General features: G+C 41.6%; 1 protein-coding gene across 1 annotated transcript; it reads left to right on the top strand.

Annotated features, from left to right (window-relative positions):
- Positions 1 to 32429: 32429 nt before the first annotated feature.
- RNF144B (ring finger protein 144B) lies at positions 32430 to 86353 on the top strand. Its single transcript, XM_036407004.1, has 8 exons — positions 32430 to 32984; positions 49928 to 50117; positions 63098 to 63202; positions 71401 to 71461; positions 76092 to 76296; positions 77453 to 77597; positions 79316 to 79405; positions 79603 to 86353. Exons 2-8 carry the CDS (start codon positions 49953 to 49955, stop codon positions 79741 to 79743), a joined length of 912 nt encoding a protein of 303 aa, XP_036262897.1. The 5' UTR covers positions 32430 to 32984; positions 49928 to 49952; the 3' UTR covers positions 79744 to 86353.
- The last annotated feature ends 57826 nt before the right edge of the window (positions 86354 to 144179 follow it).

The following is a 144179-nucleotide window of genomic DNA, read 5'->3' as shown; positions in this document are numbered from 1 at the left end:
GTTAAGATGGTGCATAATTTAGAACATTATGTAGAACAAGTATTTCACTTAAATTTTATTAATGATCCAATATCCACAGATAGGTGCATTACAAAGATTTTAAAAGATTTAAGAATTGGTAAAATAGACCTTGGGTTTGTTAATTTTCTGCAAAAGTTTCTGGAGTGTTTCAAATTTTACCCTATAGTTTTTAATATAAATAATTTTACAAGACACTTCAGACTTTTTCTTCTTACAAAACCTTTGCTATTGCAGGTATATTTATTATTTTTTCTGTTTAGAGGAAGGTGATAGATGTTTGAAAATAAATATCTCAGCTTTTCAAAGTAATTACTTTATAAATAAGCTGAAAGTCTTTAATACTGGAAAGATGAAAACCATCAAACTTATCAACATCTTGTGATTCTATTAAATTATCTACTGCTTTTTGGAACAAAACATGCATAGTTATGTGGACAAAAGTAGCTTTGTGGAGTCGGACATATTCATTCTCATCCTTTTTGATCATTCACTCCTGATGCTGAAGATTAATGTACAAAACTCAGACAGCGGTAGACAGCATACGATATAATGCTTTTGCCTTGAATTCAGTTGAGTTTTTGGAAATAAATTATTATGTTATGTTCTTGTTATAATAGGTGGTAGTCTGTAGTACCTGCTAAGTGGAAAGTTACATAAGGATTTTCTCCATCATTTTATGTCTGAATGTTGTCTTTGCGTATTCACAATTTAATGAAATATTCTCCTTTCCCGATGAAAGTTTTATGTTTGGTTTTAGTCCAGAGGTTGACTTTCCTGGAAAGCTTATGGGAAAATACTTTGGCTGGTTTTGATTTAAAAAAAAATTGTATGCTTTTCCCATTTGAAATGTAGCTGGAGAAAGAGACTGGTGTTATATAAACACAACTGTATAATCTGACAGTTTTAGCCTGGCCATTTCTCGTTGAGGGTTTAATTACTTTGGAAATAAAAAATTGAAAAAGTATTTTAAAATTTTGTCATCTGTTTCTAGTTTACTTTTAGCTGCTTTATGCTGTTTTGAAAGACTTGCGTGCTGGTTGCTACGTTTTGGTGAGGCTTATACTGCTGTGCCCTTAAACTGCTGTAAATTAGTACAAATTAATAAATACCTACTACACTTGCTTGCTGCCTTTGGTGGGATGAGGCTTCCTTGGATGTTTAGTTAGGCCTTAAGGGAAATACTTAACACCCACTATGTAAAGCAGCTTGTATTACTCATGAGAATTAGACTTTTTGGTGGTGGATTGCACATTGATTACAAGATCCTTGGTCACATGTGAGCTTTGTAACTTGAACACTCTGATGTGTTGGAAGAAGTCTACTTCTCAGAAACAGGTCCTGAAACCCCAATGCTTTAAATACCTATGAGAGTGGTTTCCTGATTTGCTTACCATATAAAGATGGATTATTCACATACTCAAGATTTCTACAGTTGTGTGCAGGATTGTAGACCTTAAAAATGTAACATAGCTGACATCTCTGTAATAGGTTTCAAAGCTTTATATAAGATAGTACTATCTAATATTATTAGGTCTGGTTGTTCTATAACACTTCCCATTTTGGGCTTTAAAAGTGACCATGTCCGAAACACTAACAATTTGCTTAATTTTCCTTAAAATTTGCTATAAGATCTGTCAGGTCCTAAAGCCTCGTAAAATCTTTCCAATGTTTTAACAAAGTCCTGGATGTAGCAACTGTGAGAAAAGTCTTTTTGTCCATGGTAAATTGCAATCTGATGTATCCTGTTACTGAAGCCAACTGGGAGTGTACCCAGACTGAGTGATTCAATTGCAGAGTTTCTGTGTGTCACTTCTGACTTGTAAATGTCAGTCAATTTGTAAATTTAAGCCGCCATCTAATCTGCAGCAGGCTTTGCTGTGAGGGAATGCAGATGCTGAACAGTGAAGCAGGATCTAGCATTAACTACAGAACTTAAGGCTTATTAAAAACAAATGCCATGGCTCTCATTAGAGAAAGAACTTTGTTATGTTGTAGCTATTTCTTATTTAAAATGTGCATATATATGTCATTTTCTGGGTTTGTTTTTTCTGGTGTGTTTAAGAGGTGACTTGGCAAGGTAGAATTTGGCCTGCAATATGCATCAGAATGGTCAATAATACAGGGATGGTATCATATATGCATTTTCTTAGAAGTCTGAGTGTTGTTAGATTACATCTCTTTTGTGTGTTTCATTGACTAAACAATTATCCTTTAGAAAATGCATTCACCTTTAGTTTTCCAAAAAAGTTTTGCTTGTCTTTTCAGAGTATTTTTTACTTTTAAACTGTATTGAAAAAAACCCCCAAAACCCAGATATGTGACCTTACTTGGCATAGAAGGTCACATATCTTGGCTTACCATCTGGTTAAGTAATTCAGCTGAAAAATGAGCTAGGCAACAGAGCAATTTTTGTCATTTTTGCAAGTGACTTACAAAAATACTTACTTGAAATGCTTTCACTTCGCACTTCTTCATAGCTACCTTCCTGCCCAGTTCTAAACACAGCCCTCTGTCTTTACTGCATTTTCTGTCTCAGAAAAAATGAATACCAGTCTCTCAGCTTGCAAACGTAGGAACATTCAGGAAAAATATTCTAAATCGCTACGTGAACATTCTTTATTTTTAATTTGAGCTAACTTCAAAAGTTTATCAATTAAATCACATTCAAATCCTTCTATTTGGAAGTGACTTTTGTTTTGAATTCTAAAGTAAATTAAGTTAAATTTACTTCTTAAGTAAATTAAACAAGAGCATTTAAACTTTAGTTATGGTTTAACTAATACATTTTAAAAGCTTTTTCAAATTAATCTTCCTGAAAGTTCTGGCTAATAAATCCTTCTAAGTTGTGGTATGGTGCAGAGTTTACTATGTCTAGTTCTCTGTTCTGCTCCTCTCCTCAGTCTGCTGGACAAAGAGCAGCAGAACAACGTGGATACTTGTTGAGCAGCCACAGTGGTTCACAGATGGTGCACCGCACAAACTTACATTCAGAAAAACCAAATTCGGGGGACTGTGAACTGGGGAGGCATGAGGCACAGAGAGATTGCTTATTGAGCTGCAGCAAGAGCCATCTTCTGCAGAAAGTGGGCCAGGCAGCAAAAAGGGGTAACATCTTCAGTGTTCCCTGACATCTTCAGGTTTTGGCAGGACTTGTGTCAGTAGCAAGAACATCCCTGTAAATGATCTGTCTACAAACAGTGAAATAGGAATGTGCTCTCTCCTGGAAATCTCTATTAAGTTAAACTGTACAGTGAGATGGTTTTGGTGATTTGTCCATTTGTTGTTTTGTTTCTGCTTTTTGTTTTAAGTTTGCATTTTACTGATACTGAAAATGCTTCTTCCAAGTGAATTTGCTGGGGAAAAAGGCAGAATGTACAAAGCACACGTTGCTCCACACGGACTCAGTTTTGGGTGTTACTGAATATTCTTGTTCAATATAAATTATACTGAATTATAATGTTCATTATACTGGAGTTTTCAGCTCATTGCACGTGGAAGTAGTTGTTGAGTGTTTAAATTTGTACTATATATTCATACTCTCAATTAATACTGAGTAATTTCTTTGTGTAGATATGCTGTAAGAGTCCTTTTCTTTATTCATGCAATTCTTGAATGTATTCTTGATATCTTTCCACACTTTTCAAGCAGTACAAAAGTCTGCTTCGCATGTGGGCATTCCTGATTCCAAAGGTCCTCACACAGTGAAACTCTGGAATAGAACTGGAGAAAATGTGCAAGAGGAAATTTTGAATGCAGTTAGTGGTGGGATAAGGCAAGCTTCCTTCTCTGGAATTATGATTATATTCTATACAGATAGATTCCACATGTTCATCCAAATCATTCTCATTTATATAGTTCTGGCTAGGAACACTGACTGCTTTTCAGACTTGGTGTGGAGTAACGCATATTGAGCTTCTTTATAGCCTACAAGTAGTTACACATCACTTTCTTCTCCTGTAATCTAGACCAAATAATCTGAAACTTTCCTGGTAGTAACCTGCAAAAAACTCCAAAATATGCCTCCTTGAACATTCCTGAAGCTTCCCAAACCAAATACTCCCTTTTGACTAGTGAAACAGATCATGTTCTTTGGCATGGGCTCTGCTCCTGACCTCAGAGAAACAGTCATGAAAATGAATTGAAATAATTCAGAGCTGTTGGAAGCAACTTCTTTGGAATTATTACTAGGTGTTGGTTTCTGCATTCTTCTGAGGATACCTGGTTTTGTGCTTGGGGTTCTTCTGTAAAGGGATAATAAGTCATCTTCATAGCCTTGCAGCTATTTCTGTTCTGTATTTTGCTCATGTAATTTTAATGTTTCATCCTTACAGCATATTGGGACTTTTAAAACTTGTTTTTTGGAATGCAGATTTTTTGCTTGCTTGCATTTTGTCATCATTGCAGAGCTGAGTACTGGCCCATTTTGCTTCCTGTGTTGCATTTTATTCTGGCAAATATAGTATAATATGGAAATTTGTCTATATTTTTTGTGCCAGTTGATATTTTCAGATACATTTGAAAAAGAACTCAAATGTTGCAGGATATTTTAAAAGCAAATCTGTAGGTAATTGAAAAAATGAATTAATCTATGTTTATAGCTGATGAGGAGAGGCATGAAGGGACGAATGTTGCATGTAGAGTTATTTGTTTGGCAGTAGATTTCCAGATCCTTTTAGTGTACAATGAGATGAAGATGGGAAGAAAAAAAACAAAAAACAACAAAACAGCTTAAGTTAAATGATTTGGTTTATTTATTCTTTAAAATAGTAATGGACTAGGAAGAGAAATCCTATTTATTTATTGCAAAAGTGGTGCTGCTTTAGCAGGATCACTCTGCCATTCATTAAACTGTCAGAGGAAATGCACAATACTGGGAAGTGGAAGGATGTGAAAACTGTAGAACCTACTGAAACACAAGAAAGTTTCTCATGTGCCTGACTATTCATCCATCACAAGGGACTGTGCAAGGATTACAGAGAATGAATGTGCTGGTTGGTGCCTGTTGGCCTCACGAGGTGGAGCTGCTCTCCTTCCTTACCTTACTCTGGGCCCTTGGAGGAATTGCTCTTCTCCTCAACATTGCATAGAAATACCTTCGGTCTGTACTTCTGTCTCTGTCCTCCTCCTGGCCTCTCACCAAGTGCTGCTGCCCTCTTTTGTGCTACTTCTAGCATTTATTAGCCACAAGATTAAGTGGGTAATAGACATGGACCAGTTGGAGAGGGATCAGGTTTTTTGCTATTTAAAGCTCTGACCTTGCAGATCACTAGCCTACACCAGGTGGTACAAATAGAAGTCAGGACCCTCTTTCTTTTTGGGGAGAAGGATAAAATTAGATCAATTTTGGCTTAAAACTATGCCGTGAGCTTGTGGCTGGATATGATGTTGTCTAGTACAACTGCCATTCCCATTGGAAGAAGGGGATTTCTGTTACATTTCGGTGCCAATTCATGTACTTCCTCTGTTGCTGGGGCAAGTCCAGTAAAGCGGTCTGATGAAAATGATTTTTCTTTTTCGAAGGTTGGCAGAAGACTGACTAAATCTTCTGTCAGGTCAATCAGCAGGACTGTCTTTGTGGTTGCACTGTGACCAGGTCTGGTGGAGAGGAAGCTAAGGCAGAGAGAGATGAGGGGGAACAAGGCAAGTAGGAGCTCTTCTTTCAGGGAAGTCCACAGTTGCATCAGATTGGAAGGTGTTGGAGACATATTACCTCTAAATATTTAAAATAACAAAGTACAAATTTGAGTAGAATTTCATTTTTTTTCTGTCCTCACAGTTCTAATGACTTGCTTTTGAATAAAAAAAGTTAGTCTTCTGTCATAAAGGGAAGATTTAATAAGAATTAGAACTACTTTGTTATTAACAAAACAAACCACTGTTTTAATTATTTTGAATGCTTCTGGGATTTTTTAGCTCTTATGAAATATTTCTCTTTTTTGTGTGTGTTAATAAAGTCAGACTTAATCATCAGATTTTGCAGTATCCACAGAGATTAGTTGACTTGGGCCTTAAAACCAAATGTAAAGTAATATGAATAATCATTCATTGAATAACTTTATTTACTGAATAAAACATTAGATTTTTTACATAGTATACATGGACATAAAACAAAATAAATTACAATTCTAATATCTCCTAAAACCTGAAACTTATACTTGCTTGTTTTTAACATTTGAATACATTGATTTTTTGTTACAGATGACTCAAATTCCCACCAGCCTGCTAAGTGTGTTAATTTACAAAAGCTGTAAAAGGCAAGCATTAAAAAAAAGTCACAGAGTGTGCAGAGTGCCCACTGATTACATGCTCATTACCTCTGACTCTTCTTGTGCACTTTGTATCCTGGTTCTTTATTCTCAGGAGACACATGCATGTGCTACTTTGTCCTGAGCTGCTGCCTGGGAATTAAGGGAGCTGTGACGGGCTGTTGTCCATCAGCTCGGGAGATCCAACTAGGGAATGTAAGGGTGCAGGAATGAATTAAAGCACAGGCAGAAGCGCTGGCACAATGTGTAGGGGAATCAAGAGTGTGTCTATGGTGATACCCTTGGGGTGGCAGGAGGGAATTGAAGGCCCCTGAGGACCTCCCTCATCCAGAATATTGGTGTGTGTGGATTTACTGAGCTCCTGCCTCTCTACATCCATCTTCTGGATGAGTGCCACCAAGCACTCATTTGTCATTTGCCTGTTCATTATCCGTTCTCTTCCCCTGGCCCTCTGACAGAAGAGTTTGGGATGCAAAGCTGTTAGTTCAAGTTCAACTCAGATAACCTGATGACATAAACAAGGGAAAGGGGGGAGGTGTTCTGAGAAAACAGTGGGTTGTTAGTTCACTGACATTATTTTAGGTTTAGGACCTACTGCTTGTGCTTGAGTAGTACAAGCAAGACCAACTCAGCAAGTTTGTTGATGACACCAAGCTGTGTGTGGTGAGGTCAGCAGGCTGGAGGGAAGGGATGCCATCCAGAGGGACCTGGACAGGCCTGAGAGGTGGGAGTGTGCAAACCTCATGAAGTTCATCAAGGCCAAGTGTAAGGTCCTGCACCTGGGTTGGGGCAATCCCAAACATGGATACAGGCTTGGCAATGAGTGGATTGAGAACAGCCCTGTGGAGAGGGTCTAGGGGGAATTGCTGGATGCAAAACTGAATATGAAAGCCTGTTGCATTCTGGGCTGCATCAAAAGAAGTGTGATGCATGTTGAGGCAGGGGATTCTGCCCCTCTGCTCTGCTCTGGTAAGACCCCACCTGGAGTGCTGTGTCCAGCTTTGGGGACCCCAGCATAAGAAAGATGTGGATCTGTTGGAGCAAGTCCAGTGGAAGGCCATAAGGATTATCAGAGGCCTGGAGCACCTTCCATATGAGGCCAGGCTGAGAGGGTTGGAGTAGTTCAGCCTGAAAAAGGCCCCAGGAATAACTTAGAGCAGTCTCCCAGTACCTAAAGAGGGCTCAGCTATGCCATGTGACCCACAGATATTAAAGTACACAGCGAAGCTTTGTGGAGCTAGACACCTTTCCAGAACAGTTGGTTTTTCCCCCACTTCTTCTTCATTAAATAGTTAAATGTATATAAAGACTTCTGCAAAGAGCACTTTTAAAAACTCCCAAATCCTGTTGCCTTTCCAATTAGGTTTATTTTAGAAGAGAAAACTTGCTGGTTCTAATGTATGGAGCCAAGTTCTAATACATTCTTTTTTTTTTTTTTATTATGTCAATCTTGGTAAATTTGAGCTTTGAAGGCACCCTAAAATTTTGAGTGTATTTTGAGTGTATTTTAGTCATAATAAATGCTTAAAATCAGGTTTCATAGTGTTATTTAAATATTGGAGATTTATGTGCCAAATATTGCTTCTCATGTGATATGTTACCATGAGGCACAATGCTGTAAATGCAGGGAATCAAAACTATGCATGTTTAAAGTCTGTGCACAGCTGCAGGCAGCCCCTCAGTACTGCAGAGCTGTGCTCAGAACTGCCCTGCTGGACCAGGAGAGCAGCCACTGCTGAGAGGTGAGCACTCCAGTTGCCTCTGGAAGGTCCAAGAGTTTGGCTGCTTTTCTGGTTGTTTACTATTATGATTTGCTCTGAAATGCTGAATTTTAATGTCACACCATTCTTAATTCTGTATAATTCAACCAGTTTGCAATGGGAGGCCTTTGAAGATCTGGTGGCTGCTCTCTTTAAAGCTTTCATAGCTAGAAGTGAGCATTGAGTACAGGGCTACAAACTGATTTTTCTAGGCAGGATGGTGGCTGTAGCATGTCCTGCCCTTGTGCAGCAGCTTCCTGCTTTGTTCTGGGTTCCACAGAATTTGAAGGAGCTTCAGTTTCAACTAGGGGCTCAGTTCACACTTGACTTTACAGTTGTGAAACAGTTGTAAAACTTTTAATGTCTGACTTTTATTTCACTTGAAATGGGTTGAAAGCATCTCAGGCAAACATATAAATCTTCTCATCTTTCACATGTAATGTTACCAGGCATTTGAAGAGATCAATGTAAAGTCTTATGAGATCCATAAACCTTTTTGATTGCAGAAGGAAAATGTGTTCATTTCTGAAACCTCTCTGGGAAGTGGAAAAGAAAAATAGGTCATTAATCCAACATGGAACAGAAAGTGTGAAGCTACAGCTTGCAAATTATTTTTGTTCAATGTACTATTAAAAGATGAAGACAGAAGCACTTGTAACCTTTGTAACTACAGAATTACAGTTCTTTTTACAGCATTTGCAGAAGATGCTATGGTTTTCAGTTTTTTTGCTATGTTTTTCAGTTTTTAGGTGAAGAAAATATGCTTGCTTACTTGAGTTGACCTTTGCAGAGTCATCTCTCAACAGGGATCTGTGGTGCATGCTTTTTTCCTTACCCTGACCTTTTTTGAAGGAGGAGAAGAAAAAATGTTGAATGAATTTGGTATATTATGTCTTTCTTGGGGGATAGATTAGTTGATAGTTTTGGCTATGTCAGGGTGAAAATGAAACTGTGTTCATGACAGTTGACCTGAGAGCAGCCGTCAGACATGTTTTTGAGTCATGAAAGTATTTGAAAATGTTCCTGTCAAATAATGGCATACAAAGTTCTTCCCTGACCTTGGAAATCATTGCTTTTTTTAACAAAACAATCATGTTGCATCTCTAGTTTTTGTGAATTAGGACCAGTAGGGTTCTTCAAAATTAATCTGTATTATCATTAATATTATAAAACAATCCATTCCCCCTGTCAGAGCATCATAATTATTTGCTCTAGTGTCAGTCTGCTTTCTTTCATGCTGCATTTCATTTTCTAATGCAGGTTACAGGAAGAGAGAAATCATAACAGGACACTGAGAACTCTAATTTACGTAGGAAAATATAATAATAGTAAAGTAGCAGTAAATTTCCTTTGGGAAAACAAGGTTTTCTTTGGTATTTTTGTTCTCGGTGAAGTTGTATGTGCTTTGACCTTGTCATCAATGACCTCAATAAAATGATTCCATAGACTTAAACTCACTACAGGATCTAATGTATTTTCCTTTTTCTTATATTCCCTAGATAATTTTACTGATTTCATAGGAAACATAAATTTCATTTACTTTTAGATAACCAGCTTCTGCTAATGCCAGGATGTTATGAACATTTCTAAAGCTTTTTCACAAATGTTCTGTAACTGAGTTAAGTAAATTAACATTTTCATTCCATATTTAAAATAATTTACACTTGTTCTTACAGTGACTGCAACACAGAAGTATCCTTTCAAATCCCTGAAGAAGAATTGTGTAAGTAAACATGTGGGAGTTAAGACTGTGTTAAATATTCTATATTCTTCCTAATGGAAGAGTGAACAAGAAGTCACTATGTGGCTTTTCATATGTCCAGCTTGCCTAACAGAGCTCAGACAAAGGCAGATGTTACACCTCCTAATCCTGTTAATTTAGCAGTGATTTTGATTGCATGTCATATAACATTATACTAAAGGAAATCTAAAGGTGGACTATGAAACGACATCTAGAGGATGAATATCAGTTTAGTCAGAGGGCATGTCTTTGCTACCAAACTTTATTCTTAAAACTTTTGCACAGTCTTTCTAAAAATGAAGAAAGTATAGAAATATAATATTTTTGTAAGAGTATTTAATACATTAGCTTTTATCTCACTGCAGCATTACATTTCTAGCCCTTTTTCAATTTCAGTCATGCAGTGGATATAAAAAACTACTACAAATCATGAAAGAAGCAGGAATAAAATATCATAATACTTTGACATCTATTGCATTATCTCCCTAAAGAAAATGCTTTGGTGTAGATGAAGAATTGCCTCTCTTGCTGACAACAAGGATCCTTCAGGTAGAGAAACTTTTTAAAATTCACTTTCAAGAGCTCTATCTCTATCAAGTCTAGTTAAAGTGCTGTAGAAGTACCAGTGTAACCATTTAGTCTATACAGGTAATAACTTAAAGAACACAGTAGTTTTATTTTTTTGCCATTTCATTTTCCTCTAAACACATATATTCCCTACTCCTGGCTCAGGTAATAGAAGTACTTTGTCCTGGACAATTTTGGGTGCATACTGGAGTCTAGGAGAATTGTGAGAGCTGAAGAAATCTCATAATCTCCTGTGCAAGTTTCATGTCTCTAAGGTGGCAGTCTTATATCCAACACTTTGCTGTTGCTAAGACCAAAGGCTCTGTCTGTTCCTCAGTAAATACAAGATATATAGGTCCTCAGCTAAACTAGAGGGCAGGTTTGGTGCTTTGGGGAGCTTCACAGGTTTTTTGGGTTTTTTTTTTTTTGAAAGCTTCCTGCAGAGTCTGGGTATGGACTTTTGTATGATTTGTATGATACTGGCGTGTGTTTGTAAGTATATGTAAGTGTAAGTAGTTTCTTAAATTCAAAGTGCAGAGAATGTATATTTCTTTCACATCTGGATTCTGACTGCAGTTGACAAAACAGTGTTTCTAAGGTATAAGTGACAGTAAATTTCTGATATTAGGATAAGAAGAGGAAATTAGTTACAATTTTGTATTAACTTCATTCTAATATTACAGCTGCTTGGATTAGAATCAATTTCCCCTTAAAAATGGGAATGGTATTCATTCTAGGATAGCTGGCAACTACCCTTCACTGGTAAATCCATTATGTGATTGTTACTGGTGGGGGTTGGAAGATTCAATAACAAGTACTGTGCTGCTAAATGAAACTTTTTTAGGAACAGGAACTCAGCATATTGGACATTACAGAGTGGATCAAATTAGTCTATCAGTAGACTTCCTCCAGACAAAATGTAAGAAAATTTTGTGCAATTTTATGGATTGCCATATTTCTCTCTTGCAGCTCTTTTCAGTGGAGAAATTGGTTAAAATCCTTTTTCAGATGGTGGATAGGGAACTTGAAGCCATATTCTCTATGTGTTTTTTCTATAGCCTGTTGTAGCACTGAGGAATGTTGTGGTGTGGTTTACAGCTTATCTCCACAGGCAGTTTTGTTGACCCAAATGAGGGAGTGGGGCATGTGAATGAATAAGAAGTCTTAAGCTAATAGCACCTTTTCTCCACAACATGATCTGGAGGTTTTTATTTAAAGTGAATTAATTGTTTAAAGTGGAATGGGGTGGTCCTTCATGAACTTACCTGAATAGAACCTCTGTGGAAAAAAATACCTCTCTGGAGATGATTGCAGCGTGGCTCATTAGTCACTGACTTTCATCAGTGGTGACTGAGAGAGCTGAATCATTTTGAAAACTGAAGGCTCTTTTTCTATATATAAATAAACTTATTAGTTTATTAAAATTATTAGTGGATGACTGAAATGTTGTTTAAACTCATGAGTCCTTTAAAATTATAAGAAAACAATGTTAAACATATTTTCCAAATAACAAACTATGGAATTTAAGTTACTTGCTACATGTATCATCCAGTGCCTCAGATTCATTTTTTTTCCCCTTAGCTGGAGGTGTTTGGTAGAGCTAATAGGCAGAGATTTGCAAGGAAGTTCTTTACTTATTTGAGATAATATGTTATGGTTGCCGTCAGTGAGCACTAGAGGGCTCCTTAGACTAAAGCAAAAGAATACAACGTCATGTTTGTCATCAAGCATATGTCTGAGGCATTTTGGTATCTTGAATTAAACAATCAAAACCACTGTTTTCATTACAATAGTTTAAGGCTTCTCTTTTCAAGAAAAAAATAAATCAATGTATTTGAAAGGAGAGGAGTATAGCCTATTGTTACATAGCAAGTGTTTGAATTTTTGAGAAGCATTGCCTTTATACATAGGCATCCTACTGGCTTAAATTTTTATACATTTTTTGATTAGCAGTAAAGATTTTTTTCATGTTCCCTTTCCGAGTGGTTTATTTTAAGATAGCTTAAGTGCATGGTTTATATTTCTTTCTGCTTATCTGTCCACCTTTAAATGTCTTTCCTTACATGGTGGTTAGTTTATAATTGCCCCTGCATTATGAAGCCCAAGTCTGCCTTGTAATCTAATAAAAGTGATTGCTGTATCCAGAGATGAATGTAAAATGTAGCTATGCTTCTTTGGAAGTGTTTTTCAATCACTTTGAACTTGCTTTTCAAAAAAGGGCTGAACATTATATATTTCATGAATATCAAAAATTATTCTTAGCTGGTCTGAATTTCTAGTGCAGCCCAAAGAGGCTTTACCATCTTACACTGGCTGATATGTGGACTGAGTGTGTTTATTCCAGTGTTAGTTGATGCCTAGTTAGTTGATTTGGGGGAGAGAGGAGGACCTATAAAACCTACTCTATGCTGATGGGAAAAAAAACCATAAAAAAGGACCACTTTATAAGCTGTAGGGGAACAGTGGTCTTGTTGTCTTGGTTTACAGAATCTTTGTAGTCAGATATATTTTTTTCATACATCCTCTTGATTTTTCCTTGTATAATGGTTCTTGTGCAGAATTTTTTGAGTATTTTTCAAGGACACCATGGTGTTGCAGAAGGTAATTGATATTAGAGAAAGTGAGAGACATTAAAAATTGAATTAGTTATTATAGTACCCAATTTACATCACTCTAGGTAGCATAATTTTTTATTGTCAGAGGGAAGCCTGAAATTATGAGCCAAAATTAGTTCAACTGTGCTTTCAATATGTAAAGCTTTTACATAGACACAAATGTACACTTGTTTCAAGTGTAGACTTTGCAGAGAACAATGAGTAGGCTGCTTATTTAGAAAAATGAAGGGCATTTTTTTCCCAATAGCAAGTCAATCATCAAAGCAGCAAATGGGACTTTAAATAAAGGCTGAGAGATAGTTTATTTATGGGACCAACGTCGTAGAAGCCAGTGGAGATTTTTCTGTCTTAAATAATGTTGGCAGCAGCAGCAGGGTAATTTTACTTAAAACACTTTCTTTGTCTGTCATACATTCCCCACTTTCTTGTATTTTCCTGGCCCTGATGTACTGTTTCCAGTCACAGGTATATGCAACTTATTTTTAGCCCTTGGTGGTGGTGTTCTTTACAAAACATTCTGCCTCCAAGTGGAATTTTTGGAAGTAAAGAAATGTAATGATGTAGTGGGCCCAAGAGCAGGAGACCTAGTTGAACTGTTTCAAGATCAGAGTTATCTATTCCCATCTGGTTTCTCTTTCCGGTTCCTGAGACTTGGTGACTCAAAATATCCATTGTTCAAAGGGGGACTATGAATTTACAAGAAGGAATCTTTTCTAGTCAGAGAAGATTCTTACTGATGTTGAGTGAAGTGTTAACTGGCCAGAACAGCTTGCAAAGAGAGCAAGGAAAGAACATTGTGGTCCATTTTATAATTTTCTCTCCCCCACGTCCCATCAGGTTCACTTAATTGTTCTTACATGCTCTTGGGGGGAGTGGGAGAAAGAGAATATTTGGAGAAGGGTATCTAAGAGTGATGTAGGTGGAATTGGGGTGCTTTTCCTGCCAGGGAAAAAGATAGGGAAAGAAGACACAGTGTTGAAAAGCAATAGGCTGAGGCATCTGCTGTACTGAGGTCAGACTGTGAGGAGGAGTGGGGAAGGTTAGGGGGAAAGGAGACAAAGAAAACCTACTACAAGCACAAATTGTCCCTGGCTGCTCCTAAACCTTCTACCCCTCTCAGAACCCTCTAATCCCTTGCTGGTACCCACTCCCTAGGGACATTTGGGAATCCCTCCAGACCTCTTTCGTATCCTCACCCTTTCTCCACTGCAGTCCAACAACTTTCCCACCTACCATAACCCCACTCCTATCACCTCTGCCCTACCTTTATCACTGCTCTGCTGCTGTTTCCAAATATTGCTGGCACAGGAATGAGTACAGAAGTATTAGTTTCTTCTCATCCTCGGGGCAGTAGCATTTAGTTTTATCCATCTTGCTGAGGTGCCTTGAAGTGATTCCATGGAGGATAGCATAGCTCTCTTCTCCCAAACACTGCCAATATTAGACCTAACAATTACCAGAATCAAAGTAATTTCATTTTTCTTTGAGGATGAATGCACTGTCTGTGTAGTTCAGTTTGCTGCACACAAAGTGAATTTGAGCTATGGATGTTAGACTTCATTAAAATGTCTTCTGGACACTCTATGGCCAAAGACGTGTCCAGATGCTATATTTCTATTTTTCATCACTGATGAAGCATGATGCTTGTGGTGACTTAGATTAGAAGATGACAGGCTTGGATCTGTCTCAGCTGCTGCTTCTAACTATCATAGAACCAAAATAGCATAAGCTACAACACAGTTCATAGAGCTTGCAAAACACACTTGCCTAGGGAAAATGCCAGCCAGGTATCAAACACTTTGGCAATGAGAAGGTTCCTTTGATATAATCAGCAGTTTATCCCATGAGTGCAGTCTAGGATTTAAGGGGAGGCTGTGTTGGCACTAGGCTGAACACACTGAATGCTCAGTGAAAGGAACATAATGCATTTAGAAAATATTTCAGTCTTCTGTGTCATGGTTAGCTCTATTTGACTAGGCTTTGTTTGAATAAAAAACAGAATGTGAAATTCTGTGATTCTAGGAAGCCTGAGCTCATTTCCTAGCTCTACTAAGTTTTTTCTAATGTGACTTAATATATACATATATGTAATTCTATGTAATTCCTACTTGAAATAATATTTTTAGCTTTTTCAAGTCTAGGTTTTAGGGCAAGATTCAAATAATTGTCAAGAATTGCAGCACATCAGGAAGAAACTAAATTGTGACAAATAGAGTCAGGAAAGATTAATGTATTTCACATTATTAGAAGATAAAGGCTTATGTTTAAAAGAATCAAGTAATTCTAAAATGCTAGCTTGTCTGAGGACAGGGTTCTTTGAAGAAGAATAATTTTGTTCAGTATTATATAAATTCTGAAGCAAAAACTTGCTGCAGACAACACTTGACTATACTGCTGATAAAAATATTTTAAAAAATTAATGAAATGTATAATTTTGACATTTTGTAAACAAGTAATTATGCCAAGCCTAATCATCAACAAAAAAATCAAGAATTAAAAGCACATTTAGAACTCTGTCTTTCTGATGAAAGAAATTCTGCTGGGAATTTTTACAAATGTAGGGATTGGGAATTTTAATAAATGTGGGGAATCCTCTTTCATATATAGTATTATTTGCCTCAATGCCTCTTTCAGTTTATAGTAAATTATATTAATACTGTTCTTCAAAGGCATGGCTCTTTCTAGAGAAAAAGGTAATGTCTACCTGGATTGTAGAGAGGCAGTGAAAGAAAAGGAAGGGAGGAAAGGGAAATGTTAATGTTAGACCCTGACTTCTGCTGATAGAAAACAGTGGTGATGGGGCCAAACCGATTCCCATTCTTTGTATACCAGTAGGTGTGGGAATGCTGAAGAGGTATATGGTTTTGATGAAGTTTATAAAACCCACAGATATTTAGTAACCCATATAAGCAATATAATTAATGTTAATATCTTCTCATATAAATGCAGCTTATTCTTAATCTCAGAAGGTGGGAGTTGGCGGCTATTATCACAGCTACTTTTCTTTAATAGGTATGCAGATATATTTTTCTCTACCCATTATCTAAAATTGATGTTTCCCAGTTTTCAGCTGAGAAGTTAGCTGGAAGTGGGAAATTTTATGTGGGTGGTGGTAAAAAATAACCCTCTTTCCAATGCAAAACATACAGATACTCTCAGTGTACCCATGACTGTGTCCCTATCTTTCCATTCTTGCTTTTTATTTAGTTTTCATAGGACAGCTTGTCCAAAGATTCACAAAGACAGGCTGGATCCTGCGGACTTTCCCCAACTATCCATGTTCGTTTTGCCAAGAGTTCATACTTTTTCCAATTGCACATTTCCTCCATAAAGCAAATTTTGCTCTAGGCTCCATGACACAGTTTAAAAATACGAACACAAAAACTGCCTGACTGCTATTGAGATCTCTCTTATAACACAGCAGCCAAAACCTTATTAAATCTCTTGCTGATACAGCTCTGATATCTCACAGCTGAGGTGAGAAACTGAACAGCTTGCCACAAGTCCATCTTTTTTGAGGAACTGCATAGTGCATCCTCTTCTGTTATGCCAAGGCCTTTCTGTAGATGGAAGATAGGGCTGAGAACCTCAGTCTGAGGCAGCAGCACTGATCTTCTTAGACAGCTTCTTACTGGCTTTAATAAAGTGCATAAAACTTAATAACACACGTAGTGGCTATTTTCTCTCTTTTGGGTTAGCTGTGCAAATAAACTCCCAGAAGCAGAAGTTGTGCAATGAAAATAATTATCTCAGACAATTTTGAAGGTAAATTTTCTGGTAAGTCTGTCATGCTGATTTGTTTCCTGAAAAGAAGCAAAAAGAAGCATCTCAGCAGCCTTCTCAAGAGATTAGATTTTCTGCTTTCAAAGAAAACACAGTGTGTGCAACCACTCTATGTATCCCTTTGTCGGTCCATCTTCCCTCTCATGGTATTGGACTCACTGCCCAGCTTGTAGTGGTTCCTGCTAGGTTGGAGGAGACAGAGCACAGATCTAGTTCACTATGTTCAGCTGCTGCTGGTCACCCCTCAGTGCAGGTGTAGCACTAGGCTGGCAGGAGTTGGGAGGGATGAAGGACAAGTGCGGAGACTCTGGGAAGGGGAAGGGCATGGAGAGGAGGCAGTGGAGAAATGCTGTGGGAGGACACTGGGGCAGAGCTGTGTGTGTTAGAGCAGTTCAGGTATTGTGCCAGATTGCTGTGAGGGAACATAGGCAATACAACTGTGTTGCACTGGAGGGCTCAGACACTGCATTACACTGTGGGTGCTAAATGTAGGACATGATTCTGAAGGAAACCAGGCTTCATTAGTCCTGCTGTTCCCAGGGTGACTTACAGAACAGTAGGCATGCTTTCACATATGGCTGTATACCAGCAAAACTTTCTGTGAATGGCTGGAAGACTGAGTGCTTTCTTTTGTTCCAAAGACACATTTTCATTTCTACAGAAAATGGAATTATTGAGGGCCTGCTGAGGATAGAAAGCCTGTAATTTATCGGGGAACTGCACTGGTAGGCATATCTAATCTGCTTAATCCATTGCCATTAGCATTGAACAGACAAAATGTTGAAAGCATACCTAAGCCTGCTGGTGATACAAAAGCGCCTAAAGCTAAATAGATTTTTTTGTTTCTTGAGATTTATAGCTCACATATGTTTGCTATGCAAAAAAACCCAAATCCAACTGAATAATATTACTGCAACTTAGTTAAAGCTTTTCTATTGACGGTATAAATCATGAGGACAAAGCTAGATTCCATTTTATATGCCTTTAGAATATTGATATAAAAATAGATCTTTTTCTGTTCATATTTCTTCACAATAGTTTAAAAGAATGCAGAGGCAGTTGCTCTACTGAAATGTATCTTTAAAATTGAGACTGGCATGTAGTTGCATCAAAAGGGAAATTCAAGCTTTTCTGATGAGCCACAGTTTTGGAGGGGATGGAATCATATTTGGTCCTTCTGTGCAACTCCTCTGCTGATTCCCACTGAATTATTTCAAAAGGATACTTTTTTCTAACATTCACAAATGTGATTGTTTAACAACGTTATCCCACACATTGTAATTCAGAGCAAAATAAAAAGACAGAAAGAGGAGTGAATAAAGCAGCTATGGTCAGTGTGGAAAAGCAAACCAAAAAAAAAAAAAAGGTAATGTGTAGTTTGGTACTCTGGATCTCAAAGGCATTTATCCTGCAAGTGAGCCACTGGGAACACCAATAACTTCCTTCTCCAGCAGTGTCTATCTGATTTCAGTTAACAAAGATCCTCATGAACCTGTTTGGTGTAGTCTGATGAGATAATGTGTTAAATCCTGTGATAGCTGGTCCTAATTGCACTTCAGATATTATTAATCTTTTACACAGTAGTGTGTTTTTCTTCAGCCTACTAATGCCAGACACCATCCGGTTATCACAGCTCTTAATTTGCATTCTCTCTTAAATGTTTTCTGTGTTTTTTTACTGCAGTAGCTTTGACTGAGTAGTCTTCTATTTTATTGACTATTCCCTTTTAAGCTAGGGTAAATAATAACTGTGACCTGCATTTTGAAGTGTTCAGTATTTATTTTGTTCTTGAAGATCCACTGAATAACTGGTCAGAGCTGGTTTTCAGGTGACCTTGTAGCATGTTCATTTAGCACTTTGCTCAGCAGCTCTTTGAAGGAGATGGGGTACATAAGCAAAGGGCTTTTATCACCTTTTTTTTGCTTCTTGGAAATCTTATTGGAAATTCACACACAGTGCTAGGATGCATTAGTGATTTTGCCTTTTGCAGAAGTTGAAAAGCTCATTAGATACCATCAGGTTTGTTTTGTGCATGACATTAAGACAAATAATGCAATTGTATGATCAAAATACTTGACTAAAGGTTGTCCAACACTCCAGATGTTGGTAACATGCTGTGTGAACCTTTTGACTTTCACGCCAGACCCCTCTGTCTGTGGTTTTTTGTCTTACTGTAGTTTTACCCAACATGGAGCAGTTGTCCCAAGAGGAAGTCTATAAATGTAGCATGGCCCAGAAGAGGCTGAATAGGTGCAGGAAGCACAAATGGGCCAATACTATTTTTTGTAGTGGGTGTCAGTTTAGGGGGAAGGGACTGAAATATATATATATATATATATATATATAAGAGAGTAGCTTGTTCAATTGGGTCAGGCTGGCAAAAAAGATTAATTGTTCTCACTTGGAAGTGGAGGTGGAAATGGAGGAGGAGCTCTGGAGGCCATGATGTTTCTCAAAGGCCGAAATCTTTCCCAGTGTCTAAAATCATGGCAAAGCAATGCTCAAGAGTTATCTGAGCTTCAGGGTAGCAGAATACTGTTCTGCACACACTTCATGGGTTTCAATTACTCTGCCAGACAGTATTGAGTAGTATTGAATCTGCCACTTGAGTGGAGGCGGGCTTGATAAAGACAGCATTCATGATAATTAAATGGCTCAAATGGACTTTGAAAAGAGAAACGTGTCTAGCTAAGGACTGGGACAGTTGATCCCTTGCTGACTTTGTCAGCAGGGCTTGGGCCTTTGTATCCAAGAAAAGGCAAAGCTTTGTGTGATACTGCAAGGGGACTGAGTCAGGGGATCACTAACCTGTCTGCCTGGCTACTGCCAACCCCAGCGACAGACAGACAGACAGACAGAAGCTTTCTAGAGCCTAGTCTCTGCATTCTTCTATGTCTGTTTTTCAGGAAGCTAAACCACACAGAACTGTTCCTCCAGAGTGATCTGTGGAGCGCTCCTTGATTTCATGGCATTTAAACACTCTGTTTTGTTTCTATCTCCTAACTAAGAGCTAATCCCTCCTAGAATAGTTTCCTTGTATCATTTTTCAGGACAATCAGTTTCTGAAGTTCCAATTACAAATGCCAGGGAAAGTTCCTCTCAGTTGTGCATGTCAGCAAAATGTCTTCCTTTATTAAGGTGACTCCCATTGTGGAGGAAGGCTACATGGCAAAACAGAGACTCTGCCAGAAACACCTCCGCATCTGAGGTGTTGGCAATATTTGTGTCATGATGAAGTAATTGGAGCACCCTACTGATTACTAAAACAGGTTCTCCCCAGACCTGTCTGAAACAGTGAGGATTTTTGAGGTGGTGGGGGGGTGGGGTTGGTGGGTGAACTAGGAAAAGTTGAAAAGGGGGAAAGTCTCCCAGGAATTGTTCATTTAATGCCATGCAGGGACTGTCAGCTTTGTGATAAAATGTTTGACATCAACTGATGCAGGAGTGCTTCATGGGATGGGGCTCTTGAGTCTGGAAAAGTGTTCTAGCCAATGGATAAAATCTGCTTGAAAAAGTTTGTTGTTGTTTTGGGGATTTTTTGGTTTTTTTTTTAAGTGACAAAATTACTGATTCTGGAAACAAGTGAAAGGAAATGTGTGGTTTTGTTGTGAGTGTTTTTCAGGCATTAGGTGTTACCATCAAATATCCTGTGGTGGTGGCTGTGGGTGTTTAGTCCCTACACTGGCCTGTAGCTCATGCTGAGAACCCTCTCTCCCAACCACAACCTTTCAGAAGGGAGGATTGCTGCTTCTCCTCTCTACCTTTCTGATCCTCCACAACTCACTGCTACTCCCTTGTCTTCTGCCACTGATGTCATCCTTGCTTGTGTTGTTATGTTCTATGTGGGCCCATCTATAAAAAAAAGCACCTTGCCTTATTATTCATAAGGGAAACATCTCTTCTTTCAGCTTCTTTGCTTCCTCTATGACTTGTACCAGTGGCTAGCCAACAGTGATGACTAGTTAATGCTGGTGAAGAATTGTAGCTATTTATTTTCTTGATGAGGAGGAAAGGAGGCTCAAGAAGAAATGTCAAATATTCAGACTGGTTTAATTGTGAACAAAGGTATCTTGTATCTTCTTCCTGTCACATTCTTCCTGCCTTGCTTTTTGTGTTATTTCACAACTCTTCCTCTGGTTCCCTCTGACTGCAACTCAGACTGTGAACTCTTTCTGACAGTGTGTTTGGGTGATGCCTTGCAGGGGACTGCAGTCTGAAGCAGGGCACAGAAAATCTGTAACATAAAAAGTATTGATACCAGGCTACTTCATAGTCTTAAAAAGTACAGCCTCTGATCATTACTTTTAAAAGTAGAAATGTTAGCAGTTAGGAATTGTCAAATAGGTGTTACCTGAAGGAGTTGCCTTCTGATAATCCTATGCACACATTAATGACAAGCATTAAAATGTCATGGTCATGCACATTACATTGGCAGTAGCACAGGAACCCAGATGTAAATACTGAAGAAAAAATTGTTTGTTCAACACATTTCACAAGAAGGGCTTTAAGGCAAAAAAAAGATCAAGCACACTGGAGCATGTTATATATTTCTACAGATACAAAAAGTCATGAGCTAGTGCCATATTCACAGTGGGATATTTGGGATTTTGTTTACTGATGGAAGTAACTATTCTGAAGAAAAGGTGAAAAGATTTTATACTTTTAGAGTAGATTCAGACAGGTTTCAGACAGGTAGTGCAGGAAGTTTTATGAACTGTCTGCCAAACATTTTGTGTGGCTGAGATAACAAGATAGAAAGGGCATGAGTCAAAGGGAAGATGGTGGGAAGGTGGGAGGAAGAATACAGGAAGAGATTCAGAAATGAGAGGTATCAGTAGCCCCTTGGTTCCTCTGCAAGCATTTGCATTTTTTTGTATTAGCATCTAATATTTAGGCAGGTAGAATGTATATGGCATTTATCTCTCCTACCTCAGTTTGGCAGGATTGATGGAAACACATGTAGACACTTTGTATTATTTGAATGATCACTTGTATTATCTTCCAAACAAATATACTTCATCAGATCAGTGATGTTCACTAGAAAACTTATTTTTATAGGGACTAACTTTTTATCTTTTAATTCACTCCAGATTTCCCTTTGAAAATTTGTGTTTCACTGCTTTGCCCTTGAATGCAAGACACTTTACAGTCTGTAACAAAGTATACAGGACAGCTGAGGCATGTGTTGTATACTTTGTATACAAGTAAGTAAGTGGTGTTACAGATGATAAAATTACTGTGCTTTTCCAAGGTCAGAGGGTGTTTGTGGCAAAGCATAGAAAAGAAGAAGAAAAAATTCTAAACCTTTTATTTGTGCTCCAGGTGGTTTTTGTTAAAGAGCTGGAAAGCCTATTGCAAAACTCCTGAAGCTGACTTCCAATGGTCAAAACCAGCATGTCAAATGAAAGCGTTTCCTCTTTACTTCCTACTGTGTATAATGAAACTGAAAGGCTGGGTACTCTCCACACGTTTGGAGAGTACCCAGTAAAGACCCCTGACTTCTGCTATGATTTTGTGAAATAATCAGTCTAATCCTTAAAGGTTTGAACTGATTTAAGTCTCCTGCTTAAATGAATTTTTTAGGGTAATAGAGCTCATGTGGATTACACTATTTGTCTACTGATATGCTTGACAGCTTTCTGAGCCATAGATGTAAAAAGGCAGGCAGGACTCCCCTGTTGTACATTTTCTGGTACATCCAGTCAAAAAACCAGCATCACATATAAGGCTCAATAATAAGTGTGCATGTGGGGCAGTGCAGTTTATGACTGCTGCAGGGGCACTTTGGAAGCAATACCAGGGAACTAGGGTTATTGTTTTAGTAGTCTTAAGGCACATAAATCCTTAGAAACCAGGCTTTGTGAGTTTAGCTGCTCAACCATTTTTTCACATACAAGTTTGGAGCATAAAATTTGCCAAATTAATACACCTCCATTCCTGAGGAAAACCATGGTTTGCAATGCCTTCTGAGTGAGGAAAATAATTTACTCACTGGCTGTCTTTCAGCCACATGCTGGAAACACTTGTACAACTGTTCATTATTTTAAATTCATAAGCTTTTGGGAATCTTTTCACAATAGAAAAAATAAAGTTGTTTGGCAATGGATGGTATAGAGAGCAGAGATCTTGAGCAGCAGTTCAGGATACTTAATTGTGAGAGAATCTTAAACCGTCATACAGTGCCAATAACAGAGTTTGTGTGGTCTAGACAGAGTGAGGGATGGGCCTTGTGGCCCATAATAGTACTGAAACTCAAAACATCTTGGTATGTGGAGTGTTGCACATTTGGGTTATCACTAAGAGATAAAAAATTTATTGCACACTTGTTGCCATTTGAAGGAGGCTGAAGCAACTTCTCTGTTTCCTGGAAAGACAATCAAAGAATGAAAGCACATTATTGGAATTTTTCCTTCACCATCACTATCTCCATTCCCGTCATACTCTGCTGTGTTTAGTGGAAATTAACTGCAGCAGAACATCCAGAGAACATCTGATTTCCTGTAAAGCATTAATTTTATTTATTCTTTCTACGTGTTTTTCAGTTCTCTCCTCTCCTTCCTAGTCCTATTGACAACAAAAGAAATCACACAAAAGATCAGCTGTTGGCTTTATGTAAAATATTGCATCAAAATAATGATTCATTAGAAAAAGATTTCACACAGTAAACACACTCACAAATACCCACTCAGGCCACAAAAACAAAAATGTTATAAATAAGGACAAAGGAAGTTGTTATTTTAGTTTTGAACAGTCTTGATTCATGTTTCCTGTCATTTTCCTTGGGGAAAGAGAAAAAATTATCCTTAAATAAACAATTTATCAGAACTGCCAGAAATTCTTCAAATCCTTAAACCAGTATTATCAGGAATAAATCCATAGTTGAAATAAGCTATGTTCTCCTGCTGTCCAAATTTGGTTTCCACATACAAGTTTGAGTGCTACATCTCACATCATTATCTGATACTGTTTTTAACCCAAAGGTGAGAAGCCATTGTTGTAAACCCTGTTCCTGTGGCATAGTGTGATGATCACAATATTTCAAGAGGATCTCAGGTGGAGTTTCTTGGTTCTTACCAAGTTGTGCTGCATAATTACTCTGAGGTTTGCTCAGTAGGAAGCAGCCTGTTTGTTCCAGTTTTGTCAGCTCAGAGAGATGCTTTGTGCTGAAGCCTGTGGCAGCTTGCTCCCTGGGACACCCAGAGACTGGTGGGATGTTTGTGATCACCAGGAGGGGTGCTGGGGATGCTACATGTCTAGATTTTGACACTGAGTTTGTTCTCTGCAAAGCTATTGGGAAGCACTGTTTGTCATCTTTTTGTTTATGTTGTTCAAAAAGCCATGAAGATATACAAAGCTAAAAGGTCTTAATGTTTTTTCATACAATGTTAGAAATATTCTGTAAATGTGTATGATTCTTCTTCCCTTTCACTTGCTTTTTTTTCAGTGTAGCAAATGTACTCTATTCATGAACCAAAACCAGAAAGACTGGAGAGTGTTATGCTCAGTCTCTTCATGCTGCTAATTTCATATTCAGGAGAATCAAATGGTTTCCCTGCCTTTTGGCCTCTGTTAGAATTATGGAGCATTTTGGCTTGAAGGGACCTGTCTAGTACAACTCTCCTGCAATGGGCAGGGACATCTTCAACAGGCTGAGGTCTCTCAGAGCCACATTCAACCTGACCTAGAACATTTGCAGGAATGGGGCATCACCAGCTTACTAGGCAATGTGTTCCAGGGTTTTACCACCCTCAGTTCCTCATTTCTAATTTAAACTGACTCTCAGTTTAAAGCCATTCCCCCTTGACCTGCCACTACCCACCTTTGTAAAAAGTTTCTCCCTAGCTCTCATATAGGTCCCTGGAAAGTGCTATAAGGTCTCCCTGAACCCTTCTCTCAGCTTGTCTTCGTAGGAGGTGTGCTCCAGCCCTCTGATCATCTTTGTGGTCCTCCTCTGAACTCACCCCAGCAGGTCCATGGCCTTCTTGTGTGTGGGACCCGAGAGGGGTCCCACAAAATGAGAGCAGAGAGGGGGAGAATGCCCTCCCTCACTCTGCTGGCCATGGTTCCTGTTACACAGCCCTGCATACAGTTGGCTTTCTGGGCTGCAAGTGTACATTGCTGGGTCACGTCCAAACTCTCATCCACCAAACCTTCCTTGAACTTCGTGTTGAGTTCCTCCTTAAACTTCATGTTCTCTCACACCTCCTTGGCAGATTTCAAGATCCTGGAAGTTTGTTTCCATCTGCCTTCTGCAGGTGGGATCTGGCCTAGCTTTGCTCATTTGGTAAGTGAGAGAGGTGTCAGGACTTCTTCCTTGCAAGTAGGCCAGTTGTTTCTCCTTTTGTCTAAAGTCTCTTTCTCTTCTTCCATAATGCAGCATTTCCATTGCCTGTGATTTAGGATATTGTTTTTCCCAAGCTATGTAAATTGCAAGCATGTAGAGAGTTATCCTAAGGATATAGTAAGAAAAAATTTAGTTTAGAAAAATTTACTCACAGTCAGAGGTCACTAAACAGATTTCTTCACCTTGTAAGACAGAACTCATGGAAACTAAAAATTCAGAGTTCACACTTAAAAGCTTTATTTATATATTATATATATTTGTTTATATTGTATAATGCAAAATAATTCTCAGTGGAAACAGATTTTTTGATGCATTTTGCCCTGACTATGTTTTGTCATATATCAGGCAGTATATATACATGTATAAAATCAAAACTTGGAGGAAATACTTGATCTGTTTAAATTTCTTCCTGATGAGTATAGGGCAGTTAAGTGGAGCCAGGGGCTTTTCAAAGATGAAGTCAAGTTTAACAAAAAGATGACCTCACTTGTAATTTCTTCAATGACCGCAGATAGTACTGAAGCAAAAAACACTATTTGCTTGGATTTTAGCAGTGTTTGGAAAACCAAAGGTTTTGGTATTCCTCTTGCCCTCCTGCCCCTGATCAGTCTTGTAAAACTCAGATTTCTTTTCCTAGAGATTCTCTCTGCCCAGCTGGGTATCCCTAATTTTATAAGAGTCTTAAACAAATTGCTAGGTTAAAAGCACCTATTTTTAATGAAGTTACCTGGCAGTTGACACAAAAATAAACATTAACAAAATTTGTAACAGACACAAATTTAAATTAAATTTTAACAGAAACAAAAATAAGTATTAAGCAAACACTTCCCAAATTATTTCAGTACAACTGAATAAATTCTTACGTCACTTGCAGCAAGCAAGCCACTTGCTTGGTTTTGAGTTCCCACTATCATAATTTTGGAATTGTTGAATTTAACAACTGCTTGCTAGCTGGTGTGTGGAAGGTGTCCTTTCAAGGAGATTGTTGTAATTGCTGTCTGCTCTGCTCTGAGCAAAGAAAAAAGTTTTATCACTCTCCTAACGAGAATGTGAAGCAATCTTGGATTTTGTTACTACAGCTGTGATGTGATAAGAATGCTGCCAGCAAACAATTGCACATGTTTTAACACTTTGCTGCTTCTCATCTGGGAAGTGGTACTGTGTCCTTGTTGGATGCTGCCATTACAAAGGTGGCCAGCCTAAAGCAGCAGGGAGAAAACAGGATGACTCAAACATTGCCCTGCTGTGGTGCACTGAGAGGCTGAAATCCTTAGAAACTATTAGTTGTGTTACCTGACCAGGTGATTGAATTCCATAGAGAGAAAAGTGGATCTGGACAAATCTTTTCATATCTGGTCTCATCATAAAAGGGCGAGATGTAAATTCTGGTGGGGAAAGGAGACTGTAAAAGGGGAGTGGAATGGCATGGAAGTTGAGTAAGGAGAGGGATGCTGGGAGAGAGGATCAAGTTCTTGATTTTCCCCTATAGGTATGCTTCAGCTCCTTTATTTCCCTGCATAGTCAGTCCATTGGAGTAAACCCTCTCCATCCCCTCTTGGAAACTATTTCTCACCCTAAATAAACCAAAGGCTGTGTGTGTCATACTTAAATACTAAAGAAAAGTTATGACTCAAAGGTATATATTAGCTCCTCACCTTGGTCCTTCCTGCCAGATGTCAGTGAAAGCCCTCTTGTTGGCTTTTATAGCCATAAAATTAAGTGCCTCAGCTCTGTCTCATCTCTGACTTGCCCATCCTTGGCTTCAGAGATTAGTTAAATCAACCAAGTCTGGGCTGAAATGTATTATTAGGTGCCCCCTGCCACCCTCTCCTCCAAATTCTACCTGTCTTATAAATCTGTACATAGAGTCTCATCAGGCTAAGGCAAAACCATCACCTAGGAGACTGGCTTGGGTTGGAAGGAATAAAGCTGTCTCTATTTCCAAAAAAAGCAGTCAAGAGCTTGAGGCAGGACAGAAAACACAGTAGAATCGGAGACATGAAAACAGTGCACATTTTTATCTCATGACAAGGACAGGTTGATGACCTCCTCTGTTACAGAGGAAGCTTCCTGTATTGGCTGCCAGGATGGTTTTCCCCTCTCAGTTTTTAAACTGATGGTGATTCTGATGTCTGAAGTCATTGCAATTCCAGGTACATTACCAAAACACTTTGTTAAAAGTCAACAGAATGTGTCATTTTGGGCACACAATCAAAAGGAGAAAAAAAAAATCTATGCATGATTGAAGGTCTGTGCCATGCTCTGAAGTTAGCTATAAGCACTGTTAATAGAAAAGAAATTAATTTATCTGAGTCTTAGGTTATCTCCATTCAATCATTATATACTCTTGTTAAAAATGTGTGCTAACTTTAAGAGAAGGCAGGAGAAGCGGACAACTTCAGTCCCTCCTCTTTCATGTGTATTTAGTATGGTTCCTTCAATGCTGCTTTATAAATTACTCTTTTCACAGCTAGAGAATCTCACCTGTTACCTGATGCCCATAAGAACTGAGCAACTCCACTTCTGTATGTGTGACACATGAATATGAGTGCAAAGCAAAGTGTTTGGTTCCATTTTATTTTTTATCATCAGTTCATGAGGTGGTGCTGGTTTGGGAGGGCTACATTTGCTGTCCAGCTGGGCCTGTGAGGTGTCCCATGACCCTGGCTGCAGTGTCTCCAGAAGCAGTGCTGTCACCTCATTGATGGCCACTGTGTGGCTGGGGAGGGACAGAACTGCCTTGTGAGATGGTGGCTGGCACGCCTCATGTCACAGGAGAAGGTCAAGGGGGAGTGTGACAGCAGCCTGCCCCTTCCCTGCATCCCAAGTGCAAGGAGGTGGCTGAGGATGTGCCCTGGGCTGAGGGTGCAGCTCTGGCTGCCCCTGGGCTGGATGACTGCTGCTCACTGGCATCAGTGTCTTATTTATGGCAGGCTTATAGGAACTTAGCTTGTTTTCTTCTAGCAGGCTGGTTCTTCATGCACCTAGTGAGCAGGAAGGAGTTAGCCTAAGCAAAAATTTCTGTAGAGCTGTTCCAGAGCAGTTTGGTGCCAGTGGCAAAATGCCCACTCCTGGTGGTACTGCCAGTAGAGCTCTGCCACCAGGAGGTTTTGCTATAGGGGCAAATCCACTTCGTCTCTTTTGATGCTTCCAGATCCCAAGGAGAGAAGTTGCACTGGAATTCCAGTAATACACTGTCAAAGCCATCAGCTTGGATCTTTAAGCTGAAATTTCTAAGCACCTGAAACTTACCCACTGGGGTAGCAGGCTGACTTCTCATGGTTTTCTGCTGAGGCTCTAATTTATTTTTTCCCCTCTAGCACAGTTCTGTATGGATCAAATACCAAAAGATAGTTTGAACACAGGAAAAAATACGGATGGAGAAGAAATATAGAACTTATGGAAGCCATATGATTTTGTTTGGAGATGATCCACTGTGCCAACAAAGTCTAATGAATATTGCATTTTGTTTGTTCGTAGGAACAGTATCAGTGTAAGTCACCTACCGCTCTTCTTTGTGTCTGAGACAAATCCACTCATTTTTGAGATCATAATCATAAATGTTCAGTAGAGACAGTGTGCCATCCCACTCCCTTTTTTACTGTAAAATTAAAAGCTCTTTACATTGCACCAACAATTATTTCAAAATAATTTAACTTGATTTATTTCACTCTAATAGAAAACTCCTTATAATAAAGTTTTATGTTTTAGCTAAAGGGATTAATGAAGATTTCAAGCCTGGTTTGTCAGTGAGTGACTTGCATACCAAGTCAGAATTGTAGAACAATAGGTTTATTTAAACAGAAAAAGATGTGGTCCTGATTTTCTTGTAGCTATACTCATTAAAGCTTGTCTGCATGCAAAATATTACATAGCTCTGTATTTTTCTGCACTGTCATCTGATTTCTAGCACTGTGTGATTATAAAAATACATATATGGAATAGAGATCCCTTTTTAAAACATTTGGTTTATGAAGGTACCACAAATGACTTTTTATGGTGTAATTCCCCTTTAAAATAGTTCCCATTGAAGACAACTATTAATAGTCCATGACATCAGGGGCGTCACACTTTCAACTTCAGATAATATATGTATACTCCCTGTGCAAAACCCCTTCCTGTTTTGTTTTCAACATTGGTTATGTTACTCATTAGTATCTATTTTTGTTGTGAAACTGTCTCTCTCACATCTAAAAATACTTTCTTTTTCCATAGCAAAATGGATTATTTGCATGTACACTAAATAAAATTGATTAGGACTCATTTTTTTTAGTCAGGCTCTGATTTTAAAAAGCTTGTTATAAAACCTGTTTTTGTATTACACCTATGGATGCCAATTGCTTTTCAGGTGATTTGTTTTCTTTTAGTTGAAAGCTGTGAAACAGGGCAGTGAAATTTTATTTTTCCCCTCATAAGCTAGTCCTGTTTTCTTTATGTAGAACTGCAATGAAACCGTTAGTTATACACTAACTCAGTGTTTTCACTCGCTGTTAATGGTATTTTGTTTGTGGGATGTCAGCGATCTTTTCACTGGTTACGCTATTACTTTTTTACCCATCTATGTCAAAAATTAATTAGCAATTTCAGTTAATGAAGAGTGGCTTAGTCATTTCTGAAGTATTTCAAGTCACTGCAAGGATGACACAGCCTTGTTAGTAATTACTTAGGTCAGCCTTCATTCTTATTTTGGCTAGTAACTCAACTAAAAGTTTCCAGTGATAGTGCATTTTGACATCTCAAAGGCTCAGCTATTCCCCCAGTCTGGAGGTATAAAAGCATCAGTTAAACATGTCCAAAAAGTTAATTGGACCCTTTCAGTTTTGTGCTTTATATCACAGCTGTCCAAGAAGAAAGCAAATGGGGAGAACTTAGCTTGTGCCTTGTCTGGAATTGTGTGACAATGTGAAGTTTTATTTGCTGGCTCAGAAAGGAAGCCAATCAGTCTGGGTTAAGAGATTCAGGGATTTGAGCTGGGTAGCAATTTTAGCATGACTCAACACTTCATAAAATTAGCTTGCCAAGAAGATGTGCTTCTGTGAAACTGTGAAGTACCTGGGCTCAAGGTACAGCTGGAAGAGAAATCATTTTGACAGAAGAGCTCATAAAAGTCCAACTCACGTCTTTGGGTGATGGCAATTGAAAGAATCATCAGTATTGATCATCTCAAGTCCTTATAGCCTGAGCTCCTGCACAGTGCCACATCACCTTCAGCTCCCCTTTGTTGTGGAGATCCTGGAGAAGCAGAAAAGTAGGGGCAAATACTGAAGAGAAGATGGGAGCAGAGGCATAGCCAGCTGTCCACAGAGCATTAGTAAGTGATTGTCTGGAGTGAAAATTCGGGCCCCACAGTTTAGGACTTGATACCCTAGAAGTGGAGTGCTTGGAACAAGCATATCTTAACATTTCCAGTTAATTAAATGTCTCAAGAAACATTATTTTTCTCACCAATTTTGTGAAGTCTAAAGGAAAATAAATTTTTTGTAAGCAGTTTTGCACATTTATGCAATCACATTATAACTTGCATGGAGACAGTAGGAAATGGGATAAAAATACTATGGGATGTTTGTAGCTGAAGTTTCCAGAATTTTTGTGCATTTTAATGTACTAGATCTATTTTTCATAGTTTAAAAGAACATCCCCCCCAGATACAAGCTGGCCTCATCATTTATCTGAAGGGAAGATGGCTAATCTTTGTTGTAGTTCTGTCTCTTCACTGGTGGAGGCTACTTCAGTGAAGCTTGTTTTTGTTTTGTTGTGCCAGCAAGGAGTAAGTACCAAAGCAGATGCTACTTTTGCTACTCTGTTATTGGCAGCTGCCCTGCTCTGCTTCTGAACTTAACTGCCCTGATATTTTTCCTACATCTGCATGAATGACCTGATTTCCTTCATCCTCCCTCTCTCACCACTCTCCTCCTTGAGATAATTGCCTTTTGCTGTTCAGGTGCTGTGGTGCTGAGCACAGGGGCTGAGAACAGGAAGAGTTTTCGTGCTGAGCTTATCAGTACTTGTGTGATGGAGGCAGAGTAGCAAAGGGGGCAGCTGCAAGAGGAAAATATGGGAGCTGGAAGCAGAGGGAAGGTAGTGAAGGGAGTAGTGCTAGAGGCTCAAGCTATTTCATACTAGAACAGAACATGGAGGATAAAAATCTAACCACAGAAAGAGAATCATTTTCTACTCGTAAAGTTTTCCAAGGAACTCCACATTTTCAGTACTGCTCTAGAGCCTAAAAAATAGCTCTGAGCCTTCAGTGTTTCTTGAGTCTTGTCTAGGACTGTCCACTGCTGAGAAAATGTATGTCTGCATCTGCTGGGAAATGCTCTGCCAGCTCAAGTGGCAGTAAATGTGACATGGCTCTAGTTTGCCTAACCTTGTTGTAACCCTGTTGATGAACACCATAAGGATCAACAAGATCCCACATGTTGGAAAAGCTATATTTTTTCTGGGTATTATCCTCTCCCTCCCTAAATATATATAAATATATAATATATAAAATTGTATCTATAAAATTATATAAATTATATAACTATATCTAAAATTATTTATAACACCCAATGTTAAATATATAAATTCTAAGTTTTTTCTTATTCTGAGAGGAAAAGAGTATATGATGATGACTCAAGCAAAGCTGTAATATAAAGGAATAATTCAGCAAGGAGGCTGAATTGAAGTTGCACAAGCTTTTTTTTTTTTTTTCCCTTAAATTAATCTGATGCAGTATAATTGTCTGAAAATATCTAAAAGCTCAGCTGTGAGCTTTTATACACCCCGGAAGAAATGCCTTATATAATTTTTCACAGGAAAGTACTGAAGGCAAAATGCCAGCAATGATTGCATGAAGTACAAAGTAAATTTATTTCATCATAAGAAAATTGTAGATTAACATTTATACTTCCTTCTGGTTTTCTGCACTCTCTGCACTCTGGTATATCTATATTTCTTATCTATGGGTGTGGTGCATTTCCTACAGCAGGAAAAGTTCTTGAGGGTTTGGTGTCATGTGGCACAATTAGATATTCTCCTGCTACTTGGTTGCTGTGAATCACACCCTTAGGTCTGGAATACGGAACTGCAGGATTCCCAACCCCTCTTGCACATAGGGACAGCTTAAAGAGTGTAATTTTAGTATTGACAGAGTAAGATGAGCACCATCATCATTAAACACTCAGATATGAAATTACACGGGTACTTTACTTTTGAGTTTAGATTTTTTGCTCACTTCCCCTCCAACGTGAAGAAATAATTGTTTTTTTTAAGTTTTTTTTTTGGATGACATTTTTCACAAGCAGAAGCCAGCGAGGTTTCAGACATCAGCAGCTATGCAAACTGCTCTCCCCAAACAGGTTAATTTGGGAGGGCTTTGATGAGTGTCACATCTGAAGCCTCGCTGCTTTCAGTTTTACCCTGTCAGGGCTGGGGTGGGAGTGCTGGCTGAGAGCTGCCCAGAGAGCCAGAGCAGAAGGTGAGGGTGTGCCCTGGCTGGGAGCTGCCCGGGTGCCGGCGATCACCTGCGGCTGAAGTGAGTCTCGGATGGGAAGTAGGAAGTGCTGTGCTCACGCTTCCTGTACAAATAAATGCAGCTTTCCCACAGCCACTGCATGCGGGCTGTGAGGCGCCGGTAAGATATAATGGCAGCACGCACTTAATAGTAGGGAGGGGATGATTTCTCGGAGTGGCATAGGGGCTGGGAGACGAGCCCTGCTGCAGCCCTTACAAGTGTTCAGCTGTCAGAGAGCCAGGGACGAGGAAGGACGTGTGAGAGCAATCGGCTCCGCTCCTCGCTGCGAGCTCCGCGGCTCTGTGGCATCGTGGTTCTTTGGGAATGCCCGAGTCTGAGTGCAGCCACTGAAAAGTCACACAGCTGGCAGTGAGCGCTACTCTCCTTTCAAGGTATGTTGGAATACAGCTTTGTCTGTTTTAGAATACCCGCAAAGAACAGAAAGCCAGCATTTGCTTCTAATGGAAGAAAATGGAAAAGGCTTTTTTTTTTTTTTTTTTTTTTTTCCCCCAAGGTAAGGACTAGAATGGTTAAATAGCTAAAATAAATGTTATTTGTGGTTTGGCTAAAATCAAACTATGTGGTGCTTAGAGCTGAGGCAGAAGGAAAACTTGGTGTCCTGACTGTTAAAAGACTGAAAATAAATAGACGTCAAGTACTTCCCAAAAGGGTGAAATGACTTTTGTCAGTGTAACTTTTGGAGAAATATCTACGTGAAGTGTTTGAAAATGCTGCAGAATTAGGATATGTCTGGGTGAAAGGCAATTGCTAAAATGCCTTATGTTTTAGTTTAAATAGAAGAACTTCTTTCATACTGAAAAAGTACCTGATTAAGCTGGAGGAAGCCTGAGTTTAAAATGCTGATACTTCCTCCTGGTTTAAAGGCATTTCTTCTGCCACAGTTTCATGCAGCTGGTATCAGGAAGGAAAAAAGACGTTCATCTGTATTGTACATGTGTTAACTTCTAATCCGTGTTAATGTACACTTCTAATCTGATCAGGGTTTAGGGTTATGTCATTTATGTAAGCACATACAAAATCTGCCATACTTTAGTTTTCTAGTTTGCATTTAATTTTTTTTTGATGCTGAGAATAGACAACTGCATTTACTGGAATGTTTGCCCTGCTTTCTCATCATAAGGCTTTCTCAGTGCAAAGCAGCTTTAGTAATAAAGATCTTTCAGTCTAGTTTATTTTACAGCTCTGTATTTTCTGTAATACAAAAGCACTTTGCTTCCTAACTGCATGCAGCAATATCGAATGTCTTCCTTCAGAGAGCACTGTAAGTTGTAAAATATTTAGAATTACTATAGTAAAGAAAGCATTGCAGGGTGCTTTTGAATCCTCTTGGTCAATAGACACCGAATGCTTTAAAGAAGTAAATTTTAGCAGAGATACACAGGCTGTGACTGAAAATACCCCCATGCAGCTTTCCAAGTGCCTGTGAGCAGGCAGAGCAATCTGATATGTTTGGCTGCCCTCAGCCTGAAGGGCAAGCGGTCTCGGTTAAGGGCAGGCACTGGGTTTGGGATTCCAATATTTACGGAAACAGAAGTTTCAAAATCCTGTTCTTAAATATTTTTCAAAACAAGCAGATTGTCCTGATGCTTGTCCTGTATAGGACTTGTCTGTGCCTGAATGTGAGTGGGCGTCTGGGTTGTTGCTTTAACATGAAAGTGGCTGAAACACTTCCATCGATGAACATAAGCTATTTTGGAGAAAGAACTACACATTGATAAGGCTGCATGGCTGCAGTTATGCTGCTGAAAGTAATGCTTTAGATTATGGATTGAGAAGTGTGTGTTTGCAGAGTGTCTAAAGCTGTAGTAAAGTGGAGGTATTCTTTCAAAATAAACCAGAGCTACTCCAGAGCCAAACAAGTGTGATGACAATCAAACTCCTTTTCTCCCATGCATCTTACTGGCTGATGGGGGTATTTCACATAAAGTCCTGTCTGCTCACGTAAGGACACAGAAACCTCCCTAGGTTTCATGTGGAACTAGCATTTGGCAACCTGGAATAGTTTCTGTTCCCCATGCTGAGGTGTTTTCTGCATGCACCTCGCTGGTGGTTGTGGGCTTCTTTCCCACAGATGGGACATTTTGGTGATTCTGTTTGTGTGGTAGTATGCCTTGGGGCAAAAGTTAGCAGTATAAATAGCAAACAATATGGAGTTTTTTCTTTCTAGCTCGGTTTTTGGATTGCACTCTATTCTCTAAATGGTTCATAAGCTTTGTAGAAATAAATAGTGTGGAAGTGGTTGTCTGCCCTTTCCCTTTTGGTGGAGGAAAGTGTGTACTTGTCCATATTATTATTGTGAGTTTAAAATGCAACTGTGAGAATCAGCAAGCCACTCCGTAGGGAAACAAGCAGTGCTAATGCTTAACCTGGTTCACAGTTCATTAGTATGCCTCTGATATCATCTGTGATGTGAGCCTGAGCCCTGTGCCTGCAGTTCACCCTGTTCAGACCTTTCACTGACTGAGACCCAGTGGAGTGTGTTGCTTTGATGCAGCTTGAAAGAACTGCTACAGACTTGCTGTCCCTCTTCTGGAGTGGGGAGTTTTCTTGAATGTGCCTGTAACTTCACAGTGCCTATAGGTTGTACGTATCAGATCCATAAATATCCCCTGGGCTAGTAGTACTGTGATATCTGAGACCATAATTACAGCTCTGGGCCCATGGATATCTCAGGCACACGTGAACAAAATACTGTGGCAGGCTGCCAGTGTCGCTTTGAGCTGAGTCCATCAGACCTCCTTGCATATCCTAAAGCAGACTTTGCCTTCAGCTTTGTGAGGCTGAAAGTGATTCTGGAGCTGTGCTTTTCCTCTGGTACTTGCCCAGAGCTGGGTACATTTCCCTTCTCTTCCTCTGGTTTCTCCATGCCAAAGCGGAGCCCAGTATAATGCACTTCACAAATTGTCTTCTTTGCCCTTACATTCATTCCATTTGAAAACTAATCTTCTTTTGGTTTGCAAAAGGAAACATTGAAGAAAACAAGAAAGAACAGATCCAAAGGGAAAGATAGCAGTGATATTAAGCTCAGCCTATAGCATTCTGTATTTCTGCTGAAGCATATCTCAGCTGCAGTGCTAGACTATGAGCTTTCTCACTTGACAGAAGCACAGGTCTGAGGGCCATCGTACACTGCAAATTTACCTAGTCTTGGACAAACATTTACAGAGATGCTTGTGCCAAATAACTTTGTGCTGATCAGTAAGAAAATAGTGTTCAGTAATCGTTCTGTGTCTCTTCTAAATGGTTTCGGCTCAGTGGGAACCGAGTGGGCTTTGCATTCATAAAGTAGGTCACTGCTAGGAGATACTAAAACACTAAAAAAAAAAAAAAAATCTCAAATTACAAAGGTCCTTATCCTTCCCTTCCTGCTGAAGTAGAACTTTTCCAACTCCTAGTCTTCCAGGAGGAACAGAGGTGCCAAGTAGAAATTTTTAGGCTCTAGAGAATAACTAGGTTAATTGCATTGCAAACATACTTTCAAATAAAAATTCAGCTATGTAAAAAACCACTTTTTTTTTGGAGTTTCCTAGATTTCTTTGTGTGTATTGGTACTTGTGCACAATGACATATGTGTTTCTCATTTTTGGTTTCTTTTATTCTATTATAATAATGAAAAAATGTCATTAGTTACCCAAGATCTGGGTGGGTTTTTTTCTATATTTTTAGGAGTCTGCTCAGCCTTCAAGAGAAAACTCATAATATGTAGTTAGAAGGTCACCAGTTTACCTTTGGCTTTGAGTGTCCTTGGTTCCTGCAAGCACAGTTCCAGCTTTGGTTGAGTTTGGGCTAACTTAGCATCCCTGCTCCTTTTGAGTGAGTCAATATCTCTTTGGAGTCCCAAAGCCAGCCAGCCAGGCACAATGATTTAGGACACGTGAATCTGACTTTTGGGTCCATGCACACTAGAACAAATTCCCTGCATGGAGTTTCTTCCTGTGTGTTTCCCGAGCCTTTTGTAGACACAGTCATCAGGGGTACTCGTTATATGTGCTTTTTATTGCAAGGAGAGACAAGAGAGCATAGAATTGTGGAATGGCTTGGGTTGAAAGGGACCTTGATGGCTATCTAGTTCCAGCCTACCTGCCATGGGCAGGGACACTTTCCACTAGACCAGGTTGTTCATAGTCCTATTCAACCTGGCCTTCCAAGGATGAGACATCCACAGCTTCTCTAGGCAGTCTGTTCCAGTATCTCACTACCCCTCTGAGGAAAGAATTTATTCTTAACACCTAATGTAAATCTCCCCTCCTCTAGTTTAAAACCATTCCACTTGTTTGATCACTATCTGCCTGTGTAAAAATTACTTTTCCTTTTTTATAGACCCCCCTTTAGCTACTGGAATGACACACTGATGTGTTCCTGCAGCCTTCCCCTCTCCAGGCGGAACAATCCCAGCTTTCTCAGCCTGTCTTTGGAGCAGAGTTGCTCCAGTCCTCTGATCATCTTTGTTGCCCTTTTCTAGATGTGCTCTAAACAGGGCTATGTGCTTCCTGTGCTGAGACCACAGGGCTTGATTCAGAATTCCAGGTGGGGTCTCAGCAGAGTAGAGGGGCAGAATCCCCTCCCTTGATCTCCTGCCCACTTTGCTTTTGGTGCAGCTGAGGGTGTGGTTGGCATTTTGGACTGCAAGCACTGATGCTGTTGACTCGTGTCCAAGTTTTCATCCACGAGACCCGCCAAGTCCTTTTTGGCAGAGCAGCTCTCAGTGAGTTCTTCTTACATTCTGTACCCATGTCTGGGATTGGCCTGACCTAGGTGCAGCACTTTGCACTTGGACTTGCTGAACCATTTAGTTCTTATGCATTCACTTCTCTAGTTTGTCCAGATGCTGATTAGAAGACAGAATACATAATCACTTTTTATTAGAAGGAAAAATTACCATTTTACTGTCATGCTCATGCTTCTGCCCTTTAATTGAGACTGTCAGTATTTGTGTCTGTTGCAAGCTTTTCTGCCTTTTGCTTTGTTGTAAAAATGAGGAGAGGATGGAAAGTATAAGACATGAGTCATTACTCAAGGAGTGGACGTTGTTCTGGATATTTGACAGAGGCTTTGATGATATTCATGTTTGATTATACAAACTATTGAATTTTCGGATAGACAGGAATGAAACTTGCAGATCTGAAAACATGGATGTGTTCTATATGTTTGCAAAAAGGAAAAGTCATGGGCACAGAAGAGCTGTATCTGTTTCTGGGGACTGAAATGATTCCTTGAGGCTGCCTCTGCTTACACTCTTACATGCTGTATGTTGCTGTGGTGTAGGGGAGATTTCTTTGCACATGTATATATAGCTGCAAATAGTTCAAAATTCCACGCTCTAAATCCCTATGTACATAGAAGGAAAAACACATTTCATGACAACTAGCATCCAGGCTAAGCCATTGCATGCAAAGAAAATTCCAGAATTAAGTAGAAGCAGTGACACACAGGCTGGCACTGCTTATGTCTGAGCAGTAGATGAGAGAGTTCATATGTTCTGCCTGTGATTAATTTTTGAAGCATTTTGATGGAGGTGGGGAGATGATGAAGGAAAACAAGCCAGTCTTCCCCCCACCCCCTTCAAAAAAAAAAGAAGGTTACAGTGCTGTATCATTGGGGAAATGGAGCTGATCCTGTGGGCTGTTTACCATTGCAGTCACTGGAACATTTTTCACAGCAGCGGGCGCTCTGCCAACCACTGCTACTGGAACTTTTCCCCATGGGGTTTGCCCTTTTTAGGGCTAAGATAACATCCACGGGGCCAGCAATAACTTGCTTGCTGAAATTTTGCTCAATGGAGAAGATGCAATCTTGCACCCTCTTGACCTCTCCACAGTTGCCCTGTTGGTTTCAGTGGTGGAGATTCTTCATCACACTTTCCACAGAAAATCTGTGGGAAAGGCAATCATGCCCTTTGCCAGGAGTGAATTAGAAGCAACATACATGTACATAATTTAGACAATACTACTATGAGGATGTGTATTTTTAGTATTGGTCAATGTTTTTGTTGCAAATACCCAAGCAGTGTGCATGGCTTGAGCAATTTCAACCCCCTTGTTAACTTTGCTTATCACATTTTGGGAGGCTGGACCAACAAATTAAGGAAACACACACTTGTGAAGAGTAGAAAAAAGTCAGGAATTCTTGTCTTTTCTCCAAATTCCGTGACAATGAGGACAAAATGCCTATTTTGCCTATGGACATTAGTTGTCATGGTCATAATTAAAAGCTAGCAGAAAGTTTCTAGAAAGTTTTCTGTAAGACTGTAATCCTATAATATAACAAGTCTATGAGTTCTTTCAGTTCTACTTACTCATTTTTCTGAGAGTTTGGGAGGTGGGGCAGCTTCTTACAAAGATAAGCTCCCAGTTGCTTATCTTTGCACACATAATGCACAAGTCCATTGAAAAGCACTCCTTTGGAAACACTCCCCTTGGCAGGACTTGGACTGCATGGCTAAGATCATGTAGAGACTAGCCAATTGTTAGCAGAGGCTGAGGCACTTGAGGCTGAAATCTCTATGTTTACAGGTTGCTGTTCTCCCTTGTAATTATTTCTGCAATGAATGTTGAAATTTGGAATTGAAGTGAGGGAGTGATGAATGCAAACCTCTTACTGCGTTTGATGGACACTTCTGGTTTATTACATGTCTTATACTAACATCTGGATTTCTAAGTAGTTGCATCGAGCCCCTGAGAAACTTAATTGTGTTCCCTGTGCTTGGCACAGTACAGGCAGAAATCTTCTTGTGAATGCTTGGAGCCTGAAGCACAGAGAAAGAAGGGGATGTGGAAAATAGGGTGGGAGAGGGCAGAGCAGCGATGAGACATCGTTGTGTTGTGCGATAGACAGTGTCATCAGCCATACAGCTTTTTTACTCAGGTTTAAGCAAATGTCATATTTGTTGTACGCTGTTAATAAAATGCAGAGCAAAATAGATAATGTGTGTTAAAAATGTTTATTTATAAAAATGGGAATATGCAGTTGTTTTAAAAATACACGTCCGTTAAAGTTCATCAAGAGTGTGAGACTAACAGTGGTTGAAGGTATTTTTGCAATTCCAGCATAGTTCACATCTTCTGTTCAGTAGCATGTATGTGAGGTCTGTCAGAGGTTAGAGGTGCTCCAAATTCAAAGCCTGGGCACGTGGGGCTCCTCCACACTGGAGTAGTAGGCAATATGGAAGGAATTGCCTGCAGCAGAATTCCTCCCAGGATCTGTCTCCCAGCATGCTGGGCTCTTACCTTTTCCCATGCGTGGGCTGGGAAAGAGGGAGATGAGATGTGAATACTGAGAGGACAAGCAGAGAGATGCTAAGTCAGGGGACCGTTACTGGTGTTTACTTCTCCTTTTTTGCTTCTGCAGATCAGAGGCAGAGCTGGAACTTGTCCTTTCCTCACCTCCAGTTGCTTTTGGAAGGACTTGTTGAGGAGCTGGCAGAGGAGTGGTTTAGGGATACACTCTGACTAGTTTAACTACCAGTCATGAAAAACAGTAGTAATAGTTACTTCAGTAAATGTGTTTGGTTTCAAAACAGCCTCATGTCCGGGTCCAAACCTCTACTATTGTTTCTTGCCAATTTTCAGCACAGTCAGTAGCTGTTCATGTTGTTTTCTTAATGGCAAAGGCTTATGTTAGAGATAGTGACTTCCCCAAGGTCTAATTCTCAGATTTGACTTCCAGTCTTTGATTCACTGACTGTCCTTGTAGCTAAGACTTGAAAGTTACCACTGGGTAAGCTTTCTAAGTCATTGAGATACATTTGGATCAAGGGCAGTTTTCAATGTTTCAATTCTTTTATTTTGGTTACCTCAAATAGCATATTTATTGTATAATAATCAGCAGTGTATTTGGCTGTAAGATTAGATAGGGGCAGATTAAAATATTATATGTATTAGTTTTGTTCACTGAGCAGTCACACAAAAATCTGTATATGAGGAAAATCAACTTATTCTGTCGTTTCTGTTGATGTAAATCTAAAGTTGTTAAAAGTGCTTTTCAATGCTTGCAGAGAAAAAAGTCTGTAGGACCATATTCTTGCAAGTTTGCACTTTCTGTGGCTTAACAAAACTGCATGAGAGAGATGTTAAAGGTATCATCTTATTGCAAGCACTGAAAGAAACATTCTCAGGTCATCCCTTCTAAAAACAAACACACAGTCATTTTTTTTTTCCCAATAGTTGGCTTTCGGTACATTTTGCAGAATTCAGTGAAGGATCAGGTTCATTGTTCCTGTCAGCTGAGTTGTTCCTTGGCTTCTGACAAACTCTGCATTCTCCTCTTGACACTAGTAAGGTTCTTGCTGGCCCTTTGGAGGCCTGGCTTTGTGTCACGTCTCTATTTTGCCTTGACCTGCTTGCCTTGCAGCTGGGACACTGCTTGCTCCAGACACAGCTTTGGCAGTCTCCAGCCAGGGGAGCCCAAGAGTCCAGTTAGTTTCTTGTTAGAAGAAGAGTGCAAACTACAGTCACATGGAGCTGGTCTCTCTGTTTTCCACTGCTTTTCCATTGCTTTCACTTTAACAAAGTGTGTTTACAAGTCTCTCCTAAAAATCTTTTATGTTAGAAAAGGCTAGTGTTGCAAATGTCTTCTGAACAGACTAAACTGTAAACATTCCAGCTCAGGGATTTAGCATATCCCAAGGTTTTGTTATCTGATTAACAAAAATAAACATTTTTTTTCTGTGTCAAAGGCAAATTGTTACATCTGACTTTCTATTCCTGTTTTAGCAAAAACAGCTAGCCAAGTTATCAACCCATTTGACCTCTCCAAAGGTCAATTCCTTTTACTTAGTAAATTCCACAGTTACCAAAAGCCTTTATGTGGTCTGAAAGAAAGATCTGTCATTTGTCATTTTGAAGAATGTGTTTTTATTTAATAGTGGTATATTACTTCTTGTCAACAGGATGTTAAAAGTAAAGTACACCAAACTAGTTTGGGTGGAAATTCCTTGTAGCTTAGCATTAGCATATGTTGCATAGTGTCATTAAGAACAGAAGATGTTATTTAGAAAAGTTTTAGATTTTAATCTCAGACCTGGGAACTAGTACTTGGGATTCCACTTGGTATAATTTTGTTGTTTGAATATGTTTTGGAAATATTTGGAAATGTTTGATGCCAAAACCACTCTAGTTCTCTTCTCTGACTGCATTTTGTTTCACTGCATTTTGTGCTGATCAGCTTTGCTGAGCACTGTGACCAAGATGAGCATAAAACCTTAGGAGAATCCTGCTGTTGACCTCCTGCAGGACCAGGGGGTCACCTCACCATAACCCTGTTTCTGGGGCCAACACCAGGCACAGTAAGCCTGATACATCTGGGTCATCCTGAGATAGAAACCCACAGGCCTGCCCAGCACTCACATCCAGAGATCAGGTGCAGGAAGCTGTGGCTTGCCAGCCTGCCAGTGTTGATAGAGCTGTGTTCTGAACTTGGATATGTGCTGGTTTCAAGCACAGAACTGAGTGAAAGTGGTGGCTTCTGCAATATGGTCTGACCTCATCCCATGCGGAATGGCTTGCTCCCATCCTCATGGACTCCATGAGTATTGCCATTGTGTGGCTCCTTCAGTACTGGAAAGAGTTGAATACCATGTTTCGATTATGCCTTTCAGTTTAATAACAAGCTGAGTTATTTCTCTTTTAGTTGACATGTTTTTATCTTTAAGTGATCCAAAAGTGCTCTTCCTAGCTCCCTTCAGCTGTGAGTAGCAGCATTTATTTTTCACCATTATCTTGTAGATTCCCTGTTCTTGAACTCTCCTGCTTTTTAAGAGTGGAAGGGGAAATCCCCACTTTTTTCCCTTCTTACCTGTTCTCAACAGTATTGCAAGGAAATCTATAAAGGATTCCCATAACTGCAGAGTCACATCTGTTTCAGAAAAAAAGTACATATTCTGCTATATTCAGTTAATATCCATGGTCTTCTTGCAAAAAACCCTGCCTCCCTGAGGACATACTGACATAGGCTCACAAGAAGTTGCTGTGAAGAACTAGTGTTCTAAATGTTCAAAGTTATTCATATCTCACAGTATTGCAGTACTGTAGAGAAATTATCCAACAAGTGTATTCTCAAAGCTTTGTGGAGACTGATGTGCATGTGTTCTAGTGGTGTTCTGGTTTATTAGAATGTTTTGGAATGATTGGATGTATGTGATATTTGGGAAGCTGTTCAAAGTGTATTTTAAATATCCTAAAGTGCTGGTAAAAAAAATTATTGGCAGAAATCCAGATCATATTCTGAATTACTGTAGTCAGTCCCTTAACTCCCTTAATTTTTTTTTTCAATAGGCTTTCCACTCACTGCATTCCTTTAGAAGTATTTGACATATTTATTTTTTGGTTGCTAGCTTGATATGAAAATACTCCATATAGCTACTGCTTCTTGAACAGCAGCTCAGCAGCTCAAGGTTTTGGGGTTTTTTTCCGGGCATTCCAATGAAAACAAGTGAGAGAAATTGCCTTTGGTGTGTTCTCATCTACCAGCACATTTACTTAGGCTGCTTGTCCTTTAAACAAGTTTTCTGACAATAAAAATTTTACAGTGTAGAAAGCTGTCATGAAATATTATATGTCTGACTTTTCTTAAGCCTTGCTCAAAAAGAACAGATATTGAAATGCTTTTATTCTCTCTAATGCTTCGGCTTGGTAGCATATTATGGTAATCCAGAAATGGGTTCTCCTTGTACATGCATGTAATCAACTGCTTGCTGTTTTAAGGCTCAGATGTAATACAGTAATTTTGAATATATTAAAAATGTATTTAAAATGAGACCTTCTATTTGTGGATCTGGTTGCTTTTTTTGAGACCATGATTTCAGAAAATCTAAGTACTTGTTTAACTTCTTAATAACCTCATTTAAATAAAGCAGAACATTCAGGCTTTGATACACAGGAGCACTTAAACATATGATTAAATGTCATTATTGAAGATGAAGGCTTTTTAAAATTGTGGCTTTAATCATATGTTTTACAGCCTAATTGGATCACTGCCTGATAAGTAATGCTGTATGGACTGGATAGGTAGCTCTGTGTAGGCAGTGGAGAAATTAATGCACCAAGAGTTAGTGGTCTGTGTGTAAGACCACAGAAGCTGTAGTGCACTTGACTCGGGCTAATCCTCTGAGCAGAGATGCTGAGTTAAAAAAATCTGCCTTAGTAATGAATTTTGAATGACATTGTCTTGAGAGAGTTGGGACAGCTGAGGACTTGTAACCAAAAGTGGTAATGGCATTTCACTGAAATGGATAGAAGTGTGGGTTTCTGACAGTTGTCTTCACAAGTCCTAATTTCATAGCTCAGTTTATATCTTGTAATTTGACCCCATTATCTTAATACCACTCTCTTACATGTTTTAAATCTTTCTGTAATTACTCTTTTCCCCCAAGGACCTGATTTTTAGCATTGGTTTTGAACACTCATGTTTTTCAGGTAGTTTTCTTTTTCTATTTTGTTTATTAAGGAGGGAGCCTTGATTACAGGAAACAACAGAATCCTGAGTGAACAATGTCAAACGAGGTTTTTGCATAGCACTGAAGTAATTTCATAATGGGTGGATTACTTGAAAAATCTCTAGGGCATGAGAAAGAATTACTTGCAGTGCTTAAAAATGTGTCTTCAAGAGAGTTTAGTAAATACCTGGTACATTAAATAGGAGTGTAGCACACATGCTGTGAGTTTGTTTGATGGTAAATTCTTTCTTTTTTTTATTTTTTTTTTTTTTTTGTAAAAGAGAATTGCTGTGCTAGGTGTTAGACCCACATGTATCCTTATACCTTTTTTCAATCTCACCATGTTTATGCAAGTCCACATGCCTGGATGCTGGTTTATGGGTGTACTGGGGCAGAGGGGCCTCTCAGGTCTCACCCTGCCCACAGGATGGACATGCCAGCCCACAGGGGCAAACACATTAAGGACCCTTTTTGTTCTATTAATGTTTCCTGGAGCAATGTGTCTCATACCTGTGCGTTTCTTGGCTTCCTTCTACTTGCAGCTTGACTAACTTCAGCAGAATTTTTTGTAAGCAAAGGACTTGAAGTAGCTTCTCCAAGAGCTCTGGTTTTTTTGCAATTGGATACAGCATGTGAAAAATGAAAGCATAACTTGTGGTGCTAAACATACTCCATTCATTCTCTTCAGCTTCGGTGCAGGAGGCTTTAATGAATTCTGTGTGATGTTTCTAAGTGGTGAAAGTCACATTCAGACACATTTTTTTTAGCTAAATACAGTGACTTGGTTGCAGGCATATCGACAATGTCCAGCTCAGGAGACTACCTGGCTTGTTTTCTCTATTGCATATACAGAGTAACTTCTGTTCTTGGGTAGTAGTCATGGTTTGAGGCAGCTGGGCAGGCTCAGGTGAGCCTTTGTGTGACTGTAACAAGGATGTTACCTTAAAATTCCTGCTTATAGGAAATGTTTGAGCAGTAGGTTACATCAATTTTTGATACTTCTATGGAGCTGGGGTGGCTTGGCTTTGGATACTCCCAGACACTCACCCAGCTGCTCTCTCACTCCCATCACAGGGAGTTAGTAGTTTCCACTTTGGGATGCTAATGCCAGGATTTGCAATGGGTACCTCTCTAGAAGCAGGTATTACAGATATTTGCTGTTAGGAAGTAATTTTCAAGGTTAGACATCAGACACTCTAATGTCAGGAGGCCCTGAAGTCAGACAAGTTCTGCATTCCTTCCTCCAGTGCTTTTCTTCTGATTTTCGTACTTCACTCAAAAGCTCCATACTTTCGTGTTAGTGTTTCTGCTTGTCCTTACCCTTCTCAGCCCTTCTGCTTTGAGCACACTCTAATGTTTGTTGTCTTATGGGCAGTGTTGAGATGTTCCAGTGCTACAAGAAAGTACAAAGCTTTGTCACCTCCCAGAGACAAAGGGAAAGTGTCCGCAGGCAGATGAGTGAAATGGAAACGTTGACAGGTGTGAGCGCTTGGCGAGCTGTGGTCCTGGTGACTGTGCAGTTTGCACCCCACACTAGCTCGCTCACATTTATTCAGACTTTCTGGTCCTGCCTTGTCCTGTGCCATCAGCACCGTCAGGGTCACAGCCAGGGAAGTATGAGTGTTCTTATGAGCTGAGCAGCATACAATTTGAGGAAAGATGTCCAATTTCCTGGAAATCCTGTGCAATGTGAAAGGGGTATGATCTGCGTGTGTGTACGTGGCTGATAGAAGTAGATCCAAAAAAATGGATCTTTGAGTTCCTGAGTGTTGACGCATGCCAGGGCCAGTTTGACCCTTCCTTGCCATGATTCACGCTGGTGCAGGATTCAGACCAGTATATTTCTCTGGATTAGAATGCTCTCAAGAAGTCTTTGTCTGTATTCCACGACGTCTCATGGAGCCTGTGCTGCTGTTCAGTGGAGGTTTTTTTGCAGAGTTGAGGTGCTGCACTACAGTTTCAGTGACACATTTCTTGCTTTGTTTGGGATGCTTTCCTAAACAGGTCATTTGTGTTTGTAAGCACGAAAGAGAAGATTTTAATGTTTAACTATATGTTGTATTTATATGAGTGTCCATTGTTTTTCAGAAACTTTCAATTTACTTTAATTTCTGACCACTTTTGTTCATATAACTAAATACAGAATGAAGTTTTACTTTTTGTTCTTAACTCATTTTTCAGTGACTCCCTTTTCTCGTGCACAACACGTACACCCAAGATGCTTAATTTTCAATCTAACCTATTGGCACCTCACTTGTAATTACAATAGGAATTTTAATCCTCTGTAAAGAGGACTGATGGATGGGTAATTAAGTAATCACAGTCTGGGACAATTGTAGCAAAGTGAAAGCCATAAAAATTCAGAGCAGCTGAGGTGGAACTTCATGACTTCCCTGCTGAACCTGGAAGAGTCAGTTCTGCTGGGCTTATAAAGTTGAGGAGATAGTTGGAGATCTTGAGAGAGGACAACGCATTTTGAAGTGTTGGAGAAGAACAGGAGGAGTAGAGGCTGGGAACTGGAGGAAGATACTGTTATCACCATCTGATCTGATGATGATGAGAATGAACTTCCCCTGCAGACCTGATCTCAGAGCCCAGCTGCTGGTGAATGGGGCTACCCTTCTTTGTAACCCTGAGCTCTTCCCCTAACAAGTGTCCCTTGGCAGCAGTAGCAGAAGTCCCAGTTCTCATGGGCAGATGGAAGGACCAGTGTGGGCTGGGTTGCTCTGGGAAAAGGAGCAGGGCCAGCAGGCCACGGGTGTGCTGTCCCTTTGACAGGCAGGTGTTCAGCACTAACAGGATGGCTTTTCCTGTGCCAGCCTGACCCAGAGAGCTGCTTGTTTGCAAGCTGGCCTCTCAGGGACCAGGGACCTCTCAGGGAGGAGTGCTCTTCCTGATAGCCATGGTGTTTCCTTCAAGAGCTGAGCATGCAGGACATGGAGCTGTCTCTGTGTTCTCTGATCCTGTTCTCTTTGTTTGATGAACTCTGATGGAGTTAATGAGGCTGCAGTGAGCTGAGCCAGCCTGGGCTGGCTGGGGGTGGATCCTCTGATGTGCCAGGCTTGCTTGGTGTTGTCTGCTGGAGTTTTCCACAGGGTGCTCTGCCTTTTTTATGGAGAGCCTCAGCTGTGCTCTGGCATCTTGGTGTGAGGGAAGGGTGAATAAAGGAGTAAAACTGAATTTAACCTACGGTCTTCAGGGACAAGGGTTATCATCAATGACAATAGGATATCATAATGAGTCCCTACAGCCATCACACTGTGGCATTAGGCTGCTACTAGCACAGAGCAGTGTGTCAGGAGCCTGTTCCTCACTGTCACACTAAATGCTGGATCTAGGCCATCTAAAATTAGCCTCTAGCCCTAAAACTCAGTCACACACCTGAATCTTCCTACAGCTGCCTTAATGCTGCCTGCATGCAGGGTCATAACCCTTTTAGTTATAAGAAAAACAGTGACTTTTGAAACGGTTGTATCCATTTTATATCCATTCCCACATCTTGAAATATTCCTTCCTGTTCTTTTGTGCATCTGTCCTTTTACCTTTGCTTCTTTTTACTGTGTAGAAATCTCAGATCACTGCAGAGTGAGGGTGAGTAGCTCACCTGTACAGATGCAGCTGCTGTTGAAAAGCAACCTGAGTAAATGTGTTACAGTTCTCCTAAATACTGAGATAATGTCTAGCACGTGGGTTTAAATAACAGGTAGTTCTTGATCTGCCATAGCATTTTCAGTGACTCAGTGTTCCCCCCCACCCTTCTGCAGTAATTACAGAAGATTGTTGCAGTTCCTGACTCAGAGGGAGACTTCCTTCTAAGCCTTCTGGCCATGCTGGAGCTCAAGCTCTGGAGTTGTACAGAGCAAATTGTGAGGGGCATCAGGGTAGCAGGCCCCAGGACTGCAACAAGAATTGTGTGGGTGTACTGTATGTTATGAACTAGTGATAGCAAGCCATAAAAAGAGAGTTTGCTTTGGATTTGTGGTCAGGAGTTTGGTTGCCAGAATCTTGGCCATGATGCACATATCTCTTGAAACTGTGTGCTTGCAAGAAAGACATTCCAAAATACAAATCTGATGGCTTCTCTGACAGGATAGTCTAGGAAACTACCACATGTAAAAATTAAAAAGGGCTAAGTATCCTCTGACCCAGATTTATTGTGGATAAAGTGTCTTCCTGCAGATTGTGGGAGCACAGAGCATGAGGCTTTGGGGACAGGCCTGGGGATGGGCTCAGCTGTGAGTAAGGTTATGAGATGGGAGCCGCAGGGAAGGGTTCCACAAACTCCACGAGCCCCATCATTCTCCCTCTAGGGAGGAATTCAGCAGGCACTGCACATCAGTACATCACAAATGCATTGATGGTCTGCAGCTGCGTTGGACACTCCAGCAGCCACTGAATGGCAGCAGAGACGTGCTGCCAAATGTGACCTGACAGCCCTGCCCAGAGGGTGCTCAGGGCTGCAAGGGAGGCCAGCAGAAGAGGACCAAAGGGCTCAAGCCTCTGGTTTCCCTCATGAGATGTCAGATCTGACAGGCACATCAATAGGTTTTGATTGGTTTCATGTTCATGCAGCTTTCATTTGTGATGCAGCTCTTCAGATTTAGTAGAGCTGCACTCTTGGTGTTGCTGCAAGCAGCTGTGCACAGCTGGCCATCAGGTCTCTGCTTGTAAAATATGTGTGACGGTTGTCTTGCCATCAGCAAAGTGTATTCAGAAGGAGGTCTGTGGAAGCTGGGCCAAGTTTCTTAGAGATGTGGATAGATTTTTCTGTGCCTTAAATACTGTAGTGAACCTCACTGTCTGTGCTGAGGTGAGTAAAATCTGTAAATAGGCTTTGCATTGTTCCAGCTTAAGCACGAGGATATTCTCTTTAATTGCTTTTTCAGTGTTATGTGTAAGAATGAGGGTCTTGAGATTTTTTACGATTATGGTGCAGTGTTTTCAAATGTTTAGGCCAGAAAGCATTACATGCAGACATGGCATTTCCATCTGCTGCTCATCAAAGAAGAGAAATTTCATTCCCAAGCACTGCTGTGATGTTAGTGAAAACATGGCTTTGGTGAGCATCTCTCTGTCAAAGTACTAGTGCACTTGGTTCACAAACATCAGTTAAATGCCTCAGAGGTCTATGAAATAAATAGAAGAGCTGGATGCCAGGAAGTGAGATGCACAAAAGCTACTTTTTGGCATCATTAAGGCAATGCAAAAAAGAGGATTGTACATAAAATGCTCTTACTCATTTGGTTTTAAGCTCCAGCCCTGTGTGAAGTAGCACATGCAAGCTGAAGCCCTTTCCTGGGTTTAGATGCTTTCACCATCCCTCTTGCAATAAATAGACTGCCAGCTCACTATCTCAGTGACAGAGAAGGTGGAGTTCATGGTACCCACCACCAGCATTGCAGACTAAATGTTTGAAGCGCTTGCCTAGAAAGTGGGAGTCTGTTCTTGTCTTGCACTGCCTAGGGGAGTTTCCAAGCCACCAACTGGAATAGAAGGTGGGAGTGGAGACACTCACTGGAACTGTGTGGGTGCAGTGAAGACTGAAGGATCCCATTTGGGTGGGAGTATGAGTCTGAAACTCATTTGAAAAGGCCCCATCTGTGTGAGTTTTGTTTTGTGTTTGTTTGGCTTTTTCTTTATTTTGATGTTAAGCAGCTTGACTGAGGTGCTTTGTGCCAGCAAGGTGAATGTTCTCAGAGAACTCAGCCAGTTCAGGTCTATTAAGGAGGTGTGATCTCTTTGTAAATCTTGAATGGTTCCAAGATGTTGAGTAGTACATTTGGGTGTGCAGGTACTTCTATGGATCTGAGATGTAAATTTTCAAAGCAATGGAAGTGACTGCATGGTTTGGACAAAGTTTCAGCTGCCAATTTCTCTTTTCAGGCTGAGTTGCACCATTAATGACTGAATGGGCTCTGCTGAGAAGGCTTGTCCTGACACCATGACAGCTGATGAGTCAGAAGCTGGAGAGTTAGCTCTGGAGCCTCTCCTCACGTGCAAGCTATGTCTCTGTGAATATTCCCGGGATAAGATGACCACTCTTCAGGAATGCAGCTGCGTCTTTTGTACAGCGGTAAGATCTGTCAGTGCCTTTACATTACAGAAGCAGGGTAATGAAAGATGGACAGAACTGTGAGATAGGATTGCTTGTCTTGTACAAGCATATGTTACACCCATGCTGACACAGGATCCTTTCTAAAGAGCATTTGGTGTTAGACTATCTTGCCTTATTTAAAAGATTGCTCTTGTCATTTTACTTTTGATAATTTGTAACTAATAAATGTTCCCATAGCAAGCACTAGTAAAAAGTATAAATAAAAGGAAATAAGATGCAGTTTAAGAGTGTTGAACATACACAGTTTGCATGCAATCTCTGTATTTACTTTTTTCTGAAGCAAAACCTTGAAATATCATAGGATAGCTGTGAGCTTTTGTTTCCCTAGTATCCTTTTCTGAGTTCTCAGGGACCTTTAAAGTCTTCTATGTAACTTTTAAGGGCAATCAGAAAACCTAAACAAAAATGGCCTTTTGAACCTTTGTGCTGCAGAGATGTTGCTCAGGTCATGCATTGCCTATAGTAGTCAGTAAGGACTTTTTGGCCTGCAAATTCAGATCAAATAAAGCTGGTGGAAGTGATAGAGGGAGAAGTTGAAGGAGCTGATAAAAGCCCTACAGATAGTAGTACTCTTCTGGTCTCTTTGTCAGCATGGGAAAAATGGACCTTGTTTCTCTGGTGGTAGTGACTTTGATGTACCTCACTAATGGTAACTAAAGTACCTGACCTGAAAACAGGTCAGAAGTCACTAGAGGATGTTGGTGTCTGCTTTTTGTTGTTTGTTTTTCATTTGTTTGCTTGTTTTGGTCTTTTTGTGCAGGGGGGTGGGGTGGGTGTTGGTTTGGTTTTATTTTAAACTCTAGAATAAATGTACTTGATTTTATTTTTAAAAAAATTGTGGATAAACATCAAGCAAGTATGTTTAAGTTTTACCCTTGCTTGTTCGAATTAATGAAGAAATTGGATATTTGTGAAGCCAGCTAGGGTGAGAATATCTTCACTTATGCTGAATTCAGGGTAGCTTAAACAGGATGAGAATCTAGCTGTGTATTTCAAGAAACTAAGATAAGATTGATTAATATGCATTTCAACCTGAACTTCCTGAAGTTTGTTTTCCATAATGACTTGCACGAAACATTTCTGTATTTTAGTTTGTAACAAAAGTTTGAAGAATGCGTAACCTAAAGGTAATGTGAAGATACTGCTTTAAAAACAAAAAAAAACCCAGAAAATTGGAGAAGTTGATACTTTTACAGTGGTCCCACTCCTATGCCAAGAGTTCAGTGTCACTGATTTAATATTGTTAATGGTACATGAACCTCAATGTTAGCTGGGTAGAGTAACCCTTAGGGAAGCATGGACTGCTGAGGACTGTGCCAGCCAGAGCTGGACTCTGCACTCCAACAGGACACTGGCCAAAGGGAGAGGTCAGGAATGGCTGGGGGTGTTGTTGTGCCTGCATGCCCCCTGTCAGTGCCACAGCTGCCATCACATCCATACACTCCTTCCCTGGCCAGCACCAGGAAGAGTGAATGCTGTGAGCTTGGTGCTCCAGTGCTGTGACAGTGTCAAGGAAGGTGCAGTCACAGTTACTTGGCATCTGTGCAAACTTTGCTGACTTTGAACCAAGAGCCAGCCATGGGTGAGCCTGAATGCAGCTGGGAGAAGCCTTTAGACATGCTCTATTTCTTTCAATGGGCATAATATGTCTCAGTTGTGTTTATGCTCCCAAGTCCAGCATTTGTCTGACTGTTGCCTGTGTCCCAGTGTCCTCCCAATGGATGTGTCTGGGCTGATGTATGCCCAGACATGTAGATCTTGCATCCTGTAACAAAGAGGGCCCTGGAAACTCTTAACCTGGCTACATGGTTCTCTGTCTTAAAGCCAGAGCAGTTTCTGGGAGGCCATATGAGTTGCGTTTTTGGGCAGCCTCCAAAAAACAGTGTCAGGAGCAGCTTGACTTGGGAGTGCTGAGACTTGCATGGGGGATTGCTTGGGGCGCAGCCTGCAGCAGCTCTACTGGTGTGCCATGCCCTAAATTTCCTCTCACCCATGCCAGGACATCTAGATACCTTCACACTACACTTAAGAAAGATTTTGGGGTAAGAATATCCTCTGTGAGTTCTGGGATTGAGCACAAATCAGTTTTGCAGTTTTTCAGCTAGCAATGCTCTCAGCTTGTATAGCTTATTCTTCTGTCACTAAGGGTAATTTTATATATCCAGGAGTAGTATTAAACTTGAAATAGAAAAGGGCTTGACATGGAAATAATAGGTTCTGCTCCAATAAGCTGAAACCATTGTTTTTGTTAAATTTTTGTTCTGTTACATGTGAAGTCTTCTGGCTTTTTTTTGTTTTTTTTTTTTTTTTTTCCTTCCTAACTGTAATGGTGATGCTGCAACAATGATTATTTTTCATAGTATTTGTGGCTGTGGAAATAATTAGAAATTGTTACTATTTAGATATCTGTGGGGGTGAGGTTATGTTTCCTTTCCATTTGTAGACTGTAAAACCAAGGCATTCAGACAACTTAGAATTGTGTACAGCTATTTTTTTTCATCTTAGAAACTCTTGCAATAAACAAAATACCCCATAAAAGCTGTGTTCTAGCCAAAGTAAGTAAACTGTGCTTTAGCATGTGTATGTTTGCATTTTGGTGGAATGTTTCTGGTAGGGCAGGAGTTTTTCAAATAACTGTAAACATTTTTAGTCTCTCTCTTCTCAGCAGAAAAAGCAGATGGCTTGCAGAACATACTTGCCATCTTACTTGGTAGCTCAGTCAGGTCTGAAGAGGCATGAGCCTTGTATTTTTCAACATGTTGCACTTGGCATAAGATTCCACTGCAGTGTGAGATAAAGCACACATTTACACATCCCAAGAATTTGGAAATGGCTGTAGTGTACCTAATGACTTGGTTTCATTGTGTTCGGATTTAGATTAATTTTTAATGAAAGACTGATCTCTGAAGAGGGTTGGGAAGAGATGTGAGATATATTTTATCTGTGAAATTTTTAGAGGACTGAACTTTACATTATTCAGTTCATTTCCTGTATCTATAAAATCTTTGCAGAGTGCCATGCTGTGGTGCACACTTTTGCATATGGATATTCAGCAATATCTGTATTGATCAAGCTCCATGATTTTATGGTCCCTTTGTCACCTTTACTTATCCCTTTCCCAAAAGGGGAGGGGGGTCTCATCGTTCCTGATACTGCTCATCTTGTTCCTTGTCTTCCCACTCATCCTTGTATATTTGGTGGGGATGTCCTTCTTATCAGCAGGCCCTTACATTTACCTTTTGTTACAATTTTCTCTTCCTTGGATGTGCAGCTGCTCAGGTTTTTGCCCCCATGGTGGTGATGGTGTTCACATATGTATGTGAAATAATTATACACTGTGTTTGTCCACACCATTACAGTGTTAAAAAATACAGTATTTTACAGCACTTTAGTGCATCTGGGTCCAAAGCAAACTAATATTAATTACTTCTTGATTGATCCGCTTACAGAATAATACTTTGAATATTATACTTACTTCTAATAAAAGTCCCTAAATGTTTGCTTTTTTCCTTCCTTCTTTGCCCAGACAGCTCTCGCAGCGCCTCACTCAGGTAAGACTCAGGAGTACTCTGGTGAGGCAGTGCCAGGAATGGACCGGCCACCCTCCCCACTTTGCCTTTGCACAGGGCACTGGGTCTTGCCTGGGCTTTGGTGCTCATTAGACAGTCTGGAAAGTGTGCATCTAGGAGACTCCTGCCTTTTCAAAACATGGCTGAAACTGGGAAAGCAGCAGGGAGAGTCAGTGAGTGGTGTGATCATGTGCACCTTGCATCCCCTGCGCTACAATTGCCCTGGTGTCTGGCACAGCGCACTCTACCCTTTGGAAGTGCTAGAGGGGAGTGCAGGACTGGCAGTAACACTGGAAATACCAAGGGCCCTACGAAAGACTCCTTGTGAGTCTGTAGCCTGTAAGCAGTTGTGGAGGTGAGGTTTTAGCAGGTGGGGTAAGATTGCTCTGGTGGCAGTGGTGACAGGAGGAACCAGTGGACTGCTGTTGCAGAAACGTGGTCTTAGGGGTCAGTAAAAATTACCAGTGTTGGCTTTACCCTGCACCACACCAATTCTTTCTGGTTTTGTCTTTCATCTTTTCTTTGCCTCCTCTTAAGCATTTCAGGGCCCCAATGAGAGCCAGGTGAGCAATAAATGGGATTGCTGCTATTTATGTCAAGCAGCAGCTTATGTCCATTTGTCTTGTGTGTTATTTACTGACACAGGGTTTGAGATGTTGGAGACAATGTGTAACAAACTGAAAACAGAAAATGCTTTCAATTATGTTATTCTGTGTTGTTGGCACAGGTTTATGCAGAACTAGCATGATTCACCCTTTCTTTTTCCCAAGCAAATTCTTTGTTGAGTCTTGTACTTGTGAGAAGAGTGTGAGGCAACTGGGTTACAAAATGTGTAAAACAAATACCATGATGATCTACCTGTTTGTTATTTTGGTGCACACCATGCAGTCCAAATGAGATTAAACTTCAATGCAACCTTAGGAGAAGCAGGAGTCAGCATGCTAGCCCAGGTAGCTTCTGTGCTTGCTTGTGCTTCTACAAGTGGGCAGTGTTCCAAAGGTAATTGAAGAACAAGATTTTCTGCTGCAGCGGTGTATGACAGCAAGGCTAGGGCAAGGCATGGGCTCAGAAGGCTCCTTTGCTGCCGTGGATGGTGTGGTGCCATGGACAGTCACCTGCCTGGGCCCTGGGGAGGCTTCAGCCTCAGAAAGAGGCTGCTGATGGATGCTTTTACTAGAGAAGAAACTGTTAGAGAAATAGGAGTTTCTCTGTTGGTACTTTGTCAACAGCAGACTCTAAGGCTCCTCTGTTTTCCTTAATCTTTTCAAGAACAGCTGTGCATTGTCCTGCCTCCTTTGGGTGGCTGAACAGAGACATTTGGCCCTTAGTGCTGTGACGTTTCAGATTGTTTGTGGAGGGGGGCACTGGGAAACTGGAAAAACTAATATGAGGGGTCTTTGCAAAAAACATGAGCAGAAGAGTCAGAGAGCAGAGGAGATCAAGCAGATCAAGGACAAGGAAGATGCAAAAAAGAATTGGATACCTGCTCAGTGAAACAACTGTGTATCAATAACCCACTGAAATAATACTTAGTGAAACTTATGAGTAAGGGAATATTTGGATTTGCCATCATCTAGCCAACACTGGGTTTTAGTATCTCTTCTGTTTGTTTGCCCTCATTTTCAATAATGGGTTTGTTGTCTTTTTTTCTCCCCATCCTATGAGACACCTTCTCACAACTGCACCAGAACACTCACTACCTTCTCCTCTTCCTAAATATACCTTGTGCTGCAATGCCCCACTTACTTTATATGAAACTCATCTCAGGTTGTTTTCCATTTGGAAGTGTTGACATTTGGGATTCTTTTTTTCCCTGCTTGACATTTGAAATGTTTCAGAATAAATTTTTTTCAAGTTTTAAAAAAGAGAATTCCTACACCTGGTAATACTGGCACTGAACACAGAGCACTTCCGTAGTAATTTTGATGGTTTAAGAACTTCTTGCATTTATTTCTGTGCAGAATACCACCAAAGGCAGAGTTGGGTTATCAAGAGTATAGATGTACCCATTGACTTTTGAGGGATACTACAATTCAGGAAGAGGGGCTGCATGTTTCTGAAGTCAGTAGAGGTGGCAGCCTCTGGATGGTAGCCAAGAGAGGATGGGAGGAAGAGGGAACTAATGTTTTAATGACAGCATTGCATTTGGTGTTATCTCCATTTAACCAATGAAGAAATCTATATGAAGTAAGTTGTCAGTGCCTTGAAGTGCCACAGAGACTTCTGAGCCAGACTGTGACATAAGCCTCATGCTTGTGTCTGTTTTGTAGCTGTTGTAAGGCCAGGTTTGGCCTGACACGGATTTTTGGCAAGAGAAATTATATTTGCAGCAGGTTCAATTTTGTTAAGTATGAGTTTCTCTGGTTCTTTTCTATTTGGTGGTACCACTTCGTGGCAGCAATTACCAGGAACCTTTCCTGCTTTTTATGAAAGGCTGCTAGGATGTCTTGGGCCCCATGGTTTCATACTGTGTTTCTGAGCCGAATTCAGTATCACTGGTAGATATTTTGAGACAAAGCTGGTGACAGTATATTTCTCAGGTACATTTGAAGGATCCCATAAAAAATAGGCTTGTGGACCAAGAGGATGCAATTATGTTCTGGTCCACTGTCTTGTTTGCTTGGTGTTTTCATTTGGTCATGACAAAATTAAATTCTCGTTAGTGATGTTATTCCTTCCCTCCTTCTGAGCCATGAACTGACTATATTATGTTCTTTGAAGCTACAGGGGCATTTTTTCACTTCCTTTCAAGCATCTTTATTGATAAGGCTCTTATGTGGCCTGATCTTCTTTACATTTGATCTTCTATCTGTTCATTTATCACTGTATCTGGACCTTAGCAGCTAAAATAGAGATTGGGCAATATTTCATTGGAATTTTGCTTCTTGCTTTAAACTGTGCCTATCATAAGTTTATCTTAGCAAATGAAGAGATTTCTATTTTTGTCTAAAAACTTTAATTGGAAGAACCTCACTTTTTTTCCAAGTGAAGTGCAAATGCCTCCAAGCTAATTGCCAATAGACTTGTTTCATCTAGTTTTAAGACCTTCTGAGAGATACTTGAGGAGTTTGAGTACTACACATTGAAAGTGACTGATCCATTTTGGTGATGGAACATGTGGAAGTGCAGATGTCACAGCAATGATGAACATATTATTAAACATTATATAGATCTGCCATAAACACTATGAGTACTGTCTAGGGGAGTACATTTATCTTAGTACATGTTTGATTAGATGCTGGGTAGATCAAGGTGGTATAAATTTAGAGTTCTGACGTGAACTGTCTCACCAAAATTTGTAATAGTAGATTGTGTACGCACTAAAGAACAGGTAACGTTTCTAAAGTATAAGAAATAAATGAATGTTATGTCTCACTGAATAAAAAGTACATAACCATGATCCAGAACTAAAATAAAAACGGAATGCCTATCTGTTCATCTGTTTTGAATCATGAGGCACTCTGGAATGTCAACTGAAAAGTGAAGTATTCTCTCCATGTACAGTATTTCTGCCCCCTGCCCTCAAACCTGGAGTTTGTAAAAAAGCCTAGGCTAAACAGAGCCTGAACCCCAAACAAACAGAGTTTTGAGAAGATCTTTGGAAGACAGATTTAACATTGTAAATAATTCCTGTGGATTTTAAGAGGGAGACCTGAGTTTTTCTTCTGGTTTTTTTGAATGGAAATTGTCTTCAAGTTACATGTTAGGAGGAAAGACCTTGTTTTGGCAACATGCCTTCAATAATTTTGTGCATTTTCACATTTAATGTAGATCATCGCCTCGTACTGTCTGGGAAATACTGTAGATCTGTTCTTTACCTTTCCATAACTGAATTAAAGACAAATACCCTTACTTACCAGCTGCTGCACAGGGGCTGGCAGCAGTATTGGTGGCATTTGACAGGAAAATAAGCCAGTGTTTTCTGTTTCTTTTTTGTTTCTAGCCCTCCCTCCTTGTTTCTTAATAAAGATACCTGTTCAGTTTTGTCATATTACATAAGGGGTTTCTTTTATGCTTTTGTATCCAAACTAATGAGGCTGTATTTTGGGATCTGAACAGCTGCAGGCAGGTCGGAGATGAGCAAGGTAATGAAACATGTCCAGGTACTTGAAAAGCAGTATGTAGGAATGATTGAGATCCATCTTTTGTCTTTGATACATAAATTTTCTGAAAGTGGATTTGAATAGAAACTTCAGATCTCACAGTGAAAGGGATATAGTGCCTTTGTCACATCATTACCTAGCAACCTAACGCTAAAGTTACACTTTGAACTCATTTTTATGTTAAAATGCAGAACTGTTATGATCCCTTTGCAGAGTAAATACATAACCAAGCGGACATCTTTTTCTTGATAAGTACATTAAAAATAGCCTCTGTACAACATACTTTTGGGGAAAAAAAAAGTTGAAGTTAGAGCAGCATGCAGAAGTGTTGAAATAAAAAATCCATTAATAGCCTGAACAGAATTTTCATTCTTAGGCTCAAAGCTGACCATAGAAAGCACTTCTGTTTATTGTTGAAGAAGGAATCTTTTACATTACTAGTTTGTGCATTCCTTGATTAGGCTTTTCAGTGTATTATTAAAGATGACTCCGTTGCATTTCGATGTACTCTTTCAACAGACCCTTAGCTCCAGGAGGGGAATATTTACTTGGGGAATTTGTAAGAATTTGCCTAAATAATAATATTTCCTACAAGTTTTGCAAGGTACAAAAAAAACTAAACAAAAAAAAAAAAAAACAAAAAAAACAAACCCCACCAAAAAAAACTCATGAGTAGCATTTTGTGACATAGGTAACTGGATATTGATGTTATTTTATTAAATAGAGGAAGGCGATGGCCTTGAAAGACAAAACCAGCATAAGAGGAAAAAATCTTGCCCCAAAATGCTTAGACAGCAAATTATTGAAAAAAAAGTTATTACACATTATGAATCTCAGGCAGAGAAAAAAATACTTGTAGTCCTCTTTTGACTGAAGTTGTCAGTAGTCCTGTGTGAGCAAAACATGCTTCACAAAGCTAGATCAGCAACAAAACATTCTGTTAGGTGTACTGAATTTTACTAGTGGAATTATATTATCACATTTGAATTTATCTCTCTTGCTTGAATGCCTCAGGATTTTATTGTTTCCCAGAGCACAGATATGTACATGATATAGTTGCTCAGTGGGGCAAAATCTGAGTTAACTGATTAGAGCGCACTTGCAGGTATAAACTACTTGTGTTTCTGTCTGCTTTTTATTTGAGGGGTGAACATAACGGAGTCAAACCTCCAGTGTGTGTTCTGTGGTCAGCAGGATTCTAACCTGTTCAGCAGGACCTTGGTCAATTTTTAGTTTGTTGTCTCAACCATCCTTCCTTGGCTATGCGACACATTCATGGAAATTTTGCTAGCTCTGGCCATGGAAAGTAAGAGGATGGCATTAATGTCACCAAAAGGCACAGATCCTGTGTTGAGGCCACCCCAGCCACTGACAGCTCTCCGTGTTCAAAAGTCACCATACTGCAGGAAATTGGTGGGAGAGTGTAGCCCAGGATGTTGAGATCTCATGATTTCTAGGATGTCAAGATTAAGACCCCTTCAGGAAATTCTTTGTATCACAGAAGGCAGAGCATCTTGATTCTCCCTTCATTTTGAAGAGCAATTAAGTAGCATATGTAGTGTATGCAGTTTTTCTGAGACACTGTTGATTTTTGTAGACAAAATGCCCAAAAAATCTTGCCATTTTATGTCTGTAATAATGTATTCTCTAAAGTGTGGGAGGACACACTGCTGAGAAGGTCAGTTGTGATTCATTATACAGACATGAAAACATCTTTTCATCACGTTTTTGGCTTGCATCTTTTCAGATATTCTTAGTTGCCACTTCTCAAGTAAGCAGCTGAATTAGTAGCTGAGCTGTAAATAATGGTAAAACCCCTCTGAAAAGAGTTTCTCTGCAAGATGAAGGCATATTTTAGAGTTTTAGTGATTTTCCAATGTTTCTTCTTTGGTGATAAGAGGGAACAAGAAATTCACATCTTCATTTATGTGAATACTTTGGTAAAAAGCCTAATCCTTCAGTAATAAATATTAAATGCTTCCTTCAAGTTTCCTGGCAACTTTAAGCCCTTCTTGTATTGCACCCAAAGCACCTTCTCCAAGCACAGAAAGTCAAGACCAAAGATTTCATATCTATAAAAATGATTTAACAGAGAGATTTTCTGGGAAATACTTGAAGATCCATGGCACTGCACAGCCCAATTACATAATCTCTCCAAGCTGAAAACATAGCAACCTCTAAAGAACCACAGAAAGCTGGATGGCCACTTATGTTCACCTACAACCAAGCAGTGAGTTAGAAGAGAAGAAGAATCCAGATCATTAGCAATCCTCAGAAACCTCTGTTCTCCTGGCTTGGTACCCATAATGACTTAGGTACTGCATATGGAAAATGATTGCAAAATCTATACTGTGGATCGAAGCTCCTTAAGAGCTTCGTGCCCATCCTTGTACAAAAGCGTAATCGTCAGTGCTCTGAGCTCCTGTCCTGAGAGTCTAAATTAAGAACAAGCCTCTGGGCTGCTGCTGGGCTTGCAGTAACTTCTCAGGCTTTGTCCTCCCTCTGTAACCACCTGACCTGAGCTGCCCCCAGAATACAAATCCACTGTACCATGCTGTCAAAACAAATTACTAAATATCAGGCAGCACCACAGAGGAGACAGGAGCCAGGATCTTAGCAAAAGTAAAAGGTTGCTCTCTCATGCTTGCTGAGGAATTAAGGCAACCTAAATGCTTTGGTGGGAAGGAAACATTTGCCCTTCACCAAATGCTGCCCTGAGACTTGATCCAGAAAGTAATCAGGTCTCCCATGAGGAGATGAAGTGAGATGTAAGGAGGTTCTGCCCACGGATTTAAGAAGTACACTTAACACACTGCAGCCTGTGCAGGCCTTGGGGAAGGGACTCTGAGGGCAGAATTTTCTGTTTACATCATTTGTGGAGGAGGCTGTGAACAGGTACAAACCAGGGAGAAAATCTGTGTAGGGAGTGAGTACTTGCTGCCCCATTTCTCCTGTGATACATGCTGAAACATGTGGGCAATGCTCAGTGTTTAATGAATATGGAGCTGCAGGACAAGGTCACCCACAGCCTCCATCTGCATCAGTAACAGCACTGGGAGCCACCCTGGGCTCTGGGCATGCTTTTTTTGGCTTTCCCTATGTCACCTGCTGCCACTGCCCAGCCCATGGTGGCAGATGTGGGCACAGCCCTGGCAGCTCCAGTGTCACCAGGAGCCCACTCCCAGGCACTACTGTGGTTCTATACCTGCTTCTGTTTGCTGCTCGCTGCTCTGTGATGGAGCTGCTGTGCCAGGGGGTGCTTTGATCCCATTGGTAAACTGGCTTTGTAAAAGTGCTGTGCCTGGATGCCTTTGGGAGCAGTGGGCGAGAAGATGGGACAGGGCATGGAGACTGCTGTCGGAATAATAAAAGAATAACTCCTGATTAAATCTGGGCTGATAATCCCTAGGGAGCTCATACTGCCTTCAGTAACTGACATGATTTCTTTTTTGCTTTTCACCTGTGAGTATCTCCTTCACCTCCCACACACTACTTGCACCATCAATTCCTTACAACCTGCTCTGCTGCTTTCTTATAGGGGTGCATGCTGGATCTGAATACATTAGTTCTTAATGAGATACACATTTAAAGCTTACCAGTTAGGTTATATCCCAATGTTCTTCTAAGAGAATACACTTCAAATATTTACAAATCAAAAGTAAGTTAATTTAAAATGCCAGTAAGTTAAGATTATTCTACTTGCTTGAGCTAGTATCTCTTTAGCTCATCAGAATTCAACAAAATGTGGATTTGGAGATTTCAGTAGAGAGACAGACAGAATAATAAGGAAATCTCATTTCCATTTGTAAGGGTCCTTATTATCCTGATGGTTTAGAGGGAATCAGTTTTCCAATAAAAAATACAAATGAGGAAATTTCTTTCATCAGAGTGCAATATGCAAGGCCTTCTCAGAATAGTCCAGACTAACGCAGACTTGAGTGTTACATGCCTATAAATAATAAAACAATGTTTTTTGAAGAGTCTAAGGCTGCCATACTCGGAAGGGCTGTGATTTCCCCATCATTCACCTATTAGCTTTTGAACTCAGTACCTCTTCCAAAAGTTGGCAGAGAGACAGAGGTCTCAAAACCCTATTTCACTTTGACATATTTCTTGAAAATCGATGGGGCAATAATGAAGAAATCAGCAGTACTGGGGAGGAGGTTTGTAATGTGGGCATGAAATATAAAACTGTAGGGAAAAAAAACTACATTAGTTCTACTTTTCATAACATGTTTATTTTCATTTACAGTAAACATTACAAGCTGATACCGAAATCTGTCTGAAGTCTATGCTTTGTTATTCTGTTAATGGTGACTTGCAATTTATTGTATGCTTTGCCATTATTTTGAAGAGACTTTGTTGTTTTGTTTTCTGTAGATGTGACCTTACTTACTTACCCAGGCAATTTGGAAGAACAGTTCAAGCACTGTTCTTTGGTCCATTGCATGAGTTTTGTGCCATGATTTTACTGAAGACTCTGTAATACATGTTAGGAAGACAAGTTGAATATATTTGAAACTGGCATACCAAATAAAGTGTGAGGAGAGTAGAGGGCTCTTTGAGCTTGGAGGGGAAGCCTACTGTTTTTGTAATGGAACAATTTGGATACATTCATAAAGGGGCTTCCATGCTGGAAATAGACTTTGGAGCCTATAGAGTAGAGGCTGATGATAAATAGTAATAAATTATGGATATTATTTGAACTATGGGGGCGGGCAGGGTTGAGGGGGAGGAAAAACTGATAGCTGCACATCTTCTAGGGCACATTATAACCTCCCAAGTAGGTGCTAAACCCCTTTCTTCTTTTGTGCAGCTGAGAACAGTGTCTTTCTTGTAAATGAGTTCTCCTACAATGGCGACTGCTGGATGAGAGTCTGAATTAAGAACACAGGAGGAAAAACAAAGGCACAAAGCCTGTTTAATTAGGATAAAAGATACTCACCCTTGCCAAATTCTCCAATCCCAGTTTAGCAGAGCATAGGAGTTGTTAGGGCTGAAAGGTCTGACTTGCTGACTTAGGTAAATGCAATGCTTGGCAGATGAAGTTATGCATAATTAATTGTTCTTTGTTGCATTCTTTCCAATGTAATGACTTGTAGCATTCACACTTACAGTAATTGATGTTTGCTGTGTGCTGGAGCTTCAGGACAGCCAATTAAGGTGGTGAAGGTGGGAACTGCACAGCATCTCTGACATCTGGTTGTTACCAACATGTGGGCTATAACGTTTTTTTTTTTTTTTTTTTTTCTTTGCTTGTTTCTAGTGTCTAAAACAGTACATGGAGCTGGCTATTCAAGAAGGTTGTGGTTCCCCTATCACATGTCCAGACATGGTATGCTTGAACCATGGGACCCTACAAGAAGCAGAGGTATCTATACTTCTCATACTTCTTTCTCTCTCTCTTTTTTTTTTAAACATATATCCCCCAAATTTCTTTATCTGCATCATAAGAAATGTAATCATACAATTTTTCCTCCCTTTAATTACTTTTAATGAGCTTTTGGCAAGAGGCCTGACTGACAAGAGGTAATAGAAACAAACAGATGTTTTCCAAGGGTTTTGCTCCTTTTTCCCTCCCTCTACGCCTTGGGGGAGAAGTTCCTTTTGCATCTGGACAGCCTCTGAATTATCCATGCAGGTGACTTAACCAGAATACCCTGTATCCCAGAATTGCTGAGCCTCCATTAGACTGTCATTTCAGTCAGATTTGATTTGACTGCAAACACTGAAATTCTTGCATCTTTCTTAAGAGCAAGAACTCGGATTGATGGTATGCAAGGCCAGAATTTCCTTGTGTATGTTGATCTTGGGTTGCAACAACCAATTTGCAGTCCAATCTAATCATGCAGGGCTGTATAATTATATTGAGAGAAAGGTACCTGCACAACACCAGGTAGAAGTAGGCCTTAAGAAATATGGAAGGTATCTCTTGGGATACACCCAAGGATGCTTGCTTGCCTGCTCTGTGAGGCAGGAATGTCTCTGCTGAGCCTGAGAATACAAGTAGGACAAAAAAAACCCAAAAAAAACCCCCAAAAAAACAAAAAAACAAAAAAACCAAACAACAACAAAAAAAAACCAACAAAACCAAAAACCAAAAAAAAAAAAACCAAAAAAAACCAAACAGAAAACCAAAACCAAACAAAAAAACCAAAAACCAACCAAACAAACAAAAAACCCCACCAAAACCCCAAAAAACCAACAACACGCAAAAAAAACCCAGGAAAAATAAGATGGCTAAGGGATTTTGATTAGTTTTGTACATTCTCTCAGTATTTGAGTAATAAAATCAAGGAGAATTAGATCTCCATCCTTGAACTGAAGAAGAGAAGTTTGTCTTCTGGATTATCTTGAGCTCTGTGCACACAGATGCCGTAACTATGGCAGAAGTATATAATCCTATTCAAATGCCATCAGTGACAGTGTGATTCCCAATACCAAAAATTACTTTTTCTCCAGAAAAAATTCTGGATCTGCTCTCCAGCATACATTTGAAATGTTGTGCTTAGTTGAATCAGGTCATGGGGCTTTCAGCTATCTTAGTTATGGTGGAGCCTTTTTTTTTGGCTGAATCCAGCTATTGTGAAAAGCAGCCAGCTGTTTCCCTTTCTCCTCTTTCTGCAAAGATACAGAGAGGCTGTAGCAATGTCCTTCCACCCGCTGCATCTGATTGGAGGCATCTAGCCTTTATTGAAAATGTATTTTTAAAGAAAAATTACCAAATGACAGGAAGAGTTCTGCTCTGTTCAACCAGGGTTATAATGCTATAGGAATTAGGAAATATATATTTCCCCTTAGTAAAGGAGACTCCAGGGGCATTTAGTAATGGACCACTGGCCTAATCCTTGGGTGTTTTTTGGGCTGATAGCAGAATGACTAAACAGCCCGAATGTGCATTAGTGTCCCGTGGATGACTGAATGTTCTGAAACTCCCTTTTGGCAATGTGCTGGAAACACAAGCCTTCTGCTTGAATAGCAAACAAATCCCCAACCTGGTTAAAATTACTGCTTATGTATTTTACCAAATACCTATTTCTTTAAGCAAAAAAAAAAAACACCCAGAAAAACAGTATTGACATAAAGAAACTGACTCCATTCACAATCTAAAAGAACAGTATGTAAACTACAGATTTATGTATGAACACTCTCTATTACTTTTTTTCCTCTCTATAAATAAAGGCTGTTCTTTGTGAAAATGTGGCCTTTTAAAGCTATTTCTTAAAAAAGCAGAACCTTATCAGATGATACAGAATGTGTTTAACTAGGGCTATTGTTTGTCATGGAAGCACTATTTAGAGTTACAGTTCATTCCTTACACTCTCCAAATCCTGGTGTAAAACTAGGCGGCTTCTCACCTCTTGGGGGGTCTGGATTTTTTTTCTCTGGCTTCTGGCAGGACAAGGTTCCTCACCAGGACCATGGTGTGAGGATCGACACGTTGCCTGTACTGTGGGGAGAAACAAAACTAAAAGGTCCCTTTTTTTCTCCTCTGAGATAGCATCAGTGTTTTGTAAAGGTATATTTTTCATGTCATGTTCATTTCAGACTATGCTGTGACTGCTGTTCATCAGGTACTGTTACAATTTGAAGAAAAAATAACAGTTCAAACTGTCTTTGTCATAGATGTGTTGCTAAATTGGGTCCTTTGAGCTAAATGCATCTCACTATGTTAGCTAAAGCAGTTGTTTTGTTTGCTTTTTTTAAATGCCTTTTGCCATAGCCTGCAAAAGGGAGATAAAGGTGAATTTGGGCATAATTTGAAGTGAAGGAAAGCCTCTTCATTGGCTTCAGTGCATTTTGGATTGAGCTTTCTTCAATAAGGAAACTGAACAATTAATAACAAAGCTTATAAGCATATATAACACAGTATAGCTATGAACACAGTATAGCTTTGAAAATTCACCTTCTTCTCCCTCTCAAGGTCCTTATTCAAGCTGTGTAACATTCCTTCAGTGCTTTCCAGTGACCAGTTTGTCTTCATTTAGACAAATCAGAATTAAGTCCTGTTTATTTTCTCAGTAAAATTCTGAAGAGTTTGTCTAGTTTGGTGCTAAATTACTAGAGCCTTTTCAAAGCTCTTGCCTTGCTTCTGATTTGTGTTCTTCTTCAGTTGCTTTTGGGGGATGGAGGGAGGGAAAAACTCTGGTTAACAATTTTAACACAGAATAGAATTTCTTCTTGTATGTCTCATGAAGAAATGAGCAAGTATGAATAGTAGGAATGTGTTTCTCTAAAACAGTTGAATATTTAATCAGTGCTTGGGGAATAAACTGCTTATTCATAGAGTATAGGAGATGTTGGGAATTAAGGCTTTACTTTCTGAGGTCCCTCTGGACCTCAGAAAAAAATGTTCCAGGTTTTTTGATCTTAAAATGCATAAAGTGAAAAGTCACTTGAACTAGAAATTATACTTTTCAGTACTTTGAAAATATGTTTTCTGAAACCCCTCTGGCCTTGGTTTCTTTTTCCTTCAACAAAATCTAGTTGAAACTGGTTTATTTCCCAGTAGTTTTTTTGTTTTGACAAATAGTGCATTTGAACAGAAGGAACTGTTCTACTGAAGTGCTTGAAATCAAGTGCAATCGTAGGTCACATCTTGACCTGTTACATCTAGATAGCAGCTTGTAGTATAGCTGTCTTGTAGCAGAAATAAATGAGGGGTGGTGGTGGTAAGGCAATGGTTTTGGCTACAGACTCTCTTTCAAATAGCTGGTTACACAAAACAGGGGAAGTTCAAAAACAATCTTGTTAAACAAAATGTTTGCCCTTTCAAGCTCCAGTGCCACAATAAACAAAGATTACTTGGATTCCTTCCTGGAAGCAGAAGGTAGAAGGAACATCTTATGTTAATACAGTTCTCTTTAAACATGCAGAATTCTTCTGTCTTGAATATTCCTGTCTCTCTTGGGAACTTGCTCCATTGATTTAATTGGACCAGTTAATAGCACTAATCTAAATAAGGGGTAATTTATCATGGTTTGAAATTATTTTGCTTGGTGTGAATCCAGTCACCAGTGTAAGCGATGAATCAGGGTAAATCTCCACTGCATACAGGGATTTCTACTGTAATACTCACTTGGATAATATCTAGGGCATTGTGCTTTGCTGTTTCTGATTCCTGTATTGTTCTGGGGTTTATAACATCAATACAGTGATCCATGTGTACATAATCTGATTTGGATTAAAACTGTGCAGCAGTCAGTAAAGGAGGCACTGATTTGGGTTCTTAAGTTTTTCCAGAATTCCCCCTTTGCATGCAGTGCAGGTTCTGCTCGCTGTCCCTCTGTCTGTGTAAATCTGTGATCCACACCAGTGCCAGCCTGACAGAGGGTTGTCAGCACTCTGTAAAGCGATGCTGAAATAGGACAGTAACCCAGATCTTAGAATTCTTAATTGCCTTATATCCCATACCTAGCCAAACACAAAATCCCACTGGGACTCAGTCTAAAATATCAGTTTTATTTTTAATTTCAAAATTGGTTTATGCTTTGCTGCAGAAGAGATTGAAATGGTAAAATGAGAAGGAATGTAAGAAAATGTTCCAGGCTGACCTATCTTTTTCAGGGTCAAAATAAAAAATTCTGTTCTTCTTATTTTCTTGTTTTTAAGTAAAACCTAGGGGAGCAAGTGAGAGAGCCTTAATTTTGTTTTTATTTGTCGCTAAATAAGATAAGAGCTCTTTAATGGAGACCATGAATAATTTAGTATTTCATTATGAGTCTAGTGAGCATGGTAGCTTGACAAAGAAAGTTGTGGGTCTAATTTCTAACAGCATAGAGGCTGAGCTCCCATACCCCTTTCAAAAACAAACCAGAGGCTCTGTTGGAACTATTTTACACTGCTTGCAAAAGAAAACAGTGCCTCTGTGAGTGGGACTTTGGCAGAGGTGGGCAATGCCACCCTTTGCAAATTCTTCTGCCAGTATAGGATCTGCCCTTGCTGCCTGTCTGCTAAAGTGAGAAAGGGAGAAGCTTTTGGCCTGCTGAACTTCCCTTCCTTGGCATTATCAAAGTTTGATTCATATGGGTGTGAAAGGAAGTAAGATCTATTCAATTTGCTTGATTGCCTCCTTGCATGTCCCTTGAAAGTCTGAGAATAGGTGGAGTAGTGATTTTCCCTTTCCACTGTGGTAGCCAGTATTTGAAAACGGGGGAGTTGTTCTTCCTTGGGTCCTGGTTACTGCACTGCCTGGAAAAGTTTGCTGCTGTGTACACTGAACCAAATTATTGTGAACCATTTCAATTTCCTTTCTTTGCTCTTTTGTCTCATGTAGTAGCAGGGACCCTGGTTATTGTGACACATTTCATGACATGATCTTTTTGGATGCTTGACAAGGATCCAGCTGGAGCCCTTTGTGGTAGTAAGCCTTCAGAATTTTGCTTTTGTCCATCAATATTTTTACTTCAGGTGAATGCTGTTGTACTTAGCAATAGCTCTTGTGTATTCTTGTGCTGTATAGCAAGAGGATTTTAACTCCAGATATTGCTTACAGGGTGTGGGAAATCAGAAAACTTATTTCAACTCCTAACAGCCTGATAAGTCTCAAATCAAGATATTTTCAGGAGAGGTGTTCTTGCCTGTGGTTTTTTTTTTTTAATTAAAACCCCAGTATTAAAAAACAAAAAAGACAAGTTCACCAAACGGTCCTGTAGCATTTCTTCCTACATTGAATAATTTCATAGCATAGAATAAGAAAGGTCTGTTTTCTGGTATACTCATGGTCTTCCTCTTTTGGCTCTTTGCTATCTGCTGGGTTGCTGGTTTGCTGCCTCTCCAGATTTCCATGCCCTGAGCAGCCCAGAGACATGAGTGATTGTGCAGGAGAGGAGGTGTTTGGGATGGATAGACACCCAGGTGGGGCTTGAGAAGTTGTCTGGAAATGGACATTTAGACTGATGCCAAATAGGAGGAGATAAACACCTAATCCCCTTATTGTACTTACTACTGTCCTTCTTGATTAGGTATAAATAAGATTAAAAGTTCCCTGAGGAAAAGATTTGCTGGTTTTTTATAGGGACCTGATATTCATGTTTGTTTGGGTTGTTTTTTCAATTAAGTTTGCACATAGAGCTTTCACATGGCACTTAATTCAGGCAGCAGCAGGATTTTGTGCATTGTTTTCCTCATGCCTGAAGAGACTAAATCTGTGAGAGGCTTTGGCTCAGCACCTCTCAGGCTGACCTGTGTGGGGGTGCCATCAGGACCTGGTCTTTCCAAGCCTGTGGGAGTCAGTGGCACAGGTGATGGGCTGCAACCCATCAGCACCCAGAGCACGCAGGGAGGGGGAAGCTGAGCTGTGAAGAGGATATGTAGGAAAAAGAGTGGAGCTGAGTGAAGCCAGTGGGGAAAGCTGGCATAGTAAGCTCAAGTTTTCCCCAGGAGAATGGGAAGCTTTCAGCACTGCCTCTGCTTCCTATTGAAATCTGTGTTAAGATGCATAACTCTGCTCCCACTGTAATGAAAAAGGCTGATTTTTAATACATGGGAAATTCTGGGCTCAATAGAACTGCTCTTGAAAAAACTGTTTGTTAGAAGTAAAAGCAAGTACAGAAGGACCCCAGCCAACTAAACAATTCACTCAAGTGGCTCTTACAGCATTGAGACTCACTGTTTTAATTTAGTTGTAATGAAGGAAAATTTAAAGTAGTTGCCAAAGCTCACCCAGCTAGAGAAATGCAGATGACTCTTTTCCTTTTCCAAACTATTTATATGTGAAGCTGCCCTGGGGAGGAGTGGGCAGAACTGAAATGATGTGTCATTGCTGAAATTGCTAAACTTCACTCTTTTTACCCATTTGATTTTTTTTTTTAAATGTTTTCCAAGAGTGTTTCAGCTGACTTCTGATGAACAGGTGAAGAGTTTCCCAGAAAAATCTCTGTCTTACAGTCCTATTACTCTTAAATATTAATTAATTACAGCCATATGAATCTTTAAATTATTAAATCTTACATAATTTGGATTCATTTTTGTATTCCTCTGGCTTCAGTTAAATAAATGAGCCAAGTATCTGCTACAATATACAGTTGTGTACAATCAAGTCTAAACTATTTGAGATATTAATAAAGCAATTTTGTATTTTATAATACAATTTTTTTCCATCTGTGAAAGAAATGTATTCATAGCATGATTCATGGCATGATGTTGAATATATATTGGATTTTTGTAATTATATTTCTTCTCATGGGTGCTATACCCTACAACTGAGGAGGACAGCAAGGACCAGTGTCCACTTCACTGAGGGCAAATTTTGCCCTTTACAATAATCGGAAGGACTGTGGTTGGATACTGGATGTGAGATTTAAAAGCCTGTCACTTTGAAGCTGTCAGTTCTACACTGTCTCACAGTGCTTCAAATGATCAGGTCCCAGGTCTTATATTTGTCTAGGTTTATTTTCAGTAAAAGAGAAAAATATCTCCAGTGCTGGTACAATATTACAAATGGATCAGATAAAGAGAATGGTCCCACATTCTGAATCTGACAAACATGTGACTCCTGAAGTGCCTGTGAAGTTCCTTTTAAGCCCCTCCATACCCTGTATGCAGGTTTGCTTATTAGTTTAAATAGGACACTTGGTCTTCTTACGTAGAGTGTTAATTGGAGATTAGAGCATTTAGCCTTTTAGGCTGAGAGTTTAATTAGGGTAATGTGTAAAATGTACCAGCAAAGCCTGTTTGTCTATGCCAACTACATTTGTTAACTTCAGTCAGGTTCCCAATAGGTTGCTCCGTGTCTAAGGCAAATTCCAACAGCAGTGGCATTAGCTGTCTTGGCCCAAACCCCATGAAATGAATAAAAAATGGAAACCAGACTGCCTTTCAGTTCCTGAGAGCTAAGTGGCCCTTGCCATTAACACTGGGAGATGTGAATGAAGGACCATTCATCTGAGCTGTATTCTTGTGCATGAACAGCATGCTGCAGTCTTCAGGGCTGGCAACGTCACCCTTTGTTACACTAAACCAACATGAAATAAAACTGGGAAGCCTGAAGTAAATATGGAAACCACAGAGAAGGTTTGCGTTTGCATGGAAAGAAAGACATGGGCTGAACTATTGACTTGTGTGGCTGAAATAGGGGAAGTTAAGAACTACTTTTTTAAAGTTTTGGAGAAGAAGTCAAGGTATGGAAGACTGTGGTGCTGAAAGCAAGCAGAAACAAAAAGGTGAATTTGAGAGCCAGCTCAGGAAAGCAGGTGTGTAGAACATAGTGCTTATTTGTCACCCTGTTCTTCTAAGTTCTTCTAAACCTTCTGATGTTTACATTTTTGTAATAGAGTTTCTCACATACTTTTAATGTAAATAATGATTGTTTTGCATTCCTTTCTGGAAGAAGAAAAATTTGATGAACTGTTAGTTTGACCAGTGTAGCTGGAGAAGTGGCAATTTCATCCTCCAATCCGTAGTCACTTTTGCAAGTCTATAAATATTGGAGTTCAAAAATAAACTATGCTCTTTTTACCTTAGGCGTTTCAGCTTGTGTGTATCATTTATTTCGTGTCCTAGTACAACACTTATTAACTTTTTAAAGCTTGTATTTTTAATGCTTCTTTTGTCTATTTCTCATTTCAGATTGCCTGTTTGGTTCCTGTTGACCAGTTTGAGTTATACAAGAGGTTGAAGTTTGAACGAGGTGTGAAGCTTTTTGTCTCTATTACCTTCTCTTTTGTCAGTGGAGGCAGCACTGTTATATATGGCAGAGACAGAGTGTGTGGAGTGAGTTAAGGAAGAGACAGAGAAGATGTCTTTGCTTTGAAATACTTCAGGAGCAGTCACTAGGTCTGGCTGTGCTCCGCAGACAAAGTCGAAATTCTGTTTTGCAGAATCAAAAAAGCAGCATCTTAATGAATTACCAGACTTCTACTCAAGCCTGTGGGCAACAATCTCAGACTGTGTGCCTGGGCTCCATTGTTCTTCGATGGCATGTTCATCTTGGGTCCTTGAGGTGGTTGTACTGGTAGAACTTGTCAAAGTGCTAGAGGCTGGTGCTGTCCAGGGCACACAGTCCTTTTACACATCCCTAGGGATCTTCAGAGCTTCTGGGGGACACATACTCTGAAATGCAGTGTGAATTTTTGCAAGCATCCCTGCAAAATAGCTTTGCTTGCGTAGAAGCTTCACATGTGTTCATCTAGTAGAGTTTTTCTTCCCAAGGAATAGTAGTCCCCTCATTCCTGAGGAAGGCCTACTTTGTAAAGAAGTTTGAAATTGAAGGTCTCACTGAGGTCAAGATTTCCTATGCCCAGAGGTAACTCTTCTGCATCAAGAGATGCTTCCTTGACAAGGCTGAAGAAGAAACTTGCTAGTCAGAAAGATGAGATCCCCTTCCTGGTTTTAAAGACTGCCACCAGCTTCAAAGTTTCAGCTGGAAGGTGCAGTGTTTTAAAGAACTCAGTGCATGGTAGTGTGCAGAGTGGTGTGTCTGAGACACTGCCCCACTCTGCCTGTTCTCAAACTTTCCTTGGAAGACTGGATTTATATTCTTACCCTGCATGCCTGCTTAGATGCAGTGGATTGTGTAAGACAATGCAGAGGTCTATAAAAATTAGGCAAAATAATGCACTTGAAAAGTTGGTCAGGTAGAAGAATGTATAGGTTTTTACAGAATTTCATCTGACGTGAATCCTTGTGAATGACCACAAACTAGAAAAACTGCAAAATACTCAAATATGCCCCAGAGTTTATGGGCAAATGCAGATTGTAGATACGATATTTAGGCACTCAGGTCAAACAAAAAGAAAAAAAAATCCCAAACCTTGGTTTTATTTTTTATTTCTTTCTCCTGTTTTACCACTTTCTTGTTTATTCTTAATTTCTTACAAAGTCTCTCCAGTTCGTAATCTAATCAGTGGCTTGTCTACAGTCCTAGACAATGGAAATCAGAGCTTGTTAAATCAACATATTAAAGGTTTAAGAAAAAGGGACTTTCTTGCAATATATTAATCTGTTTTATGTAAAACCTTTTTTTCCTGAAGACTCTGAAACTATTGGTTTCCTGGTGTCTCTTCCTCTATAACTAGCCAAAACTGAACTCATGATCTTTTGTTCAACTCACTGTTACTTTTTTTTTTACTGCCTCCCACACAGAGAAGCCTGAAACTTGTCTATTTTTTAAATCCTCTTTTCCTTTTCTTTCTTGCCTAAGTCTGACAAATCCTCTTCCACCTCTTGTATCTCTCTTCATTATGATTTTAAGATCTGTCCTTACTCCTTTATGATAAAACTGGTGTCCAAGCAGCAGACTTAGGCATAGCCCTTTTGCCTTGCCTTTTGGCCCCAGCAATAAATCCAGCTTACTGATGTCTGGGAACAACAATTCCTGCTAGCTAAAGCTCTGACCTGGACACCCAGCACTAATCCCAGCCTTAGCCAAGACCTTTTGTCTGTCCTGGATTTAATGCTGTCCCCAAGGCTGACCTTTCTGCACTCATCAGTAGAACTTGGGACTTAGCTTATTAGCTTCTGCTGGCCTGGAGCACCAGTCTCAGACCTGAGCCTTACCTGGCAAAGCCTGCCTGCCCTGGTCTGACACTCTTTTTCTGAAACTAGCGATAGACCTCACTGATGGCATCTGCTGGGGGTGAATTCTCACCCAGAATCTGTCCAGAGACTCCTTCCTGATCTTCAACTTATTGGTAGAGCCCTTCCAGACATTTTCCACTGTGAGATTAATTTTGAGGAAAATTTGGAACACTCCAAGAAGGACTTACACATCCAACAGCTGTTTCCCTCATCCCCAGTCTGTGCTAGCTATCTTAATAGAATATATTTCTTCTCATTTTCATTGCTTTCTTTTTTTAATGGGCCAATAATATTGTGTGGAAACATAGTGAGAAGTAATTGGTATAGAATGGTGTATCTATAGACATTTGTTAAATTTAATAATAGATGCACTGATAATAGGCTATTCTCTTGTGGATTTTGTGTTCTTAGAATGCAGATGTGTTTTTAAAAACAAGATTTTTTTGCATATCTGTAACTTCTCTGCATCCTGTCAGGGCTAAGCCACAGAGTTTCTGTGAAGCATATTTATTAGAAAAACAGGAATTGCTCTATGTATATTTAGGATGGTGTTGATGTAGTCAACAGAAGTAAAGAAATAGAGGACTGGTAAGTGGTTAGGGCACATGCATAATATTTGTCAGTAGGCTGAGTGGTGGTTGAGGAGAATCTCCATTTTATGCCTGACTCAAAAGTAGTCTGTTTTAAATGGAGATTTCTGTGAAACAAAGTCTTATCCTTTCAGTGAGTACCTCTTCTGAGCCAGAAATTATTTTCTTCAGGGTGCTGCATTCCTCCTATCTGCCACCTACATCTCACCTGCTTGCTTGCATGTTTTATGAAAACTGGCCAGATCCCTGTCCAAAACTGGCACTGTTTGGGAAGGCTTTCCTCCTGGGAGTTGAGGGAGCTGTGGCTGAACTGGCTGCAGGGTAGCAGGGGAAAAGCTCAGGAGAGAAATGGCCCTAACCAAGAGATGGAGCAACTTGCCAGAGCAGGCTGATAGCCTCTTTCCCTTTTTTGGCTGTGCCTTTTTAGCTGTTTCTGGTTTCGCTTGTGCTCCATGGCAAACCAAACAGTATGAGACAGCGTGGATTGCAAAACACCATCTGTAGGTTCTTTGTAAGATGGAGGAAGTGGGAGAGGAGGGACTTTCATCTCTTGCATTACATCTTGCTGCAACAAATTCGTAAAAAAACAGGTTTACAACCCAATTCTCCTCCTCCCGATGATGTCAAAACCAGACATTCTGTCTTTCACCCAAAGACAGGATTTAGGTTTACAAAGCTGAATTTTCAACAAAAAACATGCAGAATCTATTGTGTGAAGGATTAAATGCAATAGCAAGTACTAGGCCATAGTCTTAACCAATTCAGGGTTTCTTTTAAGAGACACCAAAGGAACCTAGAGAAATAAAAATTTCTCAGTCAGGACATTACCTTTTAAAAGTGTGTAAATATGAAAAGTTACTTGATTTGCTGTGGCTCTCTTCTCCCTACTAATGAAGCTGAGATCTAATTTGTTTTTGCTTTCATTCAATAGAAAGCAAAATGTTTTTCTAATAAATATGCTTCACAGAAACTCTGTTTGTTTTGGGAGGCAAACAAAGTGTGTGCAAGACAGTAGGAGAAAATAATGCAACTAGATCCATGAAATGGCTGAAGGTAGATGGCACAGGTGTTTTGCTGTCATTGCCTAAATTATAGGTGACAGCCTTTGCATGGAAATAGAAATTCTCTACATCTATTGGAGCTCTCTGACACAGACTCAGAAATTACCCAAAGTCAGAGTACTGTGTACCTGTGTGTCCATATGTGCTTTCAGTAAAATTTTCCAGAGAACACATATATATGAGGTCCTTGTGCAGCTTTTTGTTTCAAGTGGGACAACTAATTTTATCTGCTGGAGGTACCTTGTAATGCCTTTTGCCATCTCACAGTCAGGAATTCCATTGACTTTGGAGACATCCCCTCCATCTATTTATTTTCAGTGGTGGTACCAGAGAGCTCCCAGGGAAGGAGGGTCAAGGTAGCTCCTGCAGGCATGACAGCCCTTTTCTGGGGAGGCTCTGCACGATGTGAGTGTTTAGCTACACCTCATGGAATTGAGTAGCAAATGACCAACAGTGAATGTGTCCCAGCTGGGTTTTTGTTGCAAATTCCTTAAATAAAGATTGGGAAGTGAGAGAGAGGATCAACATTTATCATTCTCTGCCATGTGGTGATGACTGTAACTCGGTGTCTACACCCTGAATCTTGACTCCTGTAATAATCTGATACCGGACAAATAGTAATGATATGATACAATGAATATGAACTGCAATTTATAGATAAAGGATAGTAAATAAGGCATGGAAAGTGACTTGACGTTAATTTAATTACAGTCCTTCTGCTGTTTACATGGAAGTTACTGCATGGCTTGCACATGTCCAAGACATGGAGTGGCCTAGTGCTACAAAAGACACGTGCTTCTCAGCCAGCAGCACCTAGGTTCATATTGTGAGCCTTGCTATAAAAAAACAAGGAACATATTCTGTGTAGTGTATTTCTATTGTTGCATTGCTTTCAGTGCAACTGCTTAGCAGAGGACAAATGCAGACCTGCCTAAAGAAGAGCAGGGCCAAATGCCCATGGGTGTGGGTGTGGAGCGCTGTGGCTTCTACACCCTTGTGCAGAACTGGGTGCTGCATACCTAGACACATGTCACTGGAGCAAGAAGGGGACTGCATAAAGAGTTTTATTTCTCTCTCTGTTGCATTTCAGAAGTCCACTTGGACCCCCAGAGAACATGGTGCCCCACAGCAGACTGCCAAACCGTGTGCCACATCGCACTGAGCGAGTCGGGAGCGCCGGTGCCAGTGGAGTGCCCCACCTGCCACCTGACCTTCTGCTCCTCCTGCAAGGAGCCGTGGCATGGGCAGCACCTGTGCCAGGAAAACCAAATTACTCCAGTACCAACTGAGCAGGGGTAAGATTGGAATCCATGAGGGCCGTGCCATCTTTTGGTTCTTTTCATCACAGGGCCTCTTGTTGGGTTCATGGAGCAGCTTCCTTCTAGGTCCACAGCTTCAGCTTGGAGACTGTCCATCTCTCGTGGTGTTTTCTAAATACAATTCCAGTCTAAATATTACTTTAAATGCTAAATTTTATTTTTTAATACTTAATATTATCTGTGTACTTGTCAAGCTTGGGTTGCAACTGACACTTCTAAAAGGTGAAGCCCTCCAGGACTTTAAATCTGCCTAAAGGCTTTGTTCACATACTAGAATTATGATCTGTGCCCATACCAAAAATCCAATATAACAATATTGCAGGATCCAAATTTTGCTTATACTGTGATTAAGAAATCACCCCTGCTTAATATTTATAGAATCTTTGCATAGAAAAACCTTAACTCCTACACAGTGTAAATTTCACTTGGAGTGAGAAGCCTTATTTATGCTCATTTTCCTTAACTGCAAACAACCTGCAGATCAGGTTGTAAAAGCCTCATTAATCTATAGAAGAGAGGCTTTTGCGTTTAAACTATGTAATGTCTTTGACTATCCATCTTTGTTTTCAGAATTAGGTTATGTTGAGTCATGTTTTCAAAGTTTTCTATCATTTTTTTCAATAAATGAAAAACTTAAAACCTAGAGCATTCTGCCTGCTAAAAACTCCATGGAATAGGTGTTGCCAAAAAGCTATGGCTATGATTTTTTTTCTCTAGGTGTGATCTCTGGCTGTGGTAGAGTTTAAGCCTATTTTATTCAGACAAGGAGGATTCAGACAAGGATTATGAGTTGCATAATCCAGTCCTGTTAAAATAATTGTGTAAGGTCTCTGTAACAAAGTGCTACGTTTTAATGCTATAGGTGATTAATTTGTGGGTGTAGTGAGTGTTAGTTTTATACAGCATAAAGGAACAATGCAAGGGATTTCACTTTTATGTGGTATTAATAGTCTTATGCCTAGTAGTGAGTATGTTTCAATGTATTGTACTGAATATAAGAAGCTTCACACACTGAGGACACTTAGGACGACATTAGATGCTCTGAAAAATAAGCACAATACACATCAGGCAGTGGACCTGAATACCAACAATTATGTTCACATCTCACTTTAATGTTTCCTTACTTTTCTAGATTCCTTATTGGAGCAGAGACAGAGGCACCAATTAAGCAGTGCCCAGTTTGTCGAATTTATATTGAGCGGAATGAGGGCTGTGCTCAGATGATGTGCAAGAACTGCAAGCACACATTTTGCTGGTATTGTCTACAGAACTTGGATGTAAGTGCTGCAGAAAAAACACCAGGATAAAGAATAATGGGGTTAAGGGTTAGTCTGAGGCCCTGTGCAAGCTCTTTGTTAGTTCATTGCTGTCCTAGCGAATTTCTTGGCTCAATTCAGCTTCTGACTCAGTTGCTTTCTCTTCTTTCACACAGTCCTTTTATTTATATCAATACAGTTTTTTATTTCTTCCATAAAGGGTTATGGCCATGACTGTGGGTCCCATGTTAGTTCTTTGAGGGAGATGGGACTAACACATTGCTTTCTGGAGGTTTGTTCCAGCAATACCTTGCTTGGATTCTCTCTTTCTAAAAACAGTTTGGTTGAGAGTGAGAGACATAGGTGTCTTCCACCTGTTTCAACAGCAAAGGACACAGCCTGTCTAAAAAATGGTATGGTGCTGGGTGAAGGGGGTTTTTGCATGGTATGGTGGCTAGGGAGCACTAGGTCTCCTTTACTAGTCCATCTCTAGTGCCGTGTTTGCTGAAGAGAATGATTGGCTATTAGGCTTGGGGATAAAAATATTGGATCATGAACACAAATGGTGAAGTGCATGTTGCTAGTTACTTCTCAAAGGTTGCAAACCAGTCTCAACTTGTGTGGACTTCAAGTATCCTAGCAGCATGAAGAGTCCTGGAAGTAATGCACTTGTATATATGGCAACTTGCCCTTTTGGCACAGTCATCAGTAACAGCTGTGGGAGCGTGAAAAGGACTTTACCAGCACTTAAAATAAAATGTTATGTGCTGCGTGGCTTTTCTTATCTTTTTTCTACTCCACAGCCAGCAAACAATGAAACTTCCTCAGTCTTCATCCTTTACTCAGCACGCTAAACAGGTTTCCCTTAGTGTTATGTCCCCTTTCTGTGTGGGTGAACGTGCTTTTTCAACATGAGTCTTAGGGCTTGCCTCAGAGTACATGCAGTACACGGTGATTGCTTAACACTGTGCTGAACCTGAAGAGTGTCACATTCTTGCAGGCTCCGCAGACATGCCCTTATCGAGTTTTTGTCAGTTCAAAGGGAGAAAGAGAGAAAGAAACTGTAGTTTTGTGATTCAATTGTAGTTTTTCTGAATGTGTAGGGGTGCCAGGAGCTCCAGGCATAGATGAAGGTAGAACCTGCAAAGCCAGAGAGCAGAGCTGAAAAATGAAAGGGGAAACAGCATCAGGTTACAGCACAGTGTTTAGGGAGGGTAATGCAGGGCATGAGTCACCTTCTGAAGAAAAGAATGAGTAGTTTAATAAGTATTAATGGTAAAAGAGAAATAAAACAGGATTTTTGTACCTTTTATATTTTCCTGTTAAGTCTAAGAAGAGAATTACTGTGAAGTAGGTACAGCAGGAGAACAGAAGGTAAAATACTTCAGGAAGATGATCCCTCACATTGCTAGGTTTCAGAAATGCCTGTTGTTTTCAGTTCCCTTTATCATCACCAATTATAGACTAGGTACTTGTGCAATTGGGTGAAACTCATGTGCTTATGCTTTTTAAAAGTGGAGGAGGAAAGATGCTGTATGATAGCTCAGGTGTCAAATATATGCCAATTTCTGAAACTGCAAGAAGTTACTCTAGGTAATTATTTGGAAGACAGGTGAACTTGTCTGCTGGCAGCTGGCAATTTCAAAGCAGTGCCAGGAAGGTTGTGTTTCCACTCTGGTCTTGAACTTCTCCCTGCAGTTCTGTAACCTGCTCTTACAGCTTCTCCTTTTGTTTTTCAGAATGATATTTTCTTACGGCATTACGACAGAGGCCCTTGCAGAAACAAGCTGGGCCACTCACGGGCTTCAGTGATGTGGAACAGAACACAGGTGTGTTCCTAGCCAGCTGGGCAGAGCTCTCATGCATGCATGAAGCAAAGAGATTTTAGCCTTCAGAGAAGAACCAGGATGATTGTTTTCATATTTTCATCTTTTTTTTGGTGACCTATGCTATGTTTATGTATGCACGTGCATATTTTATTTTCCATGCTATCTAAATTGGTATTTTTCACCACCCTGTCTTTCAGGTTGTGGGGATCCTCGTTGGACTAGGTATCATAGCGTTGGTGACCTCCCCCTTGCTGCTTGTGGCATCTCCATGCATCATCTGTTGCATTTGCAAATCTTGCCGGAGCAAAAAGAAAAAACCCAGCCTGCCGACAACCTAAAACTCTGTGTCTTTTTGAGTCTCCATCTGTACAGCATAAGTATGTGAGGAAGCACAATGGTTGTGTTTTGGTGCCATACCTACCAAATAATGCTCCCTTTTTTTTGCCAGTTCTTGGGATAAGTGCCTATTCTTTACAGGCTACTCTATCACTAACAAGTCCAGATTATTGTGCAGTACATGCAGTGTAGGTTTTTGCTTCCTGAAGAGGAAAACAGGACACCATTCAGTCCTTCATGCCCTATTCAAGACTGATAGAACATTCCCATTTTCCATCAGCTGCACATGACTTGATCCTGCTGCATTACTCTGTCTTTGCAGATTCAGTCATTACTGTTGTGCTTGCTGTTGGTTCTTGGTAGCACTCAGATTTTTCAGAAAGTTTTGGGTCTTTTGTGAAAGAGGGAGAGGGAAAAGCCTGATTAGGTTCTTCTGTCTGATAGCTCGTGTACAGTTAAATGTAACAAACCATTAAGAAAATATGTTTGGTAGTTTCCTGTCAATTGGCTGCCATGGCATTTCTTTCAGCATTGAAATCCATTTGATTTTTGCCATTGATCTCAACTACAGAAGTAAAAAACCAACAAAACTGTTTCTAAGATAGGACTCTCTTTTGAGAGACTGGACCTTGAGAAAGCTGCTATTTTTTTTACATCAAACATGACATATCTACCATGAAATATTAGGAATATGCATATTTCCCTTCCATTGGACATGCCTTTTGTCAGTACCATGGGTGTAGAAAATTCACAGTGAAGGTAATATTGTAAGAAAGATGTGATCCAGTTCCCATTTTGTGCAGAGCGTTGGGATCCTGGTTGGGTGTGTGCAGAGTGGTGGCATGGGTGCAGATATACCAAGTACATATGAGCAGTCAGTATATTTTTTTCAACAGTTTACATGGGGTGGCAGCAAGAACCCTGATAAAAAGTTATTGAAACCAGGCTAAGCCAAGCCCTCCTTCAAAACCTTATGGACCTGCTGAAGTGAATACTTGAGAAATGCTGTGTAAATGTGACCTCCGTCCATTGGTGGGTATTTCTTTTGTCCTGCTCAAGGTCAACAAACTCTGTTACTGATATTTTTTAGTTACTCTAAATCTGGAAGGCTGTCAGTTAATAAGTGCTTCATTTTAATTTGGTGCCTCACCACCAAACCAGTTCAAACCCTGGTATCAGTTACACATATAAAAGTTCACTGAAAGCTCACTGAAGAGCTGGAATTACTGCAGCTCTTCAGTCAGGAGTAGCTGAGATCAGACTCTGCTCCCTGGAGTTTATTTCCTTAATGGATGGTGCTCCTCAGAACCAGGGCTGGTGGCGCTTTTGTTCTGGACTCCCGTCTGTGCATTCTATATCTGTGGGAGCAGATTCAAGTTTGCACTGTACAATTGGTTGTAATTCCAAACCCCTTTCCACAAGGGCTGCAGGGTTTGAAGGAGATGCTCGGCCCGAGCGCGGTGTTGGGCTGGCGCTCCGCCCGGCTGCCCCTCTCGGAGCGCACAGCGCGGCTCAGCCGGGAGTGCTGCGAGGGTGCTGTGAGTGCTGCCTGTGTGTGCTGCTTGGCCGAGCCTCAGGAACTTTGCCTTCTTGGCAGCTGTAAATGTGACCTTTTTTCTGTTTAACTTAGCTCTCTGGTTACTGTAACAAAAGTGGCAGGTTTTCTTCTTTTGAGAAAGTGTAGTCTGTTGAGCAGACTAGCAAGGACAGAGGCCTTAAATGATATTGTCTGTTTTACTTTTTAATTGATTTCTTTTATAAATACTGTCTGACTTTGCTAGCAGTCGTGGCTGGAGGGCAGGCAGTGCTCACCAGTGTGAAAGGCTGTATTTATTCTTCATCCTCAGCTTTGAAGGGAAGCAGAACGGTAGACAGTACATTCTAAATACAGAGTGCAATGCAGGCAACTGCCATTTATAATAAATAAAGAATGTTTTCTGTATGTGTTTTCTTGAAGAGCACTAATGGTAGTGCTTTGGGGTACTTGTGACAGATTAAAGTGTCCAGCCCTTGGCTTTGCACTATTTTTCTACCTATGTTTTTATGGCACTACTGTCATTTCCATTTTATTTATGAACTTGAAGTTGCAAGTCTTACTTTAACAAAGCCTCAAGGACAAATACGTAGGAGCTGTACAGTCTCTTTAACCATAACCAGCATTGCAATGTGCTTTGCATGTTAAAATACGAGCGTTTTTCATGTTTTGTGATCTTACCCATGACTGATGCATCCTTTACTAGTCTGTTTTCTTTCCTTGTCTTCTCCCTCCTTCTGTTGGCCTGTTTTTGCTAAAATGCCTATTGGAATGAGGGTGGCAGATCTTTTTTTCATTAACACTGTTGTGTTAATGAAACTGTCAGGTTCTCCCTCTGCTAAAGAAAGGCAGCTGAAGGCAGCTCTCTTGCACCAGTTTAGGTGCCTGGTGGGCATAGCAAAACTGGCATAAATTAATCATGCAGGAGTTAACACAGCCTGGCAGTCTCAGTGCCAGTCCAGGCATCTAAGAAATCTAGATGTGGATTGGTAGCCCAAGCTTTTGCTGGAGGTCTTTACACAAAAACTGGATAAGGAGAACACGAGCTACAGGCACCCCTTCCTTTGGCTGTGTAGGTGCAACAAATGGACCAAGAAAAGCTCTAGACATCTTAAGAGCTCAAAATTAAAGCTTTACGACATTTATTTTTCAAAAAAGGTTGTATCCAGTGCCCCATGTATCCTGGCTTTTCATTGCATGGGAATACTTGAGCATGTGCATTAAGTAGACCCTGGCCTGGCTGAGTCAAGCAATACCTGTGCTGAAGTGCTGGGAGCACGAAAGCCCTGATGCTTTGTTTTCCAGAAGGCAGCTATTTTGCACCAACTGGCTCACAGAGTTTCCAGAGAAACATTTTACCAGGAATCTTTTTACAGTGTTGGCTTTTGCTTTTGTGTTGCTTTGGTTTGTTTTTTAATTTTGTAAGAAACATTAAAGTTACTTTATAAAAGATTTCTTGAAAGCATGACAAATACTACTAGTAATAATTAGGGAGAATGAAAGAAGACAGGACTCTGACTACATCTGACTCTTCTTAATCAAGGTATCTGTAAATCCACTCTTCTGAGCTCCCTCTGTGCGATGTAGTTGGTGCACATCACCAACTACCAGGCTTCACTGCTCTTCCCATCTCCCTTCTTGCCCTTTTGGCAGGTGGCTGGTGTGGGGGCAGCAGCCAGGGGAGAGCCCAGGGCTGTGGACGTGCAGGTACCACACAGGAGCAATTGCCCACCCTGGACTCATCACCAGTTGGTTTTTGGGCCTTTAACCACTGGGAAACACCTTGGGGGTTTTGGGCCTTTAATGTTACACTGAGAGCATTCACAGATGTGTCTCTTGGAGAACAGAAGTGGAAAGTACTCCATTCCTTCTGAACCAGGGGCATTCGGACCTTATGAAAATTGGGCTCTAGGTGTTTAAAGGTCAGCTCCTAAACTTAAGAGACCAGAGCTAGAAATCTAGATTTGTACTGCATCTGGCCACAAATCTCATGGACACATGTCACACCATTTCCCATCAGTCACTGGATCTGTGTCAAATACAGCTGAAGATCCCATTCAGCATTTCATGTCCTTGTGTTAAAATGAGCATGATGATACCTGCTCCCAAATCCATCTCTTAATAAAAAGAAGATACTTGTCATGCTACAGCATAAGTGCATCTCTGCAGTATTTATTCCAGAGCTATAGTGGGTGCTCAGTGCTGCCCTTCAGTAAGTGATGGTTTATTTTTGGTGCATGGGGTTACTTCCCCCAAAGAAGGGCACGAGGGGTAACAATAATGAATGTTTCTCAGTGCTTTAATGATGCTAAATGCTACGCCTTGTTGTCTGTCCAGTAACACAGCATGAAGTCCAAAGATATGTTTAAAATGTACAAAAGTTTACTTGAATGAACTAAGAGAAACTGGATTTTGCCTCCATATTTACATGAAGAAATAAATACAAGTGGCCAGGTACAACTATATTTCCACAATGGGACAATAAAATCAATTTTTGGCAAGTCCATTTTTTGGTACCACAATGGATGGTTGTGCTGTAGTGCCTGCTGCTTTAAAATTTTGAAATCTGTTTTGCACTGTAATCTCCTTCTCCCAGTCATTCTTTCTCAAAATAATTCCTTTTATGATCTTATTTTTCATCCTGTATTTCAGGCCAAAGAGTCTTAGAGCAAAGCTAGTAGATTTCTTTGTATGAGGATAAAAATCTTCCAGCCATTTTCTCCCAGGTTTTAAAAAGAAATTTGATGCTGAGTTACCTGACCAAAGTTAGAAATTCCAGACTTGGCTTGTTTAGAAAAACTTATTGAGACTTAAGAAGTTCTCTTTTAACACCTAAATAAGGGCTGCTTTGTTAGAGCAAATAGATAAGGGAGCCATGCAGCTTTTGAGCTTCACAGAGGAGATGCTTCTGTTGTTAAGCAGACTTCTTTGGAAATGTGCTTGGGGGAAAAAAAGCCCAAAACCCCTATATCCTGTATACATATTTTTATTATATAAATCAAAAATGCTTATCTTGTATAGATTCATAATTTAAGAATTCAAGCTCTCTGGAGGCTTTCTAGGGTACACTTACCCAGGAAGATAATCTTATAAATATGCTGAGGCAGTTGAACAGAGTGTGCTAGTTATAAAACAGTTGTCAGACATCTCTCACACATGAGTGTGTAGGATGAGATCATAATTTACATGGCTCGAAATAAAGATGTGAAAATTTACCTTTCCTGGAACAGCAAGAGTTGGTTCTTGCAGTCTTCTGGAAGGTTAACTTACTGCTAAGACTCTGGAGAATTTCAGTCTCATTTTAATTTGTACTCTAGTTAGCAAAGTAATGAAGTGAGAGCTGAATGATGTTGCTGAACACAAAGCCCAAAGGTCTGTCTTGTGTCACAACACTCAAGTTTCTCATAACTAATGTGGTTTTATAATTTATTATTATAATTTATGCAATGCAAATATAGCTTATAATTAGTAATTATAAAATACTAAGGATGAAGTATCATTGCCTTTATCATATGATATTTATTTTAATTGCATTCATACTGGAAGGCTTTTCTCTTCTGCTTCCTGTAGAGAAGGTCATGTGCACCTGCAAAGTAAATTTCTGTGATATGGTGCAGTCCACAGTAAATGTTTCCTACTGTTTTGTAGTTATATCAGAGGGTTTTTTTATGATCCTTCAAGTTAGTTCTTTGAGTCGAGCAAATCTCTATTGTTAGGAAAGGTGATTTCCTAGCAATGAATTTTATTGACCATCACAATCTGAGCTATAAAAGATGATACTGATTGACAAGGTCCACCAGCTCTTTCAAGGACACAACCTCATTCTTCTCCCTTCTTCCCAAGAAACTTTATCTTTTCTTGGATGAAAATTAAGGATGTCAGTAATTTGCTTATGCCTTCTGGATGTCCAGACAGAAGCTGCAGCTTCTGGTGGCCATGTGCCAGGAGATCCCAGACAGGTTGAATGTACAAAGCTGCAGCACATGTGCAGTGAGTTGCTTAAATTTCAAGAAGGTGCCTGAGCTTTACAGCTTCCTGGGGCCCATGCAGGATGTGATGGAAGTGGTGCACAAGGGACTCGGCCAGGTGAGGCTTTGAGTGTCACCAGCTCTATGGCACATATTGTGCTGGGCTGTCTCCCCGTGTTCGAGTGTATCCCGGATCTTCATCAGGGGCCCTGTCTCAAGCTTGCCCTTTCCATAGCTACCTGCCCACCTCCAAACCACCCCAGAACCCAGAGCAAATCCATTCATTTTCCAAGTCTCTTGCTACTGGTCTGGTCCAGTTTCACAGAAGCTTCAGTTCACATGAGCTATTTGGAGCTCAGCTGGTCTGATCATTGACTTTTTCCTAATGAGCAAGGCTTGGGAATGAAGAGAAGCAGAACTGTTCCATACGCTGGTATTGGCATCACAGGCACCAAGGGTCACTGTGTGAGACCTCTTTTGACTGCCCCAGCATTGCTTATTTCTGAAAAAAGCCTGTGTTTAAAATGTGTGTACATAGAAGTGTCCAAGTCTGACACTGGGTGGGTTTGTGTGCGTGGTGTGAAACAGCAGCAGCCACAGACCCCTGTCCTGCCCCTCGCAGATTTTACCTTCTGTTTATCTGGGTTTTTTTGGTTTTTTCTTTTCCTCCGGGTAATACACTTTCTTCACCAATTTTCTTCTGGTGAAGGGCAAAAGGGTTTGATCTTTGTAAGATTTGTTAAAATATTTTTGTGTTTATAAGAAGAAAGCTGACATGTATAAAGAAATAAGTGCTTTTGTAAATTTTTTTTGTGGTATGATTCAGCATTTAAATGTTTTACAGATGCAGTTTTTTGCACTCTCTCTGCATATATTCATAAAAATTATATTTATTTTCTGTCTTTAAGGTTTACTTTGGGTTTTTTTTTTCTTCTGATGTTATAAAATGCAATATGTGCAACATTAAAAAATCAGTGTAGACATAGTCTCATTTTGTTGTAATCTTCAACTGCCTTTAAAAAGATAACAGAACATTTATGGAAAGAATTTGAATACATCAGATGTGCTTAATGGAAATTTTGAGGATAAAAGAAGGTAAAAAAGCTTGAATCAAGAGTCTGGACTGTTATTTACTTTCTCAAGAATAATTGACATTAAAATCCTTTTAAAGAGTGTGGGGCAGGCTCTGGATTAGCCCTGGGAGCTGCTGCAGGGCGTGCAGACAGCGGTGGTGTTTGCTCTCCATAGGTGGAGTGCAGGATTACCAAAGATCTGCTCCCCTGCAAAGTCTGGTGGAGACTCTGGCTTGGGGGCTGCCAGGAGCTGGGGCTACCCCAGGAAGTTGATATGGGATGGCAGCCTGCACAGAGCAAAGTCTGCTGCTTCAGAGCCCCCCTTTCTCTTCACCTGCTCCCTCAGCCCTGCCTGTCCTTGCAGCAGAACGGGGCCTCCTGCTCTGAGTTTCCAAAGGATGGAAGGCTACATCCTGCCGTGCACTTTCAGTCATCCACGCTCCTTTATGAGTTTCCTCACACTCCCACTGCATCCTGCAGCGCTTACGAGAGACAATCACAGCTGTGGTTCTGAGCATCACCCACGAAAGCGATGTTTACTCTTAAATATTTCTAGTTTAGCTACAATTACTCAGCATCTGGAAGCAGGATTTTCCAGCTGGCTGAGACATCCTTGAAAACCCCGTGTGTCATCTGTGGGGCTTTTCACCTCAATACATTATCTGAAAGGTCTTGATAGTTTTGCCTCAGATAACATGTTTTCAGGATGAAGGCTGAGGAGAATACCACCATTGTCACTTACAGCTCAAATTTTGGTGATGAATGTACATTTTTTCCCCCACTAGTTTGCTTAGAATAAATTCAGCACTGATATTATTCCACTTAAACACAGCAATTTTTTTTTTCAAATGTGTGTGTGTGTGTTCAAGGCTCTGGTCTTGTGCAACAAAGCAGGAGCAACTTACCAGTCCACACATTAACAAAGGTGATGACTTGCAGCAGACTAAAGGTTTCCAGCACAGCACTTTTCCTTCAGAGGATCTTGCTGATTGCTGAGGAACCAGCTTTCTGATGGGAATGTGTCCATTCTGTCAGACTTGTGATGGACACCAGCTGCTGGCAGCCAGTGTGCCTGGTACCCTGCCAGCCTACCAGCTGCCAGTGGTGGGCAAAGTGCCCGGCTTCCCACCTGGTAGAACTGCCAGCTCCTCACCTGGCAACTTCGAAGAAAACACCAACAAATCTTTTCCAAGAAAAAAGATACACATTTCTGAATTTCCAATGTTTAAAATTCCAAATCAGACTAGTCTAAGCAACCCAAACATCTTCTGGCCAGGAAAATAAAAACAAACTTGATGGATTCAATTTTGATTTGATTCCAGCTTCAAGGTGCAATTTCCCCTCCCAGCTCCTACCCTTGTCATGAAGACTAGTTTTCTTCAAAAGCTTTTTATTTCAGAATTATTTGTGACCAAATCCCTCAATTTTAAACTCTCCATGTTTTTTGAGATTACATAGGATGTCATTTACCTTCTTAACCTCTGTGCGTGCACATCCATCCACTCACCCACACCCACTTCTACACTACCCACAGTCTGATCCATCCTTCCAGTTTGACAAACATAACCCACATCACCCTCTTAAAACACCTTTCCTGGTCTCCCATTTTTTTCTGGGATGATCCTGTGGGTGGTGCCACCCACCCCATCATCGTTCTGTCGCGTTTTCCTGTGGGGCCCGTGACTCCTCCTGGGAATCCTTCCTCCTCTGTAAGCAGCAATAGTCTGCCTCTCAGAAGGATTGCCCTTGCAAATACCTTTCCCAATATCCTTTGATCCTGGTGCCTGCTTGGCAGCTCCTTTCTCTTTCAAGTTGTACAATTTTTCTGGTCTGAAAACTTAGTTTTTGGAAACCATAAATCACAGAAAATTAGAACAAAAAGGCTTGTCTTTCTACAGAGCTTTCCATGGATAGAAAACACTAAAAAATCCAAAACCCCAAAGCAATCCACAACAAAAATAAAACTAAACCAACATCCCATACTACCCACAAAATTATATGTCTCAGAGGAAACACTTTCCACTTAGAGCCATGGGTTACTTCTTGCATGGGACATCTCATGCTGAGCTTCTCAGCCCAGAGGGCACCTTGTTAACACCTCTGTAGTGAGCCATGTCTGCAGCCACTGCCATGCTGAGCCTCACAGGTGTACAATGGGCAAACTCAAGGCTTCAAATCTGTACTGTGATGTGGGGAGATAGAATGTAAGAAAATAAAGGTAGTGCAGAAGGTAATCTCACTCCTGAGGAGTTGCAGCTGCACTAATTATCAAAGATTAGGAACAGGCCTGCCCTTAACAGGCCACAGCTGTGTCTAATAAGGATGAGTGCTATAAAAGAGTGGGTTAGGTAGGTGAGGAGAGACCTGGAGTTTGTTGGCTGTGCTATGAAGAGCTGCTCATGTGATATCACCAAGAAGGTATAGAACTTTTACAATGAGGTGACAACACTGTGATACTCAATATAAAAAAAATCTAAATTCTTTCTTGTCATTCCTTTCCCTAATCTGAGCTAGAGAGCAGTGCACCTAGCAATAGGTGCACTTTAAAATTCAGCAGAATGCTGGAATAACTGTCAGAGCTCTTAAGCAAGTCTTGTGCCCGCACTTGCCTGAAGATGTACTCGTGTTTTATCCAAAAGGGGAAAATGCAGGATCTCAGATTTCTCAAAATGGAGTTACAAAAAGTGTCTGCAGAAGGGTGAAGCCTCTGAGCAAGAGCACCCCATGTCTTTTTCCTTGATAGTATCATGTAGTGAAGAAATGAAAAATCCTTCCTGATGCTGACCCTTTCTTAGAATCTATTATCAAGCACAGTCAGTAATTTCACAGTCTCACCTTCTTGAGATCCATGCCAGTGTCAAGAACTCAGACTTTGAAAAACCTGGAGGACTGGCCAATTACTAGGTAATTGTGTTTTCCTGGGTCTTGGCTAAAAAAATTGTATTTAAGTCCAGGTGGGCACAGGTGCCTGTGGTAGTGTGTTTGATTCCCAGGTGTGAGAGGTAAGAGACTACTGCTGCTCCTAGCAGCTCCTGCTCATCCTGGGTACGACAGCTAGTGGGGAAGCTGCTCTGGCAACTGTTAGATTGACCCATGTGAGAGTGTCTGACCATCCTATTGCTTGCTTGGGTTGCCCAGAGAAATTGTGGGTGCTCTGTTCCTGGAAGTGGTCCAGACTGGTTGGATAAGACGTTGAGTAACCTGGTCCACTGGAAGTTGTCCCTGGCTGTGGCAAGGGGTTGGAACTAGATGACCTCAAGGATGCTTACAACCCTAACCCTTTTGTGGGATGGGGGCCTGTGGGTCATGCCCTAGGAAGAGGATTCCAGGGAGTGCCCTGTGGAAGTGCTCAGAAGCAGTGCTCTGTATAGCAGAGGAGGTAGTTCAGGACCTTGAGCATTGCTCAGCTGAATGTGCTCTTCAGAAAGCTTTGAGTTTTTTTTCTAACTGTACCTGCTCCCATTTGGAGGTTTTTCTTCCTGGTCTCTCTGGGATTCCCATTTGGAGCATACAGTGAGATATGCCATGGGAAAGATCAAGGGATTGATATCTGACTCCCTGGAATACTAAAGCTTCACTAAGCTCTGTTGTTCTGCCCTCAGCATTGCCAGGAGAGGGGACTTAATCTGTTTTCTGCTACTCTGTGTTCAGTTTTGCTGACCTATATGATGCCTGGAAGGAACGGTGTTCCCGATGATCTTTCAGCTGGAGAAGCCTTGTGGCATGTCTCTACCAAAGTCAGCCGGAGTGAGAACTGTCATAGTGCCAGTGGCACCAAGTGAGGTAGTGTCATTTTAAAAACACAATCAGAATGGATAGGAGACTTCTGGCTTTGCTCAGGCTATGACTACAAACAACTAAAATGTGACATGCCCTGGGGCCTCCAGCCTGTGTCATCACGAGGTTCAGCAGGGAGCAGTTTGTGGCTTCTCAGGGGCAGTGGTTTCACAGTGGTAACAGGGATGTTCTGGGCTGCAGCCAGACCTGAGTCCTTCTTGGATGGGTGAGAAAGTGCAGCAGGGCCTGATAAATCTGTGGTGGCTCAGAAACCAGAAGAGTGCTTGTGGTAGTGGTGGGCTGGCTGAGTTTTACACTTATTCCTACCACCTCTGAGCTATGTTGCCTTCACATCACATTATGTGTGGTCTAGGGTTCTTGGCTGCAGAAGAAGTCTGGTAGACAGAGTGGAGGTTTGGCATGGCTGTAAGAAAACTTTCCTCTTCTCTCTTCCACCAAATGTATAACATTTGGTATGGTGATAGTGTTTAACTGAAGGCTTTAGTCTGTATTGCAGATAGCTTTGGAGGAAAAGATACTTCATTAGTTAGCCAAAGGTGTCCTGATTAAAGTTCAGCCTGTAACTATGACCCTCTTATTAATCCTATTTATGAAGATGAGTGATTTCCCATAATGTCCCATCCCTCATATAGACTGTGGTGCTTGTGGGTTTTCTTTCTGCCTGTTCCCTGCAGACAAGTGGCACAGCTGTTCACAGCTTATGTGTTCATTTGAATTGGTGCCTCGTACAGCCACTCCAGAGGATCTCTCTGCCTGAAGACTGTGAGAGGTGGTAAATGTGTCTCCTTACAGGGCTGTGCTGCTGCACAGAGCTTGGCTTGGCCCTCTTCATCACTTGTAGGGAGCCTGGACAGGGTCCTACCATGGTGAGATGAAGGGAGAGTTTTGTCATGAATTTGGTTCTTTCACCTCTCTTCTCCATGTAAGAGTTAACTTAAAACAATGCCCTAATCCCATCTTAGATGACCCAATAAAACGATCTGTGTGCTTAAGGTGAGACCTGTTTATAGAGGAAACACAAGGGGAATGGGCAAGGTTGTGGAAGATTTTTGTCCAATGTCCTGAATCCCAGCTCGCAACCTGAACAGGGCATATGAAAGGTGTTCCCCAAGAGCCTGGAAGAGGAGGCATGTTTGGGGACCTGGGGGATACCTGACTACTGCTGCTGCTCCAGTGTCTCTCCTGCCTTCCAGGGCTCTGCTCACATTTGCTTCCTGGCAGCTAGCTCCTGGTGTGACAAGACCTTTTCTCTGAGCCCCTCCAAATCCCTCTGGAGGTGAATATTGCAGAGGAAAAATCTGACTGCAGAGACAGAAAAACCCTTTCAAACTAGGGAAAGGCAAAATCATGGGAGTAATATATAAGGCTACGTTATTTTTGTTAATTTTTGTAAGATGACTTGGTTCAGCTGCCAGTGTTGAGGCATATGGGATCAATAAAAGAATTCAAAGAAAAGAGCATGTATGAAAACAACAGGGGGTAACTCAGCAAAAATCAAGCATGTACTTCTTTGTTAATTAAAAGCAAGCCCCTAATTCTAAGCTGCTGGTGGGTCATAATCCCTCTAAGGATTTTGGTCGCTCTTCCCAGCTGTGGCTTGGGTTTTGATAGTGCCAGGCCTGGGCTTGTGGCTGTGCTTAGTGTTACGTGTGCATGTGTGTCCCATTGCTGCCAGTGTGTTCTGTGTCAAGTTTGTGCCTGTGTATGAAGTTTTGTGGGATGACAGCTCTGGAGGAGACAAACCCTGGATGGCAGTGGGCACGGAGACTGGTGGGATTGCATGCAGCCTCATCTGTTGCTGACACCACCCAAAGGAATGGAGGGTGGTGCCCCCTTCTTTTCCTAAGCACCTTGTGTCTCCTGATCCTGCATCCATGTATTTTGGGTGTTACTGAGGCATTGGGAGACCCAGCCTTCTAATTAAAATCAAGGAGAGACTTGATTTTAACTAGACTGGTGGCTTTTCTAAGTGAATAGTAAACACCTTTGCTCCTGAGTGACTTCAGCAGACCCTGGAGCCTGTGCAGGGCGGGATAGGGGATGTTACAGCTGTAAATTTCTACGGAGGAGGGCTTCTCTGGCATAGGCTGTGATGGTGACCTAGAGGGAAGTGTGTGCCCCACACCACACCCTGACAGGGAGGTGCCTGCAGCTCACCTCTTCTCCCCCAGGCTGATCTGTACAGGAGCAGCAAGGTACTCAGTAATCCGCCTCCCACTCCTCTGGGAAGGTGAGTCCCTCTCAGAGCCAGGGTTTGGTGTCAGTCCATGTCAGAATCTGTCATTAAGCTGAGGTCACACTGAAAGGATAAGCACCAGTGACAACCAGGATTGCTTATGACCTTGGCAGTGGAGGTGTTATTATGAGCCCCATTACTCATAAGTTATCATTACACTATCATATAATTTTATATAATTGCCATTATCTAACTATATATTTATATGCACGCGGTGATCTTGGGACACCTGAAGTGACCAGTTTCTTCCCAAACGTGGTTGTGCTCCAGTGCATGTGAAACTAAAATACCTGGCTGGCTGAGGCCTGGAGGAGTCCAGGGGTGATGAGCCACTTGAGCATGTAGACATTGCTTTGCTGGGGGAGGATGGAGGCATCTTCTGGGGGAAGATGAAGTTATTTTGTTCTTTGCAAATCACGTGTCACCATTATCCTTGTCCCCCTTAGCCCTGGCTCATTCTTTGAAATGGCAGTGATTTTGGCTGAAGATGCCCTCTGCCTCTTGTTATGGGATTTTGCACATCCAAAGCTTCCTGTAAAGCTGGCATTGATGTGGGCCTGCTGGGATTGCTTCTGGGCTCCAGCATTCAGGCAGGACAGAGGAAGAAGAGACTGCTTTATACTCTATGGACTGCATCAAGCAAAGTATAATAGCTTTCTCCCCAAGATTTGTTTTAAAAAATGGATGCTAATGTACTAAAAGCAAAGATGCCATTTATTTTTAAACAGGGTTTAACTAGAAGCCATTTGCACTGTTTCATACTGTATCATTTGTGTTTCGCTTACATCTTTGGGAAAACACTGGGGGGAAAGATATGCAAGTCCAAGGTGGGAAAGAGAGAGGAAAAAGAAAAACCAAATACTGCCTTGGAGGTAGGATTCTGCCATTTACTGTTGTGGTACCCACAGTAAATCCATTCAGTGCATCTCTGGGCTAAGCAGAAACACTGAGAGTCAAATGCCCTGAGGTAAAACCCAGCTCACCACCTTGCTTACATGCCAGAGGAGCACAGGGCAGGTGCTGTGTGAGAGAGGAGCAGGAACAGGGACTGCTCACCAGTGACTTTGTGCAGAGGAGAAAGTGAGGGTGCGAAGGGAGGAGACCGACAGGGAAACAGTGATGCGTGTCAGAGAGATTTGTCTTGCACTTCTGAAGTTTTCCTATGGTTCCATCATAGCCACCATTGGAATCTTACTGCAGGTTGTGCTACATCATCTCGGTTCCCAGGAAGCAAGGGAGCTGCCAGAAAAGCTGTGCAGAGGCATCAGTTACTGGCTGTGCTCCTTGCTCTGAATCTCCTGCCTGTGTCATGGCAGGGAAACAATTTGTGAGTGAGGGATTACGTGGGTGAACAGGCAAAACATGGGCCAGGAAACAAAAAGCAGGTTACAATAATTGTCAGACTCAAAGGCAAAAAACCAGTGTAGGATTCTTGCCAGCTGATTTCATGGAGTGATTTAGCTGTTTTTCCTTTAATGTTGCCCAGTCTCTGCTGGGAAATAGTTGATGTGGGTGCACTGTCAGACTTTATGCTCCTGGAGGAATCACAAGTGATGTTGGAGGTGGGTGTTGAGAGTCTGGAAGTTGGGTGTTTCAAAGTGGTAGCTCAGGGACTGGCACGTGGATGGACACCGCAGCATGAATGACCCCATGGAGACCTGCGTGGGTTGCTGAGCTGGTGTTGGTGTTGGCTCCACAGGGCACAAGAGAGGTACAGCTACCCACAGAGGGGGGGCATGTGGGGACCCTTCTGCCCTCCTGTCATGGGCTATCATGTGAGATCATGCCTTTTGCCTAGTGGATCCAGCACTGGGGTGCAACAGAGCCCTGAGCTGACATCTTAAACACCAGTGCCTAATCTTCTCATCCAGCATCTTCGTGGGAATTTTTGCCTGTATTAGGGCTTCAGGTGGGCATATCTTTAACTTGACCCTGCAGATGGGGCTCTGCTGCATAAGTCTTGGAGGCACCTGACTTGAACATCCTTGAGCAATAATGGGAAGCTGTGTTTATGTCCTTGTCACTCCCTGTTCTCCTCCCCCACTTCCCCCACAGATGTTCCTTGTGTGGCCTCAAGGATGGGTGAAGCCAAGACACTGCAGAGCCACATTCTTGCTCCAGAAAGTAGGATACCCTTTTTCTCAGAGGTGTGGATTCATCGTGGTCACAGACTCTGCCACAGCTGGGCCAAGTCTGGGGGCTCTACAGTGGCAACAAGGGTCTTGGAAGGGGTGCAGAGGAAATTGAATCATGCCTGTGTGTGGGCTTGCTGACTGGATAATGGGGCACTCAAGTGTCAGCTCCCAAAATCTGGGAAGAGAGGGGCCGGAAGGGATGGGGCCATGGAAGCTGCCAGATGGTGTCCATTTCTCTTATCTGACCTCTAGCAAGGGTGGGAATAGAAATGGAATAAACTGGTGAGGTTTGGCCCCACAAGTATCCACAGACAGCAATTTCCCCTTTGCAGCAGTGGGAGTGTTAAATACTGACTTGCAGAACAGCTGAGTGCAAGCTCTGCTCCCCTGCTTGGCTGTGCTGCAGTGGTTGATTCTCTGGAAATAAGACAAAATTCAGCCAGAGGAAGTAGGTTATGTTCTCCAAATGCCACAACATCTGACACATCCAAACATAGTTTTTGTGGCTGGGATGATGCAACTTCCCATTAACTGGGATGAGGGTTTTACCATGGATTGCTGTGAGTTTCAGCTATGATGTGTGAGGCTTTGTGGGAGCAAAACAGTGTTGCTTTTCATGGAAGTTAAAGGATGTCTCTGAAATGCTTCAGACACTTCTCTGTATGGAAAATTTTGCTATTACTTGCAGGAACAGAGCCTTTACCAGTCTGGGAATAACCTGGATTTCTTCTGTGTACTGAAGAGCTTTCTAGGGACTTTGCTGCTTCTTCCCCCTTCTGCAGGTGTGACCCAAGGCAATGGCAAGGGGTAGGATTAAGGGAAATGAGTGATGTTCTTGCCCCTCTGCCAGGCAGCTGCCCTCCCCATGGGACAAAGCAGAGCACTAATACAGAGGTTTCAGCTGAGTGTCATTTCAGAGCCAAGGCTGCATGAATGCTCTGGAACTGCAGAAGCAGCCACTGTGGCAAGGCCCAGGGAGTGATCTTTCCAGCAGATGGTAAATAGAGCTGATGATGACAGCCAGTGCTTTGCCTTTTAGAAAATTGATATCTTTTATCTTGGAGTGGGCACCAGAAAACAGAGTTATATTTTCCTGCTAAAGTCTTTATTTTCTTCTTGGTGTGGGCTCTGAAGGGTCTGGAAATGCCAAGGATTCCCTTCTGCTGCCTGTGAGGTTTTCCCTGGAACTGCTGTTGGGTTGGATAGAAAGCTGGTGAGGCTGAAGGCTGGCTGCTGATAGCAAATACCAGTGGGGTAGTGCTGCAGCAGGTTGGATTAAACACTGGGCAAAAAGAGAGAGAGGGTGAAATTGAAGCCTCTGAGTGAAATGGGGCTCTCTGAACAGAATCACTGCCGGAGTGATGGGTACAGCAGCAGACTAACTGGATCTGGGTGAGACATCAAAGGTCAGAGAGTGTTTTGAAGGAGCAGCTTTAGCAGAGAGGAGGAAAGCAGCCTTAATAGGGAAGGAGAAACACACAGACTGTATGAAAGATCTCCCTATTTTCACTTTGCTATGTTTTCCCCTGGTATTTGGAAACCCATTGCAGTGAAGGAAGGAACCTGGGCAGTGTTAGCAAAGAAGGGAGAAGGGACTCACTTTAGCTGGCCAAGTTTGTGCAGCTTTAAGGCACAAAGCACAGGTCTGCCAAGAGGACCTCTGACTCTTTCAGTTTGCTGGCAGCTCTGGCAGCTCTCACATGCTCACCCCCTGCCATGGGACTGGGGATCGCTGGGGCATGCTGCCCCTCCCTGTAGGGGCATAGAATAAAAGAAAATAAAGATAGTGTAGGAAGTAATCTTACACCTAAGGAATTGCAGCTGGGCCAGTTATCAAAGATTAGGAACAGGCCTGACTTTAACAGGCCACAGCTGTAACCCATGAGAAGAAGAGTGCTATACAAGAGTGGGTTGGCTCGTTGAGAAGAGAACTGGGGTCAGTTGGCTGCTTTATGAAGAAGAAAGAGTCAGTGCTCTGAGGGGCTGCCCATGAGAAACACCAAGAAGGTATGAAACTTTTGTGATAAGGAGACAACAGTATAGAATCCCTGCAGTAAGATGACAACACCTCCCAGCTCACACCCAGCCCTGCCCAGGTGTGTCCTGGCTGCAGAGGGCAGCCAGGGCAGGTCCTGGCTCCTGCACCAGGCACCTGTGGCAGGGCAGGCTGCAGAGGAGAGATGAGATATGGGCTTCCTTGAGTCTGGAATAAGTGTCAGGGGTTGAGTATTGAGGAGAGGATGAAAAAGGGGGATTATGTGCACATGATGCTAAATGCATCTGATGTCAAAGGGGAATTTAACTGGAGCATTGTCTGTCTGTCAGGTCTCAGCCTTCCTCTGGTAAGTGGTGCTCATGGTCTGCCCTTCTGCCAGTAAGGGGTTGAAGGGTGGTTATTATGGATATGAGACTGGGGAATGTGTGTGCTGCTCTTTACCTTCTGTGGCTGATTCAGGAGGAATTCAAGGCTGGGGCTGGCTGGTTTGAGCCCTCCCAGGAAGAGTCAGGCAGCTTGCAGAAGTAAATACAGGGGATATGTGTTTTATATTGTGTGGTGTGAACATAAGCACTGTGCTGCTTAGACAAAGGAGTCACCTCAATCCCATCCTGTCATCTTCACCCAGAGAATGAGGTTAAAATGGAGTGTGACAGATAATGTACCCCAGTACAATCTCCTCAGCCTCCCTTGAGCAGCACTGGAAGGCCCTTAAAATAATCTCTCCAGGTGTCCACTGGTTATCATTGCTTTCAGAAGCTTATGAGGGGTGCACAGTCTGAGAAGATGCACAGTTGGGTGCCTCTGTGTGGGAAATAAAGCAGGGGGAAGCAAAGCTGTGAGCAGCCACCTTGCTCCTAGTTCTTGTGCCACAGAAGAGTTTGAGTCTGTTGTCATACATTTTAAAGATCCTATTCCATGTTGCTCTTTTTACCCCTGGACAGGAGGCACCAACGTGGTGACAAAAGCAGGATATATGAGTGACCCTTCTGCCCCCTGAGAGGAGCTGTCATGGGATATGGTGTAGGGAAATGTAAAATGCATGGTCAGGTGCGTGACTGAAGTTGTCCATGGCCTCTAAGTGAATATTGAAAAGAGAATGAAGCAAATCCAATGGGTTATTCCAGTTATTTTCTCTTCTCTGGCCTTCCATGCCATCAGGCAGGTGAGGAGGGCATCTCTGTAGGTATGTCAGGACAGATGGATGAGCTGGGGCAGGCAGAGACAGTTCTGTCATGCAGATCAGTACAGTTATATAAAAAGTTGGTTCTAATAGAAAATAAAGAAAAAGAGATGTTGGTGAAAGAAACCCAGGCCTTAGAGAAGAAGTGAGTGTGGGGGGGAACACTCTGAAAAGCTGCTCCAAATTCTCATTGGGAGAAAACTGCTCCATCAGAAGGGAAGAGACAGAGATAGTGGGGGATATGGGAGGCCAAAGACAGGTATCTGGTAACTGAGGAAGCTTTTCAGAAAGCACAGCACAGAGCACTCTGCTGACACCAAGTGTGTGTGACCCCTGCTGTTGTAAGAACAGCTTGAGAAAGCATCTCCTGGAGAAACCTGGGGTCAGGGGAGGAAAGATGCTCCTGAGGAGGCATTTCCTGCTGGAGGTCCTGATTTGGGATGGACTGGGGATGCAGCTGGCTGAGGCCTTTTCCAGCAGATCCCTCCCTACCTCCTGGATGTACAACATTCACTCTTGGGAAAGCAAGAGGTGATGTGAGGCAGGGCGTGATAAAAAGGGCATGAAGAGAATTTGGAAATGGGAACATGCTTCTAGCTTCTTGGAAAGGTTACACTTGCCTGCATTGTGAAACTTGTGAGGGTTTAGGCTCTATCTATGTGATCTTAATGTGTGTTAAGGATGCTGTTGGGTTGGTAAAACTGCTGGACTGAGGTGGGCAGCAAGCTGTATCCCTGGTGTCCTGGGTAAAAGAGATTAATACTCCCGGGCTGTGGTGGTGTTCGCAGGGGTCCCAGGATGAGGGAAGAGATGAGAATCTTGACTCCATGTTTCAGAAGGCTGATTGATTACTTTATGATATATATTATATTAAAAGAAAATGATATAACTATACTAAAAGAATAGACTAAAGGATTTAATCAGAAGGCTAGCAAGGAGAGGAATGGGATGATAATAAAATCTTGTGACTGCTCACAGCTTCGACACAGGTGCTGTTATTGGTCATCAAGTAAAAACAAGTAAAATGCTGGGTAAGCAATTCTCCAAATCACATTCAAAGCAGCAAAACATGGAGAAGCTGAAGCTTCTCGGCTTCTCAGGAGAAAAGATCCTAGCAAAAGGATTTTTCATAAAACATATCTGCTACACCGGGCAAAGTGAGTTCCCTGCCCGCAGGCGAGGGGAAGCAGGGGGCACTCAGGCGGGCAGATGCCCATCGGGTGGCCAAGTGCAGTTTCTTGCTGCCATCTAGTGACGTTCATGGGTACCTAAAAATGTCAAAAAATGCTTGGTTCTAGTGCCGGGCTGCGAGCGGAGTCTCTGAGCTGGCAGAGACAAACGGCGGGGAAACAATCCTGAAACACCATGGTTGGTGTCTGGCTCCTGTATCTCCTACAAAACAACCGCGGGAAGATCCGGCACGCCAAGATAGGCTGTGGTGGGCTATTAGTAATGAAATATATTTGTTATTGAATAAGGGAATAAGGCTTCTTCCCGGATTTGAGGCAAAATTAAAGCTGGGTTTTTTCCTCCATAGCGTTGTGGCTCTGCATTGGAGCAGGTTGGCTTTGCTTGGCTGTGCTCATTCCTTGTAACAGTGCCCTGGTGATGCCCCTGGCGGGCAAGGAGACACCAAGATAACTCCAGATTCATCGGCAAAGTTTATCTCAGTAAAAAAGGGGAAAATTTATTTATTCTTATTTATTTTTGTACTTTCAAGTGCTTCAGGCTCCCCTAATAATGATGGACCACGACCCATAATATTTTTTCTCATGGAGACGTGTAAGGCAGACCTAGAAAAGCAGAGAAATAGGACATTAATGGATTGTTTAAGTGGTTTATAGGGATGACATAAACCTCGACCCTTCCAGCTCTAGAAAATTAATAGGACTGCAATTAATCTTAACTTCTAACTGGACTTTCTTGAGCTTACAGATGAAAATCTGTGCATTTTCTACAGAAATTAAAGAAGCTTCTATAAATTCTGATTAGGCTGAGATTTCACTATAAAACTTGTGAGTCCTTTTACTGCTTCAAAATGAAAACATGATGAAGATAATATTTTTTGCCTTGGAAACACTTTTAGAAAGTTTCCTGGAGTTCCTCTGTGTTTGCTGTGGCCTGTTCATCCCAGTATAATACGGGTACTCAAACCTTGCTCCTATGTCTCTAAATACCCTTGACAAGAACCTTTGCATCCTGTTATCACCTAGCAGGCTTCTTCCCTCTCCCTCCAAACAGCCCCTTGCAAGGTCTGTGATGGAAACAGCACATTACACAGTGACTTTTCCTTATATCCCCTTTTTCCCCTTTTTCTGTGCCTTCCTCCCAGCCTGAAGCTTTGCAGGGAGACCCACCAAGAGGTCTTCTGCTGCTGAAAACAGGATGCCTAGAAATACTGCAGGTGTCTCATTCCCATTCCTTCAGTCCTTTTTGTTCCCTGGCATCTCAGGGAGCCGTGGTGCCAGTGGTGATAAATCACTGGTGCTGCTGGTGTCTTTGGGGGCAGCTGTAGTAATTACTTGGAGTGACCCTTACTTTCAGCCATCAGAAAAAACCTTGCCATCATCCCAGAAGAGCTTAAATCCTTGATAAGATGCAAACTGCTGGCACCAAGGGCAGTGCAAGCAGCCAAACAGGAATATAACACTCAAACTACTGCTCTCCAACCCGTGTATTTTTAAAACAAGATTAATGATCTCTTGTTAAAAAGGGAACAAATGTGTAATGGCCTTAAAAATGTGTTTATCCATCTATAATGTTTTAAAGACTGTTACAAGGGAATTAGAAATGACAGTCCCCTTCATTGGAGTCAGGAGGTTTGTTTGGACACAGGAAGGTGAAGTGTGTGTGACCCCAGAGGAGCTGACAGTGCACTCAGGTGGGGATGTGAGAGGTGAACTGGGCCTGCTGGTGGGTCAGACAGCCTCATGAGGGGATGGTGGTGAAGTACTTCCCTGCTCTGAAGGTGAATCTATCTTTGCTGTGATAGGTTTGCTATACTTTTTGATCACTAGAGAGGTAAGAATTTGGACAGAGGTAAAGTCAAAAAGCTCCTGGAGGAGTGCAGATGAGACTAAGGTGGTGAAAGGTACACAAAAAGCAGAGCAGTGACTTTCACAAGGTGAGACACGTGCCCTTTCCACACCTGCCACATGCAGACAGGCCAACCTTTCCCTTCCTGGGCCTGTACCATGGCACTGCATAACTAATAAGGTCCCTCTGGGTTTGATGAGCACTTGTTTTGCCCCAGCTGGTCCCCAGTAAGAAGCAGGAGAGATGTACATGTGAGCTTTTGGGTTTGTGGCTGAGGAGGCTGCAGCGTGGGGGCAGCAGAGTTGCTGCTGGGCACAGCCATCTCCTGATGGCCACTGCATCCCTCCTTTGCTGCTCCCATCAGGAGGCCAGCTTTGTGAAACATCTGGCCACACCACATCTGGGCATTAATTTTGGGGCAGGGTAGAACTTCGGGTACTGTAGGATAGATGTGTCCTCTGCAGCAGTGCAGGTGTCACTGGTCATACTTGACCAAGAGTCACTACTCAGGAAGGATTTTGCTCTTTGTCTTGTCCCACTGAGACCATCTGGAGGAATTTAGCCACAAATACCAAACCCTGGGCATCTAGTACCCAACAGGTTTAATAATGGCAAGATATGAGTGGAAAAGACTCTCATGGAGCATTATCCAGCACATACAGTGCAAGTCCAGACTGGAAACCAGACCCAATTTGTAACTAGGAGTGTTTCTCTTGGAACAGTTAGTGCAACCTCCATCCTTTTAAGTTGCCAAATCAAGATGCAACGTCTTTCCCAAAGTCATGCTGTAACAAAGCCACGAGTAATTGGGCTCAGGGCATAGCAAGAGCAGCAGTATATACCCCAAACTTACTAGGTGATTGTTCATAAGACTTGTGTTGGTGATGTAAAATTCTAATGTTTGCAATATCTTCCTTGCAAAGGATTCAGGTGCCTTACATTTCCAGAGCTGTTCTATGTTACTTTTTACCTTCTGCTAGAATAAGGATAGAGAAGCAGGATCTAGCAGGGGTCACACTCAAGTTCTTGCCCTCTATCCTCTTTTTCCCCCAATATATATGAGGATGCAGAAATGACCAGCTGGATTCAATGAACCAAATCAGAAAATGACTCTAGTGAAGTAACATTTGAGGGAGAGGAAAAAGAATTATTATATTATGTACAAAGTCCCATTCACAGCCTTTCCTCATGCTAGGAACCATGCACATGGCAGACATTCAGATCAACTTCACAGTCACCTGCATCAGAGGACCAAAACTGGGACCTCAGAACTCCTTGTAAAACTGATGAAAAACATCTGAGAGGGCTTTGCTTTATTGCATGGCAGGCAGAAAAATGTGCATGTCTTTTGGAGTTTGGATGAACACATGTAAGCACACGGGTGAAGTATAATCCTCTGATATTGTTTGAATTAAATAGATGGATTAAAAAAAAATTGGTCTGGCTTTGTCTTGAAAGGATGCCAGAAGATATAAGTTGGACAAGAAGCCTAAGTGAGATTGCTGAAGTTTATGTATCAAACCCAAAGCCCCTAGGCTGAGTGTTGGATGCTAAGGCAGGAAAAATCACAGGCTTAAAGTTTCAGCCGTCATCTCTTATCAGTCATTTGGGCTGGAACTCCTCAAGCAGAGAGTTTGATTTAAAAATATGTAATTTTTTGTTGTGCTCAGCCACAGGGGTTTAACTGAGGGCAGCCTTCCCCAGAGGAGGAGATATGCAAGGGCTTCTAGTGGTGGATACGTGCAGAAATAAAACAGATGTGATCACCTTGGTTTTTAACACTGCAATCTATTCATTCCCAGCTGGAGCATTCCTGGGGTGAGAAAAGCAGCTAGAGTATAACTGCATCCACATAGATTCCCTTTTCTGTTTGATTTGGTGGCAAGAGACTGTCTTTCATCTCTTCACTGGGTCATGATGCCTTGCAGATGTTTTAAAAAAATCAGTGCTTCTATCTGGACAATAGTGTTTAATGAAAACCTCTTCACTGAGGTTTTCTGCATCTGAAGGCGTGCTTGCTTTCATACAATTGAGAATGATTTTGGCCTTTGCTTCCAGTGCCCTTGAGGGGGAAAGTAATTGTGCTTTGCCCTCAGGTTTGTCCAGTAGTTCTTGTGGTAGGTAAGGATGGGCAAATTCTTGACATGGTAATCCCAATCAGTCCTACTCATCTCATCAGCTTTATCTCGGGTCATCCCTGTCTGTCCCAAACGAGCTGCACTTCTGGGCTCTATCAGACAGTAGCTGAGCTGGGTAGTTGAAAAAGGAGCTGGCCTTGCCCAGGGAAATTTTTTGAAAAGCCTAGATTTTAACCTCGCATGGATTAAAAATGTTTTGGAATTTAGCATTTGTTTAGGTAACCCATAGAGTCAGAGATCACTCACTTCTTGAAGCTCCTTCAAGTCACGTATGCTTGGAGAAGCAGCTGGGACAGTGCTGTAAGTGGCCAGAGTGCTGATCACCATGGTCCTGGCAGATCTGGTGCCAGGGGGCTCTGGTACAACAGCTGAGTGAGGGGAACTGCCAGGTCTGGGTCCAGAGCAAAAGTTCTTCTTTCAGCCTTGGTGCCCTTCAGCTGTGCCTTGTGGGACCAGGAAGACACAGAGGTAGCCCTGAGTGCTGGGGATTTGATCTGCAGCAGGGATTTGCCCCAGATTCACCAGGGGCTTGTTGTATTGGTTTATTTAGGTTTATCTGTGCCCTACTCAGAATGGCTTTCTTAGAGTTGAATTTGATGTCTGCAGGATCTACCCAAGCAGGAAGTTGATAAAATGTCTGCATTCCAAGACTCCCTGTTTTGCTGAGTTAGTAACAGCCCTCTCAAACATATTCACATTGAAACCCTATTTTACTTTTTCATATTACAGCTAAGTATTTTGTGTATTATTATTAAATATGTAAATATTTACAGTGAATTAAGTTTACTTATATTAATTTATTAGTAAGATGCTTATTAAATGCTGCCTTTTAGTACATCTTGGCACACATGGGCATTTTCATAGTTTAAAAGTATTTTGAATATAAGTTCTACTTTTAACTGATGAATGAGTTATGAGAGAGTCCCAAGAAGTTCCAGCTGCTCTGCATCTGTTGCAGTGGACTTTGTCACAGTTCTGGTCTCTGACTGGAATGACAGCTCCTCCATGAAACCAGACTTCCCTTGCTCTTTGTATTCTGACCCAGCACTCTTGGCTGCCGTGATGCACAATGGACATTTGGTCTCTCTGTTCAGTGTAGCTGAATTTGACTGTAGTCATCTACTGAGGACAAAAAGAGTCTCACCTTCACAGCCTTCACTGATGTTGATTTCTTCAGCTCAAGATGCCTACAGCAGAGATGCCGGTGTTTAGTCAGACTAATCCCATACCTATTGTTTTACCTGGCTTTTCCCCTCCCTAATGTGGTTCTGCTGGACATCTGTTTCTTGTCTTCAGTATGTGAAACAGATTTCCTTGGATAAAACACTTAATTCTTAAATGCATCCCACTTCTCTCAGTTCTCGCTCCTCTGCATAAATTGGCATTGCTCAAACAAATTTTTCTTATAAAGTAATCCCATTGAGACCTGATTGTTTCTGTGGCTCTCTAAATAATTTACTATTAGTCTTTATTTTCCTCAGTGTGATACCCAAAACTGGAGACCATGCTCCAGCTGAGGCCTTACTCATCATCCTGAGCAGAAGAAACAAATTGCTATGAATAGGAGCAGCAAATTTTCTTTCTGTTTCCTCTGCAGCTTTCTAATATTTGTCTTTTCTGACCAGTATTTGTTTTCCAGAAAACTATCAGTGCTCTGTTCATGCGTTCATTCCTCAAAACCCTGAAGCTTCAGTGTATCTGGCTTTGATGTACATTAAATCACTGTCCATGGCTCAGTTCTGCCTCTTCCTGGCTGTGCAGGACACACAGAGTCTAGGAAAATGCTGAAGTGTGTAAAGCCTGTATGTGCTGGAGGAACAGGCTGAAGTTGCTGCTGCTTCCCTCCCAGCCAGATTATACCTGGGCTTTCTGTCACCTCATCCCTTACGAAATCTTCTTGGTCAGAAGTCTGGAGCAGCCTGGGACCAGGTCCATCTTAGAAATGTTTGTCCATCTGCACTGTTATAATCACTAATGGAGATTCTTTAACAGGAGAGGACAGCTACTAAGAGGGCATTTTCTGGGTTTTTTGAGATCTTTCGAGTTGTTTGCTTTTTAACTTTTCTAATTTCACACACCCCCCCCAATTTTATTTTTATGCAACCTCAGTCAGTGATTCCTCAGGAATAATTTATTTCCCTATCTTTTCAAAGGCTTCAAAGTTAGACAATTGTTTGATGTGGATCGGAACAGTTTTCGTAGGACACTCATAGAACTTTTCATTGACTGATATAATTTATTTATCTGCAGATTATGTATTACTTGATATTTTTAAATAGAATACTGGTAGAGTTAAGAACTTTTAAAGGACTCTAGGTTTATTTGGTTTTATTGTAACCTGATGAGTTTCTTCCACTGGATGGAGTGTAAGAGAAAGATCTTGGTGAGACACTTTGGTGCATAAAAACCAGAGCATCACTTATAACTTCCCTGTTGACCCAAGCTCAGACTTCATAATATTGAAGACATCAGAGCAGTGTCTCTTTTAAAATTTGACTCTGCAAGGGATGAATGGATGGAGATAAACCAGAGTTAGAAAGAAATTTGAGTGAAAGCAACCATGAAACAACAGAATCACTGTTCTCAGGAAAGAAAGGAGAAGAAAAAGAGAAGTGAACTTCAAAAAGCAGATGTCAACAAGCCTGGGAAACAGGTAAATGTGTGTCTTCTGGGAAGATAATCCTGGAGAGAAATGAACTGTCAGTTACTGAAACTGCTGTTAACAAAAGCAGAATGGTAAGCTATCCTGATGCAAAAGAAAGAGGAAACCGAGCAGGAGAGCAGCATCCAACTGCACCAGGAGCCAAGACCTAGAAACCAAAGGGATTTATGTGATAGGTGGAAATGGGGACTCGTAACTGACAGTGACTGCAGCAGAGCAGCATGAAACTGCTGGGGTGTAAGCAGAGAAAATCACATGTGAAGCCAGTTAGGGAAAAAAAAATCTAAACTGTTGCCTTTACATAAATAGGCAGAGGAAAGTACACATTTAATTTAATGAAAAGAAGTACAAATAGCAGATGAGGCATAAAAGCTAGGAAATCCAACATTTTCTTCACTTTATTTGCATGACCCTGTTGGTGGGAGGCAGAGTGGTGTGGCATGGCTGCACAGCGAGGCTGGGAGAGCACAGGCTGCACATTGGATGTAAAAATGACAAAACTCTTATGTACAAAATGACTCCTGCCACGTTTATGGTCTGTTTTATGGCTCTTATCACTAGGCACTTTCAAGGAGTGAGAGCGCATTTCCTCTATCTCCTGCAGGAAGGAGCTCATTATTCCTTATTAATTAGGTCTTCAGTCACTAATCTGTTATGTACCTTTCCAGCAACTGTTTACAGATAAGTGTTGTAGGATCTAATTGATGGAGGATAATTAGCTCCTCCCTAATTAGAGTGAAGTGTGCTTCTTTTCACTCTGTGGATGATCGCTTATGAATGAAAGGCCACAAATGGAAAGCTCAAGATGTGCAATGTATCAGGAACTAATTTGCTTAAACTATTTCTGAAAGCTTATTCAATTAATACCCAAGTAGTAGGCTTATACACGAGTGTGTGCAACTGACTTCAGTTGTAGGCAGGCATGTGGTTGCTACAGAGTTGAGAATTAATGTCACCCTCAGTTACCATACGCTGTTCAGGCACCAGGAGCGGCAGGGCTGCAAGCACCAGCATGGAGGATACAGCATGTGGAAATAAAGGAAAAGCTTCTGGAAGTTTTATCTGCTGCTTCATCATCTCACATAATTTTCTCAACTCTGAAAAAGAACTAGTTGCAGCCTAGTGGTTGATAAATTTTGGGGTATCCTTTTTTTTTTTTAATGGCTAGCCTGTGAAACTTGCAGAGGTGTCTTATTGCCAGAGAACAGATATTCAGTGTCCTTTGGAAACCAGATGCTTATATCCCATTTGGCACCAAAATGGCTAGCTATTTTCCAAACAGCTTCTCTAAAAAGACTCTAGATCATTCTTTCTGTAATGCAGCTATGGGTTATTGTCATAATTGGTCTCTGTTACAGCACTTTTACTTCTTCCCAAAACGTGGCTGCTTTTGCCTGTGACTGCCTATGGTCTCCTGGCTGCAGGAAGCAAACTGGAGATTGGCTCATGATTGATCACTGTAAAGTACAAGTGCTGAGGCTTGCCGAACATGCTGATGTATCAGAAAACCTGTAAGAGAAGATGTGGAATTTATATAATTAAAATGTGAATAATTTAAATTACATAATCAAATTGTAATTTGTATGGTTAAGATGTGGATCCATATCACAGCCTGAGCGCAGATATAAGTTTATAGGGAGATATACTTCTTTCTGGATTAAAAGAAAGTTTGGTGTTTGACACAAACCTACTGCTTGAGAGCCCACCAAAGTTAATGGAAAGTTTCTCCTTCAGTTTCTGTGTACTTTAGCTGAGATGACACAGCTAGAAATACCAAGGGAGAGCAAGCAGGCCTCCTTTCCTAGTTACGAAAAAATCTTGAAACCTGTCCCTTAAGGATTTGAAACCCTGGAAAACAACAACACAAATCCCATAAACTTTTTCTCCCCAAGAGGTTTAAATCAGTTTAATGATTTGGGAAGTTATGTTCTGCTGCATTGCTGCCAATCTAACATATTGAGTGAGACAGAAGCTGGGGAGTCAGAGGGGACACGGATGAGGTTAGGATTACCTGCAAATTTCTCATGTTCCCTGAGACTGGAGAATTGCTTCAGTTCCCTGGAAGCCTAATACTGTTAATCAGTGAAGAAAGATTTCACTGTTTCATTACTTGCTGCAGCTGAAACTCAAGGAAATTACTTGGGTCTCATTATCAGATAAAGTTAAGATTCCAGTATAAAAGAAAATTCTTTTTCACACTCAGGTCGAGAGTAATTTATTTTTTGTCGCTCAGATTTTAAAAATAGAGAGCCGGCAGAGGAGAATACGACAGAACCGCACAAAATCTGGGTACTGCAGATCTGCTTTGATACAATAACAGTTTCCAGCCTCTCTTTTATCTTCCTAACCATTCCTAGGTATGGTGGGCAGAGATTAGAGTGGCAAACTGAGCAGTGCATCCGTCCACTGTGAGGCATTTGCCCCACTCTATTATTTTGTGGAGGCTGGAGCTGTAAAAGTGGCTGCTGCCATCGTTGGGACCTGGTGCTGGCCAGTGTACCTTGGAGATTAAATAATGCTCAGGGGGCAGTGTGTGTAACCTTGCAAATCCATGTAGGGAAGCAGGGTTAGACTCTAGGCCTGGTCTGATCCTCAACTTTCCCTTGTGGGGAGTGACCCTACAGGCCTTCCTTGGGGCAGGGTGTCTCTCTTTGGCATCATTGGCACCGTGTTTGGGCTGGGACCCTGGGCCCCCTCTGTTCTTTGTGCTGCCTGCTGCCACACTGAAAGGGATATCTGGGAGAGTCTGCTCACTGCCACTGGCATCCAGCTGGTCCTCAGGCACCCTCCTACCTCGCCTGGGGGGAGGCTGATAACAGATATGTGCTCCCAGCAGAGGTCATGTGGGTCTGTGAATGGCTTTTGAGTGGGATTGGTGGTGTGTCTGTGTGTCTTACTGCTGCAGAAACCAGGTCTGCAACACTGTAAATCCTAAGATTTACTTGGTTTGGACCTCTGTACTTGCTGTTGGACCTCTGTATGTTTTCTCCTGGGAAATCTTGCTGTAATGAAAGCTGAGCTGAAGGGCTTGGTTACGTCCTAGGCAATGGCCAGTTTCCAGAGGGGTTTGATGCCAAAGTTCAGATGTTTTTCTTTTCCTTGAAAAACACAGCGCTGACTAGCTTAGGCTAGTTACAAGATGTGAACTTACAGAAACAGGATATGCCAGCAGGGATGACAGCATGAATGTCCCCTTCTCTCTCGTGTCATTAGAACGAGATGCAGCTGCCAGCTCAGGTGCCTGATCCCAGAGCAGGACTGAAACAAAGGAGAAGCCCAGACAGTTCTTGTTTTCCTTCTAAATAACTCGGTAAGTACTTGGCAAAACCTCTGGGAGTCTCAGTGGTGAAATGTAAAACCTTCCTGTCCCTTTGAGTCCCCAGCCATATCTGAACAAGGATATGTGACTTTCTGAAGGGAGCTGACAGGCTAACTGGGAGGTGCCACGACCTTCACCCTGCTGCTCTTTGCCAATGTCCATCTTTTTCCCCCCATGAGCTGGGAGTGTAGAGAGCCTTGCTTTACAGCCCAGAGGAAGTCTGGAGTGTCAGTGCTGATTAAAAGGGGCAGAGCAGTCTTCCTTGGCAGAAGTCTTGAGGGCTAGTGTAGCTCCAAGCCCCAAATCACCCAGTCTTTAAGCTAAAGAAAACTTTTTGGATCTGCATTATATTTGCTAGAGGGCTTTTTTTACTTTCTCTCGTTCAGTGACCAAAATTGGTGTGCTTTTTCTACATCAGCTAAATATGACATAATGACCAAAGCTAAAAATTAAAGTTATTCTATGAAGGAGAAAAGGCTGATAGAGAACTCAGTTGTCTCTGAAGTCAGATGGTAACTCTCAAGTACAAAGTTGTGTTACCCTGAACACACTAGCAGTCAAACAACTAGAAGGCTGCCTCTTTTTCCAAAACCCCCATTTCCCTTCACTGGCCTCCTTGCTCAAAAACCCCATTCTCCACCTCTCCTATGGGCTGTGCACTGTGGCACACTGATGAAGGGCTTTTCTCCTTCTCCATCTGGATGAGCTTCTCACCAACTCCCTCTGTCACCCTGTCTCTCTGAGCCCTATAATTTTTAACTGAGTGACCTTAGATTTCTAAGCCACCTTATTTGCCTTGTTTTAGGAGAATAGGATGTTCAGCTTTCCATTTCAGTCATCTATCTGTAGGGAACCAGAATTAGCACTTTGCACAAAACTGAAAGGACAGTGTCAGCCATGATAGTGATATGAGTCAAATAACTCTTAGTTGTTATCTTAGCTGTTAGTTGGTAGCCAAGGTGAACAGCTCTGGCTGTAGAAGTTGTGTGTTCACGTTTGGATACATGGTTCATTTTCAGCCTTCTGTTTTTGAGTGGGAAGGAGGTCCAAAATGCCAGCACACAGCTATGACTCTCAGAGAACATAACTCTTGCAGTCATGTACCCTCTGGCTTTTCAGATGCAACATCACTGGCCTCTCCCAAGCTGAGCTGCCCCTTCTTTCTAATAGAGAAAGAAACTGCATGAAATTTCAATATTCATGACTTTTCTCCAGCACTGTTGTGAGGACAGGGACTGCATCCTTTGCTGTATTCCACTCTCCTGAGCCTGAGGTCTGCTCACAGCATGCAGGGAAGCAGGTGAGCAGGCAGGGAAACCAGACTGAGCCAATACTGAGGACACCTACGAATGCTCCAGGGGACTTGTGCCTTTGGCTTATTGTTGCCCCTTAAATGTTCACAGGTGCACAAGTGAGCAGCACCCAAAGAAAGGAGCCACAAAAGCAGCTTTGGAGAGAGCAGGATACCCCTTTCTCTAGCACTGGCACATAATCAGTTCCTCTCTGAGGCTTTCCTTTCTGTATTTCTTTTCTGTACCTGAGGTGCAAATGAAAGGCAAACAATACAGGTCAGGTGTGATGGTCTTGGGTAATGAGCAGCTGGGAATAATTACCTGCTACCAGGAGGAAGGATGATGGATGGAGGCATGGAGCAGCTGTGTGGCATCTTCAGCTGGCTGCTGTGACAGGAGGGAATCAGAAATGCCCAGAGAAATTGCTTGGAGGGGCTGTGGGGCTGAGGCAAAACATTAGTGCCAGAAACATGCTACAGCACCCTGCTGGGGAAACGTTTTCAGGGACATTTCTTATTGTGAGACCCCTATGCTTCCTTCTGTAAAATTTAATATTAGCCTTGGCTTCCATGAAGAAATATATTTTCTTAATGGGCTGTGGGAAGCCTCTGCTCCACTCTTTTTAGCCTGGAACTGTGAGCTGAGGTGTTTCACTGCCTTTCTGTGTAATGCAAAGCAAGAGCAGAGAATGTGGAGGAGAAAGAGGCAGCGGGCTGAGGTCAGCCTGAGGGTTCACATGGGAACAAATGTCCTTCTAAGGCTCTGGGATGCTGTGCCTGAGGAGGGAGGAATGAGTGGAGCCAGAGAGCCCCTGCTTTCTGGGATAGCAGAGCCAAACTCACATGTCATGGGCTATGTTATATGGCTGGGACAGTTCCTGTAGACACCAGCTTCTCCCCATGGCTATTTCCTACAGCTGGGGCTGGGAGATTGCTGTCACCAAAATGCATGAGAATCTCCTACATAGCCAGGAGGCCAGTGAAGAGCCCAGGAAACAGTTCCCCTTAAATAGTTAAACGGCTGCCTCTCGACAAGCACAATGTCACATTGAATTTGAAACAGGGAACTTTTTATATTTTCCCCCCTGATTGTGCTGGCACCTGGCAGATGCCTGTTTACCACAGGCATCCATACACACAGCAATCAAAGGAAATCAGAGGCACGGATTAGCAACAGCTGCAAGTCATTAGTGGCAGCCATGGGAAAGCACAGCTCTGCACCCCGCTCGGCAATAACCAACGTGAGTATTCCAGAGCACAGGGGTTACCGCGGGGCATGCTGCGGGCACCAGGGACAGCAAACAATTGCCTCACTTGTCTCTGGAGATGGCTTCTTCCCTCTCCCCGAGGCAGCAGCAGTGTGTTATCGATGAATCAATCACACTTTATTGGCCCACTGAACATTAACTCTTTGGGAGGCTGAGTTTCACTGACTGGGAATTGTCAGAATGGGAGGATGGGGTCTCCACCTGTACAAAATTTCTAGTTATTCTTTGTTTTCTTTGGGCTGACTGCTGGCATCTTTGGCAGTGTCTCAACACAAGTGAGGACTTGGGATCTCCTAGAGTTAATGCTCATTTTACAGGAAGTTTTATTAGAACGAATGTAAAGCAAAAGCTGACCAAAAGCCTTATTTGTGTATCTGATTTCTTTATTCAATTCATTTTGAACCAGAATAGAGTCCAAATTTTATTTAAAAACTTAATGTTGATTGAAATTTCCATTGCAGATTTAGGCAGCTTGGGTTTCTATTTTGATCAGTCCCCGGAAAAGCTGATTTTACTTCAAAGCATCTCTGACTCTTGGAGGAGCAGGAAGCTGGTGGCCTATTAATAGAGAGCAGAATCCAACATCACTGAGGCACGGCTGATTCCCCAGCAGTCCTGACATATTTGGCTCTATCTGCCCTCCTTTCTCTCTGGCTCAGCATGGCTTTCACCATCACAGGTGCAGTGCCCAAGCTGTGCGTGTGGACTTAGTGGTCCAGAAGAAGGACCTGCCTGCCTTGCCCCAGCCAGATGGGAACCCCATCCCTACCTTACACTTGACCATTGCCATGAGTACATGGAAGCACGTGAAGGAGTTGACAGCAAGATGTACAAATTCTGATATCCAGTACTTCAAAATAATACCCCTTGAACTTCTGTTTTTTTCTCAAGGAGGGGAATAGGAGGAAAAGGAATGGAAGCAAGGAAAGTAGTCACAGAGACCAGAGAAATGGAAATCTGAGGGGACAGAAAAAGACCTTTCTGGAAAGGCCATGGTTAGCCTGACCCTTGTAGCCCTTGGGTTTCTTTCCAGCTGCCAAAGCTTCAGTTACTTTCAGCTTCACACTTGCATCTTCCAACACAGGCCTTATTTCTTATCTTCGGTTCCAAGCCTCACTAATTACCAAGGTTTTGTCAGACCCAGCTTTCTCCAAATCCCTTCCTCATATGTTCTCTCTGCTGTACTAGAAAAGTTGAATTTGGTTTCCCCATGGATAACATCATTTACATGGAGGCAAAAATGGGATTTAGCCTTGTCTTCCAAGGCTTCTTAAGATGCCTCTGCAAACAGTGAGAAACATGCAAACAGAGCATTAAAGGTAACAAAGGGAAATATAATTTTAAGGTAAAATAAAAGTGAATAGTCTCAAAAGACCAAGCATTGCAAATACTTGCATCTTCTAGTACAAAGGTCAAACCAAGGAGAAAAGAGGGTGAAGACATGTTAGTTCCAACATTCCTTCAGTTCTGCAGCTGTTTCCATTTGAACACTATTTTAGCATCAAAAAAGTCTACAGAGAGCAAGACAGGTGTTTGTAAAGGAGCTTCATTGCTACTAGCTGCAGAATGTGAGGTGGCTTTCTGTGTGGTGCCTGAAGAAAGTAGACCAGCTCCGGGAAAAGTCCTAGATAAGTGCTTGTTTTTAAAGGATTCACTGATTTTCTCACAAGTTTGTGAAATGTTCAATTTTGCTAAAATGGTGAGTAAAGGAAGATGCATATTTCTGAAGAACTATTTCGAGAGGTTTTTTTTCTCAGTAGGAGACACTGTTTTCTGCATGTTTTTCTGTCCTATCTTCAACTTAAGAGTTAGTGTTTTACTTGCTGAGTTACAAAGCATGATGGATTATGTTTTGGTACTTTAAAGTAAAACTGTGGTTCTTCCTGTACTTCAGCTCAATGTAGTCTCAGTGGCTGGTGTTCAAAGCGCTGTGTGCACTTGTGGTGCTCAGGTGTTCTGGGCTCTTCTTTACCTTTGAAATTTATAATGCAGTTCCTTCTGTTCCAGCTAGACGTGCTAATCCAGACATTTGCTTGCTAATATTCTGAGAATGGTGGATGATAACTTGTACCCACACTGTGAAAGGGACTTTGTTGTCAAAACTGGGAAATAGTCATATAAATATTATGCCTTCAGAGAAATTAACTTCCTGTCTTCTTGATATTCCTTTTTTCTTTTCTTTTTTTTTCCTACCTGTAGCTGTCAAGTTTGTGTTGAAAGGACCATAGTCCATCTCTGAACTCTTAGTAGAATCAGTGCTGATGTGCAAAGAAAATCTGAGGAAGGTCAGCAAAATGATGAGGGTGTTAGAAACTATCTGTTTATGAAGTGAATCTAAAGAAGTTTGAGCGTTTCAGTGAATCAGAAACAGACTGAGGGATAACTCGATCGTTCCATATAAGTACCTATATTTGGAAGACGTAGACACCTTTTCCAGAACTATTTTTCTGTGAAAGAGCTGCTGTCTGGTCCCTGCCAGTTCCCTGAGTTTAATCTTGGTAAGAGAGATGGTGTTACAGGTATTTGAGTAGTGCAAGTAGAGGAGCAGCTCAGCAGAGGAGAGCTTCACTTTCAGCTTTAAAAGGAGAGAAAAAAAAGAGAAATTTTATTTATTTGGTATATTTTTTAAACAATAGGATTATATGAGAGTTCAGCAACTGCTTGGTACAAGGATCCCTTCATTCACCCCTGTCTTTGAGGATATTCAGGAAAGAAGGGTTTCTTTTCATGGGGTAGAGTGCTATGATTCCTTTTGGGCCACACCCTATAGAACAGATGTCAAACTTTATTCTTACTTGCTAGTACGGGGTTTTCCAAGCTTGGAGAATTTGTTCTCCTGGCTTTTTAGCTCTTATTTTTATCTGAAATATCATGGTAAGCTGAGCTCTGGATAGGGGATCTAAAGCCCTATGGATGGGGCTGGTTACATAATGTCCAAAGTCAGAATGATGTGTGGGGTCCAATAATGAAAGCCTTAAGGCTTTGCTTGCTTTTCATTGCAATATAGGACACAAATTGCCTTTCCCAGATGTCTCAACAATTGAATTTCCAGCCATCAAAGAGCTGTGGGATCTAATAGTGTCACCAGCCCTTCCCACTCTTTCTGGTACACAGGCAGCGCTGTAGGCTCTTGAATAAACCTTCCAAAAGTTTAAAACCTGGGCTTTGTGGACAATGTGCAACCCCTGGTAGGTATTAAGAAGTGATCTATCAGAGCACTGCTAACACTTAAGACAGTATCTTATGGGAAATACGAATCCTATGTTAAAGGCCTTAATTTCCAAGTGTCAGATTATTCGCAAACACAAAGAAGGCAAATTAAAGACTGATATTAGGAAGAAATTCTTTACTATGAGGGTGGTTAGTTACTGGAACACGTTGCCCAGGAAGGTTCTGAATCCCTGGCATTGTCCAATGCCAGGTTGGATAAAGCCTTGAGCAACCTGGCCTTGTGGGAGGTGTCCCTGTCCATGGCAGGAAGGTTGGGACTAGATGATCCTTAAGATCCCCTTCCAACCCTTAATGTTCTATGATTCCATGTGTAAATAACAGAGTTGGGTTCTAACTTTCATCATGAGGGGCAGCAAGTACATCTGGCAGTTTGCTTGTACTTGGAAAAACAGAGATCTCCTGCAGATTATGTGTGTATCATAGCTGCAGAGCCTACAGAGAGATGGGGTTGTGAAAACTGAAATATGAAGCTTAGTCTCCCTTCTGTAATTAATGATTTCTATGCTAGATCAAAGTTAGTGTTTTCAGCTTTTTAAGTTTGAATGTGCATGAGCAGCAGGTGAAATATGTGTTTAGAAGGAAACTGGGATCTGGATTTGCACTGTTTTTTGTCAGTTCATCCTTCAACACTAAAAAGCAAAAGTTTACTATTGTAACTTTGAGTCTTTCTTCACCCCAGCAGCCAGGGAAAAGGATATATGATGTTTTGGTCATTTTATTTCAAAGCTGCCTAAAGTGCCTGATTGTAGCCTGTTAGCTGGTTTCAGCTGGCTTTCTTGTGTGAGGTCTACTGCACACAGGACACTGACTTGTATCTCAAAAAGTTCTTGACAGGGAGCAGTGGTCCTCACTTAGCCCATCCCACTCTAGTATAGTGTAGGTAGTCACAGCTGTGCTTGGTCAGTCTACTTGCTCCAGGGATTGCAGAGGAAACTTGTGTTTCTGAGTTTAGCTCCTGTGCATAATGTCCAAGCTGGATGGCTGGAATTGCTCTAAGAGGATGCTATGAATACCTGTCTTTATGTAGCACTGGCATCTCTGTTCAGGAAGGCCTTGAATGGAGCATCTATACTGACTTAACTGCTTTTCACATCTGTTGGAGGCTGTATGTGTGTACCCTTTCAGGTCAAGAAAAATGATTTTGTAGAAACCTTGCTGTTAAAATGACTTGCTGCTCAGGATTAAAAACCAGAACGATTCCGTTTTCCACTCCTGACAAGGATCTCTAAGTCTCCATGAGCACAAATACTCAGAAAGACTATCTCATTCTTTCCAGGGAGCTGTAGTGTCTTTGACAAATTGCAGGGTTTTTTTCCTTTAAATAAAGCCCTGGGGTGCTTTGCAAGATGCTCTCTGTTCTGATTCACCATCTGAGTGTGTTTGTATGTGCAGGGGGAATGGGGCTGTGTTGCACGTAGCCCTAGAGGCCTCATTAAATTGTGATGTGTGGTGTCACATTTCAAACTCACTGTTCTTGCTGTCCCTAGCTTAAAACTTGATGCAAATGATGAGTAGCAATGGTCCAGAAGCTGTCTTGACAAAAAAAAAAAAAAAGTGCCAATGTATAAAATGATCAGAAATACCCACTTGTCCTTGGGTTTTCAATTGCTCAACTCCAAGACCATAGCACTTGAGTTGTCAGAGGTGTGACATGCCCTTTACTCCCCTCCAAAGCACAGAGCATTAGAACCAAGTAAGCACTTTGGAAAATGCTCTTCATGACTAATGTGCGACTGGCTGCAATATGTTTGGTCACGTCTTTACATTCTCATTTGTGTTTCCTCAGGAAATCTATCAGTGCTGTTTTGATGAAGGTCAGCATCTGTTTGTACTCATGTAACTAAAAGAAATGTATTGAGAAGGTCAGCAGCTCTCTTAGACCTGAGAGAATAATTAGCAATAAATTATTCTACTTTACAATTGTATTTTTTCCCTATTTGTTAATTATCTTCAGCCAACTTATAAAATGTGTCAGCACTAAAAGAATTATTCACAAATAACTACTTGACAAATAGTTTGAAAGGGTGCTGGCAGGTGCTATGGAGGTGGCATGCTCCCTGCCTGGAGGAAGGCCAACATAGTCACACCGGGGTGGAGAATGGGCAGGACACATGGTATTGGGCTAACCTTGGTGTGTAGAAGAGGTTCCTCTTGGCCACGCACAGTTTCTGTTCCTTTCAGCTCCAAGGTGCACTCCTGATACCCCAAAAATCCCCAGGCAGGCGGCAGCAGACTAATCCTGAGGTTTTAGAGAATACAAGCTGCCATGTTTGTTTGCTCAGAAGAAAATACTTTAGCTGGGGTGTGTTAATATCAAGCTCTCAAGACCACCAAACCAAATCATTCCTGGGACAGGAAGAAATTAGTGTTATTTCAGAGATGTCATGGTATTATGAAATGGCTTCAAATGGTGACTCAGTCAAGTTGTGACTTCTTTTTTCCTTTTATTTTTGGCAAATGTGTTCTCTATGTACTTCTGCCCCTTTGGTGCTGAGCCGAAAAATATGCATGAAAAAAAAATGGAAGAACAATGTGCTGATGGTGTTTTGGTGGATGTCTGTCTTCTAGAAGTCTGAGTCGAGATGTTGGATTTGCACCAAAAAGCATTAAATTATCTCCATGTGTCAGCAATTATTCTCATGAATGAGAACTATTGGAAGAACCTGTCTACATCAAATTCAGGTCCAACTCTGTTCTTGTGTGAAACACTAATATAAACCAGGAATATTAATCTTTGCTGATCTGTGCACTCAGTATAGTACTTTTAAATTATAAGAAGCAAGCTGTTTTTATTGTTACTTAATAGATTTAACTGATACAATTTCTGACTTAACAATATCACAGGGGGGAAAATAAGTCTATAATAAAACACTACTTCATTCAGAATTTGTTATTGTGCAATGGGACTTATGGGCAATGCCTTTGTGGAGTCTGCCTGACTATTTTAAAGCTCAGGATTTTGTGTGTACTGGATACAGTAACTTGTTGACTTTTGCTGTCCTTGCATGTGTCCTTTTTCTAGGAGTATCTAAAAGTGTTGACCTAAAGGCCACTTTCTATAGTGGTAAAAGATAAGCCTGTCCCCTATCTAGATTAGTCTTTAAACTTCAGAGGCATAACTCAAGGAGGACAAAGAAGTAATGTTAATGAAATGAGCTCAAGTACTGGCAATCAAGTTAATTCCTCAGGATATGTTTGATTGAGTAATATGCTGGCTAGTAAATAACCCTCCACCTGCACTGATTTCTTTTAAAATTTGTTTGCATAGTTCATGCTTAAGTGGATTTAAGATATCTTCAGAATAATCTTGACATGAAGAGGCTGCCAGAGGACAAGAACAGTCTTTCCTCATTGGTTTACTCATTCCACAGCTTGGAGAATCACAGATAATTGATACTGTTTCCATTTAATTACACATAATTTTTCTGTTTTGCTACCCAGTGAGCCAGGAGAAGAAAACAATACTCTGTCTACATGCAAATCTTCCAATCAACAATTTAAAACCTTTATGCTCCCAAATTTGTTCTCTTTTATTTCAGAATTAAAATGTATGTGCTTGGGCAGGTTCTTACAAGCTTTCATCGACTGTGGGGTTTCTGTCACTGATGTTCAGACCTGTAATTTAGTGCAAGAAGCTTCCCCCTCCCTTTCCCTGCACACTGAGAGTTGGCATTTCGGCATTGAGTGTTCCCAGTTCCCATCACTTTGGGCAGAGGTGCCCCAGAAAGACTAGATGTTCTGGTCCATGGGCTTCTTGTGCCTAGAACTGAACCCCCTTCTGTGTTGTCACATCCCACCCTCACCCCTGTGCAGGAATGGCTGTACCTGTGTTTTGGTGAATGCTCTGGTGCAGGTACCTGGAATGTAGCATTGATGGCACTGGTTTAATGAAAGGTGCTGAGGCAAAGCATAAATATAGAGGGATAGGTGGGGAAGTTAGAGGCTTCAGAGGAGAGTTTTTAGAATTGATGCTCCAAGGTAGAAGCCAGTAGGAGTTTCCTGTGGGCTTGGATGGAGCTCTTGGGTGAAAAAGACTTTTTGCATGGATGGCAGGAATGGAGCCAGGCAGGAAAGATGTGTGTGTGTGTGTCCAGTCCCTCATGGCAGTAGAGTCTGCAGAGGCCTATGCAAAGCTTTTGGAACGAAAATAGGAAATGCTGTAGGGAGGAGGAAAGGGAGAAGGTTAGAAAGTATTTTTAGTAGAGGACTGCCCGTGTTTCCATGAATGATGGCAGAGCCTTCTTGCTCTACTTTGGAAAAGTAAATATTGGCTATGGGAACAGTGCTCCAGATGCACTGAATCTGCTTTCCTAATGTTGGTGGGCTCAACCCTGTAGACCTGAGGCTTATGTTTGATTAATCCAGATGCTTCAGAGGGTAGGAAGGCTGATTTTGCCTTGCCATGCATTCTCCTTTAGCCAGGCACCAAGTATGCTCCCTTAGCAAGACCAGACAGTCTGTGTCCCAAGCAAGCCTTACAGACTTGTACTGCAAATTTATGATGAAGACCTCAAGGCTGATCCTACAATGTGACAAAAATATGGAGGGTTTCAAAGAAACCATTGTATAACGTCGGCTGTGCTTTTTCTTTTTCATGAGAAACATTTTCAGCACAAGTGGAATGTTGAGTCCAGTTGTTTGGATGAAGGATGGGGTCTCCTGGCACTTCATTGCAGAGAGGTGGGAAGATACCAGGTGCTGTGGGCCAGCTGCTCAGTGGGGCTGTGCTGTGTGGGACCTCCCCAGCTCCCATGGCCAGGGCACCCTTTTGCCCTGGAGACTGTGGCATCTCTCATATCTTTTTTTCCCTTCCCCTTCTGTTTTAAATTCTTGCAAACCCATCTGTTTGTACCAGGGCTGGTGACTAATGCAGTAACTCCTATTAGGTCAAAATAGCTGGAATCATATGGCAATTACACATGCACACTCACATGCACACAGAAGGGTTGCTCCCCCTGTGCCCCCCTTTTCCCATCTCTGGAACAAAACATTCCCTCAGTGTTCCGAGGGCTGGAGCAGCTGCCCAGCTGGCAGGAGTAGAGATGTTAATGCTGTCAGTGAAAGGATGAGTCACTTTGCAAAAGTTATTTAGGAGGGTCACCCTTCTTGTCCCCTTTCCCCTCCAGCCACTGAACCTTTTGGGTTCATCAGATGCTGGAGGTCTGCACTGGCTGCTGCCCGCAGAGAGCACAATGAAGCCTTGTCAGGGCAAGAAGGCTCCTGATGGGAGTTATAAAAAATGAGTAGTCCTGTGTCTGACTGATCTGTTAGTCTCCTGAAAAAAGCTTCTGCCTGTCTTGGAAACATGTGATATCAGGTCCAAGGCTGCCCTTTTCTTCATTTCTGTGTGTGGTTTTTGTTTTTTTTTAAAGTTGATTATAAGGGAGTTCCCAGTGTGTGAGAGGAAATGAGAAATTAAAAGATGTAAGGAAAACAGAAAACTGTAATACAACTTGCTTTTGGTTCTTATTTTTTTGGAAATAGGTCACTTAAAATCTGCCTTCTTCCTAGGAAAAAACAGTTCCTTCAAGGTTTTTGGAGGATGCAGAGCTCTTCTAAGACCTGTCTCTTGTTGAGACCCTTTGCATGACCTGAATCTTATCCTCAACCCATAAGATTGTGACTGATGTTTGCTGCCTCTGCAAACTCCTGTGGGACCAGAGTGCCCCAGGAGCCAAACCTAGTGTACAAGCACTACTTTCTCCCTCAGTGAGAGATCAGCAATGTGTTCCCAGTCAGCCACAGGTTTGTCATAATAAACAAGCCATGTTTGCCCTTTCTCAGCTAGGAAGAGCTCTGACTTTTGTGAAGGTAGCATTTGAAAGAATGCTGGAGGCCAGCTGCTGTGAAGGCTGGTATTGGTGTAGTCATTGTAGTTTTGCTTATTAGATATGTTCTGAAAAAGATAAAGTAAAGGTCTGTTTATCCTGACCATTTGCTATGCTTTTCAATTCTCCCTCTTAACCTGAAATTGCTGAGTGGTTGCCATGGCTGTGCCCTGGCACTCTGTGGTGGACACTAAGCCCTGCAGTTCCCTTTCCACAGAGTGTGGCCCTTCAGGCACAGAGCTGTGCTGAGCACATGTGGTGTCCCCTGCATGGCCTAAACCTCCTTAGGTGAGGATGCCACCCTGCAGAGTTCTTGTTATCAATTGTAAAACTGAGCTGTTGCTGGGGTCATGCTGCTGAGGTGGGACTGGAAGTTGTTCTGGCCTCTTCTGTGATTTTTCAATGTGCAAAGTGAGCATGTGCATGACATGCATGGACCATCTTCTGTGTCCTTCTCCTTGAATCTATGGCACCTGTGAGAGGCTGCTGGGAACTTTCTATCACTTCTTAATGTCAGTAGTTTCTCTGTCTTTTAATGTGTGTCAGCAAGTCTACTACAACTTGCATTGGCTGCTAGGAGGATTCAGTTTCCTTGATCCTCATTTCCTGTCATTGGTTTGGAATTTACAGGAATATTTTTTAAATTTAGTAGAGGGAAAAAGAAGAAAAAGAAAAAAAGAGAAATTTTTTGAGAAGATTGAGGCATCCTTGATGACAATAGTTCTGGCTGGATAGAGGAATAAAATTCTAAATCAAATCTTTTGTTGCTTTTAACACTTAAAATGTTTTGACAGTTCTCATCATTCCTTTAGAAATGTTTCTCATCACTTCTTAAGTGATCTGCTCATGACAGACAGGCATGCAGTCCCTTTCAGGCTGTGCCACAAACGGAGAAGTGCTGGCTCACAGTACTGATGTGGCAGAGACTTCCACTGATAGCCAGTTGCATGTTCCCTTCTGAGCACTATATACCCTTGCTGGAACAGCTAAATTTAACTGGTAAGTCCCACAATTAGTTTTGTTTTTTTTTTTTTTTTCTTCTAGATGATCTGATGCTGCTATAACAAAAAAAGTTATTCCTTGTTTTCTAAAAGCCAGAAAAGTGTGCGTGTGTGCCCACATGGTATGGGGTACAAAGGTAACTGTTTAATTTGGTGGATAAATTGAAATTCTGGTGTTTGAAAATGGCAGGCAACCTAGTTAAGCAAACTTGCATATGTAAGTCGGACAGAATGGTCTCCCGATGGAATTTAAATTAATATCTTTTTAAGATAATATGTTCCCTTCCTTGCTACCTCCCTGGAAAGATACCTGTAAGTTGAGCATGAAAAAACAAATGACTAAGTGTGCTGACAGAAGAAATACAAACCCAGAATACTCATCAGTGCGAACCAGTCTCATGCCATTTTGTGGGTGTCTAATTTGCCCCATGTAAAATACTAAATTGAGCCTGAATATTCAGATTAGAGGACTAAAATAGCCTCTATCAGAAGTTTATTCTGTTCTCTGATATTTTTGTCCTATTTTCAACCTTTATAGAGGTGACACATCCCTGCTCAGCGTTACTGGCTGCGTATTGTCAGTCTGGAGTACTGGCGCTCCATCTGTGAGCTCCAGCTAGCAGCAGGTACTGTAAATCATAGAGATTCATGACAAGGCTGTGAAGTTTTCTGAAGGACAAATCACAGTATCTGTGGAGAAAATTACTGTATCTAGTAACCAGAAGCGGCTCTTGGTTTGTTAAACACTGCTGGGATGTGTTTGGTGATGCTTTAACCATCATGAAACAAATGCACACAAACCACAAGTGTATTCATGTATGTTCTGCAACTCCTATCTTCCTCATGTGTTCACTTTCACACTCATGCATGTGTTTGTTGCCTCCAGAAGAATTGAGCTGAAATGGAGCATTAGGCTGTTCCAAGGTTTTCTTTTAGATTTGAGAATGGAGAAAGTTGAGTCACCCAGAAGCATGTGTCCCTGTGCTGCTACAGGCTGTACTGGCTTGGATGGTAGGGACCAACGTGTAGTGGGTCTAGTACCTAAATATTGAAGTCTTCCAGTCTGTGATGACACAGGCTGCTTTGTGGTGATGTCCTTGGAAACTCAGCTTGGCTAGTTTGGAAGCAGGTGCAATTTGGATTCAGATGTGCAAGTTTTGCACACGTTTTTGGATCTGTTCTTCCCAGTATTGTAGGTCTTAGAGTGTCCTATGGGATGCCAGTAAATGAGTGCTCCCAGATGGTGGAGACTGGTGGTAGGAGCTTTTGGGATTTAGGAGGAAGCTAATGGTGACCAGCAGGGTGAAAATGGTTAAGCAAAGGGACCTGCCCAAGAGGATGAGGCAGCAGCAGCTTGAAGTAAGTAGTTCTCACTCTAGGATGGGGTGGAAGAGTGCTTAAGGCAGATAATTTCTTGTGAACCAAATGCAGCAAAGCTCAGTCAATGCAAACTCTACCATGTTGATGGTCAGACCTTATCCCTTTGTGTTCGTGTGGGACTGCCAGTGCTGGTTGAGTTGGGAAGAAGGGGTGTGACTGGGAAGAGGGAAGCCTTGGGGGCTCTCTGTACAGCCTCTGCTTGTGCAGCCCTGCTCCATCTCCTTGACTTCAGATGGTGTGCAGAAACACCCTTGGGCTAATATGGATGTACTCAACAACCATCTGCAGGGAACTGCGCCTGGAGAAGCTGCCCTGGCACATCCCTCCATACATCCTTGGGACATCTGTGTGTGCCTAGCTTCATCCTCTGTATTTCCAGCTCTTCACATGAATTCTTGAGGGAGATGAGAAACGAAGCTATTCCTAGAAATTCCACTGCAGTTACATGTCTTTTTTCCTTCACTGGCGGACTCGTCCTTGCTTCTTTTTGGTGCCAATGTTAACACGTCTTTTGGCTGTTCAGGGTAGTTTTTAGACTTGTTTAGAAGAATCTCCTCCCTTTTCCCTGTGTGCTACTTGCTGTGCTCTGAGGATGGGTGCAGGCCCACGGCTGTTGAGTATTTCACTTTGTAGGCTTTTGAGTCAATATATTTCTGTCCCAGTGAGAACCTGGGCTTAGCCCAGAGCAGCACTATGGTGCAGGGAACAACAAATGCAATACAAATGGTTTCTCTGCAGTGCCTGTGCTGTATGGGGCACTCTGAGTAATGAAGCATCATTTTGGCTTTAGGGTACTTGTTTACAGCCTGGTATGAAGACTGTGCATAAAGCCAGGAGAGAAGGGCATTTATGTGTGTTCACATGCATCAAATCTCCTTGCCTGGGCTGCCTTGCCATCCCACGCAAGACTTTCATACAAAATATGGTTCTGCCCTTGTTGTGCCTGCCTTTGTGCTCTTGAAAACAGGAGAGAGATGTGCCTCCTTTAGGGCTGGCCCTGCTCCAGATTTCCTGGAGCCCCAGATGTGCCCCACAGAGCACCCCTGCCACCACTGAGCAGTGCTGTTAATGCTTTTGGCACCAAAATACAGCTGTGACTTCTGCTTCTTCCTTCCCCCCTGATCATGAAGGGGGAAGGAAGTGGGAAGGAAAAAAGGATAAAAAAGGGATAAAAATCCAAAAAACACATGTATGGAAGGAGAAAATTCCTCAGCTCAGTTTGGGATCAACCTGCTTCCCACCCTGCTGCCTGGGGAAATGTTTTCTGTGGTGATGTCTTTGGCACCATGCCTGACAGCAACCATTCTCTTCAGTTTGCTGCTCCTAAAACACACTTTGGGCAAACTGTGTTTGTGAGCCCAGTTCACAAGAGTGTTCTCACTTAGGACAGAATTTAATTGCACACTGGAGTCAAACTGAGATTGAGTGAGACTTGAGTGGAGCTTAAAGAAAGACCTGGATCTCATTTGCAGGCTGTAACTGCCCTGTTGCACCAAGCAAGACCTGCAGCTTGAGGCAGGCCTGGTCCCTCTCTAGTGTTTGCAGCTGGATACAAGGAGACTGACTTACCCCTGCTAGGGCAGGAGTTTGGATTTGGTTGATCCTGCCCCTGAGTGCATCAGTGATGCAGGCAGGAGTGATTATCTCCATTCAGCTGCACAGGTCTGTCCCTGGACCCCATCTTAGCTCAGGTGCTATCTCTGGACCCACATTTATGATGCTGGAGGGTCTCCAGAGAGAGACCAGAGCTGTGGCTTTTGAGGGGAGAGGATGCAGAATGGGATGGGAAGAACTGTGTTTGGGTCGCTGTGGGAATGGGCAATACAAAGTAACCCCTCTTCCTTGTCCTTGCTCCCACAGAGATTTCATAGAGAGTTGAGGCTGTTGACTTCCTATTGCAGCGGGAACTGCAGGCCCCTGCGGCCCCCGTGTGTGTGTGTGCCAGAGATCAAAGGAAGGGTGTGGGAAATATGGTTTCTCCTATATGTCTTGCCTGGGAAGCACTCCCACAAGGCCTGTTTGGCTCTTATCATCCCAGACCATGAAAGACAAACTCCTTTCCTCCAATCTGTGTAGCTCCAGGTAGTTTGGGATTGCCCCTTTGGTCAAAGGAGGAGACTCTGGCTTTGTCCATTGCATAGGTGGGCTTTAGCTGGGGTGGCTCATTGCCAAGGACAGGCAGCTTTGAAATGGTGTTTTCAGGTTTTGGCATCTGGTATCAGAAATGTATCATGGTCAAAACAAGTAATTTTCACTTCAGAGGAGTAAACCCAAGAATTCTGTCTAACAAACTTGTCTACTTCTCTGGGGTTTTATTCTTAATTTCAACAAGTAAGTTGAAGCAAAGTAAGTGTGAACCTCACCCAACTCTGGTTGGAGAAAGCATGCAATTCCACTGATGAAGCAGTGTTTCCTAAAATAACAGCTTCGGGAACCTCTGCAATCTGTTTCCCTGTCTCTTACCCTCTTACAAGAACTGAGGAGCCTTTCAGCATTGTGAGGCAAGGCTGTGAAACAGCAACCAGAACAAGAGTGCCTCAGTCTCACTCTCTATCTGGGGACCTAATGGGCTATTATTAGCAGGGGATACCAAATACATTCTGTAAATATTTGAGAAGCCCCGTGAAGACACATCCTCTTTTATGAGCCCCACAATCATTAACCCAGGCAAAATGCAGCGGAGGAGCCAGAGCAGTTCACGCTCATCACCCCATTTTGTTCTTGTCTCTGGAAGGAAATGCACTTGGATGCCTCTTGGGTCAAGGCTGAAAATTCTGTCCCTAAGTCTTGGCAGAGAGGGTTTATTTGCAAGTGGAGAATGGACAGCAGGGCTCCTGAGCCTCTGGGCTGGCACATGGTGGTTCTCCTGGCACAGAACTTGTGTGCCGGAGTGTGGGAGATGGTCTGAAGGGTCACCGGGCTCCTCCAGTGTACTGCGAGGTGCCTAACTTTTAGGGGTTATTCCCTTAGAGCTTCTTGTCCTCTTTCGGAGCAGGGGTGACCTGCAATCTCGGTTTCCATCGCTAGAGGGAGGAAAACTACACGGAATTATCGCCCTCTCCGGTCTGCTCCGTCCATCCATCCACTCCAGGCAGGAGAGCGGATGCTCTTAGTACCTAATAGGTGAGGAACATGTAGAATTGCAGTAGGTGAGCTGTTTTCCTTCGACAGAATTTAATGGAAAAAAATCAAACTCAATCTTTAACAAAAGCAGATGGAAACTTTTTTTTGTATTCTTGAAGCAGTGCACCACAGACACCCCTTCATTTTTATGGAAAACATAGCAAATTGAAATTGGTTTCAGAGCAAGATGATGACAATTTCAATCTAGCAATGTGAACATGGTTGTAAAGACAACCTGATACCATGGAAAGTACTGGAGAACAACTTCCCTTTGCTTTCAGAACCTATTTAATGAAACCTGGTAGCTCTTTACCAATCTGCCCTAGACTTGTGATTATGAGAATTACCCAAGGTCAGCTTTGTCACCAGAGAGGCACTGAGTAGCTACGCTGTTTTTACCTTCATCTGTGATTAAGGGGACCATCCATTTTCCCTACAAGGTGTGGTATGGTTATATTAGACATGTCAGAACGAGCTACTGTCCCTGTAAGAAGAAAACTAAATGTGCATCTCTGCTCTAGACTTTTTTATGATGGCCATGGTCATAGCACCGTGCTATAAAATGCTGGAGGCAAAGGTGTTGCCATCTCTTGGAAGATATGCTTTTGAGGGGGTGCTCTTGAGGGATCACAGTAGACCTTTCTTTTTTTTTTTTTTCCTAATAATATTAAAAATGAAAGAAAAAAGGTTAGGCAGTTCATTGCAGCATGGAAGTAATAGTAATAAAATAGTAAGTAAAATAACAATAAAAATAGAAAGCAAAACTGACTAAGAATGAATGTGACCACAGCCTGTCTGTTGCTCAAGCCTGAACAGATAAAAGCCAGAGACATTAAGAAGTCAAGAGAAAAGGCACATGTGTGGATTTTTGTTCTTTTTTTTCTTTTAAAATTTATTGATATGCTTAAATACAAGCTATTATATGCTCTTGGTAGCAGTAGAAATCAAGCAAAAAAGTCAACACTTTTTTTCTTTTGTAATGAAAGGAAGCAGGAATGGTGCAGGACTCTAAGAATCTCATTAGAGTCCATCTTTTAATTTTTTCAGAGTTAATGTGTGACTCAGAAGTGGTCAAACAGTCTTGTAACTGTCTGGGTCATTATCAGGAGGGGAAAAGGACAGGGTAGAACTATGCTGAACATGCACCCCCTCCTTCCCCTGCCTTTATATTTTGATGCAAAAAGGAACGTGCATATCCGTATTGTGCAAAATGTGGCTTCTGGCAGTGAAAACAGTATGAAAGGGCTGAAACAGCAGCAGGCCCCTGTAGGACAGAACAGGGGGGTACTGGGCTGTGCTCCGGGCTCAGCCTTCCTTGGGGAAAGCTTTGTCTAGCTGCAGTGTTGGATGGGGCTGGCAGTGGTGGAAAGGAGGCAAATTTCTTCATCCAAAGCCTGTCCGAGCATTGCCGGTGCTTGGGAAGAGAGGAGGGAATGAGTGCCCGAGGAGAGGGTGTGCCAAAAAGATGTGGCTGGCAGTGGAGCAGCTGGCCTCTGCTGCTAACTCAGATTGGCTTGCCCAGGAGGATCCTAATTACAGCACAACTGCTGTCTCCATAATCACTGCGGCAGGAGCAGCGCGGGCCATAAGGCACTGAAAGGGACCTGGATGTGGCAGAGGAAGATTATTAGAGTTACTGCACTCTGTCCTGGCCATTGAGTTGCATAAAACCTACCAGATGTCAGGGAGGAAGAAATGGGTCATCCTCAGCATAGGCTTTTGCACATAATGTCATTGACTGCTGATATATGAACAATGTGATTGCGCAGTAGGTTATGCTGAACTGAGAGTATTCGTGGGGAAAGCTCTGGAAATGCAATGAGTCTGCTTGGGAACTTGGGTGTGATTTGCAAAGCAGCAGCTACTTGTGTGGCTGATGTCAGATGGGAATAAGAAAAGAAGCTCAGACAACCCCTGGTGAAGGACTGTAGCTGTGTTGGATGTTCCCTGTGTACCAGGAATGCTGGCCCTCACCCACCAGCACCATCCGCTAACAAATGAAATCATCCTTGACAAAACTGGGGCCTGGCAATTAGCAAGAAAAGCAGTGATGAACAATAAGAAAACTATGCTTTAGGATGTGAATGTTATTATTTTTTTTCCTGGTATGTTTCCAAGGTCAGCTTCTTCAGATATATTTTAAAATCAAAATAGTAAGCTCAGACAACAAGCATTCAGGGTGAACACATCAAAGCAGATGTGATTTTTGTAGTATGGGCAGTGTGCTGGCAACTGGAAGTTACTGCTCATGCCTGTTGCATTTAAGATCTAGGGTAGGAGTTGCTCCCACCACTTCATTTACAAGACAGAAGTATCAAAGATTTTACAATGCTCTTTTTGGAAGTGCTTCCTCATAAAAGGACTGTGAAATGTTAAACTGCATCTTTGACTTTCAGGCCAAGTGTTCCCCGAGTGGAAAATCTGGTGCTTAGTCCCTAGATGGAAATAAGAGAAGCAGGGTGCAGGTAAAGTGTTTTCCCTGCATCCTCCCACTTGCTTCCCAGCAGAGAGAGCCCCCACCTGCTTCCCCACAGGCTGTGCCCGAGGCACACGTTTTTCCCTTGCGCCAGACTTTAATCACATGCAATCGCCTTATGGATAGCCGGGGCAGTAATGGTGATCTTAAACATTGCTGGATGCCTCACAGTCGCTTTATCTAAGTCTGTTCACACTGTTGCAGCTTTTCTTGCTGGTGACGATGTGGCGGAGAAGGACAGAGTGAGAGAGTGAGATAGTGTGGAAGTGGGAGGCCGTGCCAAGGTGACGAGCTATTTTGCATCGGCATCTGATGGTGCTAATCAGGAACCATGTACTTTAGAAGGTGTCTTTTGATAACGTGCTTTTATAATTGAACTCTCCTTATATTTTTGGATATATAATTTGTGTAGGGTTTACAACCTGAATCTGCTTAGGTGCCTCTGGTTTCTGACACAGCAGCAGCCTTTGAATCAGCAAGTGTCTGCTCTTGCTGCTTAATCTCTGAGGCAGCCAATTTGGGGACAGAAGGAGTCTTTACTTTATCTGCTCCAAACACACTTGTACTTTATTCCTTTGTATTGGGAAAACAGGAAAAAAAAAAAGAAGCAAAAAAAAAAAAAAAAAGAAGCAGAAAAAAAAAAAGAAGCGCTGTGTGTGTGAGCACGTGTGTGTGTGTGTTTATATAGTATGGGAGACAGAGACTAAACTGAGCAAGTGTGGGAGGGTGAGAACCTTTATTGTGCAACAAACTGATGGCACCAAATATGCTGCATTTGTTTTGAGTTAAAAGGTTTATACAAAGATTTTCTTAGTAGTGTCTAAGATCTTAATAGGGTAATTAATCTTTCTAAGTGTTACTGCCAGATTATGGGATCAGCTATTACCCCTGGCTACAGAGTACTCCTTTGTGTGTTGCTATGAACAGGACTAAGTGATGAGACTACTCCGTTTGCCAAGCAAAGATATGGTTGCTGCTAGCTTGTTTATGTTTGAAATGTGTTTTCTGGTACAGTAAGAGAAGGCTGCACCATTTCTTTGGGAATATTGGTGCCCTTTAAAATGAGTCTTATTAGGAGAAGAAGGGCATGAAGTGCTGTAGAATTTCCAGAGCTTTATAGAAAAGTGCATATATACTTTAAGAGACATAATGGTAAGTTGTTTGGTTTGACAATTTTTTTTTTTTAAGCAGGAAAATAAATAGATAGCTAATGTAATTGTAAGAAAGCAGCTGTAGGAATAGATAAAAAAGTGGTCTCTACTTAAAACTTCTGCATGGAATGCAGAAGCCAAACATTTTACTTGAGGAATTAAAATCCAAGTTGTGTTGCTGCAGGATAGGGGAGGACATAGAGGACGTGGAAGAATTTTCTCAAGAAAATAAGCTTTGCTCAATCCTGTTTATTCCTAAGAGTGAGTCGAAACTAAAGGTTGTTTTATTTACGAGATAAGGGAACTTTTTTCCCAGTGACATTGCAGTTAGGGGGGAGGGAGAAGAGGAAAGAGCAGCATATTACCCCATGGTTGTCAGTGTTGAAACAACTGGGTCATTCTGGAGAAATGCTTGGCCAAATTTTGACATTTCCTGTGCTGCACAATGAGCAATTTCTGATCAAGCTCAGTATTAACTACTTTGGCCACATCCTTTATCCTGGTCTAGTGAAGGCTGTCGTGTTCTTTAGTGATGATCAAGGAAAACTCCAACTCCAGTCTTTAATACATAATACAGCTGGCTTGAACCTAAGACTGCTTTTAAGCCATCCCAGAGGCATCACCTGTGAGTGACTATTTATGTGTGGGCAGGTATGCTTCATGTGTAGTAGCAATGGTGACACTGTCACATGGTGGAGATGAAATACTTTGGGCTGGGTCAAGCTGCTGTTTTTTTTCCTAGGCATTGAGTGGGAGAACACATTCACAGGGGTATGTTGGAGGAAACCTTTGTTTGTGGCTGGAAAGGTGGTCAGTTTGGAGAGAGGCAAGGGAAAGGGTGGTCATGGAGGCTGGAGGAGGAGGAGGGGAAGTTGCCACATTCTGTTGGAACACAGTGATGCTGATGGCACGCTGCAGGCCTGGGGTTAGCAGGGGCCTCCCCTTTATGAGAGCAGGTACCTCACACAGGGTCAGCTGGCACTGCCCACTCATCTCTGTGGCCACCGTGGGGTTGTGTGCTATCTTCTTTGTCTGCTCTACAATGGTTTGCAGATGAGCAATGATGAAAAGGAGAAGCTGCAGAACCTTGTTCACACTTTTCTCAGTCTCAGCAGGAAGTGTACATTTATACAAGGCTTGGAGAATGTTGAAACTATGCCAAACCACCAGAATAAAGTCATAATACTACAGCTTGGCATAGTGCTGAAGAAGACTCCCCCAGGGCACACTGTGTGGAAGCAGAAAGTGGGATTGAAGCAGGTGGTTGGTCAACCAGGCCTTGTAGACTTTTATTCTAGATGGTGACACACCCTTGCCTGGCTTGTCCCTAGATTTGGATGGTGAAATGCCAGCACTGCTGTCCTGGTAGGGCTTGTACAATGCTGAGCTGCTCCTGGTGGGCCCATCTGGGTTCCTTTGTGGCAGCTCCTGCTGGCTGGCCACTTTGGGGATGCCTACTTGGTCCAGAGGGTCTGGGGAAAGGAGCTGCTTAGCTGATGGTCATGGGGTGGGGGAATCACCAATTCCTCCCACTGGGCTGTGCCAGTGGGGCTGTTCATGAGGACAGAAAAAGAGGGAGTTACTTATCCCACATCCCTAGGAGTGGTGATAGTTGAAAGCCAACCATAGCTTTCCAAGCTGCTGCAGAGTCATCATCCTTGCTTTAAGTGATTGGAGTATGCTTCCAAGGAATTGAATGCTTGCCTGAAATCTACAATGAGCTTCTAGCTCTATCCTGGTGTCCTAGCACATGCAGAGCCTCTCTCCCCCACACCTAGCACTGGGATTTCTCACTCTATAATGCTGCAGAGATGTGCTCTTTTTGTAAGTAGATGTTTTCATTGGTCAAATTACATTTACAGCTTTCTGCATTCAGTATTTGGGATGTAATTTGCTTTACAAATCTCAGTTTGATTCTAGAGGTGATATGCAATGTGAGATGCTAAAAACTTTGAAAGAAAGTCTTTGAAGATAATTACAGCTACCTTGCCACAAAGAAGCTCTGAGGGTTATAAGGAAAAAACCCAAACAAATCCATATTAACGCAGAGTTAAGATGACCCAGTTGTAGCAGGGACCTTTCCAAATGGAAAATTCAAATCCAGAAAGTACAGAATCAACGTACATGCCAATAAAACATTAACTCTGGCCCCCTGGAGCTGGTGCTGCTCACTGGGAATTATCTGCAACCACTCCAGCTGCAGTCACTCTATTAGCTGGAGCAGTATTGAACGGTGGAAGGATTAGCTGGAGTTTGGCAGAGCTTGGAGGATAAAAGGAAAAAAAATTCAGGGTGGGTGAGAAGAGAAGCTGAAAGCACATACCTGTGTGTGTGCATGTGGAGGAACTTCAGAATTTCACTTCAGCACTGAGATGCAGTTAAGGAGATGTACCTAGAAATGGGGTTTTCATGGTAGAAAGGCAAAAGATAGCATGGTTTAGTGCTGGAGTGTGGTGCTGCGGTAGGCTGTGTGCCTGGGTGTGGGTTAGATGTGTGTAGCTTCCCTCTGGCACAGCACACCTGCAGTGCAGTTAGCACTAGCACAAGGAAGGGGTTGAATGCTGTCCCACTGTGGTCATTGGTGGTGGTCCTCCTTTCCTTGCATCTCTACAAAGCGTGTTGCTGGGGAGCCGCGGTCAAGAAACAGTTGTGCAACTGAATTTTCTTATTTTCAAAGGATTGCTTATCCAGACTGATACATATTGCTGGGCAGCCCAGGCTTTCTGATTGCAAAGATATTTGTCAGTGAATTTCCCAGGTTTATTCAATAATAATAGAAATAGGTTTTTTTAATCTCTTTTTTTTTTGGTTGTTGAAAATAGTGGTGACTTAAGCAGTTGAAGTTAACATATAGGTTTACTTGGTATATCTATATCACTAAAAAGGAAATTGGGTGTCTTATGATCAAGTGGCTGTGTTTTTTTAATGTAAAAAATCAATTTTGTTACTGTGTAATGGAAATTATAGGAATGTTTTGAAATGTCTCTGGGCTAGCAGAAGAGGAAAGGAATTTGAAATTGTGGTCTCTCTCTCCAAGTCTTCATTATTTTCTCCTGTGGGGCCTGCAACAGCAGGCTCATACATCTCCATCCTGCCTCCCTGCATTTCAGGTAAGGTGTAGTTTGAGTCAGCAGAGATTTCAGACCTCTTTTAAGACTCAGCCTTGTAACAGGAAAGATTTCCTGGCCTGCGTGTGAGCCAAGCTGGCCCTCTGATATGCCAGATGCACCTGAACCTCTTCTCTTATCCCTGCTTTTTGGCAAACCCTCAAACTGAGGAAAATGTTGCAATGAAGTGCTAACATTATTCCAAGAAGGAGCTAAAAAAAGCCCCTGGGAGAGAAGGGGTTTATTAACAAGTCATGGGACTTTGGTATGCCTCAGGCAACATTTTCAAACTGTTGCTCTCCCAAATCAGTCACTATAATTATACTACTTCCCAAACAGAAAAGGACAACTGGGAAATTCATCTAATGTACTATCACAGGTCTGAGCCTAGAAGGAGAACAAAATGGGTTATTGTAACACAATAGTAAAATAGGTGTGACTGCAGAATAGCGGGTCAAAGCAAACCTTCAGATGAGTAATTATTTCTTACTATCCTACTTGTTCTATTTCATCCTTAGGTATTTAATTACACAGTTTTCCTTTTCTCCTGTCCTAACATGCACCACCAGGCAATTTTTTTCCTTTGAGCCTTGGAAACAGTACGACTGGAGTGCTTTACTGGAGCTGCTCTCCTAAAAATAAAACTTTGAACAATCTGAGCGGTAGTATGACCAGATTTTGTAATTACAGCTCTGTCTGGAGGGCATAAGATGGACGAGGGTGTCCTTGTGCTGGGTGCTGTACCTTTTGTGTTAAGGCAAGAACTTAAAAGCTGTAGAGCTCTCAAGAAAACCACTATATTCTGTGCAACTTGCAGCCCTTGTGGGGAGTTAATTCCATCCTTTGAAATGGGTTAGGTGCAAGTTCAAACAGGATGCTGCCTCAACAGTGTCCCTATCTGGGGATGAGAGACTAACTTCTTTGCTAGGATGTTCACTGGCTAAATGTAGTAAATGATGCCCCTGTGTTACTAGACTGGAAAAATAGGACTCAAGTGTTTTCTTAAAAAAAAACAAGCACCAAAATCCCCGCCCTGCTTAGGTGCTTACAATATTCCTGTCATTTTAGTCTTCAAACGCCTACTATTCTAACATCTCAGCTGATAGCTAAGTGAAAAGTAAATCTCTCTCAAGCATTTTCTTCCCTCTGAGTAATAGCTAATCTAATAATAGTTTGACTCCTACCACCACAATAGCTCTCTTCTATAAAATGTGTAAAGGGAGGAGGCTAAAGATTTCATTCCCTCCTTGGTGACCCCAAACTCTTTGGAAGTAGTGCAAGAGTACTGAACTTGGGCCCTGCGCTGCTTATGTATCACCCTAAAGATGTTTTAGAGGTTTAAATGTTTCTCAGATTTGGCTATTAAAAAATCCAGCAAATCCAAGCAACCAACCTTTCCCAGCAAAACACATCCCTTTCACTTTTTGTTATTTTTTCCCCCCTTGTGTTAATATTTCCTTTGTTAGTGTTTCTGCATGAGATCTATTTATTCATTTATTTTGTGCTTTTACATCAGCCCTAAATGATCTTCCTATTAGCACAGGAAGCTGGCAGCAGCCAGTCTGCAGCCTTTGGATAGTCAACTAATTAAGGGAAAAGCAGGTGTGGATGGATCTATTGAGTCTATAAATAAGTGCCAAAAATTTAAGTTATTGGTCTGTGAGTGCTAACAGGTGGAGCACAGTTTTTATACCTTCAATGGAGAGAAAAAGAAGGGTTAGAGGAAATGATTTCTTCCCCCATGATTTAAAAGCTTTCAGTAACAAAATATGTCTGCTCTCAAAAAAAAAAAGAAAGAAAAAAATCCCCAAAACAAAAGCCCTTGTCTTGTACGTGTTTAGTCTTGAGGACAAATAAAGGTAGTGTAGGGGTTCTTATTTTCATTGACCTGGACTGGGTGATGAAATGGGTGGTCTGCAAAAAAATAATTCATATTCTCAGGCTGACACTCAGAAACATAACTCACAAATGACTACAGATGTTAGTGCCCATTGTTCCTTTGCAGTTCTGTTTATAAATAAAACTTTCTCTGCCTTCAGTCAAATGCTCAAAATGTTCTAATCTGCAAAAAGCCTCTTCCCTCAGTGCTAAAGAAAAATATGATCTATTGAGCAAAGTATTATGCAAGGGATTTTGTGTCTAAGAATATATTCTCTCCTCACACTGATTTATCCTCCTCCCCAATTTCTGTACTGGCTTTCTTCCTTTGTGCTTGATTTAGTAATTTATTCAAACAGTTCTAACCAGGGGGCGTTTTTCACCAGGGTGCAGTGGCAAGAGACCACAAAAGCATTTCACAACACGTACAAAATACATTAAACCACTTTCAGGGTAGTATAATGTGATAGGATAATGTTAGAATAAAAACATGTAAACCAACCACCTACTAACTCGACTGGTTTCATTAATTTTGATCTGACTGATATAAAAGTCTTCTTCATGGATAAGTATTAATCTTTTATGGGCTGTGTATAAATTTAAATGCAAGTAATAAATGAATGCTTATACTAAAGCTTGCATGTGTCAATCTGGGAAAAGCAAGGTGAGAGAAAAACCCAGCAGTCAAAAGATATGCATTGTTTATATTAAAAAAAACTCTGGGAGCATCTAACCAAGCTGACAGGTGTTGATCTGGAGAAGTAAGGAAGGGGACATGTTGTCTGAAGCTTTTGCGAAGCACTGATGGTTTTAGGGACTTTAATTTCTGAATGTGTGTCTGGAAATCAGAATGGGACATTTGCCTTTCCCCTTCTTTTCTGCCTCTTAAATGCTTGGAGATGGGGAGGGGAAGGGTTTTTGAGGTTAGATTGGTCACTGTGGATCATCTTTTAGTGTCAAGTCTGCTTCTCAGGGCACTCAATCATGTGCACATGTGACCTTTGCCTGCTAAGCTATAGGATGCTCTGGCTTGGAAAGGGGGATGTTTATAACTTGTTTTTTGCCCCTGGTTGCTCTTTGTATGGTTAATGAGAGATTCGCTAGAGCAGGGACTGGGACAGGGTAACCAGCCTTCCCAGCTAAGTGTACTAATTAGTCTCTCTTTCTCTGTCTCTTAATGAATTCATGCATATTCATTGAGAAGCAGAACAGCTCCAATAGGAGAGAATCAAGGAAAAACCGAATACCCTGCAGCCTACCTGATGGTTATAACTTTCTCCTGATGGTTAGAGAGCATGGCTTAATTTCTTTGAAACAGGTGGAGGGAAGAAAAATGCTTTTTAGCCTCTAGGGTGAATACTCTGACCACTAGACAGACTATTGCAGGCAAGATTCTGGTCCCCTTTTGCAGCATGTGTGTGTGTTCATCCTTAGTTCTGATCTTCTATCATTGCAAGTGCCTTAAATATAAACTTTTTTCAGACTGGATCTGAAGAAAATATTTGGCTTGCATTTGTTTCCTAGACAAAATAAATCTTAATTTTAAAAGCTGATCTGAAACAATTAAATATTTCCCTTCCTTATACTGCTGCAGATATATTTCTTTAGTTTGATCAAGGTATAGGGAGTCAATTATGGATGTCATTTTACATAAGTGATTTTTAAAGCACTCAAACCCTACCCTACTTTTGGATTTAATCCTCAGGAATACTTATGTCTTGCCATGCAAAAAAAAATTGTCACTAGAACAGAAATTAATGAAAAAGACTTGAAGATAAGTGAGTAAGCATAGGTAGAGAATACTGACAAAATCCATCCTGCTGATGTAAAGCTGACTGTGAAATGGATGCTAAAAATAAACCTCAATTCTAAAAGTCAGTTCTGACAGACCTGGGTCCTGTTTCTTTCTGTAACATAATTTGCCACAATCTGTGGGCTGATGTTGCAGTAAATTAGGTTCGTGATACTTACTGTTAATGAGTCACTGAATAAATACATCTGTATAAATTAGCCCACAATTTGCCTGTTGCAAAAATAAACAGTTTTGATTTCCTGTGTGAGCAGCATGGCAAGCATTGTACACATGTAGTTTTACTAAACACTGAAGATGTTAAACTGCGGGAAGAGGAAGTGTTCATGAACAGGTGCTTGAGTGGCATCTGGTGGGATGGAGAGGTTCAGCCCTACTCTGCATCCCACCAAGTTGGAATGGGGACCTGTAAAGCAGAAGGGGTCAGCACACAGATCAGGAGAATCAAGACCATGAGGTCTTCAGAGCTATCATTTTGTTTTAAGCTGGGTGTCCTCTGTGTCAGCATGTATGAGAACAGCAGCAATAAATCGTGTACCCAACAGCAGGGTTCAAGATATGTTTTGGTAGCATGGTGGCTTGAGCCTCATTGCACTAGATCCTGTGTAAGACCAAAGTAGGAAATGTTCCACTCTCAAAGTATTTTACAGTTCAAGTCTGAGAAGATGTAATAATACTTGGAAGGAAGACAACAAAACCAGTAATGATATTTGCACAGTCACAGTAGATGCTCCTATGCTTCTTGTGCATGTTTTTAATCTCCAAGTATGGTAGTCCAAGTGTTTTACAAGTTACCAAGTCTGGAAAAACTTGGCTACCTATTTTTTTCCTGTGACAACTCCTCCCTCACCCCTGCCCTCCCCACTCCACCTCCCATGCAATGACTTCAGCTGAGGCTATGTGGAAACAGAACTTTGTTCATTTCTCAGTCCTTGTGAGCTGAATAGTGTTTTGCTGTGGAGCTGTGCTGTGATACAGAGAATAATTATATCATGTCAGTCTGCCTGAAATGGTGCTCTGTATTAAGCTCTGGGTCATTTCCAAGGGTTGCAAGGAGCTGCCTGTCTGCTGGCACTAGACATGTGACCTCAGTAAAATGTCTCCTTCAGTATCTACAGGCTGTGATGTGTCACGCTGATACACATTTCTACCTTAACACTCACTCAACAGCAGCTCCCTGATGTGACAGTGTTTTTCTGATTCATAGATATCCAAGGATATGGAGGCCTGTGTAATGTTATGTCTCTTTGCCCAGCTGGTCTGATAAAATAGATATCCTCACACAGTCATCAAGCGAGTGTTTTATGATAGCATGCAGGAATGGGAACTTTAGTGCTTATTCCGCCCCTGTCCTCTTGCCGACATTTCTTCTGGAGATTGACTCATATTGTCATTGAAGTAGATCAAAAGCATACTTAGCAATTTGTAGGGTCGTTTTGGTGGCTTCTTTGGGTTGGAGATGACTTCAAAAGCATCTGGTAAACCTTGTCTTGTTGATACTATTCTGCATGGGTGGCATTTTCTAGGCAAAGAGTTGTGACTTTTTAAGCAGGTGACTTCTGTCTCTCCTGCCATCCAGCATGGTCCTTGCTTGTTGGCACACAATGCTGTGCTTCCTCATCTTCTTTATGTCTCAGAATGCTACATGCAGGTGGTCAAGCTGGAATTTAGTGGCTGGCTGCCAGCCCAAGAAACACGTGGACCCTGCTAGAGGATGCACTTGTCAGGATCCACCAGCCCCAGCCAGCAACCATACACACAAAGCTCACTTCTTTGACTGCCTCGTGTGCTGTGGGCGGGGGGGGGGGAAATGCTGAGAGGTATATGGAGAGCACAGGATGAATTAATGAGCAGCTATGCAGTGGGAAACCCTAATCTGACCAGGTGGAAACAGGGAGAGCAGGGCTATTTAAGATTAACCTTTTAACAAAGAAATGCTTCTCTGGAAGTCTATTGTATACTGAAACAATAATGATGAAGTTGTTTATTACACATACATGAGTGTGTATATGCACACGTGTGCACACGCATCCAAACACATATATGTATATATGTGTGTGTATATATATGTATGTACATCTGCACGTGATCTATACATACCTGACTCAAGTCAATTTGATTCAGCAAAGTAGTGAGCAAGCTTGTCCTAGATGGGAAATTTGTAAACTCTTTTATGATGCTGAAGAGGTATTTGCAGAAGTTATCATTTGCCCAGCAAGGTTAATGTCTCCAGGCTCCTGCTCTGGTCAAGGTGAAGGCAGAAACTCCTCCTACGTGCTAAAGGAGCAAAGATAGAATTTTTTTTCCTGATAATTTCCCTGTGGGAGAAGACTTGACAGAGATAGTCTTTTTGGTAGGGGTGAATAAAATGCACATCAGAGACAGATGTGAACTAGAAGAGGCCAATATTTTCTGGTTTTGAGAGGTGTCTTTAAAGCTAAGCTCCTACTTCAGTGTAGAAAACAGACTCGTGGCTTTTAGTCAGAAAGGAGGGCTCCTGGTTTTGCCCTCAGCTGCCAGCAGCAGGACCTGGAGGGACTGCCCCTCTTGCTGCAGGGCAATCTGGGGGCCTGAGGCTGCACTCACTTCCCCCTTGATATGCTCTAAACCTTGGCTCCATTTCACAGCTCTTCATGGAAATGACTCCCTGTTCTGGGAGGGACTCAGTCCCTTCTCAAATGATAATGCAATCCAGACATGAATTGGCAGAAATGTCATGAGACTTCTTATTCTTGTGTATTTCCAGTGCAAATGCTCTCAAAATATCCTGGGAAGGCAGCCTTGGCATTTTTTCTATGAACTGACACTGACCTGACAGCTTATTGTGGTTTCTCCCCCCAAAGACAGTTAAATGGAAAGGAAACTGAAGAATCCCCTTTCACATCCCAGTTTGTTTTCCAGCTATACTTATATTAAAAACTATCATTTTTCTACTCTGTATTTTAATAATTGCTGCTCTATCAAAACACCGTTGTACTCCACCTTTAAGCATATGCCAACATTGACTTAGAACATATCATGTGTATGATTCTCTGAATTATGTGTAACATGCATGTTAGGAGGCTTAGTGCACCAAGCAGAAGAGGGCAGACGAGAATTTAATATCCTCTGAGCACAAATTCAGAGGAGTAACTTCCTCTCTCAATATATGGGCAGCTTAGGATGACTTATCTCCCTCAGTGCTGGCACCTAAATTTACTGCCTGGAGTTGGGCAGAGTGAATAGCTGCTGGTTATTAGGTTTGTGTCTTGAAATGACAGGATCCCTCTTTGTCTGCTTCCCTGTTTCCTCAGGTCACAGACAGGGGTTCCTGATATATCCTGAATGATGGAGGGAGAAAAAGTGTTTCACAGGCTTTTTCCAATTTTGTTTTCATATGTGAAGGGGCTGCTGATGTGGTACAAGAACAATCACTGGCAAAAAGACTCTGAGGATTGACTGAGGTCAAGCACTGTTTTCAGAATCCCCTAACAGCTGGAAAACATGAGTGTCTGATTCAGTGAGCTCTGATGCTGTACAGTGATAGGGAAGGACCTTAATACAGACCTGGGCCCCCATAGTGTGTAGTCTGCCCATTTCAGGGGAAGGTAGGCTAATTATGAATTCCCTGCCTAATCTAGACAAACTTTCCTGAGAAAGAGATCCTCAATTGTCAGAACCAAATAGGTGATTCAGGAAAGAAAATCACATTTCTTCATGAGTCTGTCCACCATATTTATGAATGGGTGCAACAAGGTAGGTGTGAGCAATTTAGCTGAAGTGTCACAGGAGGGCTGTAGGGCAGTTAAGAACAAACACTGATCTTCAGCCCCATGGAGCTGACCTCCCTGTGGGCTCTCTGTTTTCAGTCCCTGAACCAGAATGGCAGCATTTCATACCATGTAAATGCATCATTTTTCATAAGATGAAAGATATGACGCACTGGAGGGCTGGATCTGCTGGGGTTTTTTCCTAGCTATTTTTTGTTGGGGAGCTGAGTTTGCTGCCTGTCTCCTCTGGCCTTTCCTGGCATTTCACCAGGGCCAGGCACCTTTTTGGTTCCTGGATGTTGATCTCTAGCCACCAATCACTGAGATGCCAGAGCAGATGGGATTACTGCTCAGAGTGGAGCTTGGGAAGAAGCTTCATGTTTCTACCTCTCCCAAACACTTCTCAATGGCAGAGCTGTGTCACCTATGGGCAATTGAGCTGCTTCTTCCATGGATAAAAACCCTGGGAGAGAAGCACGTGATCCTCATCCAGGATTCATCCAAGAACTGGTTTTGGGCTAGTGGCCCGGTTGAGCTAATAATTTGTATACACCTGATAAAAAGTCAAATGCGACACCTAGCCAAGCACATAATTTTTAAAACAAACTCAACTTAGATGAGTTGGTAACACCTGGCAACCTGAATGGTTGTTCATAGAGAATTGAACTGTTGCACACTTGATAGAGAGACAAAAAACACTGTCAGTACCAAAGCTGCTGCAGAAGCACTGCACTGGTAAAACATCATAGCATGAAAGACACATCACAAATCTATACTACAGAAGAGTTTGAAACACTTGAAACAGTGTGTGGAAATATTTACAGACCATGGAGACTAAGAAATATTGCTGACATAGTTGGGTGAATCAATACATGAGGGTAATTAAGAAATGCCACTGCCTTCTGAGGCAAAAAATATAGGTCCCTATCCTACCCTAAGAGTAGTTATTGCGGACCTTTATAACGTTTTGCGGAAAGCAATGAAAAGTTCAAGGCATTTCTGTTCCTCAGCTGAGCTATCTGACTGGAGCCAGTATTAGCCTATAGAAATGTGTCCCTTTCTTCTAGCTCTTTTAAGGAAAAAAAAAGAATCCTGGAAAGCAGGATTAATAAAGTGATAAATGATAGGAGAAAGGAGTATTTAAAATACAGAAAATTTAAAAATTGCAAAAAGAGATCCTCAAATTTTCATGTAGCTCCAAGTTTGGTTCCGAGAATGTAGGGATCAAACTGAAGTAAGTAATTTAGGATTTCTTTTTTTTTCTATTGGATTTCTATGGGTGTGATTTAGTTTTTCTTGTGCTGAAGCAGTTGTAGGGAGGATAATGCCCCTGACAGTGTTTCAATATAGCCTCTGTTCATAGTTGCCAAGTGGATTTCAATTTTTTTCTTTCTTATTACTGGGGTGTGAATTATTATGTGGTCTGTCAAATGTGTTGGAAATTTAGCTATTTAAGTCTTGTGAAGGAGAAGACAACTCATCTCTGCAGTAAAGCAGGATGGAGCTGGAGGCAGACTGGCCTCTTCTGCTTTAAATGCTAAAATTCATCTGAACTGCAGCAACATGGTCAGTGATGGTGCCTGGTTAGGGACAGTCTGCAGAGAACAGGATCCATGGAAGCCATCTCAGACAGCTGAGAACATAATGAACAGCAGAGCTGTTTCTCTGGCCCTTGATCCATCTGTGACAGCCCAGCAAAAGCTGCAGTAAGGTCACCTACCAGCTAGTGCTTTGATGCTGCTCTGGCAAGATGGCACTGCTAGCCTAAAGTAAATAGTGCCTCAGCAGAGAATTCTGGAGGGAACCCCTCTCCAGAGAGGAAAAAACAAAGCTGTTACATGGAAAGCTGTAGAAGAGAAGGGGTGAGTAGCAGGCATGTGTTGCACTAGGTCTCTTTAGATGCGTGTTGGATGAGGAGAAGTTACAGCAGAACCTGAGGGTTTGGAAGCAGGCAAGGAAGAAGAGCCAAAAAATCTGGAGGCAGCAGAAGCTGAGTTTCTGCTAGCACCAGAGACCAGTCGACCCAGCCCAAGCATATTGTTACTGTTTTATTAAAAGGGTTGATTCGGAGAATGTTGTGTTTGCAATTCAGCATCATGCCTTGGAGCCTTGATTTCAAGCCTTTATTTATATGCTTAATTGTTGCTATGGAAATTCAATATTTAAAGAGGTAATTATTGCTGATCTTGTTGCATGTGTCCATTTCTGATGTCCAGCTGTTAGCTCTTTAGCTCCAGTCTCGCAGATTAATTACTACTATTGATTACTTTGAGCTTCTCTCTTCACACCTGCAGTCTGTGTAATTAGCCGGTGGCCTCCTCTGAAAATTAGGAGCAGTTTCATTTTGGCACCTTGCCATTTCTCAGCCATGTGCCTTACACTGATGAACAAAAGCAAAGCTATTTTTAATAGAGATATCTGAACTCTTTGTATTTTCGAACTATCTCTGGATAATTCAAATTACTCAATGTTAGCAAATATTGCACCCCATTGGAAGACCTCCGATATTAAAAAAAAATTAAATTCCAAAGTACTGGTATTTGTTTTATCTGCCCTCTAGTCAGTAAATGCTGTCCTGGCTATTTGAAGTTTATTGTCCACACTGCTTGTTTTCACTAACTGGGACCCAACTCTCTGAGTGCAATTATGTCTCCTTCCAACCAGCTTTCCTGAAGTGGAGTTTTCCTTTCTCTGCTACGTGTGAGAAATTTACTATTGTTCCTACTGGATGGTACCAGGGCACATCAGAGGAACTTTAAGTAGGAGGGCAGGAGGTATATGTGTGTACCCAAGAGGCCCTCATCTGGCCTCTCTCTTCCCAAGCACTGTGTTTGTCTGTTTTCCAGTGCCCACTCAAGGCTCTTCTTGGAAAGACAAATCTGTGCCACATTCCTCTCTCTGCACGTCACAAAGGCAAAAACTAAGTGTTCAAAGGCTCTATTTTAAGAAACAAAATATAATTCTTCTGCCACCAGGGTCATGGCTTTCTCCTTTCAAAAAATAAAAAGAGACCTTTTCTTTATATTTGCTGGGCTGCTTAGCACAGGTCATGCTTAGCAGCATTGTGTAATTTTGACATAAGATGTGTGCTGGGTCAAAATGAGCGCATGGGGACAACTCTGTCTTTGCTCTCCCTGGGCAAGCATCCAGTCTAGATTTATAGCAGAGCAATGGCAGTCCAAATGCACAATACAGGTGGCCTGTGAACCAAAGTGTGCTGAAATTCAGTGTCCAGAAACTAACTTTAGTATTAATGCTGCATGACTGGATGCTGTCGACATATTAGCAGTTTAATGTGCCATGGTTCAAGGTTGTGAGTCCCCAGAGCCAAGGCAGCAGTGAAGGCCCTCTGTGCTTCATGGGTCAGACACCACCCTGAAAGTTGTAGTGAAGTTCAGAGGAGAGGAGACTCATCCCCTTTCTGGTCAGATAAAGTAGTTGCTGTAGACTGTTTGGTACAGTGCTGGCCTCCAGACCAGAAGGTCCCCAGCTGGAATCTCATCACCGCCACTGTTTCTAGATTAAATTCTAAATTGTGTACTGTCATTTGGAGGCCTTCTGTGCAGGGTCTCACTGAGTCACCAGTTATTAGGAATGCCTCCTATTATCACAGCCCTAAAAGCTATTTGAACAGAAGCCTAATGTGACTGTGATTTCCAAGGACCATTTGCTGTTATTGCAGCTCTGCTTTGCTGTGAGTGAGAAACAAACCAAAGTTGCTTTCAGATCACATGAAAGGGAGGGACAGGGAAGCAGTGGAGCTGGAGTGACATTCAAGCTGCCAACAAATGTAAATTCACCAAAAATAAACAATTTTTTTATTAACTAAATCAGGATCATTTCTACTGCAAGAAAACAAACAGATTGCTTTTCTTCAAGCAGACATATTTTGAAATTCTTGCTTTTTCAAGTAGCTGAAAAATTAGCTGCTGAAAAAGTGTGCAGGACCTATGCACTGCCATACCCTGTGGGCCAGAAGGACCTTCTCATCTGTAGAGGAGGAAGACATAGCAGAAAGGCAAATGCTTGCTCTCTAGCAGAGGAAGGCAGTAACTTGTGTGCACAGA

Source organism: Molothrus ater, chromosome 1, assembly GCF_012460135.2.
Source record: "Molothrus ater isolate BHLD 08-10-18 breed brown headed cowbird chromosome 1, BPBGC_Mater_1.1, whole genome shotgun sequence".
Taxonomy (NCBI): domain Eukaryota; kingdom Metazoa; phylum Chordata; class Aves; order Passeriformes; family Icteridae; genus Molothrus; species Molothrus ater.
This window is presented reverse-complemented; position numbering and strand designations above follow the sequence as displayed.

Excerpts from the sequence above, each read along its gene's own strand:
- RNF144B (XM_036407004.1), top strand. The coding sequence starts at position 49,953 with ATGGGCTCTGCTGAGAAGGCTTGTCCTGACACCATGACAGCTGATGAG. Across the intron at positions 50,118-63,097 it reads GCTGCGTCTTTTGTACAGCG|TGTCTAAAACAGTACATGGA; the intron begins GTAAGATCTGTC and ends GCTTGTTTCTAG. Across the intron at positions 79,406-79,602 it reads TGATGTGGAACAGAACACAG|GTTGTGGGGATCCTCGTTGG; the intron begins GTGTGTTCCTAG and ends CCTGTCTTTCAG.